Source organism: Monodelphis domestica, chromosome 3 (assembly GCF_027887165.1).
Source record: "Monodelphis domestica isolate mMonDom1 chromosome 3, mMonDom1.pri, whole genome shotgun sequence".
NCBI lineage: Eukaryota > Metazoa > Chordata > Mammalia > Didelphimorphia > Didelphidae > Monodelphis > Monodelphis domestica.
Window position 1 is genome coordinate 223,366,668 of NC_077229.1, and position 123,389 is coordinate 223,490,056.

At 38.1% G+C, this 123,389-nt stretch overlaps 1 protein-coding gene across 2 annotated transcripts; it reads left to right on the top strand.

Moving 5' to 3' along the window:
* The first annotated feature begins 50,965 nt into the window (after nucleotides 1–50,965).
* SCGN (secretagogin, EF-hand calcium binding protein) lies at nucleotides 50,966–121,111 on the top strand. Of its 2 annotated transcripts, XM_001375316.4 has the most exons (11): nucleotides 50,966–51,446; nucleotides 52,434–52,504; nucleotides 76,076–76,168; nucleotides 85,565–85,654; nucleotides 87,422–87,478; nucleotides 89,632–89,709; nucleotides 105,145–105,200; nucleotides 106,240–106,285; nucleotides 110,397–110,456; nucleotides 113,373–113,441; nucleotides 120,473–121,111. In XM_001375316.4, the coding sequence occupies exons 1-11, from the start codon at nucleotides 51,365–51,367 to the stop codon at nucleotides 120,599–120,601; spliced, it is 831 nt and encodes a 276-aa protein (XP_001375353.2). In that variant the 5' UTR covers nucleotides 50,966–51,364; the 3' UTR covers nucleotides 120,602–121,111. The 2 variants fall into 2 exon arrangements, with proteins under 2 accessions (XP_001375353.2, XP_056679505.1); XM_056823527.1 differs by lacking the exons at nucleotides 50,966–51,446; nucleotides 52,434–52,504 and adding an exon at nucleotides 71,889–72,215.
* Nucleotides 121,112–123,389: the final 2,278 nt, after the last annotated feature.

The window sequence follows — 123,389 nt, forward strand, 5'->3', positions numbered from 1 at the left end:
AGTCCTTTCCATTGTTCAGCAAAAGGTTTCTGTCCTAAAGTAATCTTAAGAAGGGAAGAGAAGGAACCTCCCATGCCAATGGAGTTCCCATTCCAATAGACTATCAGTAAGAAATTTTCCAAGTATGAAATATCCCAATGGTGAAATTTTCAACAATTATAAGTCTAAGGAATTTTGAGGTTTACAGAATGACCTAAAGAACTAAGGCTAAGTGACTTTCTGGGGGTGACATAGCCAATAGGCATCAGGGTAGGACTTGAATCTAGGTCTTCCTGGTTTGAGACCAGTTCTCTCTACTCTGTATTACCCTGCCTGTCAGAATGAGGTGGCCTAAAGTTAAAAAAAAAAATCAAGTTTATTTAAGGAGCACAGATTCTAGCATCCTAGTCTCAAACCCCTAAAGTTCCACTAAAGTAGACAGTCCTATCACACTTTGAGAACCACTTTCAAACACAGGCATAGTAAAGTAGGCAGAGAGAACAATGATGGGTATGGTTATTCTCAGCAATCATGTTTTGATAATCCAAACATTATTTCTGCATTAGAGTAGATTGTTTAATTTTGGCACCAATAAGGGAAAAAAAATTGCTTTCTTAGACTAGTATTAGTATAACTTTGTATTTACTGACCACATTGCCAGCTGGGCTGTGGCAGAATAAGGTGGTCCATGTGGTTAGGAGAAACCAGCCAAAGATTAAAAATTGGATGTGGAAAATCAACAGAGAAAGTAATTTCTTACATGCCTCATTCAGAGCTGACTATAAAAAGATAAAGGAACAGTCACAGCTGTGGAGAAGGTAAGGATTTTGAAGCTGTTTTCCCATTTCTGCTTTAGCTTTGGCCCAGTTGGATTCTGCTTCCTTGAGGTCCCAGTTCTATTTTTTATCCTAAATCTTCAGAGTATATACAGTCGAAAAACAGTGTGTCCGGAGAAAATGTTATTACAGTCGAGAGGAAAACCGATGCTTTTTTTTAGCATTGAAATAGGTGGCTTACTCAGTGTACTTGATGTCATTAAATGCAGTGTTCAAAACTCTTTACAAAGAGTCTCAACCTAGTAAACCAAAGCCTGTGGAGTCATTCTTCTTGGTCAATGAGTTAACTGTGACCAGAAGGGACTCTGAGACCCTGTCCATGGAGCCAACAGTGAAAGCAGGATCAGAAAATAGTTCTGAGTTCCAGTCCCTACTTCTCATATACTTAAAAAGCTTGGAAATTAATAGAAGAGAATTGGAATTGGAATTAATAGAGGAGAAAGAGCAGAGGGGAAAGGATTTGTGTTAAATATCAACAACAAAAGTCTATCCAAAATAGAGAAAAAATGTACATACACAGGCACAAAACAGTAAGAATCATTCCCAATGATAAGTGTCAAAGGATAGGAATAGTTTTTTATATTTTGTTTTTATATTACCTTCATTTCTAAATACAATTCTCCTTCCTATCTATCAAAAGGTAGCTGGAATCCTGTTAGAAAAAAAATAACCAATAGATTTACTATTGCATCTTAAAGGAAATGTAAAATTTATATTTGTAGTACTCTACCTCTACAAAGAAAAGGAGGAAGATATATTTTCTTAAATATTCTGACAAAACTTAATCATTGTAAATGCACAACATTCATTTTGGGGTTTTGTTTCTTATTATTAGAGTGTGGTTTTATATATATGTATATACATATATATATATATAATTTTCTGGTTCTGATACTATAGGATGGAATAGGTTGATAAAGAAAATGAAAACTCAATTCTAGAAAGGGAATATGACTTGTGCCTAAAATAATATAGGTAACTAAGCATGGATTAGAATGGGTTTCCTAATTCATAGATCACTGTATGTCCCCATTAAACATGAATTCTAATTCCTCAGCTGACTTCAGCTAGAGAATTGATAATAATAGCCTATATTTCTTTTGTACAGTATTGCGCATATATATATATATATATATATATATATATATATATATATATATATATATATATATATATAAAATCTCATTTGATCCTCACAAAACCCCATGAGGCAAGTACTGCTATTATCCCCATTTTATAGATGAGGAAATCAAGACTGTAAGAGATTAAATAAATGACTTACCCAAGGCCACACAGCTAATAAGGTATCTGAAGTGGAATTTGCACCCTGGTCTTTCTGACTCCCAAGTCCCTTTCACTTTTCACTATACAATTCATCTCGTATTTATTAATATACAAGTTCCCTGTGTGAGACTCCCTTCGTGGTCGCCACAATGTGACAAGGAAATCACTTTAAAAGACTGATATATATTTAAGGTCGCCAAGGAATTCAGCTATGTAATTAATTCCTAAATGAAAACTCAAGTCAGCCGTCAGCCTTTTATAGAGTTTAATTACAAACAGGAGGAAGAAAGGAATTAGAGATAGAGAGAGAGAAAAGGGAGAGAAGGGAATAGGGCTTAAATACCCCCTCTGTTTAGGCTGGGCCAAAAAGGCCCAAGCCCTTAGATAGCTGGGGCAAAGAAATGAGATCAGTCCCTATTACTCACGTGACCAAAATGGAGAAACAGTCTCAAAGGCCCCCACCTTCAGCTTCCTTCAGAGCAAGCTTCTCAGAGCACACTCCAACCACTCAGACCAACTCCTCAACTCTCCCCCTGAGTCTTCAGACCCCTCTCTCTTTAAGGAAACCATCCAAGTTCCCTCCCCTCAGTTCTCATATCTACCAATCACTGTCCATCAATTTCCCTGTGCCAATGGAGGCTCTAGCTTAACCCAGTACCACCCAGAGGTCTCTGGCTTTGCACATGTATGTTGAAGGTCATATTCTCAAATAATTAAATCTTTGATCCTTTGCTACAGCCCTTCCTAAATCCTGTTAACCTGAGTAGGGTAGAGATTGGAATAATTAAATTTTGATCTATGCTGCAGCCCTTCCTCAATCCTGTTAGGACTGAGTAGGGTGGAGATTGATTCCAAGTATCTCCATTGTATCAATTCTAAAATCAATCATGACTCAAAGAAATTCCTGTTCTGTGCTTAAGCATAGGTCAAAGTCCTTTCCATTGTTCAGCAAAAGGTTTCTGTCCTAAAGTAATCTTAAGAAGGGAGGAGGAGGAACCTCCCATGCCAATGGGGTTCACATTCCAATAGACTATCAGTAAGAAATTTTTCAAGTATGAAATTTCCCAATGGTGAAATTTCCAACATTTATAAGTCTAAGGAATTTTAAGGTTTATAATCCCCCCTGATGATCATTGGGAGACTAGTCTCCCCATTGATCTATAGGTTTACACTGTGTTAGGTATTAATATGAAACTAGTATATATGCATGAGAGCAAGTACATCTGAGATTTCCCCTTCTTTACATTTCATTTCAATTGCATTCATTTATAACAGTTTTTTAGCTATTCCCTAACTAATTGCATCTACTATGTTTTCAGTTCTTTGTTCTCAAAAAAAAAAAAATCATGACATGAACATTTTGGTAAAGGTGGAACTTTCCTATCTTTGACCTTGGGGGTCTTTATAGGGTTATCTATATACTTGGAGTATATGCATAACAGTGGGATATCTGGATAAGGAGTTTAGACATTTGATTCGCTTTTTTAAAATCATGCTTTCTGGAACGTCTATGTCAGTTCAAAGTTCCATTAACACATATTAGTCTACCCCTTTCCACTGACCTCCCAACACTATTTCCATCTTTTGTCATCTAGTGATTTGCTGGGTGTGAGTTTTATTGGTCTAAATTTCTCTTTCATTAATAAGTTGTGATTCTTTTGAGTGAATAATTAATATTATTTTTCCATTCATTCATTCATTCATTGAAGAATGTCTCTTGGCCTTATATTTCTATTAACTTCCTTTACATTTTGCATTTCAGCCCCTTTTCAGAGACAACTGATTTTTTAAGTCTCTACTTGCTTGTATTAAATCATTTTCCAAAAAAAACTGCCAACTATAAATGGCCACATTAAAGCATATCAAGTCACTAATAGCAAGAAAAAATGCACATTAAAAGAAACTCTTTAGTTTCCTCTCACAAATAGACAAGGATGATGAAATATGGAAGTAGTTAGTATTGGAGAGACTTTGGCTGGACGTACTGATACATTGTTGGTGGAACTAAGGAGTTCATCCATTTATTCAGGAAATCATATTCAGCAATCTCATTTCTGAATATATGTCTAAAGGAAGTCAAAGGCAGGCAAAGGTTCCACATAAACAAAATGTCCATAGAAATATTCTTTATGGAAACAAAGAACTGAAAACAAAGTTCAGTAAGACAGGAAGAACTCCAAGAAACATGAGATTTGTATGAATTGATTGAAAGCAAAATAAGAAGAACCAGAAAAACAAAATAAGCACAGTGATATAGATGAAAAGATTACCAAAAAGTATCTAACTATTGAAAAATCAAGAAAGATTCTAGGGAATGGTTAAGGAAACATAGCCCCCGCTCAAATATACTACACATTGTTAGATAGGTTCCCCTGTATTTGGATGTTTGGGTTTTTGCTTTTTTTAATTTTTATTGGGCATGAAGGAGTATTCAGCATGGGCAGGGAAATTTGAAATGACAAATATATAAAGAGAAAATTCAGCAAAAAAAAATCAATACACTTATTTTTCTCTCTATTCAATTTATTAGACCACTTTCATAAATTCTGTTGTTAAGTCATGTTGAACTCCTTATGACCTTACTTGGGCTGTTCTTGGCAAAGATGCTGGAGTGGCTTGCCATTTTCTTTTCTAGTTTATTTTACACATGAGAAAACTGAGGCAAATGGGGTTAAGTGACTTGCTTAGGGTTACATAGCTAGCAAGTATCTGAGACTGGATTTGAACTCAGGGTTTCCTGACTCAAGACCCAGAGCACTATCCACTGTGCCACCTCACTGCCACGAATTATACTTTCTAAACTATGAAGGTAAGAACTGTCGATTTAACTTGCTTAAGAAAGGCTCCAGAACCTTACTAAAACCAAATAGGATATAGACTCCTAAATCAATAACAATTGGCATTTCTATATTGTTTTAAGGATTACAAAGTCCTTTTCTAAAGCAATCCTATGAGGTAGGCAGGGCACATATTATTGCCTCCATTTTATAGATGGAAAAACTGAGAGAGAAAGTAACTTGCTAAGGATCTCCCGTATGTCAAAGTCAAGACTCAATACAGATTTTTTCAGTGCAAGACCAGAGAGTGCATTTTCTACTGTGTATGCTACTTCAAACAAAGGACTATGTAAGAATGTCTCATTTCCATAACACTTTCCTAAAGGAACCATAAAGGGAAAAATGTCTTCCACTATTTCTTACTCTTAAATAGGATGATTTAATGTAATAAGGCACAAGGTAAGGGAGGCTTGGCCCCCTCAACAGGCATAAAGAAATGTTTTCTCTCTTTCCCCATCAGCCTGGAGGGAGCTGTCTTCTCTGTGTATTTCTTTGCCTTCAAACTCTAGCCTCCTGTTGATTACTAGCTCTGGCATTGGCTGACTTGCTGACTTAACTACCCAGATGTTGTAGAGGAGTATTGTTATAAATTTAGAGCAGGGAATGTCTTGGTATAAGGAACTGAGTTCTGTTCAGAGCTGTAAACTTTTGGCTTGTCACAGGCTTAGCACCAGCCAGGGATTTATGTATCTTGCCTCTTGTATGAGTCCTTTGCTGCTCTAGCGCCATGATATTCTGTTTCAAGATTTGGGACACTAGCATAATTACTGAGGCTCATTGTTTAGCAAACATTGAATTCCACAAATTACATCTCAGAACTTCAGAGGCTCTGGCCAAATTTGATTTTGTGCTTTCTGAAATGTTCCTTAAGAGTTAACTGGAAAAACTATAATTAATTTTTATTAGTGCTAAATCTTCCAAATGTGATTATAAAGAAATGGAATCACCCCCAAGAATCATAGATGCAGAAATGAATAAAAGGCCATGTTGTCCAACCCCTTCATTATACAGTCAAGGAAACTGAGACCTAGCAAGAATTACAATCCAGAAATCTCTTGATACTTTGTACTTAATATGGACTCTACAATTAGAAGACATTCTTACTGCACTTTTAAAATATACATTTTTCCAGATGAAATTTTTCAATTAGAAAATGTTAATTATCTACTAATTTCCTGGAACTTTCCAACAGTTCTCAACATATAGCTCAGGCTATATATATATATATATATATATATATATATATATAAAGAGTACTGAGGCTCTTTTAGGTGGTTTATAAGGTCAAAACTATTTCATAATAACATAAAGTTGCTTTAATTTCAAAATATGGGAAATATTGATAGATACAACTCACATAAAAGCTCTTGAAGCGGAAGGAAAGTCCTTAGTAACTTTTAAGAGATCCTGAGGCCAATAAGTTTGAGAACTACTGTGCTGCACAAAAGAATAGTAATGCCAGTGATGAAACATGAAGGTTTTATATGCACTACAAATCTTCTGAGACTGCAGGTCAGTTATCTCTATCTTTTAATTAATTTGCATTAAATTTTTTATTAAATTGTTTTATTTTTCCAGATTATATGTCAATATAATTTTCAATAATTTCCTTCTGATATGTTGTAATTCTCTCCCTTCCTACCACCCCCCATCCCCAACCTGGGAGGTAAAATGATATAGGTTGTACATGTGCTATTATACAATTCCCATTTCCATATTCATCATGTTGTGAAAGAAGACATACGTTACTTACACTACAGAAAAATAAAGGAAGAAATAAATTGGCAAATAATGTACTTCAATTTGTATTCAGATTTCATCAGTTCCTTCCATAAAAACAGAGAGCCTTTTTTGACATGAATCCCTTGGAGATGTTCTAGATCCTTGCATTGCTGATAATAATTAAGTCACTGCTGAACATCTTAATTTATTGCTGTTACTGTGTACAATGCTTTCCTAATTCTGTTTACTTTGCATTACTTCATACAAGTCTTTCCAGGGTTTTGTATGATCATCTTGTTTGTTATTTCTTATGGTACAATAGTATTCCATTACAATCATCCATTCTGCATTTGATGGACATCCCTTAAGTTGCCAGTTCTTTGCCACCACAAAAAGTTTACTTTACATTTAGCTCCAAATGATGCATAAAAACATACTCCATTTCAGGCCAACTCTGCCCAACTTAAGCCTCCCTGAAATCAGAAGGGGACTATTAGAATATCTGAGGCCAGAGAAAGTGACAGAAGTACCATGTGTTCATGTCTTTCACCTTTTCCTTGAAGGAAGGAAGGAAGGAAGGAAGGAAGGAAGGAAGGAAGGAAGGAAGGAAGGAAGGAAGGAAGGAAGGAAGGAAGGAAGGAAGGAAGGAAGAAGGAAGGAAGGAAGGAAGGAAGGAAGGAAGGAAGGAAGGAAGGAAGGAAGGAAGGAAGGAAGGAAGGAAGGAAGGAAGGAAGGAAGGAAGGAAGGAAGGAAGGAAGGAAGGAAGGAAAGGAGGGAGGGAGGGAGGGAGAGAGAGAGATAGGGGAAACCTGGAATTGAGTCTCCATCAATCAGTCAACAAAAATTAATAAATGCTTAGTGTCCTAACTGTATTTATTAATCTGTAAATACAAAGAAAGGGAAACACAGCCTTCCTTCAAGGAGTTGACATTCTAATGGAGGAGATCACATATAAAAAACATAGAAGGGATACAGAGGATAGATGAGGGTAATCTGTAAAGGGAAAGTATTAGCAGCTGAGGGAGTCAGGAAAAGCGCCCTATGGAAGGTGGATAGGATTTTTAAAAAATAATTAATTTTTTCAGTTACACATAGAAATAATTTTTTTTTTGGGGGATTAAAAAGAAAGAACTAGAACAATGTTTAATGAGTGAAACAAAACTCTTCATCAACAGTATGATCCAGTTAAGAGAGTGAATGTATTCTTAGCCTACATTAAAAGAGATCTTATATACAGAATGTGAGATGTTTGAGTAGTTTGATTTTATGGACATTATATTCCGGTGAGGAGTATCACATTTTTTTTTAAATATATTTTATTTGGTCATTTCCAAGCATTATTCGTTAAAGACATAGATCATTTTCTTTTCCTCCCCCCACCCCCCATAGCCGATGCGTAAGTCCACTGGGCATTAGATGTTTTCTTGATTTGAACCCATTGCTTTGTTGATAGTATTTGCATTAGAGTGTTCATTTAAAGTCTATCCTCTGTCATGTCCCCTCAACCTCTGTATTCAGGCAGTTGCTTTTTCTCGGTGTTTCCACTCCCATAGTTTATCCTTTGCTTATGAATGGTGTTTTTTTCTCCTGGATCCCTGAAAGTTGTTCAGGGACATTACACCGCCACTAATGGAGAAGTCCATTACGTTCGATGATACCACAGTGTATTAGTCTCTGTGTACAATGTTCTCCTGGTTCTGCTCCTCTCGCTCTGCATCACTTCCTGGAGGTTGTTCCAGTCTCCATGGAACTTCTCCACTTTATTATTCCTTTGAGCACAATAGTATTCCATCACCAACATATACCACAGTTTGTTCAGCCATTCCCCAATTGATGGGCATCCCCTCGTTTTCCAGTTTTGGGCCACCACAAAGAGCGCAGCTATGAATATTTTTGTACAAGTCTTTGTGTCCATTATCTCTTTGGGGTACAGACCCAGCAGTGCTATGGCTGGGTCAAAGGGTAGATATTCTTTTGTCGCCCTTTGGGCATAGTTCCAAATTGCCCTCCAGAATGGTTGGATCAGTTCACAACTCCACCAGCAATGAATTAATGTCCCTACTTTGCCACATCCCCTCCAGCATTCATTACTTTCCTTTGCTGTTATGTTAGCCAATCTGCTAGGTGTGAGGTGATACCTCAGAGTTGTTTTGATTTGCATCTCTCTGATTATAAGAGATGTAGAACACTTCTTCATGTGCTTGTTAATAGTTTTGATTTCTTTATCTGAGAACTGCCTATCCATTTCCCTTGCCCATTTATCAATTGGAGAATGGCTTGATTTTTTGTACAATTGATTTAGCTCATTATAAATATGAGTAATTAAACCTTTGTCAGAGGTTTCTATGAAGATTTTTTCCCAATTTGTTGTTTCCCTTCTGATTTTAGTTATATTGGTTTTGTTTGTACAAAAGCTTTTTAGTTTGATGTAGTCAAAATTATTTATTTTACATTTTGTGATTCTTTCTATATCTTGCTTGGTTTTAAAGCCTTTCCCCTCCCAAAGGTCTGACATGTATACTATTCTGTGTTTACCCAATTTACTTATGGTTTCCTTCTTTATGTTTAAGTCACTCACCCATTTTGAATTTATCTTGGTGTAGGGTGTGAGGTGTTGATCTATTCCTAGTCTCTCCCACACTGTCTTCCAATTTTCCCAGCAGTTTTTATCGAATAGTGGATTTTTGTCCCAAAAGCTGGGATCTTTGGGTTTATCGTATACTGTCTTGTTGAGGTCGTTTTCCCCCAGTCTATTCCACTGATCTTCCTTTCTGTTTCTTAGCCAGTACCAAATTGTTTTGATGACTGCTGCTTTGTAATATAGTTTGAGGTCTGGGACTGCAAGGCCCCCATCATATGTGTTTTTTTTCATTATTTCCCTGGATATCCTTGATCTTTTGTTCTTCCAAATGAACTTTGTTATGGTTTTTTCTAAATCAGTGAAGAAGTATTTTGGTAGTTCAATGGGTATGGCACTAAATAGATAAATAAGTTTGGGTAGGATGGTCATTTTTATTATATTGGCTCGTCCTATCCATGAGCAGTTAATGTTTTTCCAACTGTTCAAGTCTAGTTTTAGTTGTGTGGCGAGTGTTTTGTAGTTGTGTTCATATAGTTCCTGTGTTTGTCTTGGGAGATAGATTCCTAGGTATTTTATTTTGTCTAAGGTGATTTTGAATGGGATTTCTCTTTCTAGTTCTTGCTGCTGAGCTGTGTTGGAGATATATAGAAAAGCTGATGATTTATGTGGGTTTATTTTGTATCCTGCAACTTTGCTAAAGTTGTTGATTATTTCAATTAGCTTTTTGGTTGAATCTCTAGGATTCTTTAAGTAGACCATCATGTCATCTGCAAAGAGTGATAACTTGGTCTCCTCCTTGCCTATTCTGATGCCTTCAATTTCTTTATCTTCTCTAATTGCTATTGCTAGTGTTTCTAGTACAATGTCAAATAGTAGAGGTGATAATGGGCATCCTTGTTTCACTCCTGATCTTATTGGGAATGCATCTAGTTTATCCCCATTGCAGATGATATTAGCTGTTGGTTTTAGATATATACTGTTTATTATTTTTAGTAATGACCCTTCTATTCCTATGCTTTCTAGTGTTTTTAATAGGAATGGGTGTTGTATTTTAGCAAAGGCTTTTTCTGCATCTATTGAAATAATCATGTGGTTCTTGCTAGTTTGCTTGTTGATGTGGTCAATTATGTGGATGGTTTTCCTAATGTTGAACCAGCCCTGCATCCCTGGTATGAATCCTACTTGATCATGGTGAATGATCCTTCTGATCACTTGCTGGAGTCTTTTTGCTAGTATCCTATTTAAAATTTTTGCATCTATATTCATTAGGGAGATTGGTCTATAGTTTTCTTTCTCTGTTTTTGACCTGCCTGGTTTTGGAATCAGTACCATGTTTGTGTCGTAAAAGGAGTTTGGTAGAACTCCCTCTTTGCTTATTATGTCAAATAGTTTGTATAGTATTGGGGTTAACTGTTCTCTGAATGTTTGATAGAATTCACAGGTGAATCCATCAGGCCCTGGGGATTTTTTCTTAGGAAGTTCTTTGATGGCTTGATGGATTTCAATTTCTGATATGGGATTATTTAAGAATTCTATTTCCTCTTCTGTTAGTCTAGGCAGTTTGTATTTTTGTATATATTCATCCATTTCTCCTAAATTGGTGTATTTATTGCCATATAATTGGGCAAAGTAATTTCTAATGATTGCCTTAATTTCCTCCTCATTGGAGGTGCTGTCCCCCTTTTCATCTTTAATGCTGTGAATTTGCTTTTCTTCCTTCCTTTTTTTAATTAGATTGACCAGTACTTTGTCTATTTTGTTTGTTTTTTCAAAGTACCAGCTTCTTGTCTTATTTATTAAATCAATAGTTCTATCACTTTCGATTTTATTAATTTCTCCCTTAATTTTTAGGATTTCTAATTTGGTTTTCTGCTGGGGGTTTTTAATTTGATCGCTTTCGAGTTTTTTCAATTGCATTTCCAATTGATTGATCTCTGCTCTCCCTTGTTTGTTAATATGAGCTTTCAGGGATATGAATTTGCCTCTGATTACCGCTTTGGCTGCATCCCAAAAGGTTTGAAAGGATGTTTCGCCATTGTCATTTTCCTTGATGAAATTATTAATTGTTTCTATGATTTCTTCTTTAGCTAAACGGTTTTGGAGTATCATATTGTTTAATTTCCAATTGGTTTTAGATTTGGTTTTCCATGTACCATTACTAATCATTATTTTTATTGCCTTGTGATCTGAGAAGGCTGCATTCATTATTTCTGCTTTTTTGCATTTGTGTGCTATGTTTCTGTGACCTAATGTATGGTCAATTTTTGTGAATGTGCCATGTGGTGCTGAGAAGAAGGTGTATTCCTTTTTATCCCTATTTATTTTTCTCCATATGTCTATTAATTCTAATTTTTCTAAGATTTCATTCACTTCTTTTACCTCTTTCTTATTTATTTTTTGATTTGATTTATCTAAATTTGATAATGGTTGGTTTAAGTCTCCCACTAGTATGGTTTTATTGTCTATTTCTTCCTTCAATTCTCCTAGTTTCTCCATTAGAAATTTGGGTGCTATATTATTTGGTGCATACATGTTGATTAATGATATTTCCTCATTGTCTAGAGTCCCTTTTAACAAAATATAATTACCTTCCCTATCCCTTTTGATCAGGTCTATTTTTGCATTGGCTTTATCAGATATCATGATTACCACTCCTGCCTTCTTTCTATCAGTTGAGGCCCAGAAGGTCTTACTCCATCCTTTAATTCTGACCTTGTGGGTGTCAACCCGCCTCATGTGTGTTTCTTGAAGACAACATATGGTAGGGTTTTGGATTCTAATCCATTCTGCTATTCGTCTACGTTTTATGGGTGAGTTCATCCCATTCACGTTCAAAGTTATGATTGTCATTTGTGGACTCCCTGGCATTTTGATTGCCTTCCCTAATTCTAACCTTTTCTTCTTCGGCTCTACCTTTTAGTCCAGTGATTTACTTTGAATCAGTCCCCCTTGTCCCCTCCCTTGATGTTTCCCTTTTTAGTCCCTCCCTTTTTGTTTCCTCCCCCTCCCCCCTCTCTTTCCCTCCCTTTTTGTTCTCCCTCTCCCCCTCCCCCCCTTGGTTTTCCCTTCTCCTTACCCTTGTTGGGTAAGATAGAATTCAAGATCCCAATGGATCTGGATGTTTTTCCCTCTCAGAGTTGATTTCCCTGAGATTGAGGTTTAAGTAAACCCCCCCCCCCTCTTCCTCTCCTTCTTATAGGAGTTTTCTTCCCCTCCCCTTCCCCTGTGAATCTTTGTGTGAGAACCATTATTCTATTTGGTCTTTCTTTACCCCCTATTTATACATTACATTTTCCCCACATATTAGTATACATAGGTTGATATGAATGTAGTCCTTATAGAAAAGAGTTTGAGTAAAAGAAGATAACATTTTTCCCCTTTCCTTAATATTTACCTTTTCAGGTATTCCTTGCTCTTTGATTTTCGGTATCAAACTTTCCACAGAGCTCTGGTCTTTTCTTTGCAAAAAGTTGGAAGTCTTCTATTTTGTTGAATGCCCATACTTTCCCTTGGAAGTATATAGTCAGTTTTGCTGGGTAGCTGATTCTTGGTTGGAGACCCAGCTCTCTTGCCTTTCTGAAGATCATGTTCCATGCCTTACGATCATTCAGCGTAGAACTTGCAAGGTCTTGTGTGACCCTGATTGGCATTCCTTTATATCTAAATTGTCTTTTTCTGGCTTCCTGTAGGATTTTTTCTTTTGTTTGATAGCTTTGGAATTTGGCAATTACATTCCTGGGAGTTGTCCTTTGGGGGTTTAGTGTAGAAGGTGTTCTGTGAGCTCTGTCAGTGGATGTATTGCCCCCTTGTTCTAGAATCTCTGGGCAATTTTCTTTGATTATATCTTGTATCACCATGTCCAGTTTGGTGTTTATTTCTGGCTTTTCTGGGAGTCCAATTATTCTTAAATTTTCTCTTCTCCCCCTGTTTTCCAGATCTATCACCTTGTCGGTGAGATATTTTATGTTCTCTTCTAATTTCTTGGTGTTTTGGCTTTGCTTTATTAGTTCTTGCTTTAAAGCCTGGTTTTCTTTTACAGTTTGGTCAAACTGGTTTTGTAGATGCGTGAATTTCTTTTGCATCATTTCCCACTTTTCCTCCCAGAGGGCTTCCATCTTTTTGGTCCTTTCTGATTCAAATTCTTCATGGGTTTGTGGAGAGTTTCTATTTCCTTTGGAAGATTTTGGAGAATTTTCTTGTATATCTTCTTCTATCTGCTCTGTATTTTGTATTTTGGCTCCATAGAATGTGTCCAGAGTCGCCCCTTTCTTCTTATTTTTCTTGGTATTTTGGGGCTTCTGTGCTTCTGTGGAGTTTGTCATCTCTGAACGTGGAGGATTGGCTTTTCTTGTCTTTGTCTGGTGATCAGAGGCTTTAGTCCTGGGCAGATGTTGGTTCTATGAGCATTCCCTGGGTTAAACTGAATATGCCTCACTGGAACTGGAATGGAAGGGTCGGACCACGAGGCCACACTCTCCCCCTGGCTCGATTTCCGGAAGTTGCCTTCAGAATCCCTGGCCGTGAGGCTGTTTCGTCGGCCTGCGGGGGGATGGGCTGCCGCTTCCCCAAGCTCCGAGAGCACAGACTTTCACTGAGACTTGGATAGCAGGATCCAGCCCGTGAGGCTGTCTTGCCCGCCCTGAGGGTTGCTGTTGTTTTGACCAGCTCTCTGCAGTGGAGGCCCCAGGCAGTAACTTTCACCCAGACCGACCAGCTCTTTGCAGCGGAGGCCCCAGGCAGTAACTTTCACCTGGACCGACAGGCTCTCTGCAGCGGAAGCCCCAGGCAGTAACTTTCACCGGGACTGGGACTTGGGTAGAAGACCCTGAGGGTTGTTGTTCCTCAGCGGCTGCCGCTTCCGGGAGCCTTGGACTCTGCGCTCCTACCCCTGAGGTCCGAGGGATCTCGGGTTCTGGCTTTTAAGGGGAGCCGTACCTTTTGAACCGGGTCCAGGTCCAGGAGGAGGGTTCCCAGGGTCTGTGCTGTTGATCGTTTTGAATTTCGGCGCCTTAGGAGCTTCTAGTTTGAGATCGGTCGGGAAGGGTTTTCCGGAGATCTGAACTTCAGCTTTCTCTAAGCCGCCATCTTAACCGCCATAGAAATAATTTTTGACAATTGTTTTCTGACATTTTAGGATTCATATTTTTCTCCATTTCCCACCTCCATCAGATGACAAATAGTCAAATATAGGTTATACCAGTGCTTCCATGCAATACATATTTCCATATTGTTCGTGCCATGAGAGAAGACATATATCACACATATGTGGAAGATGGTATGTTTTGATCAACAGACTTCAATGGTTCCTTCTTTGGCTATAGATAGCATTTTTCACCATGGGTCCCTTGTGAATGGATATCTTGGGAACTACATTGAAAATGGTTTAGTCTTCACAGTTGATCATCATTACCACATCATTACTGTTACTGTATTCATTCTTCTACTGGTTCTGCTCACTTCACTTTGCATTAGTTCACATACATCCAGGTTTTTCTGAACTCATCATGTTCATTATTTCTTATGGCACAATAGTATTCCATTACAACCACATACCACAACTTGTTCATCCATTCCTCAAGTACATGGACAACCCTCAGTTTCCAATTCTTTGCCACTATAGAAAAACCTGCTAAAATATTTTGGTGTGTAGGTAGGTCCTTTTCCTTTATCTCTGATTTCTTTTGGATGCAAATCCAGTAGTAGTATTGGTGGGTCAAAAGATATGCATAGTTTTATAGTCCTTTGGTCATAGTTCCATATTCCAGAAGAGTTATATCAGTTTACAAGTCCACCATCAGTATATTAGTGTCCCAATTTTACCACATCCTCTCCAACATTTATCATTTTGTTTTAATTTGTATTTTTCTGATCAATCATGATTTGGAGCATTTTTTTTATATGACTATGGAATTTTAACTTTTTCCCCTGAAAACTGCTTGTTCATATCCTTTCACCATTTTTCAACTGGAGATTGCATTCTTATAAATTTGACTCAGTTCTCTATGAATTTGAGAAATGAGGCCTTTGTCAGAGATACTTGCTATAAAATTTTTTTCCAAGGTGAGTGGGATTTAAACTGATTCCTAAAGGAAGCCAAGAAACCCAAGAGGTGGTAATGAGGAGGCAGAGCATTCCAGGCATGGGGGAAACTCAATGCAAAGGTGCAGAGATAAAAGATGGATTATTCAGTGATTATGAGATCTTTTCTGCCCCCAAACAACAGTTGCCAGTTTTTTCTCCTAAATAGATTGTGTGAGTATTCTAAAAGGATTAGCATCTCTGATGTGAGAGTATAACAAGCTCTTTTCAGGGCTGCTCATCCACCTGATACTCAACTCCATAAATCTTGAAATTTCTCAGACTTGTGAATGTTAAAAATTTCCACATTGAGGAATCCTCCATTGGAACAAATTCCCTACTGGGAAACATTCCCCATTTTGATTTGAGAACTCGCCAGGATCAGAAATGGGAGGACCTCTACTCCACCTGTACTTAAGAATGCTTTAGGGGAGAAAAATCCTTGCTAAACAATTAAAGTACTTGGACCCATGCTTATAATAAGGCAAGGAGTTCTTTGAGCCATGCCTATTTTTTAGAATTAATACAATGAGATGCTAGGTACCTAAAAGGGTCGGGCAAGTTTTCTCTTGATGAGATTAGTTGACTCAGCTGTGTTTTCACTGGTTCAGACTTACTGAGGAGATTAGTCGACACAGCAGCATTTTTTCTGGTTCAGACTTACTGAGGAGATTAGTCGACTTAGCAGGAATTCAGATGGGCAGTCCTTTGGAAAACGTCTACAGTGATTGGTAGATGTAAGGACTTAGGGGAGGTAACATAGGAGAAAAACCCCTATATAAGAAAAAGCAGAATCTCTTTTAAAAAATCCTTTTGGAGGATCTCTGATGAGGATCGCTTGGGAAGAATCTCTTGAGAGAGGCTCTGGAGAAGGGAAGCTCTTGGAGGACAATCTCTAAAGAGGTCTCGCTGGAGCTCCTCTGAGGGGACTCTGTCCCTCTGGAGGCTCTGGAGAGAGGCCCTTTGGAACAGTCTCTGGCTGGAAGGTTCTTTAAGGAGGACTCTGGCTGGAACTCTCTCTGGTGAAGTCAGCTGAGATGGAGCTGGCCTGGTGTCACTAGAATCCTTGCTTAGACAGACCTTGTGGTGAGTGTTAAAAGACTGACTGACTGATTCTCTCTCTTAAGACTCAGGTCTAGGCCTAAGGCCCTTCATACTTATTTCCTTTTTCTCTCTTTCTCTCTTTTCTTTAATTCCACATTTGTATTAATTAAAATCTCTATAAAACCCAGTTGACTTGGGTATTTGAATAATTGGGAATATTTCCCTGGCGACCACCTTATATTTGATTTAAAAACCAAGACACTGTAGTGAAACATATTTTATGCAGTCAAATTTACTCACCCTCTCTTATATCTATCACAATTTATATCTTCCACCATTTTAACTCACTACAGTTTACAACATCACTCTTTTAACTGTTACAGTTTAAGGCCTTCAACCATTTAAAATCTAACAACTCTCACTTGTGGCTCCAAGAAGCTATACCATGCACAGTGGCCACACCCCTTTAAACAATCTCTGAAGATTGACTAAACCTAGTTGAGGGTAATAGCAAGCTTCAAGCCCATTGATGAGTTAGAGCAATGTCTACCCCAGACATGGGAAGACTCCCCTTGGCAAAATGGGTGGATGAGAACAATTTGTTCCAGTAGCCATGAAGGCCACCAAAGAAGATGCTGTGGAGAGCTGAGAGCTTGATTAGACATCCAAGATGCTAAAGTTTTCCACTCCAACCTGAGCCATCACCTACCATCATGATTTTTGTTTTGCCACTGAGCTTTGATCATTCTGGAAAAGAGAGTGATGCTGATGACTTTGTATAACTCTGCCCCACTTAAATTCATTTCATGCACAAGCCATCTCCTTGTGATATCATTGGTCCTTTTCAAAAAATAAAGGAGAAACAACAAGAATAAGCGAATAGTAGTTCCAGGAAAACTGTGGGGGGAGAAAAACAGACTTTTTCTGGTTGCCATTGAGCCAGTTGTGAAAATCACCTGGAGGCTTTTTGCAAGGTGCACAGTGGAGACACATCATTTATGCATTTAATTCAATCAAATTCAACTATTAGAGATTGAGAATGAATGAATGAAAAATTAAACAAGGGAGGAGGGAAGAAAAAATAAGATTATTTGATGGGGAAAATTTCATCTGTCATGTGAGATGGAAGTGGTCATGAACTGAGAATTATGAATCTACCCTCTTGGATCCCTATGTATAATATGCATCTATAGCTAGGGAGAAGTAGTGAGAAGAGGGAAAAGTAGCCACAGGATCCTAAGGAAATGGATCCCATCTAATCCTAGCTTTTAATGCAGGGATTCTTAACTTAGAATTAATTTTTTAAAATACTTTTTGCATTACTAGCATTATTCTGAGCAGTAAACAGACCCACAGATTGCCAAAAGCCACAACACAAAAAAAGGTTAAGAACCTCTATTTTGAAGCCAATTTTTATTCCAAAGTTACAGATATGGCTTGCCAACTTTCTTTACATTTTTCTAATATGCTAGACATTCTCATTTTTGACTTAGTCAAAGGATATAAATAGGCAATTGTCAGATTAAGAGACTAAAACTATCCTAATAGATTTCTGGGGGGAAAATGCTCCTTTATTGATTAGATAAATGCAAATTAAAACAACTCTGAGATACCACATCATACCTGTCAGATTGGCTAATACGACCAAAAAGGAAAATGATAAATGTTAAAGGAGATGTGGGAAAATTGGGACACTAATACACTGTTGGTGGAACTGTGAACTGAAAGAGCAATATTGCATATTCTAGAGCCTACGCTACACCTCATGTAAGATTTGACACTACTCTGTACTAGCAACATATGCCAAATACTTCCTACCCCATATAGAGGGATGCATACTTGTGCCTAGAGAGCTCCACTTTATCAGGCAATGTCTATACATAAAAAGGGGAATTTTGTGTCTTGTGAAGTTATAGAATCCTTTAAATTAAAGTGTCCACCACCTTCTTTAATTTTTAAAGGTAAAGAGAGTTAGAGTATATGTTTTTGAGCTCCCACTTACTACTTAATGAAAATTTGACACTTTTGGGAGTCCATTCATTCCTCACTAATTAAATGGTCTAATACAAAGATGATTAAGACCAAAAAGTATCCCATACTCTAGCTATCTTTTCCTTGAAAAGGAAGAGGCATTAGGGCCAGCTAGGTAGCAGAATAGATAGAGTACCAGGCCTGGACCTGGGATGACCTGGGTTCAAATCTGGCCTCAAATACTTCCTAATTTATGTGACCCTATGTAATAGAATTGGATGCTTGTGTGTCAATTGTAATAACTAGATACTCTGGAGTGATAGAGAGATACTAGGGGAAACTTCAAGTTGCCTAGTTGCCTGCTTGGCTTGGCTTGTAAATCCTCTCCTTTACACCTACACAATTCACTTAATCCCAATTGCCTAGCCTTTGCCACTCTTCTGTCTTAGAAGACAGAAGGTAAAGGTTTAAAAAAGAGGCACCATAGCTTTGGCTTGGAGTACTGATGAGGGTCCAAGACACTAGAGTTTCTGTCTTCAGCAAGATGCAAGGGAGTAGTAGGTCTGAAATCAGGATATAGGAAACAAAGGAAGCTAACAAAGTATGTATTTCCTTTAGAATACATAAAACCAGTTCATGAACTGAAATTAGCCCATACATGACGAACTATCTCTGTATTTATTTATGTCATCAAAATGGATACTCTTTATTGTATAATTGGGCTTACTCAAGACCAGGATTCTAAACCTTATTTCCCAACGTGTACTCGTGCATCCACTGACACTGGCCTCCTGGTTGTTTCACATCTCTTGGCTCCAGGCATTCTCTCTGGCTTGTATTATTCTCCTTCCTGCACTCTTGACTATCAAATGCCCATCTTCCTTTAAACCCCAACTAAAATCCCACCTTCTACAAGAAGCTTTCCCAAATCCCTCTTAATTCTAGTGCCTTCCTTCTGTTAGTTATTTCTTACTTATCGCATATCCAGCTTAAGTGGTATATATTTGTTATCCCTTCCATTAGATTGTAAGCTCCTTGAGGGTAAGGACTGTCTTTTGCTTCTTCTTGTATCCCTAGTACTGAGTACAGTACCAGGCACACAGTATGCACTTAGTAAATGTTTATTGATTCATTCTTTTAGGGGAAAAGCTTTACCAAAGTTTCATATGCCTCAACACTAGTCTTTCCATTTAGGGCTTCAGATCATAGTCCTCATCCATTGTGTTCCAGCCAGATCCTGCTACCTTTTGGCCAAGGGACCACAAAGCATATGATTTAATTCCATAGCAAATGGGTATCCTGATAACTCCAAAATAATGAATAATCGTAGATTTCAGAGGCCATGAAGTCAATAATCCTCCTGCTAACCCATTTTGAAGAGAAGGGGGTAATTGCCTCATTGCCAGTCCAGAAATATAGATGATAACAGATTCTACCTAAATACCAATGAGGCAGTTGGTAGTTTACTTCAAAGAAACGCTATCTGTTACTATCATCTACTATTTCAAAAGGAAGATAATTACACATTTTTTCTTCTAGGAAATAGGAATTGATAATGATGACCCAGAAGTACTGGGACAGAAAGTTTCTATATCAGGAGGATAGATCCTCAGATGTTCCAAAAAAGAAAGAAAGAGAAAGAAAGAAAGAAAGAAAGAAAGAAAGAAAGAAAGAAAGAAAGAAAGAAAGAAAGAAAGAAAGAAAGAAAGAAAGAAAGAAAGAAAGAAAGAAAGAAAGAAAGAAAGAAAGAAAGAAAGAAAGAAAGAAAGAAAGAAAGAAAGAAAGAAAGAAAGAAAAAGGAAGGAAGGAAGGAAGGAAGGAAGGAAGGAAGGAAGGAAGGAAGGAAGGAAGGAAGGAAGGAAGGAAGCCTGCTTTTGGTGGGTTTAGAATTTCTTGGAGGGGGAGGTTTTGGAGAGGGGGATAGGGATGGGTCAGAGAACTAGAGAAGTACTGCTCTTTTTACAGAAGGTGCCATTAATCTTGCTGTCTCTTCTCTCTGTCAGACTATAAATCTTAAAAATAAACGTCCTGCAGGTAAAGGACTGCTGGCAAGACATGAAGGGTGACTGGCTGTCCAACAAAAGATATTACCAGGTGAATTCCCCAAGGCAGTCAGAAAAATGGGGGAAGGGTATTTTTATGAGCCTAGGGTGACGAGGGGCATTATGGAAGAGGGGATGCAACCTGATCTAATTTCACTGCCGCCTGTGAGGTTTTGTTCTTTGGGAACCAGTGCATTGGACACTAGTTAAAGCCCTATTGCTGCCTCTTTACCAGCAGTGTGAACACTGGCATAAAAAAAAAAAACCCTTACCTTCCATCTTAGAATCAATATTAAGTATTGATTCCAAGGCAGAAGAGTGGTAAGAGCTAGGCAATGGGAGGGTAAGTGACTTGCCCAGCTAGGAAGGGTCTGAGGCCAGATTTGAACCTAGGATCTCCCATCTCTAGGACTGGCTCTCAATCCACTGAGCCACCCAGCTGCCCCATGGGTTTTTTAATGTATAATCACCCTCATTTAATGCAATCTCCACTGGGTGAAAGACACTGAGAATTCAAGAGAGATCTTAAAGCAGTACGATAATTTCTACTGAGCTTGTATTTCAGTAGGTCACAACTATTATTTAAAAGTAAATGATCAAAACAATTGTTTTGAAATAGATCACATCTATTGTGTTTTTAAATGATCAAAATTTGAACAATAAACTTCCAGACTCCCCTTGAATTGGACAGCTATGTAGTGCATTGGAAAGAGCACTGGAATTAGGACCTCATCTTCATGAGTTCTAATACAACCTCAGACTTATACTATTTGTGTGACCCTAAGCAAGTCACTTAATCTTGTTTACCTCTATCTCCTTGTCTGTTAAATGAGCTGGGGAAAGAAATGGCAAGCTACTTCAGTATCTTTGCCAAGAAAATCTCAAATGGGGCTACAGAGAATTGAACACAACTGAAAACAATTGAACAAAACACCTTGAATAGAATATCAACTTTTTCTTCTTATCTTTTCTCTCTGGCATTCTGTAGTACACTTTTAGCTTCTTTTCCCATAGTGTTTTCACCTAAACAGCCTTCCCTGAACTGCAAAACAGTCCAGTTTTTATCACTTCCTCTGCTTCAGAGGAAGTATGCATCCATTTGCCAATCTGTTTATTTGCAGGCAGTAGACTTGTCCATCCCAACTTTTTCCTTGTCTGGTAATCTCTCAGCCCCAGGATTGTGTTGGTGCCAACTGCAGGTCCTAGAGTATAGAGGAAACAATGCTGCTATCCCATGGACATTACAATCACACTGTAGGGCCTCTCTGAGAATCTTTCTACTCGACTTTCAGATGGGAAAAATTCAATAGAGTGGCAGCATATCCACTATGGAACAGCCAGTGGTTGCTCCAGCCATTGGAGGATGAAACTAAGAGGCTCCTAGAGTCTCAAATCTCAAATTTCCCTAGCAAGCAAAAGAGTATAAGAACTTCTAGCAGGACAAATAGCCTAATAATCTCAGCCTGTGTAGCAGTGACATGTAACAGTTAAATTAGTTTCTCTACTAAAAGTATTATATTTTAGAGGTTTATTAAAGATTATTAGAAATCAAGGATAAAGAAATACAAAATAAGAGAAGCACATGCAACCTACTCACTACATCTTGCCTGCCAGGTAGAGAGATGCATGTGCTTAGATGAGATTATAGGGAATTCTGGGAAGTATCAAGGACTTCTGGGGATTGAAGTCTGGGGTTCAAATCTCCATTTTTACACACAAGAGATGAGTCCATGACTTGGCTGGTTGCCCCTTGAGTAACCCACATAGTGGGGAGAAAGGGAGTGGCAGGACGCTATCCCTCTTGGAAGTGCTACCCAGCAGCCTAGAGTTATCTGGGATTTCCTTCTCTGCAATATTCAAGGGGTCCCACTAACCTGAGCATTCCTACCTATTATCTCAGTGGGGCAGTGGGAAGAAGAAAGGGGAAGGTAACAGAAAGGAAATGGATAGAGAGATAAGGCAAGGGCCTATTTGTTCCCCATCCAGAAGTGGGAATACAAAAAGGTTTCAGGCATGTGTTGCAAGGGCACATCTCCATGTTGGCTAAAGATGAGCAGATGCTGATGGGCACTCTAAACCAATTTGATTTCCAGAATGAAAAATTAAGGAAAGGGGACAGCTAGGTGGCTCGATGAATCAAGAATGGGGTCTAGAGATAGGAGGTCCTGGGTTCAAATCTGATCTTGGACTCTTCCTACCTGCTGTGTGACCCAAGGCAAAACATTTAATTGCCTAGCCCTTACTGTTCTTCTGCCTTAGAACCAATTCACAGTATTGATTCTAAGATAGAAAGTAAGGGTTAAAAAAAAAAAAGCTTAGGAAAGAGAATTTGCTGACTGCCTGACAGTACCCCATCCCCATCCTCTTTCCAAATTGTGGGTCATTCTGGAAGCAAGCAGGAAGTCAAGTGGGTTGGAGCCAAGGAGCAGCCTGTTCCCTGGCTGATCTCTGGGCTCCCTCCTGCAAAGCATTCAGAGAGGGAGGAAACAGCTGGTGGCTATTCCTCTGCCAGGGATACTAAAAATTGTATTAAGGGAAAAGGTACTATTTGTGCCCTGGAAATGATGAGATTCCAGGACTAGCTGAAACTTGCTCAGGATTAAAACTTTTGGTTTTCATTCTTAGTAAAAACCACAAATACAAAATGCCACTATTGTGAGACTTCCAGAAGGGAACTGGAGCTGGGCCTGTGGCCAGTACCCTCTCCCAGAAAGCAGACATTATATGTAACTAGTGCATTTGGGGACTGCAGGCCCCAGGTGCCCAACCCCAGGAGAGTTTCTGGCTTGCCCCACTGTCTGTGTGGCATCCTCCTTTCTCACATCCATTTGCTTCACCTCTGTCTTAGTCCCAGAAGCCTCTAGCCAAGCACACTAAGCAGCAGTCAATCACCTTTCTGCCTGACCCATCTCTCCTAATTAGATGTGAGAGCCAAGTCCTGCAGAGCCCAATGAAAAGAGACAGAGGCAACAGGATGCTTACATTATCTAAATTATATTCCTGAAAAATGAATAGGAAATTACTTGCTCCAAGGGATTTGAATTCCCTTCTGTGGTTATCTTTCCTGAGCTGTTTCCTATTTTACTGCAACTTGGAGGATCCTAGAGGATTCCCTCCTTTAGGTTGGGGGAGGAGAAGCCCAATGTTAAATAGTGAATGTTACCTAGAGATGTCATGGGATAGTGGCCATAGAGTCCAAAAGGTCTGGATTCAAATCCAGATTCTGCTACTTACAGGCTATGTGACTCTGGACAAGTCACTTAAGTTCTTAGTGCCCCAGGAAACTCAAAATCTCTAAGTTTCAAAACAGATGTTGATCTGAGTGGAGTGTAATTCCTTACTGCGAAGTTCTCTACATCAATGAAAATGGAGATCCTGAACAACCACAAAGATAGTCAAATTTTCAAGAGCTTATTTTGATCAGGCCATGGCTCAAATTAAAGGCCAATATAGATTTTATACAAAATATAAGTTGTAGGGGCAGCTAGGTGGCACAGTGGATAGAGTACCTAAAGTCAGGAAGACTTGGGTTCAAATAGGACTTAGATACTTCCTAGCTGTGTGGCCCTGGAGAAGTCACTTAATGCCATTTGCCTAGCCCTTGCCCTTCTGTCTTACAGCTGGTACTAAGACAGAAAATAAGAGTTTGGGGTTTTTTAAGTATAAATTGTATTCATTGTATTATGGGAGGAGCAGTAAGGGATAGGGGGTATAGTGTGCAGAGGGAGTAAGAGACTGTGTTGATGTACTGGCTACAGTGCTTTCTAACTATATGATCAGGGTAAGTCACTCAGACTGGCCAATTTCTCTCTCTATTGACAAGGGCACTGTACCCCCAGAAACCCAGGAACTGTTATCAGGGAAACTCCCTTGCCCTTGTATCCTTGAGACTCTTAACCTAGAAACACCCAATGACCCACCCTGGGTCCTGAGATGTTTATCCTCTTTTGTCCTCTAGATTTAAGATGGACAAAGAAATGAATCTTTATGCCTCCAAGGCAGGCCCCAGTCAGATGACCACCTCACCCCACCAAATGCCTGAGGGTCTAACACTCTCCAAGTCAAACCCACACCAAGACATAGCATCTAAAGAGTATATAAACCCCAGAACTGATGGCATCTGGGGGACAGCCTTTCCATCCATGCTGTCCCCATGGAGGAACAGCCTCTCCATTCATGCTGTCCTCCCAAGGAACTGCTCCCCATCTTGCTGTCCCACCTTACTATCCTCCTGGCCACTCTCAACATTACTTCCTAAATTAATAAATCTCTTTTTTGTTTTTAAGCCAAGTTTTGGAGTCTTGCATTCTTGCAAAAGGTATCCTTCCTGAACCTCAAGGGTATCCTTCCTGCCTATAACATCTATTAGGTGTCTAATATGCCCAAGCTGGAGAAGTGGTGGTAGACCCATTTAATAACTGTAGAAGAAATTGGTTTCCTCTTAGAATTGGCCCAAACTTCTCAGTTCCCCAGTGTTTCAAGAAAGAACACCCACACAACCTTTGGACTTCATTATCACAGGTCTTTGTGGGTAGAGGTCCCAACCAGTCAGGACTTCCCAAACTTCAGTAGTCCCTTGGGGAATTCAAACTTTCAGCTTCCTTAATTCCAATGACTAAGTCCCTAGTCTTCCAATTTGAAAATTCCCTTCCTCTACTACCTCCCCATATTCTCTCTAACTATCTGGAACCTTGCATCCCTTTCTCTATCATTAACAAGGTTTCTTTCATCAAAGATTCCTTTTTATACTTTCTTTTTTTCTTTCACAAGAACCACACTGAATCCTTGACCATCCTCATCAGTACTAGTTGCCCCTATTCCCATGAACCTTGACACATTAGGCTAGAGGAAAGAGTTGACATGCTCCTTCCAGATCTTCTGTCATCATTACTTTTCAACCTCTCCACTGACATTCACTTTATCCATTTATATAACCTGGGCCAGAGCCTTGTTCCTAAAATCTCCTGTCCTTTATAGTACCCTTTCTCCTTTTTTCAAGGAAATCCATTTCTGGCTTAAAGTCTTTCCATTACAGCTCTTGCCCTCAGCCCTAACTTTCTGGCTTACTCCATATTCCCTCAAATATTCTGACCACTCCTTTTGTCAACTTTTTTAACTTCTTTGACTTAAATCTTCAATAGGCATTAGGAGGGATTTCCCCCATCACCCATAACTGTTCCACCCCTATGATTCTGAACTCTGAAATCTCTCTTTTTGATCATAATCTCATGTTCTTCCCTTTCTCCTTCTACCTCATATCTAGTCACTTAACATATCTTCTCCATTTTTTTTCACCTCAACAAAACTTCTATCCTTCCATCTTTTCTTGTTTTCCCAGTCACTCTGTTCTCTGATCCTATCTTCACTTTTAGTCCCTTACAGCCTTTACCTTCTGGTTCACTCATTCACTTAAATATTTTCCTCAATCTTTGACTTTTTTGCCCTCTTCTCTCACCATTGGTCATACCTTGCCAATTTTCAGCCTAGATTACACTCACCATCCACCTTGTCTGCTGCTGAATACCAAAGGATTTAAGAAGCATATCATTGTGATGACTAATGAACTACAGATTCATGTTATCTAATCTCAAGTAGGCTATCAGAGATACATGGGAAGCCTCTTATTCATTCTTGATTCACTGTTTCATCTGAGAGTCTTTCAAATCACTTTTCTCTTCAAGCCCAATGCCACTCCCAACCATTTTATTATTTTACTGACAGAACTGAGACATATCCACCAAACCTTCCCTACTCTACCACTACATCCTCAGCATTCCTCTCCTTTACTCTTGTCCCTGAGGACTTTTCCTGATCAGTGTCAATCCTTCTATCTCCTACCTTCTTTGAGAGCTCACCTCATTACTTACTCCCTCTTTTGACTCATCTTCCTTTGATCCTACAATATTTCTATAGAAAGCTTCTTATAACTTTCCTTCCTTCCTTTCCCTGCCAAACTCCTAGAATCATTTACCTCAATGACTCCCCTCTTTCCCAATGCCCTCCCTGATACCTTATTTCCAATCAAATACCCAAACTTATCAATTCTACCCTCACAATCTTTCTCTTATATGTCTCTTCAGTCCATCCACACAGATGCCACTCTTTCTTATTCACAGCCTCATCACCTCTCACTTAGAATGCTATACTAATGAATTAAACTATTAGCTATTGAACTCAGTGCTCTTAGTATATCCTGCCTCATAGAAACTCTTCTCTATGTTTTAATATACTTCTTGTCTCCACGTCTCAGAATTTTTTCTTCCTTCAAGGTTCAACTCAGGTGCCCCTTCTCCAAGAATCCTTTCTTTATAGATATATCCTGAAAGAGAGTAGGCAAGCTCCCATATCAGAGGTGATAGTTCTCCCTACATACTCTAAATATTCCTGGCATGCAGTAAGAACTATATAAATGTCAATTACTTCATAGTAGTAATAATCACAATTACTTCATACTAGTAGTAGTAGTAGTAGTAGTAGTAGTAGTAGTAGTAGTAGTAGTAGTAGTAGTAGTAGTAGTAGTAGTAGTGTAAACCTTAAAATTTCACAGACTTATGAATGTTAAAAATTTTTACTCCACATTGAGGAATCCTCCAATTCCCTACTTGAAATATTTCCCTACCAGATAGTGAAAACTCTACTTGAATGTGAAAACTCCTTGCTATGGGAGGATCTCTACCCCATCCCTACTTGGGACTGCTTTAGGGGAGAAAACTCCTTGCTATGGGAGGACCTCTATTCCACCGTACTTAAGAATGCTTTAGGGCAGAAAACTCCTTGCTAAACAAAGTACTTGGATCCATTCTTATGGTGGGGCAAGGAGTTCTTTGAGCCAGGCCTGTTTTTAGAATTGATACAATGGGATGCTAGGTACCTAAAAGGGTTGGGCAAGTTTTCTCTTGATGAGATTAGTTGACTCAGCTGTGTTTTCTCTAGTTCAGACTTACTGAGGAGATTGGTCGACACAGCAGCATTTTTTCTGATTCAGACTTACTGAGGAGATTGGTCGACTTAGCAGGAATTTAGATGGGCAGTCCTTTGGAAAGTGTCTACAGTGATTGGTAGATGTAGGGACTTAGGGGAGGTGACATAGGAGAAAAACCCCTATATAAGAAAAAGCAGAATCTCTTTTAAAAAATCCTTTTGGAGGATCTCTGATGAGGATCGCTTGGGAAGAATCTCTTGAGAGAGGCTCTGGAGAAGGGAAGCTCTTGGAGGACAATCTCTAAGGAGGTCTCGCTGGAGCTCCTCTAAGGGAACTCTGTCCCTCTGGAGGCTCTGGAGAGAGGCCTTTTGGAACAGTCTCTGGCTGGAAGGCTCTCTGGTGAAGTCAGCTGAGATGGAGCTGGCCTGGTGTCACTAGAATCCTTGCTTAGACAGACCTTGTGGTGAGTGTTAAAAGACTGACTGACTGATTCTCTCTCTTAAGACTCAGGTCTAGGCCATATTGGCTTGAGGCCCTTCATAATTATTCCTTTCCTACTCTTTCTCTCTTTCTCTAATTCCTCATTATATTGTTAATTAAAAATCTCTATAAAACCCAGTTGACTTGGGTATTTGAATAATTGGGAATATTTCCCTGGCGACCACCTTATATTTGATTTAAAAACCAAGACACTGTAGTGAAACATATTTTCTGCAGTCAAATTTACTCACCCTCTCTTATATCTATCACAATTTATATCTTCCACTATTTTAATCACTACAGTTTAAGACCTCAACCAATTTAAATCTCACAGTAGCAGTAGTAGTAGTAATAGTAGTAATAGTAGTAGTAGTAGTAGTAGTAGTAGTAGTAGTAGTAGTAGTAGCAGTAGTAGTAGCAGTAGTAGTAGCAGTAGTAGCAGCAGCAGCCTCATGTGGCCAGTTGGTCCTTTCTCAAGCTTCCATACCTAATCAGCGTTTACCCCCAGCTTGCACTCTCCTAGCCACATTTCCCAACTCTTTGGGCAGCCGCACTACAGATGTGCCTTCTCTCATCATGGTTCCAGGGCCAAAAAGAGCCAGCTGCACTGCACACCTGCACACTCTCCTAGCCACCTCCTTTCTCCTTGATTCAGAGCAAAAGAGGGCCTCCTGCCTTTCCTGACCCAAAACTTACATCTTCTATGACTTCATTTTTTCTGAGTCCCTCTGACTGTGGATTTGACCCCAATCTGTACCAGAGACCAGGAATCACTTGAGACAAAAGGCAAGAGTCTTCCAGGTACCAGGGAACATGCAAGATCCAGCCTTGTATACATAAGCCCCAGGACTTGTTCTTAATTCATTCAAAGGGTGGCATTAAATTGGAACCTCAGAGAATGGGGGTTCAGATTAGTGTCAAATTCTCACACTTGACTTCCTTCAAGTCCAAGTTAAGATCCCACCTTCTACAAAAAGCCTTTCCTGAGCCCCTTAATGCTAGTTCCTTCACTCTATTGATTATTTCTGTATTTCATTTGTGCACAGTTGTTTGCATGTTGCTCCCTATTAGCCTGTGAGCCCCTTGAGGGCAAGGATTCTCTTTTTACCTTTCTTTGTATCTCTGAGGTTTAGCACAGTGCCTAGAAGATAATAGGCAATTAATAAGTTATTGTTAACTCATTGATTAATGGATACCTTTCTGGGTCCCACCCAGCTGCTAGTACCTTCACCTCTAAGGATACCTTCCATCTACTATGTAGGTATTCTGGATATAAAAATTGTTTTTCCCATTATTCTGTAAGTCGCTTCTTGGCAGAGACTGGTTTTACTTTTCCCTGGTGCCTATAAGCAAGTCAAGATGGAACCCTATGACGTCACTGGTCCTCTTCAAAAATGAAGAATGCACGACAAGGACAGTTTAGTGGCAAAGGGTCTCATATGTAGTAATTGCTTTATAAATTGCTAGTTTATTGATCAGTTTACATTGAGCCCGTACTCTATTTGTGTCTCTGTTGCTAGTCACCCCCTCTCCCAGCTCTTTCCCAGGGTCCCTCACACTAAACCCTCATTTTCTTCCTCAGGAGAGGGAAAGAGAACTGAGCTGAACTGGCCTGGGCCACTAGCTGCTTCAGCAATAGGAGGCAGAGGTGGGAGGGAGTGGGAGTTGGAAGGAAGGGTTGGATTCAAGGCAGGAAAACACAATTAATGATGTGACCCATGGCTGACAAGAGCTTCACAAACATGGAGTGGCAGCAAAGCATGGTGGGGAAAATGACTTAATTCAACAAATATATTTAAAGTAGCTATGCTATTCAAGGCCAGAAGACATGGATTCAAATCGCAGCTCTCCTACATACTCTCCTGTGTCATTTTGGGCAAGTCCCACAAACTCTGCAAACCTTGCATTTCTTATTGATAAAAACATAAGGACCAAGCTATATGATCCCTAAGATCCCTTCTGGCTCTAAATAATATAAATTAATATTAATAATAACTAATAATAGAATAACATTGTCATATTAATAATAATTAATTATACAATAACATTATTATATTAGTAATAACTAATAACATTATTATAATAACAACTAAAATATTATAAAAGCATGATTATATTAATAATAACCAATAATATTGTTACATTGTTATATTAATAACTAATAACATCACATTATATTAATAATGATTAATGGTTTTAGAATAATATCATTCTATTAAAAATTACATTATTATAGTAATAACTAGAATATTATAATGTATATTAATGACAACTAATAGTTAATAAATAATAATATAAAATTGTTGTGTTAATAATAAGTAATCATAATTAATAACAATTGCTTGTATTTACACAATGCTTCCCATATGTTATGTCATTAGAGCCTTACCAAAACCAGTGGATTAAGTTCTGTTATTATAGAGATTTAAGCTGGATACTTTGTGTCAATCAATCCTTCCCCCCCAGAGGAGGTTCCATCCTGAGACAACTGTTTTAAACAGATTATTCTGAAAAGTCCTGGTAAACTACCCTGGTCTCTTTATGCCTCGGAGGGGGGAAAAGTACCCCCCCCCATCCACACACAAACACACTTTGTTTTTTGTTTTGTTTTGTTTTGTTTTGTTTTCACACAAACACATTTTAAATTCAGTAGAAATAAGAAAAGAGAAAAGGAGAGCTTGGAAAGATGATCATGTTAATTAGATTGATTCTGACTGGAAAGGGCAAGAAGAAGAGGCAAATCCAATTTCATTCCATTGAATAGAGGCCTAAAGCTACCTCTAGTCACTCCTGAAAGGCAGACAAAGCACAACCCTAGCCTGTGAATCTTACCTCAGCTCATGTCAATGGAAAAGGCCCACAGGGTAGGGCAGAAGGCACCAGTAAAGAGAGGAAGTATATAGGAAAAATCATTACAACTGAAAAGGACTATAAAGATAAGGTAGTCCAAGAGTTCTTAACTATTTTGTGTGTGGCATGAATCCCTTTGCCAGGCCTGTAAATTCTATAGATCTCTGCTCAGAATAATATTTCTAGATGTGTAGAATATATGTATTTACAAAGGAAACTATTTTAAAATCCATTTATCAAAAGGCTTTTAAAAAATCCCCCAATTTCATAGACCTCAGCTGAAGAACCCTAGATCTAGTCTAAATCTCTCATTTAACAAATGAGAAAATTCAGGCCAGAGATGTTTAACATAGCAGAGCCAGGATTCTATTTTCTGACTCCCTGGTGCAGGACACTTTTCACTTGATAATATAATAGTAGTGAAAGTAAATTCAAAAGGCTAATTATTTTTACCAGTTATATGACACATCATGAAATGAGAACTTATTGAGTACTTACTTAACCCTGTTTGCCCCAGTTTCTTTTTTCTATAAAATGAGCTGGAGAAGGAAATGGCAAGCTACTCCAGCATCTTTGCCAAGAAAACCCAAATAGGGTCACAAAGAGTGGAACACAACTAAAACAATTGAGAACAATGGTGTAATGGGTAAGGAACTGGAACTGGAGTCAGGAACACCTGGGTTCAAATCCTGCATCAGATATTTACTAGCTACATGACCTTACTTAATCTCTCTGTGCCTTGGTTCCTTTATCTCCAAAATGAGAGAATTAGACTAAATGACTGCTAAAGTCACCCTTCCAGTTTAAAATCTAATAATTTCTCCCCTATCTCTCTGTTCTTTACACACCTTTTTTATGCATCAATTGTTTTATAACTCTAATCCTGTGATTGTTTTTCATTTCTTAAGCTAATCTTCTTTGAAAATATCTCATTTGAACATTATCTATACTTGATAAAGTAGGTAGGGCAAGTAAGATTATCTCCATTTTACCAACCAGGAAACTGAGATAGAGACTTGCCTAAAGTCTCACAGCTTAGTAGTAAGTGAGGAAGTCAAGAAGCCAAATCTACTAATGGAGTTCATCTAGCCAGTGATGAAGCCTTGATTTGGGGATGGGAGGAGATCATAGAATAAGAAACCTCAGACACCATCTAGTCCAATCCCTTTATTCTACAGCTGAGGAAGCAATGAATGGGTGAGCAGGGAGATCCTAGAATATCTCATAGAGACTTTATTCTTTAAAATATCATGGCCTCCTCTGTCAAGGCAAAGTGACAATGGCCTCATTGGGTCACTTGCCCTAATTCCTTTCTTGATAAGCTAAAAATTTCCAGGGGATCATTTTAGTTGAGATTCTTATTCAGATATAGTTTGGACCAGATGGCTTTTCTGTTTCCTTCCTACTCTGATTCCTACTTCTGGGATTCTGAGTTCAAACTTTTTCACCATTTGCTTTTCAGTAAGGCTAATGAAACTCTGAGTGTGATGATAAGGGGGATATTGGGTGAGGATTCTTCCTAGAACTGGGAAAAATGACAGTTCCCAGAGCAATCAAGAGCCACAGATTCCCAGAGCATCTAAGCTGGTAAAAGCCCTGATAGTTGCTTTAATATCAATCACATGCAGTGAAAGAGAAATTGCTGTATTCAACTTCTCTACTCCAGAGGCTATAAATGGAAAAGCTAAAGCAGTGGCAAATACTTTTAACTCCAACTCTATTTAACTCCAACTGGTGACAATCAAACCCCAACCAGTGGTCCTTCTACCACTTTGCAGTTTCAAACATAATTGTGCTTCCCCCTTGCTGGCCTCCAGCCACCAGGAGCTCAACAATACTATAATTCAGTCTAACATGTTCCCTAAAGTTCTTTAATGGAATTCCACTTAGAGCATCTGTAGAAAGGACCATTAAAGCTCTCTCCCACTTCACTTAAAAAAAAAAAAGCTACATTGTTCACTCTCACCATTTTGATTGCTTTAACTCATCATACATATGTGGGAAAATTAGTTGTGTGAGTCACATCAGATCCCTGGTCATCAGTGGGCTGATCTTGATGAGTTCCAAAGTTCGTTCTAACTCTGAAATGCAAAGTTCCTATGGTTAAAGTTGGCTAGGGAGCAGTCCTGAATTATAACTGGGTAAAGAGCTCAGCTCAGCTCAAATACCACTTCCTAAATGAAGAATATCTCTTGATAACCACCACCTCCTCCCCATTTATGAATGTTTTCCCACCAGACTGTTATTGTTTAGTCATTTCCATTGTTTCTAACTCTTTGCAGTCCTATTTGGGGTTTTCTTGGCAAAGATATGAGTGGTTTGCCATTTCCTTCTTCAGTTCATTTTACAGCTGAGGAAAGTAAAGCAAACAAGGTTAAGTGACGTGACTTGCCCAGGGTCACACAGTTAGTGTCTATCTGAAGCCAAATTTTAATTAAAGTCTTCTTGACTCTAGACTCAGAGGTCTGTCCACTGTGCCACTTAGTTGTCCTCTCACCAGAATATTTTGGATTTACTAGGTATATACTTTTTATTTACTCATGTAATGGGGGAAGGGGATGAGCCTCCTGGGGTAAGGGAATGAGCCTGTCAACACCTGGTCTTCTGAGCATGCAAAAAGCTCACCAACCTACATGAGGGGTATACTATAGCTGCTTCCGGAAATTCTTGATAACTTTGTAATGGAGGAACTTTGCCTCTAGTTCAGAGAATTTGCAAGTAAGTCTCCTCTGTCTACTTTGCTGTAAAGAAAAAAAACTTTTTTATTAGCTCCTGAGTAGAGTTGAGAGTGCTCCATTAAAGGAATTTGACTTCACTCTCTCCTGATGGTGACAGAAGCTCCTGGAGGTGCCAAAAGTCTCTGAGATTGGAAAGAGGTAGTGCCAGTGGCCTGCTCTTCCCATTCCAGCCAATATGTGTACATGAATGCAATACATCTTGGCTTCTTTGCCGCTTTGCATTTCTTCTTTCCTGTTCTTAGCATCAATATAGAATGGACCAGGCCACAACCCTCATGACCTTTGAAAGGCTGGAGGTGTCACCAAAGGTCTGATGATGGAATTCCGTGGCAGTCACTGGTTTAGCTTCAGCTAAACTGAAGAGCCATCAAAGCTTCAGAGAGCAACTTGTGTAATTAATCCCAGCAGGGACTCTCCAGGACGACACCCCATGCCACAGGCAAGGGAATTACTCATCCAGCAGCCATTTCACATCCAGAACTGAACATTGTAGGGGAACTGTTTAGTAGCAACCCCTTCAAGCATGAATCTATTCCCCCAAGAACCAAGTGAGTATAGAGAAGGTAGAGGGCATCTTTGGTTTTAGAATAGTTGTAGGAGACAGTGAGGTGGCCCAGTGGATTGAAAGCCTGACCAAGAGACTGGAGGTCCTGGGTTCAATTCTGACCTCAGACACTGCCTATCTGAATGACTCTGGGCAAGTTTCTTAATCCCAATTGCCCAGCCCTTACTGCTTTTCTGCTTGGGAACCAATCCTTAGTATTGATTCCAAAACTGAAGGAACATGTTTTATTTTTTTTTAAGCAGTTGTACTTTGGTTCTAAATATATCCCTTTGTAAAAGTTAATCAACATTAATTGATTATTAATGACTTTACAGAAATATCAGTGAGTAATTGATATTGAAGCACTAATCACTGGTTCATTGATATTGGGGACATGTTAATAGATGGACTGATGTGGTAGGGAATGTACTAGATGGGGGTTTGGAGCAGAGACATTAAGAAAATCTCATAGCACCTCAGGGTGCCCCAGAACCTTTAGTGGAGATGGAGCATAGTCTTGCTTTAAGGACCCTACCTACCAGTGCAATTAGATTTGGGAGAGTGAATCCCAGAATCTAAAGAAGTGCTACATTTATTTTTTATCCCTATCTCCTAACCACTATCTGGTACTTAATAATGCTTATTTTTAATAAATGTGTTTAATAAATGCTTATTGATTTATTGGACACTTATTGATCAAAATATCTCCCCTCTACACAGTTACATTCATCTACTTACCAGATAAGTAATTTGAGAATTAAAGATATTAAATGAATTGATCTATGTCAACAATTTAATTTCAGAGGTAGGACTTGAAATCAAATCCCCTGACAAGTATAAGTGATGGCCAATGACTTTTTTAGTAAAGATGATCCTAAGATAACACTCTCATTATAGAAGACTTTCTGTCAGGATAGGATCTTACGGAGTCTGAACTCTGGGAAAATCTTTCAGAATCTAGGGTCACCTCCACCACACACTGAGATCATAGGGGTAGGACTTTATAAGAAGAATATATTCATAGACTACATTTTAAAAGTTGAATCAATAGCAAGAGAAGTCATCTTATCTGTTTACTTCAGTGTTCTCATCTATAGAATAGGGATAATAATAACACCTTATATCCTAGGCTTGGGAGGATCAAATGAAATAATACATGTTAAGTGCTTAGCATAGTGCCTGGTACATAGCACACCCTACATATGTGTTAACTATTATGATAGGATCACTGTTCTTTGCCCTAATCAGGCATCCCCCACAAAGAAAATCATTGATTTTCTCTATTTCTATTTTATTAATGTAAGCATTTATAGATATAAAAATTTCCCCCAACTAACACTTTGGCTGTATCCCATACATTTTGCTTTCTTGTCTCCTAATTGTCATTTTCTTTAATGAAATGGTTGATTGTTTCTATGATTTCTTCTTTGGCCCAATTGTTCTTTTTTTTTTTTAAACCCCTACCTTCCATCTTAGAATCAGTACTATATATTGGTTCCAAGGTAGAAGAGTAAAAAGGGCTAGGCAATAGGGTCAAGTGACTTGCCCAGGGTCACACAGTTAGGAAATGTATGAGGCTATATTTGAACCTAGGACTTCCCTTCTCTAGGCCTGGCTCGCAGTCTACTGAGCCACCCAGCTACCCCCATGATTGTTCTTTAGGATAAGATTACTGAGTTTTCAATTAAATTTTAGTCTTTCTGTGTCCCTTTGTTAAGTGTAATTTTTATTAGATTATGATCTGAAAAGCATGCATTTACTATTTCTGTTTTTCTACATGTGGGTGGAAGGTTTTTATGACCTATTATGTGGTCAATTTTTGTGATGGTGTCAGGTACTGCTGAGAAAAAAGGTATATTCCTTTCTATTTGTATTCATATTCATATTTCTATTCTATTCATATTCAACTTCCTCCAGAGGCCTATTATATCTAAATCTTATAAAGTTCTATTTGCCTCCTTAATGTCTTTCTTGTTTCTTTTTTTGGCTGGATTTATCTACTTCTGAGAGGAGAAGGCTGAGGTACCCTGCTAGTAGCATTTTGCTATCTATTTCCTCCTGTAACTCATGTAACTTTTTCTTTAGGAATCTGGATGCTATGCCATTTGGTGCATGCAGGTTTAATGTTGATATTCTTTCATTGTCTATGATAACTTTTATCACGATGAAATTTCCTTCCTTATCTGTTTTGATTAGATCAATTTTTACTTTTGCTTTGTCTGAGATCATGGTTGTAACCATGCTTTTTTTTTAACCTGAGGCATAGTAGATTCTGCTCCAGTCTCTTATTTTTACTCTGTGTGCCTACCTGTTTTAAATGTATTTCTTATGGACAGTATATTATGGTGTTCTGATTTTTAATCTATTCTATTATCTTTTACTATTTTATGGGTGAAATCATCCCATTCACATTCACAGTTATATGATTACTAATTGCCCTTATCCCTCCATGTTATTTTACTCTGTTTATTCTTCTTTTCTCTCTCCTTTTAGCCTTTCACAATTCACAGATACTTTATTTTCAACAACTGCCTCCCTCGTTTTCCCTTTTTGTCCATCACTCAGTTACTGGAAAAATATATCAGTCTACTGTCCTGAGAGACTGCTTCCTAGCTTTATAATTTTCCAAACTAGAATATTCCTCTGTGGTTACTACTCCTCTATATATGTTTTTCCTCAAATAAAATGCAATCCCCTAGAAGAAACTTTTTTTTTCTACTTATATCCCCAATGATTAGCAATTACACAATATTCAGTACAGAATGAGCATTTAATAAATACTTTTTTCATTCATTTATTTGTTAGGAAATGGGAACAGAATACAAGTGATCGGGAATTGAGGAAGAACAAATTGAGAATGGATTAAGAAGGTCAAGGGAGATGACAGTATCACAGAATAAGAGGTGGTTAGCAATATCAAATAGTATAGAAAAATCGAGAATGATAAAGATCAAGAAAAGGCCATTGGATCTGTGAGTGACATGTTACTGCTAACCTTTGAACAGTTTTAATAGAGTCATGAGGACAGTGGTCAAATAGGAAGGAATTGAGAAGAGTAGAGAAGTGGGCTCTGGAAGAAGAGTCAAGGAATTTGAAGGGAAGAGAAAGCTGCAGAGAGTAGCATTGTGGAATTTTCTTCCAAGGTCAATGGATATTTACATCAAGAACAACCTAAGCATTTTTGGAAGGAAAATAGAAGAGAGAAATAAATTGATGATGCAAGTGAAAGAAGGCATGATCTCTCTCTTTTTAAAACCCTTACATTCAGTCTTAGAATCAATACTGAGTAACACTTCTAAGGCAGATGAGTAGTAAGGACTAGGCAATTAGCATTAAGTGACTTGACTAAGGTCACACAGCTAGAAAGTATATGAAGCCAGATTTGACCCCAGAACCGCTCATCTCACTCTGAGGTATCACCTCAAACCTAGCAGATTGGCTAACATGATAGTAAAGGAAAGTAATAAATGTTGGAGGGGATGTGGCAAAACTGGGACATTAATGCATTGCTGGTGGAGTTGGGGATTGATCCAACCATTCTGGAAATCAATTTGGAACTATGTCCAAAGGGCACTAAAAGATTCTGTGCCCTTTGACCCAGTCACCATATATCAATATTTATATATATATAGCCAAAAAAGATAATTGGGAAAAAGACTTGTACAAGAATATTCATAGCTGTGCTCTTTGTGGTGGTCAAAAATTGGAAAATGAGGGGATGCCCTTCAATTGGAGAATGGCTAAACAAATTGTGGTATATGCTGATGATGGAATACTATTGTGCTCCATGGAATAATAAGCTGGAGGAATTCCATGTGAACTGGAACGACCTCTAGGAATTGATGCAGAGTGAAAGGAGCAGAACCAGTAGAACATTGTACAGAGACTGATAGACTGTGGTACAACTGAATGTAATGGACTTCTCTATTAGTAGTAATGCAATGATCCAGAACTATTTGGAGAGACATATGAAAAAGAATGCTATCCACATCCAGAGGAAGAATGGTGAGAAAAGAAACATAGAAGAAAAACAGCTACTTGACCACACGGGTCTATGGGACTATGATTGGGGATGTAGACTATAAATGATCACCCTAATGCAAATAGTAATAATATGGAAATAGGTCTTGATCAATGACACATGTTAAACCCAGTGTAATTGCATGCCAGCTATGGGAGGGAGTTGGGGGGAGGGGAGGGTAAGAACATGAATCTTGTAACCATGGAAACATATTCTAAATCAATCAAATAAAATTTAAAAAAAAGAGAGAACCTTTCATCTCCAGGCCTGGCACTCTATGCCCTGAGCCACTTAGCTGCCTCTGGTATGATCTCCTTAATGAAGAACTCTTCTGAGCACAGCTACCTACTACATTAAAATATGAGACACACCAGATCATATCAGTCATTTGGTCTGTGGAGCTCAGATTCTAGCTCCCAGGTCAATTTTAAGGTATTTTTTTCTTTAATAGATCAGCAGATTTTGGATTTCAGTAATGTAAGTATTCCCTTGAGTGGTATGCTTTGTAATCCATTCCTAACTTCTCATCCTATTCATGTTTGTCCTTATCTTCCTATGAATCTTAAGATGAAGGTTAGCCCCACCTTCTAGAGTCCTTCCTCTTGGGCTTTTGACATACTGTAGATAGTATCAAAGAACTTGGACTGTCCATCTGTTCTCCTCCACTCTTGCTATATGACTGATATATGGAAGTAAATAACCATGTTATAATCTTCCACCACTCTCCCATGCATTTCCTCCTCTGGAATTTGTCCCGAAAATAAGCCACTCCCATTAAACATCCAGGATGCCTGCTTTTAAGATTGGGTGAATATGTTTATAGGTTTCATTGGATCATCAGTTTAAAATCCCAAAGAACCTTAAACATCATCTAGCCAGAGTTTCTTAACTTGTCTTTGTGTTATGGATCCTTCTGGCAGTCTGTTAAGCCCATAGAGCTCTTCTCAGAATAAATAAATTAAAATATCTAGGATTACCAAAGACACCAAGTTTATAAAAATAGTTGTCAATATTTTAAATAAAATATGTTCATGAACTCCATGCTAAGAACCCTTGACTAGGCTCCTTTCTTTATTTTATAGATGAGGAAATTGAGACCCACAGAATGAAGTGACTTGTTTAAGGTCATATAGGCATTTAGTACCAGAACAAAGATCCAAAAATGTAAGCCAGCCTTCTTCCCATTATACCCTGATGCCTTTTAATCTCACTGCTTTTTTCTCTCACTTGAAGATGAGTTCCTATCTTTTCAGATATAAGCTGCTCAGAAGCAAATCCCCTCCCTAGGCTCATCACAGTGAGTTTGTTGAAGTGAGTGACTAAAATATAACAAAGCATAATAAAGAAACAACACATGATTCTGATACATTCATCTTTCTAAGAGCAGAGAAGACCAAAAATAGGGCCACCAACACCGGACTAACACATACTATCATAAAGAATAATTTAATTAAGTAGCTACATTCAGCTTATATTCATTTTTAATGTCTCTTTATTGCTTTCTAGCATCTGTATGTAATCTCATTAGATATTAATTAATTGAATAACAATGTATGAGAGCCAGTAATCAAGAATCAAAGTGTGGGCAAAATAAAAAATCCCCAGGAGCACTTGCCAAAGGGAGTTTACACATGTCTTCAGCATCCTGGAATGTATCCAGATATTCCTGAGGATGTGGAGTCATATTATCTCATTTGGTTTTGAAGCTACATAATAACCTCAGCCATCCTCATTATTGCTCTATGTGGAACAGGCAGCCATATAATCTCCCCTATAAAAAAAAGGGATCCCCAAACCCTGACTTTCTTAAAGGAGGGAATTTAGATGCTGAACCTTCTTCAACAGGAATTACAAGTGCCTGACCTTCAGGGTAATGAAGTTAAGGTTGCCCTACTTTTAAGGGGAAAAGAGATGTAGTGGACTTCCCCCACTCCTTTTTTTTTTTTTAAGCCCTTAGCTTCCGTCTTGGAGTCAATAAAGGCAGAAGAGTGGTAAGGGCTAAGCAATGGGGGTCAAGTAACTTGCCCAGGGTCACACAGCTGGGAAGTGTCTGAGGTCAAATTTGAACCTAGGACCTCCCATCTCTAGGCCTGGCTCTCAATCCACTGAGCTACCCAGATGCCCCCCCCCCCCCCGCCCCCACTCCTTTTATTGAGGGGGATTTGCATAATCTGACCCTGCTGCATAAATACCAGTCAGCTGATAAACTCAGAGACTCAGACAAAACTGTGGATGTCTGAAGACCAATGACTTATGTGACTTGTACATTCACAATAAAGTCAGTTTTAATCAGATAATTCCCAGAACTTTTCTTTCACATTATGTGTTTGATAAAAGAAATATCAGATCTGGAAAAGGTCTTAGAAATGCTATAGTCTCAAGTAATGCTATAGATACAGATGATGCTACAGGACCCAGAGAAGTAATGACTTGTTCAAGCTCACTCAGGTGGCTGGTGACAAATCCAAAACTCAAATTCTGGTCTTGTGCTCATAAATCAGTGTTCTATAAAGACAGCTCTTTCCAAAATCACCAGAAATCTCTTAACTTCTGGATTTTATGGCCTTTTTTTTTTATCAGTTCTCCTAACTACTTGTCATCTTCTTCTTTTATAATCTTTTCTCTCTGAAATTGAGTAGAGATTTATGCCTCCCACAGTTTATAATTCCTACTTCCAGGAAGCAACTCCAAAATTCTTGAGTGATTCCTCAGATTTGTACAATGGATTTTCTATAGTCACCCATCAGGGAGACCTAACAAATCCCAGATAATCCCCAAGGAGGGGGTGTTCCTGGGTTCCATGTCAATTTGAAACTTCTCTAGAATATCCCAAGATATATTTATCAGACATTCTTCAACTTGATGCCGGAAAACCTGGCAGCTCTTAGTCCCACACCACTCTCCTTTCTTTTGTAGAGTCCTTAGGATCTTTAAGCTACCTTAGAGACCAAGAACAAGAGCCAGAATATCCAGCAGTTAAAGTGGACCATCTAAGTAATTACTGAAGAAAAGGCCCTTAACAAAGCTATATCTAGCCAACTGCCAACAAGATTACAAAGAATGACTTTGTAGCAGTGTCTCCTGCTGCCAGTCACTTCCATGTGGGGTGGAGGAGGGGCAGCAAGGTGGCACAGTGGATAGAGAGCCAAGCCTAGAAATGAGAGGTCCTGGGCTCAATTTTGGCCACAGACTTTGCCTAGCTGTGTGACTCTGAGCAAGTAACTTAACCCCAATTGCCTAGTCCTTACCACTCTTCTGCCTTAGAACTGATATCAATTCTAAGGCTGAAAGTAAGGGTTAAAAAATAAGAAGTAAGGGTGGGAAGGAGAATTATGGGAACTGGAAAATGAAGACAGAGGAGTCTGAGAAGATGAAATGAGTAACATAAACTGCTTACCTGAAAAAGGCATGGGCACTGGTGCCATGCTGTCTAGTAATTCATTCATTTCAAGATTTGCTGCTTTTCCCAAAGAGAATAATATGTTTCTCTATTATATTTAGGGGAAAATACATTATAGTTTTCACTGTTGTCATATTATATGTAGATTAACATCATAGCAGCATTAGAGGGAATAAGTTCACATGATTTTTATATGGCTAGGGTAATCATAGGGAACAAGAAAATAACAGCTTTATTTCATTCTCAGCTTTGGTAAACTAACCTTTCCTTCTGCTTTCTATAGATTCTTTGCCTTAATATCTTTGCCCACCATTCAACGGTGTTTTCCTGAGTCATCAAGGCAGTGTCATTCACATTCAGTTCAAGTCAACAAATATTTATTGAGTACCTGCTGTGTGTCAGGCACTGAACATATAAGATAGTTGAAGGTTTCCTTAATTAAAACTGAAATTTACATAACATATTAAGGTTTAAAAAGAGCTTTATATATATCATTTCATTTAATGTCCATTTGTTTTTCAATCATGTCTGACTATAATCTCATTTGAAATTTTCTTGGCAAAGATACTGGAATGATATGCTGTTTCCTGCTCCAGCTCATTTTATAGATGAGGAAACTGAGGCAAATGGGGTTAAATGATCACATAGCTAGAAAGTGTCTGAGGCCAAATTTGAACTCATAAAGGGGAGTCTTGCTGCCTTCAGATCTGATGTGCTATCCACAGTACTACCTACCTGCCCTGGGAAAGGATAATTATTCTCAACTATCTGAAGGGCTATCTTGTTAGAAGAAGAAGCATTTATCTTCTGTTGCCCTAGAGATAAAAAGTAGACTGAATGATTTTTTACATGGAGAGAGATATTTACCTCTAGGTAAGAGGGAGATTTTGTAGGACTATAGTTAAAAAAAAAAAAAAAGTTCAAGTGTGGCCTCAGATACTTTCTAGTTGTGTGACCTTGGCCAAGTTACTTAACCTGTTTGCCTCAGTTCCTCATCTTTAAAATGAGAATAATAATAGTATCTACTTCCTAGGGTTGTTATGAGAATCAGATGAGATAATTTTTAAAAACTTAGCATAGCATCAAGCACACAAGTGCCATACACATGTTAACTATTATTATTGTTGTTGTTGTTATTATTGTTAATCCTAAGAGAGAGTTAACAAGTAAAGTTATCTAAAAGATAGAGGGCTCCCTAGAGATATAGGGATACAAGCAAAGGCTAAGTAATCATTTGCTGAATTCTAGAGAGGGCATTTTTGCCCTGATTGGGAAATTGGAGCACATAACTTCCCTTCCAACTATTCACCTAGGGCCCTCTCTACAAGAGAAGTCCATTTTGGCCCTGGAGGTTCACTTTCTTTCCTAGGTGGGCCAAGTCTTCAGGTGTAGCTCCAGATACTAAATAAATGCACCTGTGAAACAAAATAGGAAATATCATTTCTGGGCCCAGCCATTGGTTCTTTTCAGGGACAAGACGAAAAACACTTGGCTCCTTTTGCACAGGAAATGTCAATCCCACTGCTGTCTGCAGAACATCTTGAAATCCCTCCCAGTAAATATTGACTTACCTCAGCTCCTTTCTCAAAAGGCAAACATCTGAACAGGCACTTAAGCCCATATGAACTCTGCATTCTATTTAACTTGGGGCAATAGGGGAGAGGAGAATCCAGGGAAGGGACAAAAACTCTGTTTGCTTTATTCCCTGGGAGATGTCTTGGGTAAGACCTCTTTATGAAGCCTGGTCAGATTCCTATTAGAAGACTGACTTTTTTTCTTGGAAGAACCTTGTCAGCCAGGCCTGATCCATTGAAAATCTATGCTTAAAGAAAAAATACCTCACCCTGATCTTTGAAAGAAATAGAAAACTCAAACTTCTCCTTCAGGAACTACTATATTCTATTCTGCCTTCCCATAAGAGCTTCTTCAATTTAATGAATATTTTGGGGGGCAGCTGGGTAGTTCAGTGGATTGAAAGTCAGACCCTAGAGACGGAAGATCCTGGGTTCAAATATGGCCTCAGACACTTCCCAGATGTGTAACCCTGGACAAGTCACTTAACCCCCATTGTCTACTCCTTACAGTTCTTCTGCCTTGGAATCAATACACAGTACTGATTCTAAGAAGGAAGGTAAGGGTTTCAAAAAATTTATGAATATTTTCAAATAAAAAACTTAAAAGATAAATAAACTAATTTTAACAGCTGTTCATTGAACACCTACTATGTGCCCAACTCTGGGCTCTGTGTAACAGAAGACTGTACATTTTATATATATATATATATATATATATATATATATATAAGAACCCACACAGGCAAGTGAGAATATGTCAAGCTTTGAACCTACTTGCTCTACACAGAGCAGCAGCAAAAAGTTCATGAGATCAGAAAAGTTGGGGAAGCTAAGCTTCCTATAATAGACTAGACATTGTAGGACTAAACTTCTTGGGAATGCGGTATAAAGAACCCTTTTTTAAAAAATCCATGAAGGATGAATTTAAATGAAGAAGAGCAATTGGCTCAAATCTCAAACTAGGGAAGAGTACTATTTCCTGCTGGTGATTCAGTGGATAAAGCAACATCAGGAATTCAAGAAAACCTGAGTTCAAATTTGGTCTTGGACATTTACTTAGCTGTGTGACTCTGGGCTGGTCACTTAATTTTATTTGCCTCAATTTCCTCATTTGTCAAATGAGCTAGAGAAGGAAATGGTAAAACACTCCAGGATCTGCTGAGAAAACCCCAAATGAGGTAGGGAAGAGTAGGACACAACTGAAACAACTGAACAACACTGTTTCTTGCTTCCTGGGTGACCTTAGTCAAGTCATAACATCTTTGAGTCCCAATTTCTTCATTTCTAAAATGGAGACTTTGGAGTAAGTCTATGGTTCATAATCATTTTGTGTCATGATCTCCATAAGCAACCTGATGAAACCTATGGCATCCTTTTCAGAATTATGTATCTGAATCTGAAGGCAGATTGAAACATACTATTTTTCACTTTATTTTTTAAGTGTATTTTCTTTTACAACATAACTAATAGAGAAATATGTTTTGCATGACCACACATGTATAATCTATATAAAATTACTTGCTATCTCAGGAAGAGAGAGGGGAAAGGATGGGAGATAATTTAAAATAAAAATTTTTTAATGTTAAAAAGTATTTCTTACATATAATTGGGGGAATATTTTTTTAAAAAGAATATTTTCAAAAAAAAAGAATATTTTCACCAATGATTGGGTCTTTTTATTTGTGTTGTCATTTCCCTTTGTAGATGTTTTAAATCATCCTATAATGTCTATAAAAGATTGAACAAAAACATTCTACATAAAACTTTATAGTAATTTCTAGGAACAAAGATCATGAAAACACATACAGATCTCCTCTAAGTTTGTGTCTCATATGGTTCTGTTTTTTGTTCTATACTTTCTGTTTCTAAAGTATATTCTTTCCTTTCTTCAAAGTTACTTTTATCTTGTGCTGAGACATGTTGCAATTTACTGTTGCTTGAATCTAATCTTTTCTGTTCTTTGCTTTTAAAGTTACAATGTCCTAATAACTTTAAGTTTTGTGCATTATAGACTGTTGCCAGTCTGTTCCTTTCCCCTTCTTTGTAGAAAATTTTCTATAGAAAACTTTGTAGCAAATCTTTTTAGGGCATAGTATAATTGGATTAAGAAGAATAATGCTCCAGCATATTTGGGAATGAATGAAATCAAGCGATCTACATTTATCTTCAACCACTGAAAGCTTTCATAGGTGTTAAGCAGAAAATAAATATAATCTGGAATCTTGACAAAAAATAAGTTGTAAAACCTATACATGTCCATAGTTTCTTTGCTGCCTTGTATCTTGAAAAAACTTTTGCAAAGGAAAAAAATGTTTTTTTTTTTTTTAAGTATGGCCCTTTAAGAGTTGCCTCCTCCCTTCAGAGGGAGTGATTTCTTTTGGCTGTGGTATTGCTAGGCAGATTAGTTGCACTCAACATTGCTCTCAAAATGGCTGCTTTCCACAGTCACACAGGCTTTTGAAATGTATGTAGGCCCAATCTCTCTGAAACTTCTCTGACATCTCCAACTGCCTTCTTTTCCCCCAATTTTTGGCAAAAGAGGCTGGAAAAACCTAGCTGGTTCTGCCAAAACTGTAATATTTATGAGGAAAACGTGTTGGGGATTGAAGAACAGGGGATACAGAAGATTTTGTAACAGGGAATGGAAGAGTTGAAGAGAGAGAGAGAATATGGTTGTCAGTGAGGTAAAAGGAGAGAGATACCCCCTGCCAAGAAGCTATTTTTGAAAAATGGGGCTCCTGAGAAATGGGTCACTTTTGATAGCCTGAGGGGGTATCTTCTCTATGGATTGATGTTGAAGATACCCCAGAGCAGGTAAGCACTGACCCTCCTGAGGGACAAGCCTCCCACCAGACCAAGTTTGCCCAGCAGGGGTCCAATAAGGACAGTTCATAATTGAATGGCTGTCCTGAGGTTCAGCTCCCTCTATGTCCCCTGAAATGATAGTCCTCTTATCTGACTCCAGTTATTTAAATAAAGATGAATTTTAATAATAAGTTTGGATTAGGGAGATATCCAGGAAGAGGGAATTGGGATTTCCCTAGAATGGGTTTGAGTCTCTCTCAGTTTTGGAACTGAGGCCAGGCCTCATGGGCTGACAGAGGGTTTCTTTTATTCCTGTCTATACTAATCTGTGCTAGTTTTCTTAAGTTCAAAGTCTTAGCAGTAGACAGCAAGAGGAAGAAAAGTTCTGATCTTCAGAGCTGGTTGGGCCTGTCTCTTTGGGCTGATACCCTTAAACATTGGCCTTAAAGTTCAAACCTCTCCCCTTAAATCCTTTTGTCCAATGACACAATCACAGGAATCCAGGTAGAGCACACAGTTGGGAAAATCAGGAATAGAGGCACTTCTATCCCAAGACAGGAGAAAGGCTCCTTCCAGTCCAAAGGCCAGGAAGCAAGAGACAGTCACGAGACCCACTGCTACTCCCAGTTGCCCCTCCCTTCACCAACTGTCATTCTTGTCAATATCTTCTCTCTAACATTCCAACTGCTTTTTTTTCCACCTGATTGGCAGAAAGCCCAAAACTTGCTTCAGTTTTCCTTTCCACAATATATACATTTTACCCACAGACCACTCCAAATTCTAAACTTTCTCATTTTTTAAAAAATGGGAAACTCCAACTCTGTAGTAATAATTGTTGAATGCTAACAGTAGGAATTATAGTTATGATTCAACCTCTGCTCATTGGATTTTTAAACTCCCTTTGGCATGTATGCTATAAACACAGAAAAAATAATTGATATAATGTATATAATGTTTTAAATACATTCTTTCTTGTGAGTCTCATGGAAATCCTAAAATATAGGTACTACAGATCTTATTATCTCCATTTTCTAGGTGAGGAAACCAAGACTGTTAGAAATGAAAGCACTTGCCCATTGTCACACAATTAAATGTCAAAAGTAGGATTTGAATCTAGGCCTTCCTCCCTCCTAAGTCTGACTACCTTCTATCTCAAAGATGAGAAGGCCATTTTTAGAGCTATTAATGCAAATCCCTGAAACAATATACAAGATTACAAAGAATGTTATGACTTTTTGTCATTATCTATTCATTCAACCCATATTTATTAATCAGTCCATTCGATACTCCAAATACCCTAGTCTACTTTTTCATCCCCTGAATCATAAGTGCCATACTTTTGAATTTTTCTGCCTCTGTGTTTTATAAATTAAAAATCCTTTAAATCATTTTCTAATTTAATCCTTACAAAAATCCAGTGAGGTAGGTGCTGTTACTACCCTTGTTTTACAGATAAGGAAACTGATGCTTGGAGAAGTTATACAATTTGTCAAGGGATCTCACAGATAATAAAGTACAATTTGGATTCAGGTCTTCCTGATTCCAAGTCCAATGCTCTGGACACTTGAGCACACTGACCCCTCAAGTTCTATCCACATTATTCAATTTGTCTAGAATTCCCTCCTTCACCCTCTTGCTTGCTGAGCCCTTATTCATTCTTTAATCCTATCTCAAATGTCAACTTACATGTGAAGCCTTCTCTGATTTTACCTGGTTATTAACTGTTTTCCCATTTAGACATCATAGAGCAATTTCCCTTACATCTTTCTAATGTATTTGTAAAGCAATGTCTGTGTTCCCATCTTATTCTCCATCCCCATGATGGATTATGAGCTCTCTGAAGCTCAAGATCATATCTTATCTAAATTTCATATCTTCCCCAGAACCTAAAACAGTATATTGCACACTATCTGAATTTAATCATTTTTTGTTGAATAACTAGGTGTTTGTAGGAAAAGAAAAAATAAACTTCTGAGTAAATAAACTTCTGAGCTCTTTTTTATGTGTTCCTATGTAACTCAGGAACAATTAGAAGTTTACTATGCATGATCTTCAAGGGAGAAGTATATGAATATTTCAGAAAATAAGAATTCTAATTTTTCTGCTATTAAGCCATGTGACTCCTTGCACTTGGGCTCAGTTTCCTCATTTAGAAAAATGAGGGTTTAGTACTAATTGACTTTATGGACCCTTCTAACTCTAACATGATTTTTAGGGTTATCTTGGTTCCATTTTTTGGTACAGTATCTTGCATATAATGGACAAATAATAGCAAACACTTGTTGAGTTGAATAGTTCCTTAAGTTGAACTCATTCATTAAATGTGGAGCTTGTCAGTCCAACCCTCCCACATACAATTTTGGAAGATTTTTGTTTGTTTGGAGAACTACAGGAATAACACTTCATTAGTTGGAGATTGATTGTCATAAACAGAAGTTTTTTCAGCTAATTAAGTAGTCAAATTCCCCTCTACCAACCCAAGCTATTTATTCCCTTATGCATTTTAACCAGCTGCTTTGATTCAGGCCTTCAAAAAGGCTAGCATGCTGTGTTTCAGCTTAAAACACCTCAGGAATCCCTCAAATTATGTCAACTATATTGACAGCACTAAGACAGTCTAATGCATAGGTGTGACATCTCTAAGAGCATGTAATTTTCAGGTGTGATAAACAAACTTAATAAAATATCTTCTTCTCTCCCCTCATCCCTGCAGTGGACACAAGCTTCTAATCAGATGTGTACAATCTCAAAAAGAATGCTGCTGTGCAAAAGAATTTTACCTATTTTAAGGGTGAGGAGGGCTATAAATTCTCCCTCAGCAAAAAGTGACACACTTTTCAGAGTAGCAATTATACAGAATAAAAAGGGAAATGGAAATCAGGGAAAGGGAAAATCAGGGGAGATAAGGAAACCAAAGACTTGATAAAGTGAAATTTTATATTATTTCAAATTGTTGTCAGAAGAGTCTATGAGCTAGATGGAAACAATTGTAAGATTTAACAGTTGAATTTAGATTAAAAAATGGACTTTATAGATCATCTAGTTTGACCTTGGTCTACACAGAATGAAACTGAAGAATAGAGAAGTGACATGACTCATCCAAGGACAAATAATAAATAGTAGAGAGAGAATAATAAGCTTCAGTTTTTTTTTCCAATTTTAAATTAGCAGAGATCCTGCCTGCAGCTTAAAAATTAAAGTGGAATGAAAAGTAACACTGAGGCAGCATTTAATTAACCAATAAACATTTTTTGAGCTTCTACTAAGAATGGGGTTCAACAGAAGATACAGAGATGTATAAAACATGACCTTTCTCCTCAACAAGCTCACAACCTAAGGGTGGTAAGAACAAAAAAGCCTATATATATATATATCAAAGATAAATCAGAATAATTTAGTTTAACAACTATTTCTTTTTTATTCAAAGATATTTTGTTTCCCCAGTTACATGCAATAATAATTTTTAGCATATGTTTTCCAAAATTATAAGATCCAAATTGTCTTCCTCTCTCTCTTCCCTCTCCCCACTCAGAGATGCTAAGCAATTTATCTGGGCAATATATATATATATACATATATATATATATATATATATATATATATAATCATGCAAAACACTCTTCCATACTGGTCATTGTTTTTAACAATGATTTTTAAAGTTATTGTTATATTCAAAGCATTTTTTCTAGGAAAAATGCAAAGGGAGAGATGCAAAGAAAAACAAGACACACATAATTTACAATTTAATAGAAGGAAAAAAGACATGTGATACAATAGAAGGAGATAGTGAATTGGAGTCAAGAAACGCCAGTTCTGACACTAATTAATTATATGGTAATAGGAAAACTAAATTATCCTATTTTCATATATATAAAGTGGGTAGATATACCAACAGATATACTATCTACCCCCCTTAGCATAGCTACAAGGAGAGTATTTTATAAAACTGTAAAGCACTAATATCATGGAAGAGGTATGAAGCAATTACAGGCATCTTATAATAAGTATCAAAAATTTGGTACAAAAATGAGTTAACTGCTATTAGAAATCCTGATGGAGTGAGTAGCTTACTTTAGGATTCAACCTTACTTTTCCTAAACTATTCTGCTTGCCTTTTGGGTCAGTTTTTTGTTCTAACTTGTGCTCATTTAATATGGTTTATCTTTAAGTCAGTACCTCCTGAACTAATATAAGAAAGTCTGACATCACTTTTTCTATGTTATGTGTGGTGCCTGCCATGTTTAAATGTTCAATAAATGTTAATGGATACTGACAAAGAGCACTCCTTGCATCTTCAAATGTGCATCCTAGACCTAATATTGCAGAGACTCATACATTCTAGCTGAGAGTTTAAAGCTTGCAACATAGTTAATTGACAATGCTTACAATTATAGGTTTCTGTTGTTTCTATTACACCCAACCTTCAATTATCTATGCTGGGGAGAAGGTAGCAGAAAAGGATAGAAGAAACAAATGAAATCTGGCAAGTTATATGAGGAAGCTTCATTTGAACCATTTATTTTTTACTTCTTCCAGTCACCACATGTTCTTTGAAGTATGTCCAATAAATAGCAACAGTAACTAAGTTTCTACCCTTTTCTGAATCATCTTCAGGTGTTACATCTATGAAACAATGAAATGGCCAGAAGATGAGCAGCTATTCCAAACAGGAATGTCAAAGGCAAAAAAGGATAATTTCAATTTATTTAATTGATAACTGAATACTCTCCAAAACACCCTCATTTTTTCAGATCCTATGAATTTAAATTCCCTTGTAATGAATAATCCCCCCCCCATTATATTAGGTTGATATTATTTTAAAGAGCTGGAATAAGCTTTATAGACTAGCCTTAATGGGAAGGTATTTTTCTATTTTCCATTCTGTCCTTAAATAACTAATACATACTCCTCCTTTCCTCACAAGAATTTGAATTACTTTTCCAACAACAGATTTTTCTTTAGTGGGTTAAAAGTGTCAAGTAGTATATTTAGTTATTAATGCTATGTATAGAATAGGTAGGTGCTTAATAAATTCTCTTTATCTTCTAAAAGTTAAGTAAGTAAAAACATTATTGGTTCAAAACCATCAAGTCCAAAAGGAACTCACACTGACAGACTTTACCAACAGTTTAAGCTAAGCAATTTTTGCTAGATCCCAGAGGAGATATGTGCTTCATAGGATGAGTCAAATGATGTTGTTTTCTTTGAATTTAAAGAAAAGTTAAAGGGCAGGAGGCAGTGATCCATGAAAGTCAGTGACAGCTACTTTCTCCTGATATCCATCAAAGGTTGGAATCTGACTCTCCTTGACCAGCATTGATAGCTGAGGAGAGGGAGGTGTTCCTGGGAGCCAATATGTTAGAGAACTGGGCGGATCTCCCGAGCTGATCCCTCAGAAAGCCTTGTGGTCCCTTGAGCTCTGGCAACAGAACAGCAGTACTGGCATCAACTATACCTCTGCTCCTCTGAGCTCTTCTTTTCACTGCCCCAGAGGCTCTGTGTCACCCTTGCTTGCTGTAAAGAGCAGGAAAGGGAAAAAACAAGCAGGGCGAGTGACCAAGAAGGAAGAGGGAGAGAAAAGACATCGTTTCTAAGAGTTCTGCAAGTTTTTGGCATCTCCTCTCTTAGCCAAAACTAGAGCCTTGCTCTCAGTACCATGGACAGCGATACCGGCACTATTCTGGGACACATTGATGCTGCTGCTTTTTTGCACATCTGGCAGCGCTTTGACAGGGATGGTAAGTTATCATTAGGATCGTTTTAGCTGTAGACTGGGACACTGAGTACAGTTGAGTTTTCCTGTCTATATTTAGGAATAGAGTGGTGGTGTTTTTCATCTCGGAATTTCTCCCCAGGTTTGTTGATTTGAAAGTCGTCTGCCCCAAGTATCTGAAAGTAAGCCAAAGTAAATAAGGGGTAGGGTTAAAAGAATTCATACTAGGTACCAGACCAAAGCAAAATGAAGATATTGGCAGTTTGTATCATTTTGACTCTGAGTAAGATGACGAGTTCTGCTACTTATTAACTATGTGATTTGGGACAAGTCAATCCCCTCCCCCTCTTTTGGACTATGATTTGTAAAATGAAGGGTTGAGCTAAAATGTTTTTCAGGCCCCTTTCTATTTTAAATCCTAGAGGGTTATGGGCAAAATTATGGAGTTCCATACTAAGGAGATTTCTCTTTTCAGGATAAACAAAATTATCTGGGTTTGAGAACTGATCATCTAAACAAAATCCATTTTCCCTTCAGTTCCATTATCCCTTCCCTGACAATATTACATTCTGATCAACACCTTAATTTTAAATGAGGGAATATTTTACTTTGGTATGAAAAAATTAAAAATGTGAATTAAAATGTGTACCACAAGGGAAATGTCAGGAAAATAGTGTGCTAAATTTAGTTTCTAGTGTCTATTATAACTATTGGCCAAATTGGGGTTCATTACAGTAAAATATTTCCCTAGTGGCAGATCTTTGATATAAGTTTAATTATACATTGCTAAAATTTACTTATTCAGTAGTTTTTAATTTCCAATTGCTTAGTAATTTTGCAATAAAGGGCTTCCTTTCATGCTCTTTCCCCCATAAAATCCATTCCTCAAATGCAAACAGTAGTGTTGACTTGAGTTTCAGTTGCTGACATAACTAAACAACAATCCAATTAAGATAAATTTACAAATTTTTAAGAACTGGCAATAGACAATCATATCTATGTTTTCATTTAGATAATGGATACATAGAAGGGAAGAAACTTGATGATTTCTTTCATCACCTGATGAAGAAGATGGGCACAGAGGTAAGTACTTGTTCTACCGTTGCATTTTGAGATGAAATTCAACAAATCCCAGAGGCTAATGTTATTTTATGCTCATTAATCTTGCCTGACCTGTTTCTTTCCTGGATGATGTGTTTCCCCCCTCTCCTAGCAACAAGGTGGGATTAGGAAGCTTTTATAACAGGTATAACTGCTGCATTAAATATTGTGGTTCTTGGCTTTCAATAACAGTTGTCACATATCTGAAGGTCATAACTAAGACAACCAAAAAACTCTTTTTTTGAAAATCTATTGGGCTATCTCAGCTAATGGGTATAAAGCCAGAGAACAGGATTCAGATAAGCCTTACTTCAGACAAGGTGTTTGACAGTTTGGGAGTCCTTTTTGATCATTTTTAGCATATATATGAAAAGTTACTACTTTTCTTTGTAAAATCAAAGTCCAGCATTTAAGTGTTAGGATTTGGGTGCTGTGGACAAACAATGACAAACTTTATAGAAGGGAAATAGACAAAAGAGGGATGCCATGCCACAAGATTAAGGAAGAGAATTATTTATCTATTTCTTCTTGTTAATAGATTGTCACTCTTTTAGTTTCTGCCATTATTATTTTTTAAATAAAAAGTACATATCTATTTTTTAGGAATTTACAGAGTGGAAATTATGTGGTGTGCTCTGTCCTTGATACACTGTCTAGAGATCTAGCAATGTTGTAAACTTTAGCCAATTTATTCCAAGTGTACAAATCCTTCCCTAGGAGTAAGGATGGAACTTGGGGAAACTAATTAACTTTTGGCCATTAGGGACCTGCTTAACATAATGATTTGAAGCTATGGAAATACATGCACACACACACACACACACACACACACACACACACACACACACACACACACACCATGGTAAGGATTGTTTTTAGACTTCAAATTGTTCAACAAAAAATATTTTTAAGTGCTTCCAGTCTTTGGGGATGAATGTGAAGTACATAGGATGGATAACTGCTGAAAGCTAGAGATGAGGAAAAAGTGGCAAGATGGAGCATAGCAGGAATACAGTGGCACCATAGGATAAGGACCATAGGGGACATAGTCTGCTTACTTCTGTCCACTTTCCATACATGGCAAATAGTAATGGTATTTGTGCTCAGTGTTGGTCTCTGGGTAACCAACTTTATGTTCATTCTCATGACTGTAGGCTACAAATAAAGCACAATGACCTACAAACACATGTATGGCCTTTCAACACTGAGTCTTACATCAGAAATTTGAGAAGACAATGACTGTAAGATACAAGCAGTTATTCTGGCAAAGCACCCAAGCATCAGGAGTGCATGGGAGCTAACTCATACTGGCTTGGGAAGGCTGATGGTTCAATTTTCATTGTAAGCATTTGCACTCTGGATAATGTCAATTGCTATACATTAGAGACATAAATTGTTTTGTTGATTGTCTAGGCTTTAGAAAGTGTTGATAAAGCAGTTTAAATGTAAAAGTGTATCACAGGTATACTTTCCCCCCAGAGATATGATTGTTAAACACTATTTCCTACCACATATATAAAAAGTGCCTGCTTTATTTGTAAAATCAGAGGAGTTCAGCATTTTATAGTGTTAGGACATCAGCACCATAAGGACAAAAAGTCATGTGGGAAGGAAAGAACTTATGGACAAAGGAGGGATGAAACCTCTCCATGCCACAGTGAAAAGGAAGTTACCACTAAGCTACCACTAAGAAAATACAGCTATTCTCTTTTGATCTATTAATAGTTTCTAATTCTAAAGTGCCAACACAAAAACTGGAACTTGAGACCTATTTCAAATGTTCCTTTTTTTTTTAAACCCTTACATTGTGTCTTAGTGTCAATATTAAGAATTAGTTTCAAGGCAGAATAGCAATAAGGGCTAAGGGATTGAGTTTAAGTGATTTGCTCAGGAATCCACAAAAAATTGGTTATTGGTATCATCCTTGGATCTAATAACAACAATAATTTACATGACTAAAGCCTTTTTTGTAATAACTTTGTGAAGCAGCAAAAGCAATTATCCTCATTTTCCATGTATGAAAACTTAGAAAGTCTCTCTAGCCAGAAATCACAGGGTATCAGAACCAAGATTCAAACTTGGATCCTCTAACTTTGGGCAGCTAGGTTGTGCAGTAGAGAGCACCAGGTTTGGAGTCAGGAAGATCTGAGTTCAAATCAAGACTCAAACACTTACTAGGTATGTTACACTAGGCAAGTCACCCCCTATTTACTTCAGATTCTCATCTATAAAATAGAGACACACAGGAGAAGGAAATGGCAAATGATTTTAGTTTCTTGGCCAAAAAAGAGTCAGACAGGAATGAACAACAGCATTTATCCAAAATCAGTGCTTATTCCACTGTGTCACAGTTCCTTTCATCTAGTGGTGATTTTTTTAAACCGTTGCTTTTCTGTCCTAGTAACAACTCTGAAACAGAAGGGCAAGGGCTAGACAAATTGTGTTAAATGACTTGTCCAGGGTCACACAATGAGGAAGTGTCTCTGGTCAAATTTGAACCCACGTCCTACCAATTCTAGGCCTGGTACTTTATCTACTTTGCCACTTAACTGCCCCCTAAGGATGACTCCTACTAGGTTTCTATAATTGTTCACCTAAAGGGGATTATGAGGCAGCAAGGTGGTACATTGGGTAGAACGATAGGCCCAGAGATCTAAGTTCAAATCTGAGAAAGATATTTGCTAACTGTGTGATCTTGGGCACATCATATAACACATTTGACTTGTTTCCTCATTCGTAAAATGAGAACAATAATAGCATCTGCCTCCCAATGTTGTAGTGAGAATATTTGTAGAGCACTTAGCACAGTGCCTGGCACATAGTAAACACTATATAAATATTAGTCGTTATAAATAAACATTGACACAAGTCCAGAATGACCCAGTGGGAGCATCATTGATTTGGCTTCTTGCTTGCTTGCTTGCTACATCATCAGCAATCCAGGTGTTCTAATTACAGATGAGTCAGTTTTGCTCACCTTTCTTCCCTTGCCAGCTTCCCAACTCTGAGGTTCACTGCATCATCCCAAAGAATAGTATCTGGATTCTTTCCAGTGAATTGGCACCAAATGAACACATCAATAGGGCAGGGATAAGAAAGTGAAAGAGCACCTTCCACTATTGCTAATTTTGTTATGCCTGCCTTTTTATTTCTATTTCTGTTTCCACCTAACAAATAATGAAGACTATAGTGGTATTTCTAATGACCCTGATGCTTTTTAGCAATGATATCACCACATGGAAAGTAGCTGAGGGAAAATGGAGGTCACTGAGTTCTTTAAAAAATGATTGGTGAAGGGGCAGCTAGGTGGCTTAGTGGATTAACTGTGTGACTTCCATTGCCTTGTCCTTACTGCTCTTCTGCCTTAGAAGCAATGACTGGAGCAGGGGAATGATTGAGGCATCACAGTTACTGATGAGGAAATGTTTTAAAGAGTTTGATTATAAAATGGCTGGCCAAACAATGCCAAAGGAAAAACTGCCTATAAGTAATAATGCTGCTAATAGCCGTGCACCTATTAGAACCATAAGACTCTCCTATTTTTTGCTTTTGTTTTCTTTCCTTAAATGTTGCAGTTCACTTCTTGATTTGACCTAGGTGACATCCTGATAATTTTTTTAAAGCCCTTACCTTCCATTTTAGAATCAATACTATGTATTGGTACTACGACAGAAGGGTGGTAATCACTAGGCAACAGGGGTTAAGAGACTTACCCAGGGTCACATAGCTAAGAAGTTGTCTGAGGTCAGATTTGAACCCAGGACCAACTGTTAATGGACTTGACTCTCAAGCCACTGAACCACCTAGCTCTGCCCCCTACTCATTTTTAAGCATGTTCTTAGGACCATTGGAGAATCTTAGGGGTCAAAGACATTTTCTCAGTATTCTTAACCATCTTGAATTTATATGAGGGCTACAGAAGCTAAGTAGGTTTACTTATGATAAGGTACCAAGTCACAATATATGGGGGGGGGGAGAATAAACTTGAAGGTCAGAGCCAATGGAGGCAAATGTGAGTGGGGTGCAGAGAGAATCATTGTGAGGAATGCTTGTCTAAGAAGTAAGTATTCCTTTTGTGCATATATTTAATGCAACCTACAACCATACCTCCAGAAACTAATGAATCTGCAAGGGAGCAAAATCCAATGGTGCTGTCCTTTCAACCAGGGTGAAATGAAGGATCAGAAACATGCACTCAACAGTAGAGGTGAAGACATAGACGGTTTGCTTAGAAAATCTGTAGATGACATAGCATTAGAGAGAAGAGTTAGCTTACCAGATCCAAATGATCTCGGGCTAGAAGAATGAGACATAGCTAATGTGACAATTCAACAGGAATTATATGTGGGTACCAAAAAATAGCAGTATAGATAATAGGTAGGAGTACTATGACTAGACATTCAATTCATTTGAAAGAAAGATCTGGAAGTTTTAGCAGGATGAAAACTCCTAAGATCAAGTGTATAATATGGTGAAAATGAGGGATTAATCCAGGTTTATTCTGGATTCCATATTTTTATTAGCATATTTAAGGGAGGTGATGATTGGGGAGAAAGTTTTAGGAAGAACACAAATAAGCTAAAACATAACTATTGTGAAAGGTGACTAAAAGTCATAGCATATAAAAATCATTTAAGGGGATACATAATAACTATATTTGCATATGTGAAAGACTGAAATGTAGAATGGGCATTATGTTAGTTTTGCTTTACCCTAAAGGGGAGATCTAAAAGCAATCAGCAAAAGTTGCAAAGAGGCAGATATTGAATCAATATAAGGAAAAAGCTTCCTTACAACTAGAGTTGTCCAATAAGAGAATGGACTGCGTCAAGATTTCTTCAATGGAGGTCTTTAAGCAGAGACTAAATGAAGAGTTGTTAAAGATACTATAGAAGAGAGTTATTCTTGGATATATATTAGACTATAAGATCTTTGAAATCTATTTCAACATGACATTTTATGACAACTGAAATCCAGTTTTACTTTTTTTTTCCTCTTTAGAATGTATTTCTACTGCAACACTCCCTTTCCATGAGGAGTTGTAGTGTAAGGGGGAGAAAAGGGATTTTTTTTATAAAAGATTGGACTGGATTAGGGTCACCAGGAATTTTATGAAAGTCCAAAGAGATTTATTTAACAATTTATTTACAAAATATAGAAAGACCGAAGTAAGAAATCAGAGAGAGGATAGGGTAAGATATCTAATCTAGCCTACACTCTAAGTATTTTGCTGTGACCCCTGGCTCAACCAAGGCAGAGCTTAGCTGGAGAAGCTTCGGCCTTGAGCTGAAAACCTGGGGATTCAGGGAGATTTTATCAAGAGGTAGGTCTCTCTTGAGGCTAGTCTCTTCAGAAAATCCAGAAAAGGAGTCAGCTCTTTTTCACTCACTACATGTCAGTCCAAAGGGAGAGATTCAAGGCCAATCTTACCAAGAAAGGTCTCAGGTCCAGTCAGCAGATTCTTCACTAGCCTCCAACTCAAACTCAGAACTCCAGAAGAAGCCAAAGTTCTCCCAAGAAGTTGTAACTACCTTTTAAATGCACTTTCTTTTGCCTCACTTCCTGTGCCTTCCTCCACTTTCACATCTACCAATTATAGTTAAAGTTTTGTTTAGGACTGTCCGGGGGTAGTCAGTTTGATTCTGATTCATCACCCACTATCACACATATGGGTCACAGACCTCCCCCACTCAAGTGTGAATGGAGTGTTTACACTTTTGGTGATTAAATCTAAAAAATGGGCAGGGGAGTTAATTTAATTAATCTTCACAATCAGGGGAGAGATTTAATTTAATGTTCACAATAGTCAGTTCCTAGCAACCTAAAATTTTCAAATGAATAGCAGATCCTGATGATATTTTTCTTTCATCTTTTGTTGTGCTATTTCCTCCTTCCCTTTTCCCAAACTTATCTTTATAGACACATTCTCAGATACCAATTGAGTAATGAAATATAAGAGAGGCTACGGCATCATACATGAGAGACAGAGCTTCAAGAGTCTTCTCTAACATAGGATCTCTGGAGCTGATTCTATTATGTATGTTTCCAGTAGTTATTCACCTTCCACAGAGCTAGCCCTAAGCCATATGATGACATAAGTAAAGTTTATCTCTCCTAACTTCCTATCTCACCTTTTAGTCAACTTCTGAAGCAAATTTCCTGTCATGAGATCCTAGAATAGACAAACTGCTAAGATATAAGGTATTCCCCACAACCACCACCATCCTAGAGCTATTTGCATTGTATTGGAAGCATTTTCAAGACCCAAAGAGATTAGTCTCCAGAAACATAATGTCTGATAATGGGGAGATGTCTGTGGGGCAACGGGCCATCCTAGTGTCCTTAAGGGTCACCTTTAAGGTCACATCACCTATTGCTAAGGGAGATCCTACCATTCCTACTGGACAAATGACATTAGAGAAGGAAATATGATGTTATGGAGGCTTTCAAGACTTATAAATGGTTGTTCCAAAAAAGTGGAGCATTAGTTGTCATTTTCTGTTTCTTGACTTATTGAGTTTGTGTTATTTTGAGAACAAAATAACTTTGTTCAGTTCAGGAAATATTTGAGTATCCACTATACACAAGAAATATTTTTAAAATTTTAATTAATGAAATGCTCAGTAATAGTCATTTTAATTAGGTTCTTTGTATGCCATGTTCTAATCATTAAGTGGATGGATTTGGTGAGTGTATCTAAAGAATCAATCTCTTCAAGCACCCTTAGTTTAATCAGTTCTTGTTTCTAAATAAATGGCCTGAGTCAACAATACAACAGATGGTATTGTTAGAATGCATTTGATTAATGAATTCTATCAATCATAAGTGAAAGTGGTTTGGTTTGTTCTTCTTTAACAGACAGATGCATGTATCTTATGCTGAAATGATATTTTCAAAATTCTGAGTGATTTGTACCTAGACAGTTAGATTCCAGTCTTCTAGGGTTCATTCCAAATATATTTATGGATATTGTCTGCTTTAACATTAATTATTGAGTTTTTAGACTATACAAAATATTTCTTTTGATCTGTAATTCAGCCTTTCCAAGGAACTTCATAAGTTGGAAGGGGCAGGAAAAGGAGGCAAGACTGATTTTTTTACTTGCTATCAGGATCAGAAAAGCATTGGTCAAGAGGAAAGGAAATGTTAGGTTTGAGGGTTGACAGGATATTATGTACACATGAAAACCTTGTGCTCTGATATTATGGACAACTAAAATTTTGCTGGAGAAAATTTTAATTTGTTTGCTCTAGGAAAAGATGTTTTCCACATCATCATAATTAAAGATTTATTGTACATTTCCTGAGGGCATGCAACTCCCTAAACTAAGCTCTAGGATCCTAGAAATGACTCAAGATAACTTTCCTGGAGCAAGATTGTTTTTTGTTTTAACAATGTTCCCTGATACTTAACGAATAATATTCTTCACAGATTTTTACAATTTGAAGATACTTCAGTGGCCACCTAGTCTGGTGATGGCAAGCCTTTTAGAGGGGCAGGTGATGTCCTCACACCAGTGTGGAGAGGGGGAGGGGAACAACCAGGCTCCATGTCCCTCGAGCTTGCTAGTCCCTCTAGCAAACTCTATGCTGGGGCAATGGTGGGCATGCCCACAGAGAGGGCTTTGATTGCTCCCTCTGGCACAATGGCCATAGGTTCACCACCATGGATCTAGTCCAACCCATACCCCTCCAAAAGAATCCTCATAATAACAAAACCAACAAGTGGTCATTTGACTTGTTCTTGAAGACCTCCAATGAGGGGGATGGGGAAAGAATCCACTACCTCCTGAAGTGGCCCCTTCAGGAAGATTTTCTTCACATCAAGCCAATATTTTCCTTTTTATAATTTCCATCAAGTATTTCTCATTTGACCTGAAACCAAATTCAATGAATCTTATTCCTTTTTTTCCTTTACTTAAGAACAAGTATCATTCCTCAATTGGTATTCTCTTTTTAGTCTAATCATCTCCAATTCCTTTTATTAATAACAATAGCATTTATATAATGTTTTAAGGTTTGTAAAACTCTTTACATATCTAACACAGTGGTTAGCTATATCATTAAGGCTACAGGGGTTGGTGACCCACACAACCTGCTGTCACAGATTGCCTTGAGTTCATTGCTCTGGGGTTACTTGACTTCTTAATAAGGGAATTAAGACCTCCACTGTTTCATTTCTAAAGAAAAATAATTCACCTTTGTCTCTTGTCTACAATTTTCCCTCATCAAAGAGGAAATTAAAGGAAATATCTAATAGATAACTTGAATTCAACATTGAATAGATCCTTTCTTTCCCACAGAGAAGCAATGATTACTATACAGATCATTGACCAGGGGGCAGCTAATAGGCTCAATATATTGAGAGTCAGTCCTATACTTATGAGAAAGAATGCTATCCACATTGAGAGAAAGAAATATGAGAGTAGAAACACAGAAGAAAAACATATGACATCATTTGTTTATATGGGTACATGATTTGGGGTTTTAGTTTCAAAAGATTGCTCTGTGGCAAGAATGAATAATATGGAAATAGGTATCAAGTGAAAAAAAAAAGAGAGAATCAGTCCTAGAGACTGAAGTTCCTGGGTTCAAGACACTTTCTAACTTTGAGATCCTAGACAAGTCACTTAACCCCCATTGCCTCCACTTTACTGCTATTCTGCCTTGAAACCAATACACAATCCTGATTCTAAGATGGGAGGTAAAGGTTTAAAAAAATATCACTACAGGGTACATTACAGATGATTAGAACCTAATTCAATAACCAGTCATCTCAAAAGCCAGTTCGGAAGCCTCTTTGGAACACAGTGTTTGCAAGACTGCTAATTAACCATCTTACATTTCACCTATACCCTGGCATTGCCCCATCAAAATATCCAAGTGTGATCTTCTTGGGATCTCTCTCTGGAAACCTGTCTGTTTCTACTGCTATTGATGCCACAACTATTTCAATAGCAGCCTAGTTATGGGAATGCCTTCTACAGGATGCAAGGTGGGAATGGGAGAATGTTAATTCTCTTATTAGACCTCACAAGGCTTTCTACAAAAGGAATTAGACACAAGAGCTGGAGAAGGATCCATCCCAGATAGAACATATGCTCTAGCTTGGTTCCAAATAAAAAGCAGACAAGCCATTCACTCTCATTTGACTCTCTAGAGACCAATCATAACCTCATGCTTCAAAGCAGGCAGGAAGAGAAGGCCTGAGGAACAGAATGGCCATTTAGTGTATCCAAAGAGTTCTGACTCAACAGTCAATTAAGAGACTTTTCATCATGATATGGTACAATGTCCTGATTCATAATAGCTAACAGGAAATAGTGTACAGGTGTTCTCTGAATTGTGTTAGGGATGGGGGCAAGATTAGAGAGGAGAGAAGAAACTAATGTATTTGACTGGCATGCTGATTGAGCATGCCCTAAGGGGGTAGGGTGTTACTAGGGGACACCACACATTTGTCATCCCATTTGATCATTGTAACAACTCTTGATTTTATAGATGTGCAAATGCCACTGTCAGAGTGGCACATGAAAATTACAAAAGGAGGCAGAAACATTTAAAAGCACAGCTTTGGAGATGATCTAGTGTAGGGGCAAGTAGTGTTAAACACTTCAGTAGCCATGAAAGCATTACTTTTTTTTAACAGCATAATGAAATTGATAATAACACTGATCCTAAGTCTTTAAAAGGAGGCTAAATTATATTCATTTGCTCTAATAAGAAATTTGGTTTTAGGACAATTTCTATTTTAAATTATCTTTTCTTTTAATTGGTTCTTCAAGAGAATAAACCTCAATTATCTAAGAAAGCCACTTATATGGAAAATCATCCCCAAATGTAGTCAGTTAAGCAAGGAATTATTGTATTTTGCAGTTTAAAAAAACTGTTTAGAGACCACTTTATGCTTATAGATCCAATATCATAAATTGTAAAGTACATTGGCTCATAAGGACTAGTTAATGCTCTTTTCTTACACTGATAAGTGAATTCTTTGTCCTGAGATAAAGCTTCTGATTGTCTTTTTGGCAGGAAACCAGGTTCTGGGTAGTGGGTACTGGAACAAAGAGATATCCTCAGTGAGATTCCAGGGAAATATTTTCTCTTTATTGGACTTCCTTCTGCAAATCCTCCATGGCTTTATTTTTTTCCTTCACTGCTCCCTCTCCTACCATCCTGTCTTTAGCCCCAGATTTACCTTTCCCATTCATTTTCCTTATTTTTCCACTCCTCATTCAGATACTTCTTTTGAGTGTGTATAGGTAAAGAGTGCAAGTAAGAGATGAAGGAGCAAGTAGGCGGAAGTCTACTCAAATTGGATCTGCCGTAGACAAAGGAGGAAAGATAGATTGAGGGTAAGAGTCAAATGGGTAGGTAATTATGAAGCACAAGGTACTGTTTGTAATGATTAATGAGAATGGGGAAAGTAGAAAGGAAAAAGTTCTCTGCCTTTAAAATAACAATTTATATAGGAAGACAAGATATAATATACTTGAAAAACTATCAAATTATGTACAAGGCACTGATTAATCAAGAAACTATCATTGAGAGGTAGGCCTAGAAACAAGATATCCTGGGTTAAAATCTGGCCTCAGATACTTCCTATGTGACCTTGGGCAAGTCACTTAACTCCCAATGCCTAGTCCTTACCATGCTTCTGCCTTAGAAGGAATACACAGTCTAGATGGAAGGTAAGGATTGTTTTTTTAATTAGTTAGAGGAAGAAATGGCAAACCATTCCATTATCTTTGCCAAAAACAAACAAACCCTAAATGAGGTCATGAAGAATAGGACACAACTGAAAAATGATTGAATCACAAGTTCTGCTCTTCATTCTCCTTACATTTTATCAGTTAGGGGTATGAGGAACAGATGGTGAAGGGTACCTCCTATCAGGAGAATTAACTAGAAGCTGGTAGATAACTATAATAAGAATCTGAACAAAGGAAAACCAAGGAAAACCTCTGCTCCCTAGAAGTTTCTATCACCAAATTTGCCAATGTGTTCATAAAAATGGTCACTTTGGTACCCAGGGAATTGTGGACTCTGTTAAGAGAGTATGGATAGCCCCTGACATAACCACTATAGCCTCTAAAGTGTGTACAGCCTACTCTACCTGCCAAACATATAACCAACATGCCTTTTGTGGCAAAGCCTTTAGTGGGCATCCTCTGGCTTACACACCTTTTGAGCACCTGCAGAAAGATTTCATAACAATGCCAGAGGCTGGACCTACAGCCTGAGTCACAGTGGCTTTTGTTGCTAAGGTGCTTTTAAAAGAGATTATTCCTTGCTTTGGCCTGCCAGCATGTATTAATTCAGACATACATATAAAGTGAACCCTAAAGAAGGTGTTTATTGTTAATGGTAAAGGGACAGTCTAGAAGTAGCAATGAGGATAAAAAACCACATCTTCTGCTTTAATGTATCTGGAGACATGTAGCTACTATTATAGATGGTGGCTAAGAAAGTAGTACTTTCTGGAGAAAGGGAGTTGAGAGTTGAGTAAATCAATTCCCCACTGCATTTAAAGTAAGGGTCAAGATGTTAATCCCTGAACCCATTTTCATGTGAGAATATATATATATATATATATATATATATATATATATCTCAGATTCTCACTAGATTGAATGAACCTTGAACATTATTTTGAATCCAAGACATCTCATTTAGGTGAGATGGGGAGAACTTTTCCAAAGCCCTTGGGAGTTTATATCAGAGGAGCTGGTTCAGAGAAGAGGAAGACTTTGAGGGCCCAGCAGTTTAGGGAAAGGAATTAAGATTAGCCACAAATAAGTCAGAAAGAAATGGCAGTCCAAAGAGAATGGAAGAAGAAAAAATTACATCATGGACCAGAATGGAGGGATGGAAAGGGCTATTGACCAACAGGCAAAAAAAAAAAGGCAGATTGACACCTTTCATTGGTCCTACCTCCTTAAGAACTAAAAGAGGTTCCAAGAACTATCTGTTTCCCCCCCCCCTCCAACTTCCCTTCCCAGGATAAGTCTATTAATAGACATAATATAATCAACTTCTTTACCCAAATGTTTCTAGTAATTTGAGTTTTGCCTCAACCAAGAGATATAAATATAATTTGATGTAGAGAGCCAAATCTCTGCCTAAATGTTGGGAATTTTCCTAACTGGGGGATTGTAGTGATTGCAACCCTACAACTAATTTCTATTTTAATAGAAATTCCCTAAAGCAACATTTAAGTAAACCAATGAGACCTGAGGGGCAATTATATTGCCCCCAGGCTTAAAATGTGTTAATTGTTACAAGGTATTATATGTTTCCATTAATGCAAAAGAATGGGAAAAGTATATTCTATTTCCATCAAATCTCTCACATGTCTCTTTCTCTCTACATATATAGCCTTTATCCTAGCTCTTGCCACATTCACTTCTTGCAATAGATTCCCAATTTGTCTCCCTCTGCCTAGTCTCTCCTATCTCCAATCCTTCCTTTATAGAGCTTCCAAAACACTTTTCAAAAAAAAAATAGTTTTAATCGTGTCACCCTCTTGTCCCAAATATTGGTGGTTCATTTTTCACTCTAAAATAAAATATACTCCTCAGCTTGTCAATTAAAATCTTCTACTATCTGGCTCTCATATTTTCAGACTTATTTTTGGTTTCTGTATATTACAGTCAAAGTAGACTACCAGCTGTTCCCTGAATTGGACATCCCATTTCCCATCTCCATGCTTTTATTTTTTTCAGCAGCTATCCTGGAAAGCTCCTAATTCTCTACCTTTTTTGTATAGCTTTCCCCCAGGCTCATCTCAGGTGCCAACTCTTTCCCATGAAAAACCTTTTCTTATTTCCTCTTCTCTGACTAGCCCCAAGTTTAATACTCAATGTTGAGAGAGAGAGAGAGAGAGAGAGAGAGAGAGAGAGAGAGAGAGAGAGAGAGAGTGAGAAAGAGTCTATATAACGAGAGTCTATATTAGGAGTCTATATAAACAGAGGGCATAAATGTAAGTCTATTATGTAGGGATGATCTCTCAAAAAAATAAAATGGAAGAGTGAGGAAGAGGGATGGCCCAGGGAGAAAGGGGAAGAGAGAGGGAGAAAAGGAAAATTTTCTCACATAAAAGAGGAACACAAGAAAGAGCTTTTATCTCAGTGAAATTGTGGCTATGGGGGAGTGGGGGAGAAAGTAGGGGGGTAGGGAAAGAACATGAATCATGTAACCATGGAAAAAATATTCTTTTTTTTTTAAACCCTTACCTTCCGTCTTAGAATCAATACTGTATACTGATGGGACCTCCAATCTCTAGGCTTGGCTCCTAATCCAATGAACCACCTAGCTACACCACCACCCCTTGGAAAAATATTTCAAATTAAGTAACTAAAATTTTTTTTGGATCCAAAAATAAAGAAAGAAAGAAAAGACTCATTTAGAAGTGGTTCAGAGAGAGGAGTACATACATACATACTCAGGTGAGTATCAAAATCTATCTTACTCAATAGAGAAATAGAAGCGGAAAGAGATAAGAGATATGGAGCTGAGGCCAGTAAGTAAAGGGCAGGAAGATTAAGTGATGTGGTGGTTAGAAGCAAACTAGACTTTTGAGAAGGGATAGGATAAAAAGAGAGAAAAAAGGATAAACAAACAAACAAAAAAAATAGGATGAAGGAAAATACTTAGCAATCATAACTTTGAATATTAATGGAATAAATTCACCCATAAAATGGATTTTTTTGGGTTGCAGAACGGATTAGAAACCAGAACCCAAAAATATGCTGTTTACAAGAGACACATTTGGTACAGAAACACACACAGAGTTAAAGCAAAAGGCTGAAGTAGAATCTTTTATACTTCAGTTAAAGTAAAAAAGGCAGGGGGAGTAATCATATCAGTCAAAGCCAAAACCAAAAGGGATCTAATTAAAAGATATTACCAATTTAAAACCTAATTAAAAGATAATACATTTTACTAAAAGATCCCATGCTTGTTCCTTTGATCTCATCCTTTTTGTTTCCTCTGAGAGTTTGATCCTTTGGTCATCCTCCTTTCTCTCTCCCTAATTTTCAAGCTCTCCTTGTCTTAAGTTTCTACCCTGATCTCTACAAATATACTCAGGGTCCACCATCTGTTTAAAAAACAAAACAAAACAAACACTAATGACAAGAAAAAACAAACCTTCAGCTATCCTTCTCATTCCCTTATGTTATCCTTTATCTTTCTTTTCATAGCCTAACTCCTAGAAAGGATAATCTATATTGATGGTGTCTACTTCTTCATCTCTTATTGACTATTCATTTCCTGGCTTCTGACTCTATTATTCAGAAGACAATATTGTCTTCCAGGATATCAATGATCTCTTAATTATTAAATCCAAGGGCACTTTCTTAATGTTGATCTTTCTTGAACTCTCTGCAGTATTTGATCCTAATATACTCTACAGTAGTTTCTCACTTCTTCCTGAATATTTCTATCCTCTCTGAGTTTTTATTACTCTATTCTGTCCTGTCTCTCCTCCTACCTACTTAAATATTCCTTTACTATCTCCACCTCTGTTGAAAAAATAATTCATATCAATTAATCCACAAGCATTCATTAAGTGCTTACTACTATTAAGTGCTAGGTATTATGTTAAATACTGAGGATACAAAGGAATGCAAAAAAAGCCCCTGACCTCAAGAACCTAACATTCTAATGGGAGATACAGCTTATCTATAAATTGGTACAGACAGAGTAGGTAGAAGGTAACCTTAGAGTGGAAGACTTTTGCAGCCGGGGAGAAAGGAGTAGGAAAAGGCTCCTTGTAAAGAGTAGATTTTGAGCTTTGTCTCAAAAGGTACCAGGAATTCTAAGAGACAAACATGAGAAGGAAGAGCATTCCAAGCATGGGAATTGTTAGTGCATGGAAACAGGAGATGGAGTGTTGGGTAGGAAGAACTGTTGTTATCATATGGAAATTGTTGTCTAGTCATTCGGTCATGTTCAACTCTTATGATTCCAGGTACCATAGCATTCCACTACCACTCTTTAGTAGATTCAGGCAAGCAGAGGTGTAGTGATTTGCTCAGGGACACAGAGCTAGTAAGTATCTGAGGTCAAATTTTAACTTGGGTCTTCCTGACTCCAGGTCCAGTGCCATATCCACTGAGTCATCTTGATGCCTCCACATTTTGTAATACCAAGAAGTTAAGATTGATATCTCTTTCCCAATGACCTCACCACCTCACCTGCTTAACTCCTATGGCCCTTTTAAGATTAACTCAATTAGGGGGCAGCTGGGTAGCTAAGTGGATTGAGAGCCAGGCCTAAAGGTGGGAGGTCCTAGGTTCAAATCTGGCCTCAGATACTTCCCAGCTGTGTGACCCTGGGCAAGTCACTTGACCCCCATTGCCTAGCCCTTACCACTCTTTGACTCCAAGACAGAAGGTAAGGGTCTAAAAAAAAAAAGATTAACTCAATTACCATCTCTTCTCTGAGGTCTTCCCTTCATCAGCCATCAGTGACCTTCCCCCTCCTTGAACTTCACATTTCACTTTATACCTCTTTTAGAAATCTATCGTGTATTTATTTTACATTATAGCTATTTGAATATGTGTAATATTCCATCCCTCTCTATGGGGTCCAGGGACTATATTTTCTCTAAACTTTCTCAGCATGTATAGTGTTCTGCACACTGTAGGTATTTATCAAATGTTTATTGAACACTCTTATTACTAGATACCATAGAGTCCATACTTAAAGGAATTAGTCTTAGGAGCCAAGATGGTGGCTTAGTAGTAGTGAAAGCTGAAACTGCTCTGAGAATTCTTCCAAACTAATCTTTAAAAAGCACCTCAAAACAACAGGAGTAAAGGAATTAGTCTCTATAGAGTCCAATGCCTTTTTCAAATGGATGCCATTAACTTTGAACATCTTATTTCCTAGATGAAGTCTTTCAAAATATGACCAGGTTGGGAACATTTCTGATATTTCAAATGTGTCCCAAAAGAGATGTCTGTGCCTAAATTATTAAACTGTGTTATCATTCAGGCATTTTCAGTCATGTCTGACTCTTTATGACCCTAATGGGGTCTTCTTGGCAAAGATACTGGAGTGTTTGCCATTTCCTTCTCTGGCTCATTTTATAGAAGAGGAAACTGAGGCAACAAGGTTAAGGGACTTGCCCAGGATCGCACAGCTAGTTATCTAAGACCAAATTTGAACTAGAGAAGATGAATTTTCCTGATTCAAAGCCCAGTGCTATATCCACTGGCATATCTTGCTGCCTAGATTATTAGAAAAGCTTGTGTAAATGGCACCATTTAACCACATAATTGACTAGTATTCACTTGCCGGGGTTGTATAAGGCACAAAGCAGATTACAAGAAAAGGCATGTATCCCTACTGAACAGTCAGCTAAGAGGCTGGAATAGGAATCTGAAATTTGAGCCCAAGTTCTTAGTTTCAGCTGGGCTTAACCTTAGGCTGCTGACAAGTGAAAGTGAATCAGAGGAATAAGAACGACAGAGAATTTAAACTAGAGTTAGGGTCAGGGATGGTAAAGTAACCGTAAACATGAATCATCTTGCTTTATATTTATTCTGCCTCAATAATGAGCTACCTACCTGCATGCAATGGTGTATTCACCAAGGAAAACAATGTCAAACAAGATTTGTATTGATGAAAGTGAAATCCATTGCAAGAAAATAAGGTTCCCCAGCAACCCGTTGGAGAGGTAGCCTTTGAATACAAACAGTCTCAGAGCCAGTCATTGCTTTATTTCCCTTTTGCTCAGGAGGATTTCCTAGCCATGCCAAGCAGCATGTGTATGGACAGGGGTAGGACTAATCCTGTGATCTCATTTGTGTGGGGAGCTCCTGCTTAGCAACTTCCTCTCCCAATGCTGGCCAGTACTTCAGAACTTATAGTAGTAGACTATCAGGCTTATTTTTTGAATCAAATTGTTTGTTGGTTACATTTAAATTCCCAGCTTCCCTCCAATTCCTCCCTGCAGCAGAGAAGGTATCATGTAACCAAAAAAAAAATGTATATGTGAACTGTATCTTTCATGTGTCTATTTATCAGTTCTTTCTCTCTCCAGGTGGTCCTTCACAAGTTATTGTTCAGACATTAATTCTGTAGCCATATATAATGTTCTCTTGGACTGTACGGGTCCTTAACATTGAACCTCTTTTGACAATGTGGTGAAGCACATGGATCCCTTTTCAGAATAACAATTTTAAACTTAACCATTTTTTCAGTTGTAAAATGGGGAATAATTAAAGCACCTACCTTGTGGGGTTGTTGTGACAATCAGATGAGATAACATTTGTGAAGTAAGCACTCTATAAAGCTTTTTTACCTTTTCCTTCCTTTCTCCATTTAAATGGCAGAGGATAACATGCATAGGCTTAAAGGGGGACTAATGGTACCATAATTTAATTATTAATTTTTTTTTTACTTCACAGCCACCAATCTGTTTGGGAATCTCTTAAGAGAAGAGCTGCTAGGTGACTCAGGAGATAAGAGTCAGGCCTGGAGATGGGAGGTTTGGGGTTCAAATCTCTTCTCAGACACTTCCCTAGGCAAGTCACAACCCCAACTGCCCAGCCGTTACCACTCTTCTACCTTGGAACCAGTACTTAGTATTGATTCTAAAACAGAAGGGAAAGGGTTAAAAAAAAGAAAAAGAATTCATAAAAGAATTGCTTGGATCACTGAGAGGTTATGACTTCTCTAGGGTCGTATGGTTAATATATGTTAGAGGTGAGACTTGAATTCAGTCCTGGCTTTGAGGCTAGCTCTCCATCCTGTCCAAGCTATGTATATATCACCAGAAAACAATCAACCTATGCGGACTAGAAAAAAAGTCTGAGACAGCACACTTTTGCCCCCTGTGTCTAGTCTAGACATCATATTCTGAAGTCTTCACCAGCTTGATGCTCATGACTGCTCTTGTTATAAATGCAAATCGCCCTGACAGTCTTATAAGGATGCTTTACCTGCTCAGCAAACGGGATTTGCTATTTGATGTACTAGACAGAACCTCATACTGACAAAATTCTCAGTGCTGCCCTGCAGGGTGCTTTCCTGAACAGACCTACTTCCCCATGGGGAACCCTGTCTTGTTGACTGGCCCTACCTCTCTTCACCTATCATGATGGCATTCAGGGGTAGCAGGTGAAAATGGGTCTATTCATGTGAGCAAGCAGAAAACTAAATAATAGAAGGAACCAGAGTGCATAATGCATCAAAAGGCTCACTCACAAAATGACATATTCTTGGGAAGTAAATCTTCAAGTACTTTTTAAAAGTATATTTAATGATAACTTCTTTCCTCCTCTGTGTTTCTTTTTCCCACAATTTTGATATTGGGTTTGGGGGTAGGGTTTTTTTTGGGGGGGAGGGTTGTAGTTTTAATTGTAACCTTAAGCTTAGTCATAAGAGAAGGGAACATTGTCATCATTTGGAGATAATATGATATTTGTTTAGTGAATCCTACAAAATAAATGCAAAGATTAATTGAAAAAAATAATAACTCCAGCAATGGCAGGATAAAACAAATCTACAAAATTAATTAAATTTAAAAAGAAAACATAGAAAAAAATCCAGTGCTATTCCATGTAACTACAAAAGGTGCAAAAAAATCTGAGAGCTGACCTACCAAGATATACTTAAGTGAATACAGCTTCAATATATTCTTTATTCTTTATAGAAATTTAAAAAGACAACTAATTGGAAAAATATTCATTGTTAATGGTTGGCTTATAACAATATAATAAAACGATAATATTTATATACCCTTACATATTTCATGTCAAACTATCAAGAGGCAATTTTAGAGAATTGGATAAAATTTCATAGAATTTTATAGAACTGGATAAAATAATAAGAAAAATAGTCTGTAGGGGCCAAAGTTCAAAGACTTCAAAGTTAAATCATAAAAAAAAGAAATTAAGAGACATTATAGGATTTGAGTTTATATTACAAATCAGTAATTATCAGAACTATTTGGTTCTGGTTGAAAAATAGAAAATTTTAAAAAGGGGTTATTTTTTAAAGGGTTGGACTAGATTATTTAAGAGTGGTCACCAGGAATTTAATTAATTCCAAAGAGAATTATTTTACAATTTAATTACAAAATATAGAGAAGAATGAAGAAAGAAATCAGAGAGAGGATAGGGTAAGATATCTAGCCTAAGCACTAAGTAATTTACTTCTGGCCCCCCTGGGCAGGGAGAGTTAGTTTCAGCCATCCTTGGCAAAACTGAGGACCGGGATAGTCTCTCAAGTCTCTCAATAGGATAGGTTTTTCCTGAGGCCAGTCAGTTCAGAAAAAAAAAAAAAGCAGTTAAGACTCAGCTTTTCACTCACCACACATCAGTCCAGTCAGCAGATTCTTTATCAGCCACCACTCCAAGTTGAACTCCCATTAGAGCTCCCAGAAGAACTCTGTCTCATAGGAGGTTCTACTCCAAGTGAGAGTTCCAAGTCAAACTGCCCTCAGGCAGTTGACACTCCCTTTAAAAGGCACTTTCTTTTGCATCACTTCCCCTAATTTTTTCGGCTACCAATCACACTTGAAGCTTTTGCTTTTAGGACTGCCCAGGGGCAGTCAGTTGATTTTGATTCATCACCTACTATTTCACATGTGGGTCACAGACCTCCCACTTAATGTGTGAAATAGGGTGTTTACATTTTTGGTGACTAAATCTAAAAGATGGGCAGATCTCCCCACTACTGTAAGTAGGGTATTTACACTTTTGGTGATTAAATAAAAAAAATGGGCAGATCTTCCTACTCAACTTTTAAGTAGGGTGTTTACACTTTTGGTGATTAAATCTAAAAATAGGGAAGGGTTACAATTTAATCTTCACAATCAGGGGAGAGTTAATTAATTCCATTGTTATAATCAGGGGAGAGTTAAATTTAATCTTCACATGTAACAGATAATAAAATTAATCTTTTAAACTTGCAATATAAGATTTGAAATTCTAAGGGCCTACAGCAGGTGCTGAGATAAAGGGACTTCTCCTCTGGTGCTCTGAATGTCAAAGCTGAGAAATTCAATGAAGCCTGTTAAAAGGCAGGAATAACTATGACTCTTTTAAAGCAGCCAAATGCCTCATTACCTAATGAGTGAGGAAGACAGCTAGGTGGTGAAGTAGACAGAGTGCCAGGCCTGGAGCCAGGAAGACTTGAGTTCAAATATCCCCTCAAACACTTACTATTGTTTGACCCTGGGCAAGTCACTTAGATACTACTTATTTCCTCATATGTAAAATTAGCTGGAGAAGAAAATCACAAACTCCTCCAGTATCTTTGTCAATAAAACCCCCAAAATACAGTCACAAAGAGTCAGATGTGCCTGAACAACAACAAAGGTTTGTAAAATACTTTATTTATATTATTTTCTTTGGAACCTAAAGCTGATCAATGGAAGTTCAATAACTTTCCCAGGGTTCAAGCAGACTTTGAACTCACATCTTTATGAGTCTAACACTATTCAATATATCATCTGGCTGCTTAGACCAGTGAACCAAGACTTTGGCATATTTAAACTTTGCCTCCTATTCAGTATAATCAAGTCATATATTACCTGACTGTGAAGTTCTAAAATACAGAGTAATTTTTTTTCAGGGAGGGGGAAATCAGGAAAAGTCTATCAGGATGCAGTGCCTGGAGTTTGAACTTGGAGTGCTCCAAAAGCTGGAGCCAAAGAAGGAAATTCCAGGCATGGGGGAAGCACAGAGGTATAGTAGTCTCTCGGTGATCGAGAATGACTATTGTCTTTGTGCAGTTTCATCTACGGTGTACCCTCATGTGGCTTTGAAGTCCAAAGACTGAGGCACACAGTTTGTGGCACATGGGGCCTGGGACGCCAGTTGTTACGGGAGGTGCGGTTGTGGCCTGGTGTCGGCGTTCACGCGCAGCGGCAAGAAGTCGACGTCGCTCATCTTCAAAGGTGGTGGCGGCCTGGTGAATGTGGGTTCTCCAGCTGCTTCTGACAGAGGCAGCGAGTTCTAGTTGCTTTGGTTTAATGCCAGCCCACTTCAAGTTTGACTTTAGCTGATCCTTGAATCTTTTCTTTGGTCGGCCTTGTTTCCTGAGTCCAGCTGACAGTTCACCATAGAATACCTGTCTTGGTATTCGCTGTGGGTCCATGCGGATGACGTGTCCAGACCATCGTAGCTGGGTTCTGAGGACCAGGACTTCGATGCTGGTGGAGTTGGCTCTGTCAAGGACTTCCTGGTTGGTGATTTGGTCCTGCCTTCAGATCCTCATGATTAACTGAAGGGAGCGTTGGTGGAATTGCTCCAGCTGTTTCATGTGCTTCCGGGACAGTGTCCATGTCTCACAGCCGTACAGGAGCGAGCTGAGGACCACTGTGTTATACACTTTGAGCTTTGTCTCAGTGCTTACACCGCTGTGTTGGAGGACTTTGCAGCGCAGCCGCCTGAGTGCCTGGCTGGCCTTTTGGATCCTGGCATTGATCTCGTGGTCTAGGGACCCGTCGTTGGCGATGGTGCTGCCCAGGTACTTGAAAGTGTTGACGTTAGAAAGCTGCGTGCCATCGATTGTAATGCACAGCTGGTTCGTTGGCCTCCCTGGTGCAGGTTGGAACAGCACCTCTGTTTTGCTGAGGCTGATAGTCAGGCCAAACAGTTTTGTTGCGGTGGAGAACCTGTCCACAATGGTTTGGAGATGATTTTCTTGGTGGGCCATGAGAGCACAGTCATCTGCAAAGAGAGCTTCTAGGATGAATCTCTCTGTTGTCTTTGTTTTTGCAGTCAGACGGCGAAGGTCAAATAGTGAGCCATCCAGTCGGTATTTGATGTAGATGCCCAGGTCTAGATCCATCACAGCATGTTGTAATACTTGGGTGAAGTATAGGTTGAATAGTACCGGAGGGAGGACACAGCCTTGTTTCACGCCATTGGAGATGTTGAAGCGATCGGAAGTCTCTCCACCAGATAGGACTTCCCCTGTCATGTCGACATGAAAGAGCTGGATCAGTTTGACGAATTTTGCTGGGCAACTGAGCTTGCTGAGGATCACCCACAATGCGTCCCTGTTCACTGTGTCAAATGCCTTTGTCAGGTCTATGAAGACAATGTAGAGACTCAGGTTCTGCTCAAGGCATTTTTCCTGCATTTGCCTCACCATGAAGACCATATCAATGGTGCTGCGATCTGGTCAGAAGCCACATTGTGATTCAGGCAGGTTCTGCTCTGAAACAGATGACAGGAGTCTGTTGAGTATAACATGGGCGAGGATCTTTCCGGCAGTGGAGAGTAGTGAGATGCCTCTGTAGTTGTCACAGGCTGCTCGTGAGCCTTTGTTCTTGTATAGGGCTACGATGGAGGCATCTCTGAGTTCTGGGGGCATGTCTTCCTCTTCCCATATGCTGGTCAGCTCTATGTGGAATGCCTGGAGCGCCTTTCCATTTAAGGCCTTGTACACCTCGGTTGGGATCCCATCTTTACCGGGTGTCTTGCCTGCACTCATTTGTTTAATGGCTTTTTGGACTTCCTCTATTGAAGGAGGGACATCAAGTTGTTCAATGGTGCGGTTTTGGGGGATCTGGTCAAGGGCTCTTTGGTCGACTGAAGAGGGTCGGTTGAGAAGCTGACTGAAGTGTTCTTTCCACCTGTTGCTGATGCCTTTTTTTATCTTTTATGAGAGTGTCACCGTCAGAGGATAGCAAGGGAGTGGTGGTGGGTTTTGATGGCCCATAGACAGTCTTGAGGGCACTGAAAAATTGTTTGTAGTTTTTCATATCAGCAAACCGCTGGATTTTTTCTGCCTTTTTTTCCCCGCCATCGGTCTTGCATCTTCCTGATCTCACGCTGTGCCTTGGCTTGGAGAGACTTGAATCTGTCCTTTTTAGGAGCAGAGTTTGGGTTATTTTGCCACTCCATAAAGGCTTTGTTCTTCTTGCTCAATAGGTCTTCAATAGCAGTGTTGTTCTCGTCGAACCAGTCCTGGTGGCTATGTTGTTTTGGGCCTAGGACTGCCTTTGATGTTTCCTTCACTGCATCTCTGAACTGGTTCCATTTCTCGGTTGATCTTCCAGTGAGTGGTCTTTTGGCAGACAGCTTGTTGTCCAGGTAGGGCTGGAATGTTTGCAAATAAGATGGATCTCTAAGATGACTCACGTTGTAAAATGTGTGAACTGTCTGGGCGCGTTTTGGATGGCAAGGCGCAATGCAGAGGTAGGAGATGGACTATTAAGTAGGTGAAGCTGATTGGAATGTAAGGATATGATCAGGAATAATATATGATCATCTGGGAAAGATAAGGGTTTTAAATACCAGAGGATTTGGTTTATGTTGTCACACAACCAAAGCAGATTTGTTATGCTTAAATATATTTCTTTGGTTTTTCTGTTTTGTTTTTAAACCCTTCTCTTCCATCTTGGAATCAATACTGTATATTGGTTCCAAGGCATTTGGGGTTAATGATTTGCCCAGGGTCACACAGCTAGCAAGAGTCTAAGGTCAGATTTGAACCCAACGACTCCCTGAATCTCTCTCTGCTTAAGCCACCTAGCTGTCCTCCAATGAGATTTTAAAACTTGATTTTGTTTGATTTGTTTTAGGAAGCTATGACCAAAGAGAGACTTCAAGAAGTGAAAAAACATGTCATGGCTGCCTGTGGCATCTCTGAAGATGGACAGCTACAGATACAGGAGGTACCTTCCACCCCCTCTGTGTGTTTGTGTGTGTGTAGATATACACATATATGTATATTTAGGTGCATGTATATACTTGTACCTGTGCATAGACATAGGTGAGAGGGTATATGTAATTTTCTCCTAAAAGAAAAAAGTTGGCATTCTATGTGTTATGGTGCTAAAAGTACTAAACTTGGAGACCTGATTTTTCATCTTGTCTCTGCTACTTGCTAATGTAAGCAAGCCCTGATCACTGAAATTCTTTAACCTACAACTTATTTATCTATGCAACTAGGATAGGAATCATTTTATTTTTTAACTCTTTCCCATCTGTCTTAGAACTGGTACCAAGTATCAGTTCCAAGACAGAAGAGCAGTAAGGACTAGGCACTGGAGTTAAGTGAATTGCCCAGGGTCACACAGCTAGGAAGTATCTAAGGCCATATTTGAACCCAGGACCTTCTATTCCTAGCCTTTGGGCAGCTAGGTGGCTCAGGGAATAGCAAACCTGGCCTAGAGGTGGGGGTCAATGAAATCAAATGGAACTTCACACTCCCACCAACATTCTTTGTATATGGCTGATCTCCCATTGCTAGGAATTTTTGGTCTTCTGGAGGTGGAGCCAAGATGGTGGAGTAAACCAGAATAGCTCTGAGTTACCATGAGAATCCTCTCCAACCAATATTAAAATATTGCCACAAAATAAATACAGGAGTGAAAGAACCAACAAGGAGAAATTATATAACATAAAGAGGCGTGAAAAATCATTATAGAGAGGGGAGGATAAGGTTGGTGATGGGCAATGCTTAAACTTTACTGTCATCATAAATGGCTCAGAGAGGAAAAAACAAGTATACTCAGTGGGGTATAGAATTCTATCCTACCCTACAGAGAAGAAAAAGGGAAACAAGCCAAGGGAAGGGGGAAGTAATTGGAGGGAGGGGTAAGTGAGGGAGTGATAAAAAAGCAAAATACTGGTAAGGAAGAACAGGGTAAAAAGGAATAGAGCAGGGGATAAGATGATGGAGGACAATACACAATAATCATAATGCTGAATGTGAATGGGATGAACTCACCCATAAAATGGAAGCAGATAGCAGAATGGATTAAAAACCAGAATCCTACTATATGTTGTTTACAAGAAATACATTTAAGGCACGGTGACACACACAGATTCAAGGTAAAAGGCTGGAGCAGAATGTATTATGAATCATCCAAAGGAATTTTTGTAAATGTGGAGTGAAAGGCTTGTCAGTGATAGCTACCTTGTAATACACTGAAGAGCCAGGTAAGTAACTTGGAATTAACTGATATAGTTATTAATTTAACAGTTAACACTAATAGTTCTTACATGATACCCATCATATTTGAAAACATGGTCCTCCCTAGAGATTATTCCAAGGACATTTCAGTGTGCTAAAAGGATAAGATACTATCCTATATAACAAGATGGGGAAATCTGTGTTACCATAAGATTTTGCAGAACTTGTTAAAAAAAAATAGAGTGATTAGGGCCTAAATCCATCATTTTGGAATATCAGTCTTTTTGTTTTTTAGAGCATTACCTTCTGTCTTAGAATTGATACTAAATATGCGTTCCAAGGCAGAAGTCCAGCTAGTCAATTGGAATTAAATTACTTTCTCAGGATCACACAGCTAAGAAGTATTTGAGGCCAGATTTGAACCCAGTTTCTAAGCCTGGCTTTCAATCCACTGAATCACCTAGCTGCCCCTGGAGTATTAGTCTTTTTGAAAAAGTATTCCTAATGATATTTCTACTTTTTTTTTTAAAGAAAAGTTATCATTGTGCCATTCTGCTGTTATTCTTTCAGAAAAGAGAACAGTTTTTAAAAGCTACAGGAAGCTAGAAGAATAGTAGAATTATTTTGTCAACTAAATGAATACCAAAATGACAGATGAGGTCATCTTACCAAGCTTGTGCCCCTAGGCAGGATGACCTAATTGTTCAAGGCAAATTTTGTATGACCTGTTCTTAAAAATCTGCAGAGATGGAATTTTTCCAGCCTTCATTGGAATGGGATTTAATTATAAAGGAAGTTCTTTGTTATGTAATTTAAAGCTGACCAGAACACAGTATAGTATAATATAGCCTCTATAGCATAGAGAAATGTGATGTACAATGAGAGAAATGGCTGACAGCTCACTCTGCAGAGCTGAATAGGAAAGCTGGTGGTCCAGATAATTCTTCCATAAATTTCATTGTTACACCATTTTGTTCCCCTCTTCCTACTTCCCACTGGTTATATCTAAGTAACCATCTGGGTGAATCATGAATTAAAAAATTCCTCATTTGGAAGGTGGTATGTAAAGGACAAATGGAAACTTTAAATAGGTGGATGGAGACAAATTTCCTCAGTGGAAACTCCAAACTCTTTCTTGAGCTGTCTTTTCACTTTAGAATTTTTTTTAATTGAGCTATAAGGGATTTTAGAGATAGTTTTGTCCAACTTCTTTGTTTTGTAGATGGGGGAGCCTAGAGAAATCAAATCATTCACCTTTGTAGATGTTTTATACCTTGTATTGTAGCTAACTAACAAGGTGGATAGAGGGTTAGGGTTAGAGTTAGTGTTAGAGTCAGTAAGATCTGAGTTCAAATTTCATCTCAGATTAGTTGTGTGATCCTGGGCAAGTCACTTAAATTTTTATCTGCCTCACTTTTCTCAACTGTAAAATGAGGATAATAGATAACAACAGCACCTGCTTCTTGGTGTTACTATGAGGATCAAATAAAATATTACTTATAAAGCACTTAGCAAGTGTTCGGCCCATAGGAGGTGTTTTATAAATGCTTATCCCTTTCCCTCCTTTACTTATCTGTATATATATATCCCCCCCCCCCCATATGTAAGTTCTTTGAGTCTATTTCCCTTTATCATTACATTCCCAGTATTTCTTGTTGTTGTTCAGTTGCTTCGGTCGTATCTGATTCTTCATGACCCTATTTGGGTCATGAAGGTTTTCTTGATAAAGAGTTGGCCATTTCCTTCTCCAGCTCTTTTTCTAGATGAGGAAACTGAGGCAAACAGGATTAAGTAACTTGCCCAGGGTCACACAGCTAGGAAAGCTCTGAGGGCCAGATTTGAGCTCAAAAAGATGAGTCTTCCTGACTCCAGACCCAGCATTCTGTCCACTGCACCACCTAGCTACCCTTTCCAGGGCTTGGCATAGTGTCAGATAAATGCTTTAAAATGCTTGTTGAATTGAATTGCTCAAGTTTATAAATAATATATCTATGTAAATATATGATGCTTCCTAGCTGTGTGACCCTGGGCAAGTCACTGAATCCCAATTGCCTAGTCCTTCCTGATTCCAAGCCCAGTGCTCTATCCACTATACCACCTAACCATGTTCATCACTAAAAGCCATTATAATAAGGAATGAAAAAAAAGGAAAAACAGTTCAGCAAAATGAACAAGCACATTAACCAAGTCTGATAATGTATGTAATGTGCCATACCCAGCATCCTCCACCTCTGAAAAGAAGAGAGATGCATTCCCATATTTCTTCTTTGGAGCCACATTTGTTCATTATAATTTTATAACATTCAGTTTATTTGTTCTTCTTCTTCGTTCCACTTAAACTGGCAGTCAAGTAATCCCTGGAATCAAGAAGACCTTAATTCAAATCTGTCCTCAGATACTTACTAGCCATGTGACCTTGGGCAAATCATATAACCTGCCTCATTTTTCTCATCTGTAATAGGGGGATGATAATAATAGTACCAACCTCCCTGGCTTATTGTGAAAATAAAATGAGATAAATATTTGTAAAGTGCTTTGCAAATCTGAGAGTGCCATATAATTACCAGTTATTATTATATTATCATATAATTACATGTTTTATAACATAATAATATATTTTATCATGTAAAATTATAGTCCTTATAGCTATATGTATGTTTTATTATATATAATAATATATAATCTAATAACATTTATATTATGATACAATAATTATGTGACATTATTATTATTATCCTTGGTTATTATTTTCCAGATTCTAGTTGCTTTGCTTTACTTATTTCACATAAATCTTCCCATGTCTCTCTCTATTCTTCATACTCACTACTTCTTACAGTGTGATAATATTAGATTATATTCACATATGAACAATTTGTTTAGTCATTTCCCAATTAGGGGCATCTATTTTGTTTCTAGTTCTTTCTAACATTCTTCATCCAGAGCAATTAAACAGGAGTATAACAAGTTTCCCATTTCCCTCATATATAGAGAAAAATGGATCCTCTCTGCTCAGAAAAGATTATGAAAAGGAGTTCATCCAGTCAGTAGAACCTAAGGCTCCCTGCTGCCTGAGAGCTCTTTGACCTTTGAAAAGAGATTTCAGAGTAGGTTTCAGTCCCATTACAGTAGTTGTAGGAGCTAGTGTAACCTGATCTATCTAGGACTTCATTTTCAGCCTCCATTTCTAGTTCTATTAATTCACAAGGAGGATAGATAAAAATAGATGAGAATCCATCATGAAGAGCTCCCATTCATTATTCTTGCCTTTCCATGGCTGAGAGCCCTCCTCTGTCAAACTGCTAGGAAGTGGGGATCAAATACACAAGTAGGTAGAAAGAGTGTTCCAAGAAGAAGCAAGATATCTGAATTTATTTGTGCCCAATATTATGGTCCTGGTTATTTTCATAGTTTCATTGAATAGATTAGAGGATGGAAACATGCTTCAGCCAACCTGAGAAATTGTGTGAAAGGTCTTATTGAGGATGAGTCTAAATGGAAAAAAAGGGAAAACAGTCACATAAAAGAGAGACAAAGGGCAGCTAAGTGACTCAGTAGATACAGAGCCAGGCCTGGAAATGAGAAATCCTGGGTGCAAATTTGCCTTCAGATACTTCCCTGTGACCCTGGACAAGCCACTTGACCTCCATTGCCTAATTCTAAGGCAGAAGATAAGGGTGTTTGTTTTTTTAAGGTGGGGAAACAATAGATTCACAGACCAAAAAGCAGTAATGGAACTACTAAGATGTTAAAAGAATAGCAAGTTCGTTGAGTGTTAAAGGTAGAACCTAGAAGAAGTTCTATGAGTAGGGAGTAGGAAGAGGTTGAGGAACCAAAGAATGAGACAGAGAAGGAATGTTTTGAGAAGTAGAAGAACCAGGAGAATATGGCATTGTCGAAGACAAAGGAGGAGAAAGGTTCTCACAAGAGAAAATGATTTATAGCATCATGCACTCCAGAGAGGTCAAGGGAGATGAGAACTAAGCAAAGACCAATCATTTTCTCTATTTTTAAATTTTAATGAGAAAGCAGAAATCCTTGATCATGAGCCTGGCCATATTCTCTGTGTTTATTATGCAAAGAGAACAAACAAGATGGATGACCCAGTAATAACAGGTCACAATGGGAATTGGCCTGTGGAAAGATCTAGCAATGAGCTTTGCTCCTCTATGGTACAATGGAAAGTGTTGAATGCAAAGGTTTAGACTCCTGGTCCTGGTGGCACACATCTATCATCCCAGCTATCTGGGAGACTGAAGATAGAGGATCTCTTGAGTGCTGGAGTTCTGAGCCACAGTGGGTTATTCCCATCAGATAGCTACACTAAATTTAGCATTAATAGAGAGAGCCTCCCTAAGTGAGGGGCCACCAGGTTGCCAAAGGGTAGAGGTAGAGGAGGGGGGTGGGGTGAGAATGGGAGGAGGTTTGAACCAGCTCAGGTCAGAAACAGCAGGTTGAAATTTCCATACCGATCAGCAGTGAGACCAGACTCTAAATTAGCTGCTCTAATTCAAGCTTGGATAAGATAGGGAGACCCAATCTTTAACTAAAAAAAAAAAGGGTAGGAAGACTCACCATGTCCTGGCTCTATTCTTTACTGCCTGTTACATCACTTCAGAGAAGATTCTTCACTTCTTAGCTGTAAAATTTGTCAAATATGATCAGGTACATGACCTTAACCTGGAGCATGTAAACCTTAAAACAAATTAATAACTGTATTTTTTTAAAAAAGCAAGTTGGGCACCCAGTTATGTTAGGTAGATAAAGCTGATGTGAGGGATTTACAGAAAAACCTAGCTAAGGGAAAACAAGACAAGAGGACGTGGAGGAGTTGTGTTGGTGATAAGACTATATATATCATCAAAAAAAAAAATCACTACTCCATTGAAAACACATAATAAAAACATAGAAGAATCTCCTTGAAGACTCATAGAGCCCCAATATGTCAGAATTAGAGAAGATCTTAGCCTTTATTAAGTCCCTCACTTTACAGCCCAGGAAGCTAAGGCCCAGAGAGGGGGAACACTTTGTCCAAAGTCACACAGCTGAATTACACAACAAATCTGAGTCCCAAACTGAGGTCTGCTGACTTTAAGACCATCTGAATCACAATGAGCAACTTCCCTGGCAAGTGAGCTCCTTATGAATAAAGATTATTTCCTTCTTTTCACTTATTGCCTAGCAAAGAGTTTGGAACACAGAAAGCACTTAATCAATTTATTTTTTTACTAATCAACTTATGTGATTTTTCTGTCAAGGTTATTTGTAAAGTAGAAGCAAGTTAGCCCTCCCCCATCCTTCCCCACCCACAGCCAAATGGCAGTTCTGGCTATTTGTGACCTCAGTTACCTTTTCGGTAGAAAAGAGAGAGGTATTTTCCATTTGGAGTCTGCAGGGTAAGAAGCAGCACTTGCTTCACTCAGCAGATGAATTAGTCTTCTCATTTAGCCCTAGGATCCTCTTAGTCTATTTGATTGTCATGGCAGCTGGCTCTGAGGGGCCCAGGGATCCTTGGGTGAGTCACTAAACTCCAGTGCTCCCCAGCTGCAGTGGAGAGATGGTGTTAAGGACTGTTGTTAGTGAACAAGTGAAACCCTAAGTTATTCACAAATAATCTCTCCTATTCTTCCCACCCACCACCATATTGTTTCCTGTTGCATCTGGAATTGATTTTATCCTAAGTGGGGAGAGGCTGAAGACAGAGAGGAAGGGGGAGAGATCAGGGAAGGAACCTAGCTTTGTTCATTAAGATAAGAAGATGATGTACCAGAGTAAAGGGTGCATGTGCTCAGGAGAAGCCTGGTAGGTCCCTCTGGAGGTGGACTGAGTTGAAGTCACTATGTTCTCCTGATAAATAAGATGTTATTTTCTGGGTTTTGTTCTTTTCCTTTGGGTGGTGCCTATAGATTCATTGTTATAAGGAACTAACTCCTAGAAGGGAAACTTCTGCCACTGCAAATCTGTAGCTGTTCCAACATTATGGTTTAGAGAGTTTTCCAGGAGACATTAAGAAGTTAAGTGACTTGTCCAAGATCACCCAGACAGCATGTGTTAGAAGCATAGACTGTACTTTTTAACTTGAACAAAGGTCTTCTTGGCTATTGGGCCAATTCTTCATTCTTTGAGTGGGGCTGATTATCATAGATGTATATCTAACATAGTAGTATTTATTAGGATAATATATGATACTATTAATGCCTAACATCTTTCATTAAGTCCTACTTTGATGTATCATCAAGTTAAGGTGGAGAACTTGGGTTCTCATAGGCTATGCTAGGCTACTGTTGGTTCTGGCAGAACCTACCAAACTGAAATTATTAACTAGTGTCATCCAAGAAACATCCTAGTCAAATGCAGAAAGGTTTGAAGGCCAAACAATGATTTGTTTTCAGTCACATCCCCACTAAAAGACCAACTTCCAAGTTAAAAAGATTATCTACCATCAGGCTCTATATCCCAAGAGAGTAACCCAGCTGACAAAACTACAGATCCTTAGAGTGTATCAATAAATCATTTGGTATTTATCATTTTATTTGTTACTTTGTTTTTGTTACTTATTACATTTCCAGTTTTTAAAATGGAAACAAGAAAGTTAGGAGGACATATTTTGTAGGAAAAATGATGAGTTCCATCTTTGCCTTGTTAAATTCATTTCAATAGGCTAGCCAGGCAAAGATATATATGATAATAATATCTAACTATTATATTTTATTTTAAAGTTCATAAAGTGCTTTATATATATATGTACATATATATATATGTATTATCATCTCATTTGGTCATTGCAACCTTATAAAGTAAGTGCTTTTATTATTCTCATTTTACAGTTGAGGAACCTAAGGCTGAAAAGATTAGGTAGCTTGCCAACATCACATAGTAAGTGTGAGACAGGATTTGAATTCATTTTCTTGACCTCAATTCCAATATTCTACTTTCTTCACCATTTAGCTGTTTGATGTTCAGCAAGTCACTGGAAATACCCGGTGCCAAATTAGAGCTCCAGGCAATATTTTAGAGGTTATCTGCATTAAAATGATAATTGATGACATGAAAATAGAATCTCCAAAAGAGAATGGAGAGTAAGAAAAGGAGGGAACCCAAAATAAATTCTTGGAAGATACTACACAGCATTTCTCTTAGTAATGGGGATCTAGAAGAATGTTTTAGCCAGTTAGGAGCAAACCAAGAAGGAGCATCAGAGAAGACAAAAGGGGAAGATTGAGGAGATGTAGTCAAAGAAGGAAATTTCAGAGCTAGAGATCCTGAAGGTGGAAATTATGAGTGATGGTAAGTAACATTTGTATAAGAGGGAAAGACCAGAATTTCCCCACTAATACACATTCAGGTTTTGAATTTAGCAGTGGAAAAAGGGGGATCTGGAACTAACAACAGCAAACAGGGAGTTTGAAAAAAAAACTTTCTCCTGGTGCAGTGAAAGGGCCAGAGAGAAGGCACAGCCAGCCTAGAAGGTGATAAGAACTCACAAGATCATAGAGGTCAAGGTTTCAGTTAGTCTGCCGAAGTAGGCATGTAAGGACAAAGAATTCAAGAAGGAAGATAATAGAGCAAGGGTTCCAGAAGTTTTGGAGAAAGACAGCATTTGGGGAGGCATAGGAATGACCTGATATGGATTGGGTAGGGACAACAGAAAAAGGAAATTTTTGTCAAGAGAAACATCACAGGAATTTGGGCAAAAAGAAGTTGGGAGATGAACCAAAGGACATAACCAGGCACAGGCAGAGGGAGAACAAAATAGAAGTTTATAACTTAGATTCATCTCATAGTTCTAGATGGCTTCTAATGGCTTCATTATCTATTCAAACCTATTGGCTTTCTCCCCAGAGATATGACTGAACTGATTCTTGGCTTTCATGTGGACTTCACTTCCCAATTTCAGAGAGCTAAAAAAATATACAGAATTCTAGAAGAATTTCCATTAGAAATTCACAATCAAAGGGGTGGTCAATGTATATTAAGCTGCAACAAGGGCACTGAAATTACCTCTTACCTCAGTGTTGGTTTGTTTTTTTCTAATTGGTAAATTGAATGGGGAAAAAAAATAGATCGCAAATGAAATAGGTTACTGATTGACAGAGCAGCCTAAGCAATACTGACTGCTGTGACTAATGCCAAGAGATTTTGTTTGAATCCTTAGCTTGCCAAGATCATCTTGCCAGAAGATGAAAACTTTCTCCTGCTCTTTCGCCGAGAAACTCCCTTGGATAACAGTGTGGAGTTTATGCAAGTATGTAGTTTTATCTTTCCAGTCCAAGCCCTGCCAAAATATACTCACAAAAGACTTCCTATTGTATAGGCTGGCAGGAGTGGGGGGGGGGGGGGTGATGAAGGAGGCAAATAACCCATTATCAATATCTCTGTGATTGTTTTAATTTTTAGAGACAACAAGGTGTCATATAAAGAGTATTGAACTTAGCGCCTTAAATGCTTCATCTGATGGGGTGGCTGGGTTGCTCAGTGGATAGAGAGCCAGACCTGTAGATAGGAGGGTTCAATGTAGCCTTGGATCTTCCTAGCTGTCTTACTGTCCAGCCTCAGTGCCCAGCTGTCCAGCCCTTTTCCTCTGCCTTGGAACCAATATTTAGTATCAATTCTAAGACAGAAGGTAAGGATTTAAAATAAATAAATAAATAAATAAATAAATAAATAAATAAATAAATAAATAAATCCTTCTAATTTACTAGCCATGCAACTCTGAAAGTTATTTATTTAACCCCCTATACCTCACTTACATCATCTATAAAATGGAGAAGTCGATACCTACAGTAGGAGGCAGCTGGCTCAGTAGATTGAGAGCCAGACCTAGAGACAGAAGGTCCTGGGTTCATATCTGATCTTGGACACTTCCTAGATGGGATACCCTGGGTAAATCACTTAACCCCTATTGTCTAGTCCTTACCATTCTTCTGCCTTGAAAACAATACAGAGTATTGATTCTAAGACAGAAGAAGGTAAGAGGTTTTTTTTTTTTTTTCAATACCTATAGTACCTTCTTGATAGAATTAATGTACCACTCAAGTGGGATAGTGGATGTAAAGCACAAACACAAATTTTAAAGTTCTATATAAAGTATCCCAAAAGTCTGTGTGCAACTTTAAGCAAAGCTTAAGATTGCACTAAGATGTGTGTGTGTGTGTGTGTAGGGGGGGCATATCCTCTAATCTTCAATTATCATTATGGTTTTTATCATGGGCCATCTTGGAACTGATAACATTCGAAGAGAGAACAGAATCACATTTAAACAAATGTTCCTCTTTAAATCAGTCAGTCAGTCAATACTTACTAAGTGTCTACTATGTGGCAGGCACTTAATCATTCCTACATCCCATTTTCTAGAGATGGAAGTTAAAGGTCAATTCTCCCTGCTTTGCTGCCATGTGTTGAGGTGGAAAAAAGAGAATGTGTGTGTGTGTGTGTGTGTGTGTGTGTGTGTGTGTGTGTGTGTGTGTACATGCATGGTTGGGGAGAACCACATAAACCATCAAAGATGCAACAGATGATTCAAAAGGAGCCCTTTAAGCTGAGCGTTGTTTTGGGTTTTGTTTTATTTTTTTAGCTGAATAAATGGCTCCATGGGAACCAAGAAATTTTGTTTTGTTTTGTTTTTTAATTAGGTCTCTTCATGGGTTCACCACTACCCACAGAAAGCTAAAACATTGCCTTTGCCTTTGTTTTTATAGGCTGTAGTGGACAGAAAGGCAGACTTAGAGCCTGGAAGCCCTGAGTACAAATCTCCCCTCTGACACACACTGGCTAGGAGACTCTGAGCAACTGCCTCATGTTCTGGGCCATTCTGTAAAGCTATAAGTTTAGAGAAGGTGCTGGCTTGCATTGGTAGAGTGAGTTGCATGTACCAGTGAAATCACAGATCCAGTCTCTATCCCATCTATAACTAAATGCCAACCGCAGAGTCTGTGCCCAGAAGATTAGCAGGAGTATATGTCAGTGCAGTCATCTGGGGGCTCATTCATTGAATGGCACTCTTGTGTTTCAGATTTGGCGCAAATATGATGCTGATAGCAGTGGATTTATCTCATCTATGGAGCTGCAGGTAAGTTTCATTGAATGCTTTTTGAAGATCTGCTTGGATAATGTGTGGGTTTGTCTGTTGCTAGAAATTTGAATCCAAATATATTGGAGACAACTTCCAAGAGAGTAGAGCCAAGAAACTCAGGTTTCATTTTACCATCAGTTATCACCAGTTCTCCAAGCTGTCCACAGTTGAGTCTATTCAGAAATGCAGGTGAGAGGCAGTTAGGTAGTACAACAGATAGTGTCAGATCTAGAGTTGGGAGGACATGAATTCAAATGTGGCCTCAGACACTTCCAGCTATGTTGACCCTAGATAAGTCACTCAATCCTGATTGCTTTACCCTGAGCGTACTTTTGTCTTTAAATTGATACTAAGGTGAAAGATAAGAGTATAAAAAAAAGGCAAAAATTCAGGTAGTTGGGAAAACTAGGTGACTCTGGGTTGGATATACGGGCAGAGAGGTGGGAAGTCCTGTGGTCAAATCTAGCCTCAGATATTTCCTAGCTTTCAGTGTGGGTTACTTAACCTATGTTGCCTAGCCCTAACCATTCTTCTGCCTTGGAACCATTACATAGTATTAATTCTGAGTTGAAAAGGAAGGGTGTTTTTAAAATTCAGATGGTGTTGCTCAATGACCATGAAGTCAAAGAGTGGGAATATCATTTTAATTATTCATTCAGTCAATTATTCATTCAACAAGCACTCATAAATACCTGCCATGTGCCAAGTATGTTTGTGGTGGGTGTTTGTAATATAAAGATAAAATGAAATAGTCCCAATTTTCTGTTCCTCACTATATTTCTCTTAGACAAAGACTGCTATGGAAAAAAAATATTGGTTTAGAAGTGGAAAAATTTGGGTTCAGGTCCTGCCTATACTATTTCCTAACTGTGTGACTCTTGGGAAGTCATTTGGCCTCGCTGTGGTTCCCATTCCTCACTTGCCAAATGGAGAGGATACAAATTACACTCCCTGACTCCTAGGGTGATTGTGGAGAAAGCCCTTTTTAAACCTCCAAATGTTATATAAAATATGAGATTATAACTGTAATCATGAATGAATGACTAAGAAGTATTAGTCATTTACTATGTGCCAAGAACTGTGCTAAGTGCTGGCATACAAATACGAAAGCTCTCATGGACCTTAATTTTTTTTTCATTTTTTTGTTGTCATACAAAACCCACTTCCATATTAGTCATCATTGTAAGAGCAGAATCATACATAACCAAAACCCCCAAATAAAACTAAAGATACACTGATGTGAAAGACGTCTTCAGCAGTTCTTTTTCTGGAGGTGAATAGCATTCCCCATTGTAAGTCTTTCAGGATTGTCCCAGATCAGTGCATCATTGAGAGTAGCCAAGTTTTCACAGATAATCATCATCTAATGTGTACAATGTTCTCCCAGTTCTGCTTATTTCACTCTGCATCTGGATCTTAATTTTTAATAATGGAAAGAATATAAATAGTGGAGTGTTAGCCAGAGGGGGTGCTTTTTTCTGGAAAATTACGGGCATGATGAGTTGGGCCTCTGGGAGATTCTAGCCAAGAACAATGGCAGGACAGATTTGATCATAATCCCTGGCTCCAGAACTGAAGGAGGAGGAGAGGAAAGGGTGAGCAGACTTTGGCTAGGAAGTTGTCCAGGAAACATTGGAGGAACTGGCTGAAAAAGAAAGAGAGAAATGAAGTGTGATGGATGCTTTCCTAAAGTACAAAGTCTTCTCAGAGAAGTTATCAACAATCAGGAGAACAGGACCCCAGGGTAGAAGTTCCTCCAGAGCAATCTCTGGTATGGGCCACAAGAGGTACAGTGAGGCAGCTGTGGAAGAAGTGACCAGTCAGGTCTATATTGCCTACTAAAAATATTGAGATTTCCTTAAAAACAAAAACAAAAAACTGCCAGTCTTTTTTTTTTTAAACCCTTACCTTCTGTCTGAGAATCTAGTGGTCCCAAGTCAGAAGAGAGGTGAGGGCTAGGCAATAAGGGTTAAGTGACTTACCCAGGATCACACAGCTCGGAAATGTCTAAGTCCAGATCCACTGAACTGCCTCATATCACTCTTTAAAACAAAGAATTCATGGATACTTTATGCCTGTTATAAAGTAATGCATACCTCACATGGTTTATGACTTTTGTAAAGTAGTCTTTCCTTTCTTGATACCTATAGAATTTTCTTCGTGATCTCTTCCAACATCACAAGAAGACCATTCCTGAGGCCAAACTAGGTGAATATACTGATACAATGGTAAGTAAATTCTCAGAAATGCTTTACAATAACAGAAAAAGTGAAGAGCTCTCTTGACTTCTTTAGATGACCACTCAAATCCTATGTTTTCATAGGTGAAAGCCAATCATTTTTAAAGGAAGTCTGAAAAATCCTCATTCATATTAAATAAATAAAAATGTTAGCCTAAATCTCTTAGAAGTCGGATTCCCCCTTGATACTCTCCCATCCTGTGCCTATGACGTGATAATACAATAGTTCTCCAATGCCTCCTCTGATCTCTCCTTCTCAGTCTCCTTTACCTTTTTTTTTCTTGATATCACAGTATAGCTATTCCTCGGAGCTCTGTTTTTTGACCCTGTTCTCTTCTTCTTTACTATTCTTTTCCTTAGAAATCTCATTCACTCTCATGATTTCAATGATCATTTCTATGAAGGTAACTCTTAAGTATCTATCTCCATATCCATTCTCCCAAATTTTGAGCTTTGCATTTCCAACTGTCTGTTTGAAATCTCCCCTTTAGTTTAGTATCTCAAACTCACTCTGGTGCAGTACAAAAATTTAAGTTTGAAAACTAAATTTAAAAATGAAAAATTTGAAAAAGAAGTATGTTCAAATCTCAGCTCTTCTCTTTGCTATCTTTATGATTTGGGACAAGTCACTAAGCATCCTGGGGCCACACTTAACTCATTTATAAAATGAAGGTGTTAGAGTAGATAATCTCTGAGCTCCCTTCAGTACCAGACCAATCTTTGCTTTTAAACTTATTCTTTTCCCTGATTCTTATTTCTTCTCTTTATGTTAATGACCACCATCATCTTGGCCATCATAAAATGATCTTGATCATTCTCTTTTTGTTGACTACCATCCTTATTTAGTCACCATATTCTGTCCATTCAAGCTTTTCAATGTCTCTTTGCCACCACCTTAATGCAGATTTTTAGGATTTCTCTGTCTAATATATTGCTAACTAGATTGTAAATTTCTTGAATACAAGTATTGCATTAAAATTTGTCATTTAAAAAGAATCTTTATATCCCCAGATCCTAGAATAGTGATTTACTTATAGGAGGTGCCAGGAAATGTTTATTAGTTGCATTTATTTTTTGCATCTGATGCTATAGACAAAATGGAGTGCTTGTGGTTTTTCTAACACATCTACTGTTTTCCTGATTCTATACATTTACATTAAATCAGGATGCCCTATCTACTATCACTACGCATTCTTTTAATTTTTTTATCCAGTCTCTTTCTCCCATTCCCATACTGTAGGAGGCATCATCTGGCAAAATATATAGATTGTGTCTTTTGTGTTTCCTTTTCTCAGTTCATTCTTGGAAGGTGAACATTCACAAGTTATTCTTCAAATATTAAATCTGTAGTTGTATATGATGTTCTCTTGATTCTATTCATTTCACTCTTCTGTATCTCATGTAGTTCTTTCCAAGTTTTTTTAAAATGAGTCTTCCCATTGATTTTTATGGTACAGTAGTATTCCATCCCAACCATATACCACAATTTGTTTAGTCACTCCCCAATTGATGGAAATCTCCTCAATTTCAAGTTCTTTGCCACCACAAAGAGAGCTGCTATAAATATTTTGGAACATAGAGGTTTTTTTCTTTTTTCCTTGATCTTCTTGGGAAACAGTCCCAGCAACACTATTGCTGGTCTAAGTATGTATGCAGTTTTATAGCTGTCTGGGTATAATTCCAAACTGCTTTCTAAAATGGTTAAATCAGTTTATAGTTCCACCAACAGTGTATTAGTGTCGCCACTTTTCTACATCCCCTCCAGCATTTGTCATTTTGCCCTTTTGTCACTATCCATTCTTTAAGGCCTATCCCAAATACTAATTACTCCATGAAATCTTTCCTGATCATCCCCCTCTTCCCAATCAGCCAGAAATCACTGCAAATAATATATCTTTTTTTCAACACTTATATGCATTCATCATATTTTATATCACATCATGATTATAATGTATCTTTCTTCCCCTCTAGACAGTAAGTTCTTGACTTATTTCTGTCTGAATGAGTACTAACTCTGGAGTAACAGGACTAGAAGCTTCCTGTGGGATCTTGGATGAGTCAGTTCTCTTTTCCAGGTCTCGGTTTCCTGATTTGCAAAATGAGGGGTTGGATTAGCTGGCCTCTGAGGACCTTTCCGGCTATATAGGCTCCTCTGATTCTCTCAGGTCTAGTACAGTACCATGATGAATTTTCATTATGAATTGGTACGTAATGACCTAATTTTAAATGAAGGGTTTTTTTTTGTAAATACTTTCCTGGTTGGCCACAGTGGTGGTAGTGGCCAAACAGTGATGCAGTTATTAACTGGTCCTCTTTCCTTTGACCAGAAAATGATTTTGACACATTCCGAATTTGGTAGCTCGGGACAAAACTCTAGTTGCCCCATTCTAATAATGACTCTGTATCCCTAGCACCTAGTATAGTGCCATTTTGCATATTAGAATCTTCATAATTGAATTCAATTATAGAGCATAGCAAATTTTTCATCTCATTTTATAAATGACAGTAATTAAGGGATATAGAAGTTGAGTGACTTGTGGTTGCCTAAAAAGCTTAAAACTAAGATTTCCTGACTATCACATATATTTATTCTGACATTAGAAAAGTCACTTTTGTCTTGCAGCTTAGTTTCAGCATAAATAAATAAAAACACTGAGGTTGACCCTAAGTCACCCAAAGATATATGTACTACCTCTGGAATTCTGATTGTAGTGCTCTTACACTCTCCTAGCTCAGACCCTGGTCAAAAGGAATATTTTTAAGCTGAGGAGGAAATCATCTTAGTAATAATTTGTTAATAGCACAAAAGATGAAAACAAAATCCTAGGACAGATTCTCAATCATAGAAATCATTGATGTGTTGATCTTTTTTAATTGCTAGTAAAGCAATGAAGGAAATCCGGAGCAAAAATATGTTCAGCCATAAAAGACAGAATAGGAAATCCCTCAACACCAGGAAGCAGTTTCTTAGTTGCAGAGAAATCTCCAGGTCCCTTATTGATTCAAGTTACTCTGAAACCCTTTAATAGAAAAATAATTTGGAAAATGAATTAAAATTGAAACCGACTGAAAGGCATCACCCAAGGTGTGAAAAACTACTAGGGAGTTTTTGAAATGATGAATTGTTTATATTACTTTGTGGTGATATTGGCCCTGAATGGTATGATCTCTATTTCATTAATTGGTTAAATAAACTGAGCCAAATGAAACATTGGTTCTCAAGATGTCTGGATTGCAAAGAACATTTCCATTGAAAACAATTGACATTTAGGTTTTTGTTCATAGTAATGCCCACTTTCCTCAAAAAATAGTTCATCATCTTTAACAAGATGCTTTGTCAGAGTTGGCCCTAGGGTAAACTATGATGGAGATGAAGATTATCTCTGTGACCTTCTTCCTTCCTGTTGTATGCCGCTGAGCCTCATGTCTGTCTTTTTTTGCCAACCCCCACCCATCCCCTGCCTGAAGATATGTAGTGGATTCCCATTGTCTATCAAGGTATTCCACATAGATCTAACCTCCCCAGAGTTGTTCTCCTTGAACAAACATTTCCCTTCCTTAATCCTAGCATCAAAAATATCTATTCATTCAGTGCCCTGAGGTTTGCTAGCTCCAAAATGGGAGAAGTGATCATATTTTTTAAAACTCACACAAAATATTAATGATATAATTTGTCATGCATACTTCCAACACATTAACACTTTGGAAGAGGATCAAATGAGTGAAGCTCCAATGGAGGAATTTAAACATGTTAAGCAGGTGGAGGACATGTATATGTGTATAGGTTTGTTTGGGTTCTGTGAATCATATTATGCACATTGATGCCTATTTTGTTTATATCTAAAGCCAATGGTAGAAATTTAACCAAGAGAAAGAGGAAGAAGAGAGCACAAGTATCTCTTGGGCCTACCATCATGCAAATAATTTCTATAGTCAATAAACTGGGATGGAAACATTTTGGTTTTCCAGAATAGTTTTCCTTTCTATCATTGGATATAGTGATTAGTTATTTGGTATTAAATCCTTTAAAATAATCTTCACACTAGAGGTTTTTACTTTGGGAGTTAATGACAAAAAAAAAATAACCTAACATCCTCTGGATTATGTCAGCTTATTCTACACATGAGTAAAAGAGAATTGAGGAGACCATTTCTAACAAATTTGGAGAACAGAAAGAAATTTCTGGGACCTGCATGGAATATATGATGTTGGTTTGTGCTATGGTCAAGTGATTGTTTCTAAGCTAAAGCAAAATAGTCTCATTCCTTGAAAAATAGGTAAAATCAGTCAAGAAATTCCTCTCCATTCTCCAAGTTATTGGGAAGAATATTTTTTCTAGGGGAGGAGGGAGGCTTGAATGGGGAAATAAAGAAGAAAAATAAAGAAGAAAAAGAACTTGAAGAGAAAGAAGAAAATCTTGATCTGCATTAAGAATTTGGAAGATAAATTAATGTAACATGCATGAGAAGAGAAATAGTACCACTGAACACCTGGTAGAAAGTAAGAGATACAAAGTTCTTTCCATAGCAAAAAAAAAAAGACCTATTTGTTCCCTTTTTGGAAGGGACAACTGCATAAAACACAATGGTACCCCAAAAGGGGTGACCTCAAGGAGCACACATCCATTGGAGTATATGAAGAAAATTTTAGAAGTAAGGCAAACAACTCATAATTTCTCTTTTCCTTGCCTAAACCCCTTCATTGGGCTCAGTCATACATACTCCTCCCCAAGGGAGTAGGCAATCATTCCTCAGCTGAACCTCTATCCTCCTGGCCTCACCTCCACTTAGTACACACCCCTCATGACCCCTGACTCTAGTATGTGTTTGGGACAGGAAAATTCTACTTCCCTTGGAATGGGAATCTTTTTGCATCTTCACCTTGGTGGTAGGGAGGCATAGAGTATATAGATAAAACTCTTGGGACAGAGGATGGGCATATAAACACAAAAACAACCAGACAGCTTGGAAGCTAATAAAGTCCATGCAGTCTGAGGAAATCAGAGCTCACTTGGGTATCTTGCCATCATCTGCCTTTCTATTATCCCCTTCTCTTGACCAGAGGAAGCACCCTCTGAATCTGGAACCTAGCCTACTAAGCCATCCCTGCTCCTGCTTTCCACCACATGGAAATTCTCTAGGTGAATTTCAACAACAACAACAACAACAAAAACCTTTGCATTATTGTTAGATAGTATTTGAAATGTAATATCATGATTTATTAAATGAGACAGATGATATAATCTTTCCATTTGACCTATTGATATTTTAAGGTATCTTTTCCCACCATGACAAACATTAAAACCAGATATTTGAATAAATTGAACTCAGTCCAAGACATTGGACTTCTATGTCAAAAATAATTAAATTGTAGGGCAGCTGGGTGGCTCAGTGGATTGAGAGTGGTGGTCTAGAGATGGGAGGTCTTGGGGTTCAAATCTGGCCTCAGACACTTCATAGATGTGTGATGCTGGGCAAATCATTTAACCCCCATTGCCTAGCCCTTACTGTTCTTCTGCCTTGGAATCAATACATAGTATTGATTCCAAGACAGAAGGTAAAGGTTTTTAAAAATTAATTAATTTAAAAAATTTTAAATTAATTAAATCAATATTTTAAAAAGATATTATATCCAATCACATCAATTTTTAAATGAGATAAAAATTTTTTTGTGTGTCAGTAGACAAAATAAAATTAAGTTTTAATATGTGATTTACTTCATATTTAACATATCCTTTTGTATACATTATAAAATACTGACTATTTTAGAGCCAGAATGTGTACATGTAATTATATATTTTGGATATGTGCTCAAAAAAATTTTACCAAAAAGGATATATGATCCAAAAAGTCTACGTATAATTACTTTAAGGAAAGAAGCTATGTATTTATAGATGCCGTCAGGGGAAAGATTATTCAGGAAGATCAGAGATAATAATTAGTGATTCTTTGCTCCAGAAATCTGAGGCAATTTTTTGTTGGCCTGATGCTAATAAAAGAGAGGTCTACTATCTTGTCAGGGAGCGTATCCAGGATATGACAGAGAACTTCCCAATACTTGGCAAATCTGATAACTCCTACTCACTTCTGTCGATTGATTTGAGTACATATGTTACAGCTGGAAGGAATCCAAAAATTAATATTGAGGGAGACTTTATGGTTGTGCTTTCATTAGTGCTCTCAAGGCTTTGGGAATAGGAGAGGTAAATATAAAGAATGAGCTGATGCTTCTGATCAGTCAAGAAGGGTGATCTTTGTATTGCACAGAATAGAGAGAATGAGAACTCCAAGCTACCCTTGATAAATTTCAGTTACTAGATCCATTGAAACTATATCCAGGGTCCTGAAAGCCTTGACAATGCAATTGATTAACTACTTACAGTGATCTTGGAGGCTAAGAAATGTGTGCTAGAATTGAAGTAGGGCAAATGGTGACCAGATTTTCAATAAATGGAAGAGAATTGATTCTACAAATGAAATTAGTCTAACTACAATTCTTGGAATCATCATAGAGTATGTATAAAAATTCTTGAATTGTGATATCAAACTCAAGTAGAAATAGAAGCCACTAATCTATACATAAAGATCCCTATGGGTCACATATTGATTTGGTTTAAAAATGTAATATTATCTTTATTTTGTTGTAGTTTTTATTTATTTTGTTAAATATTTCCCAATTATATTTTAATATGGCTTTAAAATTTTTATGATCCATGGATCATTTGTTTAACACCTCTAGTATAGTATTAAAAGGATGGTTTATGAAAATTTAGAAAGGAAGCAGTGAACATTAGGAGCTATATTATCAAGAGCAAGACATTCCAGAATAAACTTAGTTTGTTTTTCACAAAGTTATTAGACTATGTATATAGTTTTCCTTGATTTTAACAAATATTTAGATAAATTCTCTAATACTGTTCTCATGGGGAAAATGGAGAGATGTGGGCTAGCTGGTATTAGAATTAGATGGATAAGTCTGTCCTTAGCCTTGAGTTGTCCAGATTTTTTATAAATGGCATGGCTAAAAGGCATAGATGGCATACTTATCAATTTTTCAGATGACACAAATTTAGCAGAAATAACATTGATTGACAAGTCAATAACCAAAAATTTTAGACTAAGTTTAATAAGATAAAGTGGAACAGCAATAAGTGTAAAAAATATATACACAGCTGTTAGTGATCAGTTAGAAAAGTAGAAACAAGTGCTACTAAGAAATAGGGTGTGTGTGTGTGTGTGTGTGTGTGTGTGTGTGTGTGTGTGTGTGTGTGTGTGTGTGTATGTGTTGGGAGAAGGGAAGGAGTGTGTATACCTGGTAAATCTCCTTTACCTTTATTGAATATGAAGCTTTTAAATTGACCTTTAGGAAATGAATAGGAATTCCACAAGTGAAGGGAGGTGAACAAACAGCATAAAGAACCATGGAAAGAAAGTTCAGCATAGGTTCTAGCAGCACACATTATAGCAATTCTTACTTTAAAGTCTGCATGCCTAATATTCTCCAATTTTTAAATTTGTTTGAAAAGGAATAATAGTGAAAAGACCAAGAATACTGTCTACCTGGTTTTCTAAAGCTCTAGCTAAAGATTGACCCCCAAAATCTAGTGTGAAAGACCCAAGTTAAGGGAAAGACTGAAAAACTGATTTTCCACCTCATTAAGTACACAAATAGTCTCAATAATTGACATCCTATTACATACTCAAAAGGATCTTAGTGGAAAAAAGTCAGTAAGAAAGAAGAAGACTCAGAAAAGTGCTTGTAGGAGGAGAGGAAAGTGCTTTCATATATACAGAAAAAACTACAGGTTGAGACAAGGCTTTACAATGGACAGACTAACACTACAAGTAACTAACACAATAAGAAACAAAAGTATGGTGTGCTGCTAAACCCCTACCACTTTGACTAATGATCTTTTTATATTTGAATTTTGGGGGAATTCAAGGTAGCAGACACTTTACAATAGAAGCATGGTGTCATGAAAAGCACACTGGATTTGATCAAAAAGACTTGAATTTGCTAAATTGATGTTTGGACTGAATATATTTTAGTTTGTCACCAGGGATTTAATTACTAAATCCCAAATTAATTACTAAAGTCAGAATGGAATTTATGGTAGTTTATTTTACAATAAGAGGGAAGATATTAAGGAAGAGAGAAAGAGAAGAAAAAGAGAGAGATAGCTACTCTGGCCTCCTCTGAGTCAGGCAGGAGCTCAGAGGCCCAACCAAGGGAAAGGAGTCTCAAGATGATGGACCTCTTGAGAGGCTGGTCCCTCCAGAAAGGCCAATGGAAAGGTAGCCAGCCTTTACACTCACCATGTGTCTGTTCAAAGGAACAAGGTCACCAGGAAAACAGGTCCAGGCAGCACTTCTGAATGAAGAATTATTCTCCACTCCAGTAGAACTGTCAGTGGAACTCCAACAGAAGTGGAAGTCTAAGTTGAACTTCCAGAAGAACTACTGTCAGGCCCTTGTCACTTTCTTTTAAAGACCTTTTTTCTTGCGTCACTTCCCTTAATCTTTATGTCTACCAATCACAGCTGACACTCTACTCTAGGACCGTCCAGAAGGCAGTCAGTTGATTCTGATTTGTCACTCACTCTTTCACACGTGGGTCACAGACCTCCCACTTAGTGTGTGAGATGGGCATTCATACCTTTTTTTTTTATTAAATCCAAAATGGGCAGATCTCCATACTCAACTTTAAGTACTGTGTTTATGCTTTTGGGGATTAAAATCTAAAAATAGACAGGGGATTACAATTTAACCTTCACAATCAAGTAAGAGTTAAGTACCTTCATTGTTATAATCAGGGGAGAGCCACATCCAACCTTCACAAATTCAAATCCAGGTCATTTACTAGCATCATCTTGGGCAAGTCACTGTGTCTCAGTTTCCTTATCTGTAAAGTGGAAATAAGAATACTTGTTTCAGGCAAGCTTTATCTTGTTTTTTAACCTTCCATTTTAGAATTAGCACTGTATATTGGAAGAAGAGAGGGTCACACAGCTAGCAAGTGTTTGAGGTCAAATTTGAACTCAGGACCTCCCATCTCTGTCATGACTTTCAATCCGCTGAGCCACCTCTCTGACCCCTTGAGGCAAATAAAATCATTCTAATTTCATAGGACTGTTGTAGAGATCAACTAAGATAAGATCTATAAGACTTTATCTAATAAATAAAGGTTATTTTTATACTAACTACTTAGAAAGGACTAGTAAGGGTCAAAGTTGAGATCTGAACAAAAATCTTCCTAACTCAAAACTCAGTCCTCTATCCTTTATGCTATTATACTTCAATCTATTATATTCTTTCTCTCACTGCCCCACCTTCTTCTTTTCTCTCCATCTCATTTCTTCCCTTTTTTCTTTTGCCTCCCCTTTTCCTGCTACTCTCTGACCCACTTTATTCTTCTTTTATCTCTATCTCCCTCCCTCTCTCCATCTCTTTATCCCCTCATTAATCTCTATTCCTTCATCTCTCTCCTTTTTTTCTCTCTCTAGCTCTGTATTTTTCCCCCTTCTGCCCATTAATCTTTCTTCTTCCTCCCCGCCCTCTCCCATCTATCTCCTCTTTCATCTGTTTCCTCCTCCATTTATTTCCTTCTCCATCTCCCTCACTTACTCTGTTCCTCCATTTGTTAATCTCTCTCCTCTATCGATCTCCTCCTCCTCTATCTCCCTCCCTCTCTCCATCTCTCTATCCTTCTCTTCCCTTCTATATTAAGTCTATGTAGGCTGAAGCTTCCACAAAACTTTGATTGATGTCTGTTGAAAAGAATGTTTGGTCAATTAAATGTCTCCATCTGGAGACTTTAGGAACCTGTCTATGAGGCTGAGTACATTTGGTGAGTTATCTTAAACATTCATTCAGATCTTCAAACATTTTTTGGACATGAATGAATAACAGTAACTGACCCTGTCCAGTGAGCTTATTTTTGAGAACAGTTTAGATGATGGAAACAGTATATGTCCTGAGGGATCAACTAGGCCTTTGATTATTCAGAACTGTGATGCAAGGAGAAGAATCCTACCATGGGAATAGCAGCAGAGGTACTGCAGGAAGTGGGACCTACCTCACTCTGCTGCTGTTCAGGCAATTTTTTTTTTAAATCAAATGTCTTACTTAAGAAGTTTTGCTTACTAAATTACTTCAAGCTGGCTTGGATGAGGATAGTAACATTTAAAAATGGACATAAATGCTGGATGAGCCTTGGTAATATACTCAATGAACAGTAAGAATGAAGATTCTGTTGATCTGGTCTTATTTAACTTCCTAATTAATGATCTGGGCAAGGAAGGAAACAGCATGTTAATGAAATCCATATTTGACATGTAACAAAAACATGACATCAATAGGAGGCAGGGAGAAAAAGAAAAATTAGTAATCTGGGTAGAGAAAAAATATTTTAATTTTGTTTTAATTTTTGAAAAGCAAGCTATATAGCCCTGGGAGAAATTAAGTTCATAAGTAAGTGAAACCCAAAGTATTTTTTTTTTAAGTTTCTTAAGTTGTAGCTGAAATAGACAAATAAATTTAAAGGAGCAGAGTTCAATTCCAGTCTGACATATACTGGCTGTGTGTCACCTTTCAGCACTATAAGAAATGTTTTAAGATCTAAAATTTGGAGAGAAGATATCAACTTTCATCAGCAAAGCAAGTTTCTTCTGAAAATGCTTTATATCAGTAAGCTCACAGGTCCAGGCTCTATTCCCAGGATACTGTCATTATCAATAATCTTTGGACCACTGCAAAGACCTAACTACTCTTTTTGCCTCTAGAAGATCTTCCTTCCAATCTCTTTCCATATGGATCAGCTATTAGTAGATGTCTTGACATTCTTGCTAGAAATGAAATTAAAAGAATTGAATGGCTTTCGCCTATTCAATAATCCCCAGTGATTCTCTATTCCCAAAGCTTCTTCCTCATTTACAGGGCCCAGAGACAAATATAAAGAACTATGAAGCTTTAGGGTCAAGTAAAAAATCTATATTTATCAATACAGTCAGTAAGCATGATCTATTTACCAGAGTCTCTTTCAAAGACACATTTATAGACTCCTCCTTCCTGGTCATTCAGATCCTAAACTATGGCATTAAGAATAGTTTTCAGGGGTTCTTAAACTCCATTCCAATATAATTGAATGTAATTTCATTTAAATCATCTCCCTCTTTTAATCCTTTGTATTTTATTTTATGTACTTTGATACTGAGAAGAGATTTCATCAGACTACCAAAAAAGCCTCTGACACCAAAAAAAAGCTAACCCCTGGGTTAGACTTAACTTTCTGTCTTAAGAATAGCCAGTTTTGTTTGGAAGGGGGGGGGGGGAACAGCCTTAAATTCAATCAAACAACTACCTAATAGCCATCTACTAATAGCTGATTGGGGTGGGGGGGGAGGTGGGACTGGAGTATTCTAGTGTTTATGCTAGTATTTTTTTGCAGGGACAGACTGACTATTCAGAGCAGAGGAGGACTAACTAACAAAAAGAAAATGAAAGAATCAGGTTGCAAAATATTCTCAACAGGTTAGAACAATGGGCCAAATAAAATGGAATGAGATTGAATAGGAATACATGGAACTCTTATTTTTCTGTTAAAAAAAAAATCAACTTAAATATAAGGTGGGTTACATATAACAAGCTGGTGAGTATTCAGAGGAAAAGAACTAAGATGATGAAGAGCCTCAAATTCGTGGAGAAAGTGGTCTGTTGGAGGAATTGGAAGCCCTATGAGCTAGAGAAGAGAATGCTGTCTTAAAGCGTTAAAGGACTGTCAAGTGGACAGGAATTGGAATTGGTCTTTCTGTTCCCAGAGGGAAGAACTAGGTACAATGGGTAGAAAATGAAAAGAAACAAATTTTGGCTTGATGAGAAGAAAAACTCTCTAACAATGAGGTGTCTGAATGAATGAAGACTCTTGAGAGGGCATTGGAGGTCCTTAAAAAATGGCTAGATAACCACCTTTTTGGTGTGTTATAGAAGGAATGTGCTTTCAGGTATGGGTTGGACAGAGATGGATGCTAGTGTCTTTCCCAGTTCTGACATTCAGTGATTCTATTTCTGTGATTCACCTATTCAACTTTGGACAAGTTAATCACCAGAAGGCTAGCACCTAAGCAATTAATTTTTTTGGCTACAACTCATGAAACCATCTATCAATGCTATTTTTGTTGTTTTTCAGTTATTTCAGTTGTATCTAACTCTTTGTGACACCATTTGGGATTTTCTTGGCAAAGACACTGGAGTGGTTTGCCATTTTCTTCTCTGGCTTATTTTATAGATGAGGAAATTGAGGCAGACAGTTAAGTGATTTACCCAGATTCACACAGCTAGTAAGTATATGAATCTAGATTTGAACTCAAGTCTTCCCAACTCCAGACTTGGGACTCTATACAGTGCTCTATATAGCTGCCAACCATGCTACAAAGAGGGGCTATAAAAATGAAGATTTCACCTAAAGATCAGAAAATTGGAAAAGATAACAAACAGTAGTCTTGTTGGAAGGCCTTTAGGAAAACACTAGTTAACTCTTGGCAGAGATGTGAACTTTTCCAATCATTCTAGAAAATAATTTTTAATTATAAAGAAAATTCACTTAATTATTCCTTTCTCTATTTAAAAAAAAACCCTTACCTTCCATCTTAGAATCAATACAATTCCAAGGCAAACAAAAGGTAAGGGCTGGCAATGGGGGTTAAATGACTTGTCCAGGGTCACAAAATTGGAAGTGTCTGAGGCCAGATTTGAACCTCGGACCTCCCATCTCTAGGCCTGACTCTCAATCCACTGAGCCACCTAGTTGTCCCCAAATAACTATATTTTTGCTAGTTTTTTTTTAAACCCTTACCTTCTGAATTAGTATCAATTCTAATGGTAAGTGAGAGGCAATCAGGGATGATTGCCCTTGGCCCAGGGTCACACATGTAGAAAGTATCTGAAGCCAGATTTGAACCCAGGTTCTCTCATCTCTAAACCTGGCTCTCAATCTACAGAGCCATCTCATTGCCCCCATTCCTTACTCTTTTAACCTGAAGCAGTGGTACATGAGCTAAGCCCTGAAGGAAGATAAAAATTCTGAGAGGCATGAAAAGGTCATAAATTCCAGGCATGGAGAGTTGAAGTGTGATTTATACAACGAGGTGGGAAATGGAGGTACTCTATTTGAACACCATGAATTCTAGTATCTGGTCTGATCTGAAATTTGCATCTCTCGAGACACCTTGTACAGTGCTCTGGATGAGGTGTGCATTTAATAAATGTTTGTTGAATGGAATACAGTAGGCTCATATATTTTAACTAAAATATGCTTGTGGAGTGAGTGAGTGGTTGATTGATGACACTTCTACCACTGTCTGGGTTTGAGTTGAGAGTGAAATGAATGGAAAAGCCATTAAGCCACAATTTTTGAGAACCTAAATTTATCCCACCAATGTTTCACAGCCCAACAACTGCCCATTATGGTGCTTTTATCATCATTGAAGCAGTTAACCTCTTGACAAGCCTGGCTGCAGCTGTGGGAGCTCTGGAGTTCCTGGTTTGCTCTGTCAGCAGAACTTGTCTGAAGGATCCCACTTGCTGACAAGGAAGGGAAGGTGCTTAAGTAGTATTTCTCCTTCTTCAGCAAGTCTTCAAATTATCATGGAAAATTGAATCTGGAAGGAACTGTCAAAGCTTGGCTAGTTATAGAATATTTGAGCTCATGGGACCTTACAGCTACTAACGATGGACAGATAAATGGACAAATGACTAATGCCACATCACACAGCTTCTTAATGGCTGAGCTCAAGCTAGAAATGTTGTTTCTCAACCTCGGGTCTAATGACCTTTCCCAGGATTCTTGTGTTCTAGGTTATAGCCACAGTAAAACCATCTACAGTTAGAGAGAGATTGGCTTTGCCACACAATTCTAGATAGAAGCATGCATGCCCAAATACACAAATGAGAAACATACATAAATTGGGTGGGGAATTGTAGATTCCCTTCTGCTTTTGAAGGACTTGTTATCGTAGTTCAGTCATTCAATCATGGCTTACTCTTTTTTTAAACCCTTCCATCTTGGAATCCTTACCTTCCTTCTTACCTTTACCCTTACCTTCCATCTTAGAATCAACACTGTGTATTGGTTCCAACACAGAAGAGTGGTAAGGGCTAGGCAATGGGAGTCAAGTGACTTGCCCAGGGTCACACAGATAGGAAATGTCTAAGGCCAGATTTGAACTCAGAACCTCCCATCTTAGGGCCTGGCTATGAATCTACTGAGCCACCTAGCTGTCCCCTGTGTGTGTGTATAGGTTTTTAAACCTTTTATATCTTGTTCTTTATGACCCCATGGACCATAGCTATCCATGAGTTTTTCTTGGCAAGGATACTGGAGTTTTCCATTTCTTTCTACAGTGCATCCAGTGGTACCTTTTACTAGGCTAACAGGATTAAATGATTTGCCCAGGATCACATAGATAGGAGTGAGATGAATTTGAACACAGGTCTTTCTGATTCCACTCAGCATTCTATTCACTGAGCTATCTAGCTCTGTGGAAAGGATGTCATCATTCATTCAAAGATAAAGAGCACTGTCTTATTTCTGGTTTTTTTGGTTCCTTCTGTTCACTACAACCTCCTTCTGGGTACTTATAGAACATTTGTTGAATTCCTCTAATGCAGTTATGCAATATTATATATTATAACTCTCTGTTAATGTGACACATTTCCTTACTAGATTATAAGGCATATGAGCATCAGGACTGCCGTAGTTAAAATTCACTCACTTAATATGTGTTTGCTGAATTGAATTGAATGATAAGCCTGACTGTTCTCCCAGGACTTAACAAATATTCCTTTTATGGCTATAGTTATCTACTACCTAGCTATAATTATCCAGATAATTTCTCTCAATTTCTCTGTGATTTCAGTTCCTGACTCATTGTCTCCCTTGTACCATTCCCTGACATCACCCACCAGAACTTCGATATTTGTGATGGCAACTACTCTAGCAAAATACCCATCTCAAGTCCTCAAATTCCTCAACTTACTTTAAACTCTTCAAAATTCCTCGGCTTCAAATTCCTCAGTGGCCTTTACAGAAAATTCCACCATCTCCAAGACTTCCAAATTCTCCTTTCATCCAAATGTCCTATCCTTCCCTCCTCACCCCATACCCCTAGTCTGCCACCCCAATTCTGGTGTCCCTGTTGTTTGGAGAGAATGTTCTCTTTCATGTAGTAAAATTATTCTATATCTGAAGAGGGGGTGGGCAAAGGGAAAGACATGGAAAGGTCAACAATGTAAAGTTTTGAGCTGGAACTTTCTTGAGAATATTTTAGAATTCATCTCCTACTTCTTTCTATAGATTCTGTCCCCATAGGTTCACTTAGCCAGGTTTATCACCATCAGCCTTTTTCACCAGTATTTTCCCTTCTTTTCAGATGAAGATCTTTGACAAAAACAAAGATGGCCGGTTGGATCTGAATGACTTAGCAAGGTCTGCAACATTAAGAAAATACAGTGGGTTCAGAAGCAAACTCCGTAAGGGTGTGGGGCTGTTAAACTCCTCTTATCTAATTAAGCAACTGTTTCCTCCAGTTGGAAGGAAGGTGTATATACTTATAAACACTAGCTGGTTTTACTTAGCTCAAGCTTTCACTCCTGCATCAGGACTCCTGAGCTCAGAGATCCATTTCACCAGGTAATGAATTTTTTGACTATCATAGCTCACAAAATTGCTAAGGCACTGTGTAGTGAATGCTACCTGTCTTGGGGACAGAAGGGTCTACACAGATGATGTCAGGAAATTTTGATATTAACTTCCAACATGAAGCAACAATTGCTTAATTGTTATAGTCATCCCGAACAATAAGGAATTCAGAAAGTATCTAAGCACCAGAATAATAATAACAATTAGTAATATTAAAAATAATAATAATAGCTTGCATTTATATAGTGCTTTAAGGCTTCCAAAAAAGTTTATAATTCTCGTTTTATCCTCACAACAACCCTGGGCAATGTGTCCTCGTTTTACAGATAAGTAAACTAAAGTAGGCAATTTGTGTTAAATAATCTGCTCAGTAGGCAGCTCAGTAGATTTAGAGTCTGGCCCAGAGATGGGAGGTCTTGAGTTCAAATTTTAGCCTCAGAAACTTCCTAGCTGTTTAACACTGGGCAAGTCACTGAACCCTTGTTGCCTAGCCATTGCCATTCTTCTGCCTTAGAACCAGTATTAATTCTAAGACAGAAGATAAAGGTGGTTAATAATAATAATAATAATTTGCCCAGGGTCACACAGCTATTAAACATTTGTGGCAATATTTGAACTCACATCTTCCTGACTCCAGTCAGTGTTCTATCCACTGCACCTCAGCTCCCCCTCCAGGCAAAAAGCCCTCTGTTCTGCCTCTGGAATATATTGCCTGTGTAACTGAGCAAATTCTCTTAGAGAAGAACCCATCCTGTTCTAAGAAAACTCACTCATAGCACTCTGGTGATAATAATTCACAGGTGATTGTGGATTTTTCTCCATTTAGGATTCTGGCTCTCCAGGAAAACTTCCTGCTTCAATTTAAAATGGATGTAAGTAGAAGTATTTCTGTAGAATAATTTATACCATTGTCAATAGATTTAAAAGGAAGGGGAGGGAGAGATTGTTAGAGATTTGGGTTTTCACTTATTGGTTGCTGAAGTATCTATGAGAGGATTCAGTGGAATTACAGACTGATGGAATGACCTCTAGGAATTGATGCAGAGTGAGAGGAGCAGAACCAGGAGAACATAGTATTCAGAGACTGATATACTGTGGTACAATTGAATGTAATAGATTTTTCTACTAGTAGCAATGCAATGATCCAGGAAAATCCAGAAGAACTTATGAGAAGGAACACTTTCCACATCCAGAGAAAGAACTGTGGGAGTAGAAACACAGAAGAAAAACAACTGCTTGATCACATGGATAGAGGGGGATATGATTGGGGGTGGAAACTCTAAATAATCACCCTGGTGCAAATATCAATATATGAAAATGGGTTTTGATCAAGGATACATGTAAAACCCAGTGAAATTGTATGTTGACTACAGAAGGGGGTGGGGGAGGGAAGGGAAAGGAGCATGATTCTTATAACCAGGGGAAATTTTTCTAAATTGATTAATTAAATAAAATTAAAAAAAAATTTTTTTAAAAGAGGAATTATAGACTGAAGTGTACAAAATGGTTCCCTCATCTCTGAAAGTCTTAATGTAGAAGTCACTCAACAAATATTTACTATGTGTCAGTCACTCACTGTTAAATACTTAATAAAGAAAGGAATACAAAATTTGACTACACAACCTCTGCTCTCAAGGAAGGTAGATTCTAATAAAGAAAACAAATAAATATCTAGTTGGATATAAGATGTATATAGACTATATGAATGTAGACCTTCCCTTGCTGTCCAAATAGGAGTTAGGTGTCCAGGAAAGGTTTCCGATTGAGGATGGGATTTCAGCTGAGTATTAAGACAGGACTCAGACTCAGGATTCAAAAGACTGAGATTTTTTTAGTAGTAGCCAATCTAGGAATTTTTTTTTTTGCTTGACTATACATGGTTGTAAGAGGGGATTTTTTTTTGCTTTCTTTTTTTTTTCTTTTTTTTTTTTTAAATTTTATAGTATTTTATTTGTTCATTTCCATGCATTTTTCATTAAAGACAAAGATCATTTTCTTTTCCTCCCTCCCACCCCCCGTGGCCGACGCGTGATTCCACTGGTATCATATGTGTTCTTGACTTGAACCCATTGCCATGTTGTTAGTATTTGCATCAGAGTGTTCGCTCCGAGTCTTTCCTCTGTCATGTCCCCTCAGCCATTGTAGTCAGGCAGTTGCTTTTCCTTGGTGTTTCTATTCCCTCAGTTTGTCCTCTGCTTTTGGATAGTGTTTTTTTCTCCTTGATCCCTGCAGATTGTGCAGGGACATTACACCACCACTAATGGAGAAGTCCATTATATTCGATTATACCACAGTGTATTAGTTTCTGTGTACAATGTTCTCCTGGTTCTGCTCCTCTCGCTCTGCATCACTTCCTGGAGGTTGTTCCAGTTCACATGGAAATCCTCCACTTTATTATTCCTTTGAGCACAATAGTATTCCATCACCAACATATACCACAATTTGTTCAGCCATTCCCCAATTGATGGGCATCCCCTCATTTTCCAATTTTTGGCCACCACAAAGAGCGCAGCTATGAATATTTTTGTACAAGTCTTTTTGTCCATTATCTCTTTGGGGTACAAACCCAGCAGTGCTATGGCTGGATCAAAGGGTAGACATTCTTTTATCGCCCTTTGGGCATAGTTCCAAATTGCCCTCCAGAATGGCTGGATCAGTTCACAACTCCACCAGCAATGAATTAATGTCCCTACTTTGCCACATCCCCTCCAGCATTCATTACTTTCCATAACTGTCATGTTCGCCAATCTGCTAGGTGTGAGGTGATACCTCAGAGTTGTTTTGATTTGCATCTCTCTGATTATAAGAGATGTGGAGCACTTCTTCATGTGCTTATTAATAGTTTTGATTTCTTTATCTGAAAACTGTCTATCCATGTCCCTTGCCCATTTATCAATTGGGGAATGGCTTGATTTTTTGTACAATTGATTTAGCTCTTTATAAATTTGAGTAATTAAACCTTTGTCAGAGGTTTTTATGAAGATTTTTTCCCAACTTGTTGTTTTCCTTCTGATTTTAGTTACATTGGTTTTGTTTGTACAAAAGCCTTTTAATTTGATGTAGTCGAAATTATTTATTTTACATTTTGTGATTCTCTCTATGTCTTGCTTGGTTTTAAAGTCTTTCCCCTCCCAAAGGTCTGACATGTATACTATTCTGTGTTTACCCAATTTACTTATGGTTTCCTTCTTTATGTTTAAGTCTTTCACCCATTTTGAATTTATCTTGGTGTAGGGTGTGAGGTGTTGATCTATTCCTAATCTCTCCCACACTGTCTTCCAATTTTCCCAGCAGTTCTTATCAAATAGTGAATTTTTGTCCCAAGACCTGGGATCTTTGGGTTTATCGTATACTATCTGGCTGAGGTCGCTTTCCCCCAGTCTATTCCACTGATCCTCCTTTCTGTCTCTTAGCCAGTACCAAATTGTTTTGATGACTGCTGCTTTGTAATATAGTTTGAGGTTTTTTGCTTTCTTAATGGGGGGAGAGGAAGGCAAAAACTGGAGATGGTAAATCTTTATCTGAAAAAAATAATCGAAACAAAATAGAAAAAGTAAAGGAAAAATATGAGAAGGAAGGAAGGAAGGAAGGAAGGAAGGAAGGAAGGAAGGAAGGAAGGAAGGAAGGAAGGAAGGAAGGAAGGAAGGAAGGAAGGAAGGAGGAAAGGAAGGAAGGAGGGAAGGAAGGAAGGAAGGAAGGAAAGAAGGAAGGAAGGAAGGAAGGAAGGAAGGAAGGAAGGAAGGAAGGAAGGAAGGAAGGAAGGAAGGAAGGAAGGAAGGAAGGAAGGAAGGAAGGAAGGAAGGAAGGAAGGAAGCCTCTGTAGCTAGATAAATGTTAGAGTTCTCCAGGGAAAGAATAGGGTGTGAGGCTAGAAATGTAGGACAAGGCCCAGTTATGGAGAACTTTAAATGGGAGAGAGAGGAATTAATATTTGTTCCTGAATGTAACAGAGCCACAGAGCTCTCTGTGGAGTATGTGTGTTGGGAGGTGGGGGAGGGGGGAATGGAGAATAAGATGAATAGAACCATATTTTATTTTATTTATTATTTTAAAATATTTTTTCATGATTCATTTTTCCCTCCCCTCTTCCAGAGTCAATTAGCCCTTCCATTGGGTTATACAAATGTTATCACATATCTATTTCCATATTATTCATTTTTGCAATAAAGCAATCTTTTAAAACTAAACCCCAAATCATATACCTATATAAACAAATGATGGCATATGTTTTTCTTCTGTGTTTCTACTCCCACAGTTCTTTCTCTCAATGTGGATAGCATGCGTTCTCATAAGTCCCTTGGGATTGTTTTGTAATACCAAAGTCCATTACATTGGATTGTTCTACAGTGTTTCACTTTTGGTGTACAATGTTCTATTGGTTCTACTCATTTCACTTTGCATCAGTTCATTGAGGTTCTCCCATTTCCCATGGAATTCCTCCAGTTCATCATTCCTTACAGCATAATTACCACCAGATCACAATTTGTTCAGCCATTCTCCAACTGAGGGACACTCCCTCATTTTCCAATTTTTTTTTTTGGCCACCACAAAGAGTGCATCTATAAAATATTTTTGTAAAAACATTTTTCATTATTATCTCTTTAGGGAACAAACTTAGGAGTGGTATTGCTGGATCAAAGGGTATGCATATAGGGCTATATTTTAGAAAATCACAGTTGTAACAGACAAAAGATGGGGAGGTCAGTTAAGAGTAGTCCAGGTAAGAGTGATGAGGGTCTAACTTAAGGTCATATTAGTGGAGAAAAAGGAACATACACAGGAGATATTGTGAAGGTAGAAACATGATTTATCAATGGATTCAACATGTCGGGTGACATTAAGCAGTTACATATGGCACTAAGATTGCTTAGCCTATGAGCCTAGAAAAGTTCAGAACCAGTGGATTATTGGGGTAGGGGAGAAATAATGAGTTCTATTTGGAATGTCTTGAATTGTCCTTGATGTGATTTCCCTCCCTTCCAGGCCTGTAGTACTGAAGAAAGAATGAGGGATTTTGAGAAAATATTTGCTCACTATGATGTTGTAAGTACCTTGTTCTTTTGCGGCCCTTTTGAGACTCCTGAGTTAGAGTTTTAGTTAGTTTGAAACTCTCAGGTTATAATTTTTGTACTCTTGAGATTAGAAAATTGTACAGCTATTGTATTGAGCACATTCTGGCTCCTAGTACAAGGACTATACTCCCTTTCGGTAGGCAGGAAATTCTGGCCACGTGGGTTTCAGTGTCCACTGAAGTTTACCCACAGCTTCATGCCAACTGCCACTGGTGAAATAAACTATAAATGGCAGCCTATAAACATACTATTTCCTAACATTTGGTTTGTCCATACTCTAAAGCAAAAAGAGAGAAAAAATCATCAGTTTTGAAATTTTTGAAATAGCTTAATTTTAAATTGTTTCAGAAGCTGAGAAAGATGAAAAAAATGGATTATTGTGTAGTTATAATAGATACCTAGAGAGACAGCTTGGATTGAGAGCTGGCCTCAAGCAGTAAGGTGAGATTAAAGTCTCATCTCTGAGAGATGCTGGCTTTGAGACTTTGGACATATCACTCAACCTTTTGTGCTCCAGAGAACTCTCTAAAACTGGAAGTCACTAAGAAGTTACTGATCTTTTTATTTAGTGAAGTTTCTTCAGAGATTTCTCTATACCATTTAAATTCTAGGTTGGGTCCAAAAGAAGAAAGCTATATGATAATGAATTAAATATGAACCCTCATTAATCTATAACAAACAAGATTGTTGAACTCAGACTGACTCATGTCTGCTTCCCACAAAAAGGAACTGAGCAATGCAGATAGAAGAAACATTTTGAAATAAGGTCAAGGAAAAACAAATACATGCAGGAACTTGTTGAACCACATTTCCCTTCACCTTCTGCAGAATTTTAATTCCATGACTGAAATATACAATGATCTGCAAATGTGCAGTTTTTACCCTACTTGCCAGTATATACCCTATTGCTAGCTGATATGCATACCACCACCTACTGGTTAAAAAAAAGCTCAGACACTTAATGACTAAGTGTATGCTATAGGAGTTCCAATATAAAAGGAACATCTTCTCTTTGGACCCCCAAGTGTAGAATGTCAAAAGACTCACATGTTTACTGTAACAGTTAAAATTTATGGAAACTGAGGCAGGTAGAAATTAGTTTCTCTCTGCAAGGAGTATTATATTTTTATGAGGTTTATTAAAGATTAAGAATTAAAGAAAATACAGGATAAGAAAACACGTGCCTAGGCCAGAGAAGCCTAGACAAGATAATCTCACATCATGAAAGAGACGCCTCTGCTCCAAACGGAAGTCCAAAAGGAGAGCGAGCCTATTCACAATCAGGTTTAAATACCTTCTAGATCTTGGCCCATGTGAGAATTCAGTGAGATTACAGGGCATTCTGGGGATTGAAGTCCTGGATTCATGTCTATTTTTTACATTACTCTAAATCTAATGTTGGCAAGTTAAGTGGTACAATGGATAAAGCATTGGGCTTTGGAATCAGGAAAACTCATCTTCAAGAGTTCAAATCCAGCCTCAGACACTTTCTATCTGTGTGACCCTGGGCAAGTCATTTATTCCCCCCTCCCCCCATTGCTAACACTCACTGTTCTTACACAGTATTGATTCTTAGGTGAAAGTTAAGAGCTTTTTTAAAAAGAGAGGACAGTGCAGAAGAAGATGAGAAAGGCTCAAAAGAAATAATCCTGACAATTAAAGGCAGTGAGGCACCATGAAAGGAATCTTAAATTGGAAACAAGAGAACCTGGTTTTGCATCCCCCAATTATGCTATCTGTTATCTGTGTGACATTGAGTAAGTCACTTTAATTCTCAGGTCTTACTTTGCTCATCTCTAAAATTAAAAAATCACAAATAGAATCATAAATCTAGAATTGGGCAGGTTCTCAGAGGTCATATTGACCAGCCTACAAATTTTATATGTGATGAAACTGAGGCCCAGGAAGGTTAAGTAATTTGGACCAGGTCACACAGGTAAGTAAATGTCAGAGGTGGGAATGAATTCTGGGCCTGTTAGTCCATAACCTGAATTCTTTCCTCTGTCTCCCTCTGCCATTGTTTCTAGCTCTAAATTTATCACCGTCAGATTGGAAAATGGTAAAGGATGGATGTGGATGCAGTTGGAAAATGCCATACTATTAGGATTGAAGAGTTTAGAAATCATAAATAAGAGAGTTGACAGTTTTCCTAATGAGAATTTTGTAGGAGGAAAGTCTGATATATTTGCATTTGGAGTATATTTGGTATACATACACGCATATTTTAGTGAATATGGGACTCACCCAATATGTGGGTATCCTTGCCAGCAGAGCAGATGGTAACTCATCTATACTTTCTCATCCCATGTGACTATTATTTGTGTCCTTCCATAAATTCTCCACTCTTAAAATAAAGAAATGTGTTTATATGCTATGAATGTTGGGCAAAAGGAAAGAAGTTGTCTATATTCAGAACATGCTGAAATACTCTCACATATCCCCTCTGGTACCATCTCTCTTGATCTCCTGTTTCTAATTATATGCTTTACTGTTCTCTGAACAAAAACATGATACTGTGGCTCTCGATTGACTTAAGACAACCAGCAGAAATGTGTAGCAAACACTTCCTGCTCTGAGTTCCTGCTATTTAGAAAGGAGAAAAAAATAAATCAATGTATTTCATTCATTCATATTTCATTTAAACCCTGCCAAATGCTCAAGATGAACAATTTCCATTAGTTGGAAGAGATTTATTTGGGATTAGTTCTTTAATCATTTTCGTATGGTGTATCAGTGTTCTACACAGAAAACTAAAGTAGAAAACTACAGAGCCCTGGAATCTATTGGCATGCTGAAAAAATTATTGCATTGGCCCATCTGCCACACTTATTCCTGTGTTTTCTGACTCCATTCAATTGTTTGGATTTCTTTTTCTTTTTTTTCCCAGAGTAAAACTGGAGCCCTGGAAGGTCCAGAAGTGGATGGATTTGTCAAAGATATGATGGAACTTGTCAAGGTGATCTCATAAGGCCAAGTAGAATTTTCTTATCCTGGGTTTTTTGGTCAGATTTTGCCAGAATTACATAGTCTTAGGTATTCATGCAAAAGAAAACATCCAGAAATATTCGTCTATTTACCATTTGACTTTCAGTAAAAATCTAAAGAAAGGTGGCAGTTAGGTCACTCAGTGGACAGAGAGCCAGGCCTATAGACAAGAAATTCTAGCTTTCAAATCTGACTTCAGATACTTCCTAGCTCTTGGGCAAGTCACTTAACCCTCATTGCTTAGGTCTTACCACTCTTCTGCATTATTAATATTGATTCAAAGATAGAAGGTACAGGTTTAATTTTTTTTTAATTTAAAAACAAGCTAAAGACATATCTCCAAAATCTACCTTCATCTCTTTTTAAAACATCTGTTTCCTAAATGACAGGGAATCTATGAGTTTCTGGAGCCTACTTAAAGAATGCCAAGTTTATTAGAGGTGCACTATATGGTTTGAACCATTTCTATATTTAAAGCTGTTTTGCTTTTCTGCATTCAAGAGAATTCGATTCACATTTCTGAATTTAATTTAATCTGAGAGATATACTCATTTGTATTCCATTAGTAGTCTGAGGGCTTCTCTTACCTCTTTTAATGGATAGCTGTTTATCTTTTAGGAGACTGCAGTAGCCTTGATTATCTTAATTTAGGTTATGCCTACCCAGAAAAAAAAAAAGTAAAGCTGAATGCCGGCAATTATCCAGTGAATCTAGCCTACGTAGACAAATTCAAAAATCTTCTTTGGGGCAAAATTATACGGGATTCACTATCTACCCTGATCAAGTTAAAAGGTTCATTTGTAGCTTTTCCCTTTATTTGGCAAAGTGTAGAAACAGAATGTGGAAAGTTGTTCAGGATGAATTTGCTGAGCAATTCAGAGTGATTGGCATCCAAGGAGGCACAGTGACCAATGGCAGGCTGATTTTATTCCAGAGTATGCCAAGTTCTACCTGGGCTAGCAATACTTTAATGGCAAGAGGGACAAGGAGGGGAATGGGGGAAGTAGCAGAGCTGGAAAAGCTAAGATCTTTTTTTTTTTTAATTCTATGGAAAGTGACTAGGTTTACTGGCATAATTTCATTATGAATAGGGGGCAACTGGGTGGCTCAGAGGATTGAGAACCAGACCTAGAGATGGGAGGTTCTAGGTTCAAATCTGGCCTTAGATACTTCTTAGCTGTGTGACCCTGGGTAGGTCATTTAACCCACATTGCCTAGCCTAATTGCTCTTCTGCCTTAGAACCAATGCACAGTATTGATTCTAAGACAGAAGGTAAGGATTTAAAAAATAATAATTTTTAAAAATAAAAATTCTTTTTATTATAAATAATGATCATCAATAGATTTTGTTAAATTTCCTGAGTTTCATCATTTACACTAAACCTAGTCTCTTTTATTTCTTATCCCCCAATCATATCCACCCCCCTTCACTTGGTGCTCTAAATGGGAATTCTGCAGGTACCTTTTCTTGCAGGAGGCTTGCTAGCTGTTTGGGTAATGGTGCCTGGTTGCCACAAAGATTTATTTATTTACCTGATAGGTTTTTAATTCAGTAATCACTGTAATTATCGCTTTCTTTTCTAGTTTCTTGGTTTTCAGCTCAAGCTGCATTCTATAATCCCTACTATGAAGGCAAAGGTGTTTTTCTATAAAAGCATATAACATATGCTTTTTAATTTTTTATAAATTTACATAGTCTTAATTTGTAAAAAAAAATAAAGAAAAAGTTCTCGGGGGGGGGGGGGAAGCAGGGGGCAGCTAGGTATCACAGTGGAGAGAGTGCCAGGCATGAAGAGTAGAGGACCTGCGTTCAAATCTGGATTTAAATGCTTCTTAGCTATGAGACACTGGACAAGTCACTTACCCTTGACTGCCTAGCCCTTACTGCTCTTCTGTTTTAGAATGGATACTAAGACAGAAGTTAAAGGTTTAAAATCATTTTTTTAATATACAATAGTAGAAAATAGACAATTCTCTTCCACCATAGAAAGCCCTCCTGGACTGGAACTCTCTTCTGACAGGACAAACTAGAGAGGCAGATTTGTCTTCTCCATGGGCAATTCTCCTCCATAGCTTAGGAAGAGCTAGATGGTCACAGAGCTATGTGACCTACAAAACCTGGTGCTTACAAGCTTCCACATGAGGAACTGATGTCTCCTAAGCATTTTCTTTGTGCCTGAATCAGGTATCACCAGTTGTCGCAGACCCAAGAAATAATCAGGAGCCACCAAGGCAGTTATAAGCCCAAGTAATTCAATTGACAGCTTCTCCCTTTCTTTCTTTGGTCTCAACCCAAACTTGAGGAATATAAATTATTCCCAGACTTTAGGTCTCAACCAAGCAGAAAAGCTTCTCTAACAGCCAGACTTTACTCATTTCTTGCCCAGCAGGCTTCAGTAACCATGGTGATGCCTGATCCTGAAGCAACCAGGCGACTCCTGGCTCAGGCCAGACTTTTTCTATAAAGCTGCTGCTACTGATTTCTTCCTCCTTCTTCTCTGGGTTCTCCTTGGAATCAGAGAATGTTGGAGGTCACCAAAATCTTGGCAGTTATCTAGAATTCACCCTTCATTATTCAAAGAAAGAAACTTAGGTCTACTTTTTTCTTCCTCTTTCTCTTTTCTCTTTTTCCTTTCTTCTTCCTCAAGTCAAGCTTTATTATGTTTTGGGTTTTTTTTTTTTGTCCCAATTTGGCCTTTAAAGTTCTTCCTAACTTAGCCCCTTCCTACTTCAAGAATCATTTTACACTTTGTTCTATTTGCTCTGATCCAGCAACCCTGGTCTCCTTGCTATTCCTCAACTATGACACTCCATCTCTTATCTCCAGGCCCTTGTAATCACTTGGGAAGACCAGGAGATAGAAGATGGAGTCTTCTCATGCCTATAGTCTTCTTTCTCCTCTCCCTTTTCCCCATGGGTTTCCCTGGCTTCCTTCATTTCTCAACTCAAATCCACCTTTTACAGGAGGCCATTCCTGATCTCCTCAGTTGCTAGTGCCTTCCCTGCTGAGATTGCCTTCTACCTATTCTGTATGTTTCTTGTATGTATCTAGTTATTTACATGTCTTTCCCATTTGAATATGTGTTCCATAAGGACCACCTTTGCTTCTCTTTGCATCTTCAGCACTAAGCATATACTAAGCCAGGCACATAGTAAGCATTTAAAAAATTGCTTATAGAAACTGTGCCCTTTGGTGCCACCCTACTATTGCTGAGCAGAGCCCTGATCTCATAACTGATTAGGAACTATGTAAATGGAGAAGCTTCTGGCCTCAAGGGGGATCAGATGGGATATAAGGGAGGAAGGTCAGAGAAGAAATGAAAATAAAAACTGTCCCAGATTCCCCAGTCTGCCTGTCCCAGGAACTTACATATCCCACTTGCATGTTCTGTGGTAACTTGGCACTACCCTTTGTGCACCAAAGTCCAGTGGATGGAGTGGGCCTCTGGGAAGATAGGTTTTGAGGTTTTTTGAATCTTTTTCTTCTCTCTAAAGGGTAGGAAGAGACCAAAGCCTGGAGTGAGGACAGCTGTGTTCCCAGGACAGGGATGCTAGGACCCTAACCCATAGGAAAAGAGAAGTATCCTAGCCCCCTTGAAGTTCTCTTCCATCTCTGGGCCTCTTCAGATCCAATACTTCATCTTTCTTATCCAGAGAGGGCTTCAACAAAGGGCCCCTAGACTAACTCTGGGAAAAACTTCACTGGTAGCAGGCTGAGGACAACTATAGGAAAAGGAAAGGAAGGAAAAAGTTCACTTGCTACTGAGGATTTTTTTTTTTCTCTCTAGGGAAAGGGAAATAATATATGGTAGTGGGCAGGAGTTTACTCAGAGAGTTTGGGCTAAGGTCACAGGGCAGACTACCTCTGGATTGGTTCATCAAGACCCTTTCTCAGGGCCACCAGAGCAGTGGCTTCATGTATTAGTGGTACTGGGCATCAACCTGGCCTCCGGACTAGGCAAGAGTGTAGCTCTGGGTCAGAGGATATTCTAGCCTTCTGTCATGTTAAATGTTGCATGTGAAATCTTTAACTGTATCTGTAGTTTCTAGAGGAGAAATCAAGACTCTGATGATTTTGTTTCTAGTATAAAAGAAATGTGATTTATTTTCTGTTTGTAAATCATAATAGAGACATTTTGGCAAGAGAAGAAGGGGGTAGTCCGATGGCTAAAAGTAAAATGGAGAAGATCACTGCCATTGAAATGATGGCTACCTCCCCCCTCCCAAGAAAATAATTGCTTGGTGAATGAATTGACAACTTTTGATCAAAGTCAGTTACAAAGCCTATAGAGCAAAGGAGCAAGGAACTACCAAGGTGTGCTCTTCACAGCTATTTACAGAATTAGAGCTGAAAGGAACCAAAAAGGTCATCCAGATTATCCTTTCATTGTAAATGAGGGAATATGCTGATATGCAAGTCACATGGCCAAAGCCACATGAGATAACAGATAACAAAATATAATGTGATAATATACAAAATATAATAAAGAGCTGACCCTAGAAACCGAGGTCTTCATTTCTACAATTTAACATTCCTTTAATTATCCCTTCCATGGCATAACCTTGAATCCCTAAATATTGCGATGCCTTTCCCAATTTAAAAAAAAAATTTTAAACCTTACCTTCCATCTTAGAATAATACTATGTATTTGTTCCAAGGCAGAAGAGTGGTAAGGGCTAGACAATGGGGGTCAAGTGACTTGCCCAGGGTCACATAGCTAGGAAGTATCCGAGGCCATATTTGAATCCTCAGATTATATTAACCTTTTTCCATTTCCTATAATTCTTATTACTCACTATTCTGGGACCTTTGTGGGTCCTGCTTATCCTATCGTATTTTTTTTCTGTACCTCTCAACTTCATGTCATCTGAAAATTTAAAATGTGCCCTATTAAAACATACCTAAAATGCTCATCAAAGCAGGACCAAAGGCAAAGCCTCCAGTTCCACTCTCTCCAACCCTCTCTCCAGGTTGACATAGATCCATTAACCACCATTCCTTGGGTCTGGTCATTTTAGTTTTGAATCCTCCAGATTATACTATTATCTAGGCAAAAGTTCTTTATCTTGTCAACAAGAACACAATTAGAGAATCTTGCCGAATTCCAGGTATACTAGGTCTATAGCATTCCATTAACTCAGGAGCTAGCAAACTAGGGCCAGCAGGCCAAGATGAGACTACCGCCTATTTTTGTATAACCTGTGAGAATGAAGAATTTTTGTATGTTTTAAAATAATTGGCTAAGTAATAATTATATTTTAAAATATTATATTTAAAAATAATTATTACTTACAAATGTAAAAACCATTCTTAAATCATAGACTTTACAAGAATAGACAACATGCCAAATTTGACCCAGAGACAAAAATAGGTAACATGCCAAATCAGGCATGTTATCTATTTTTGTAAAGTCTATGATTTTGCCAACCTTTGTCCTAAGCAACCAGGTTACTATTATTTTCAGAAAAGGAAATAAGGCTAGCTGGATATGGTTTATTCTTCCATAGTGATCTCCCAATTCCCTTTCTAAGTGACATTCAATGATCCTTATAATACTACATTCTAGAATTTTGTCGGAAATTGACATCAAACCTGCAAGCCTAAAATTAGAAATATCTGTCTTTTCTGTTTTGAAAATCAACACACTGTTTGTAATTTCAACACTTCTTCTAATCTACATATTTTCTTGAGCTCTTTGAAGATTATTGACAGTAGTTCAGTGATCACATCTACAAATTCTTCCAATAGCCAGTTTCTATCCTATTTCACATAAGCCATAAAAGCAAGTCCAGTTCTTGATTAAGTAAGCAAATTTCCTTTTCAGAACATCACAGTCCCATTCTACTACCCTCCTCTTGTCCCTTTCAGGTAACTAGCATATGTCCCATTTCCATAAGGCTTTGTTTTTTCCTTTGTCTCTGTGAGCTGGACCCTTTTCTTAATATCCAAACCCTAAACCAGTGATGATGAATCTTTTAAAGACTGCATGCCATAGCCCTTCCCCCAAGACTGAGAGCCACCTCCTCCTTACCCCAGACAGGAGAGGAAGGAAGTGCTCCCATTGGACTGCTGGGCAGAGGGGCAGGTGATGTGAAAAAATATCCACAGGTGCAGTGGAGAGGGGGAAGGGAGCAGCTCCTCTGAATCTCCCTGGCTTTCTAATAATGACCTCTGGTAGAGGATGGTGTGTGTGCTCACAGAGAGGGCTCTCCTTGCCTTCTTTGGCACACGTGCCATAGGTTCATCATCACAGCCCTAAACAGTGCTTCTCAGAGTTTAAACTATTTCCCTAGCTACCAAAACATCAAAATAGCATTTTGGTCCCTAAAATATCCCTTGGGATTATTTATGCTGTTTTTCCCAGAACAACTTAATGTTTGAGCTAGACTTTCATTCAGAGGATCATTATAACCTTTTTTTGGTTTTGCTGCCAGAAGCACAAAATCTCCCACAGGGAAGTAATCAACTAGGTCTTCTCCCAGCTGTCACAATGCAGAATTCATAATCACCACCAGCCTGGCTGGTTCCCTCTGGTTTGAAGACAAAGTAATCATGTGGCTCTAAGACAGATGTCTTAGGAAAGTAAGGAAAATGACATGGAATGAAAGAATGCACATGAGAATGAGTCTGTCTGTATCAGAAGCAGAGCTGTTCCTTCCAAATATACAATTTCCTTCCCCAAAGCTTCTGCCATCATATCCTAGATCTTCTCAGAATGCTGCAAAGCCCAGGCTAATTCCCAGCTTGCATCTCTGCTACTATGGATCTTTTTGGTGTGTGTGTGTGTGTGTGTGTGTGTGTGTGTGTGTGTGTGTGTGTGTGTGTGTGTGTGTGTGTGTGTGTTTTAAACCCTTATCTTCCAATACTGTGTATTGGTTCCAAGGTAGAAGAGCGGTAAGGGCTAGGCAATGGGGGTTAAATGACTTGCTCAGGGTCACACAGGTAGGAAGAAGCCAGGATCCTATTGGTTTTTCTGATCATTTTGTTTTCTTGTTCTCTAGCCCAGCATCAGTGGAGTAGACCTGGACAAGTTTCGAGAGATTTTGCTCCGTCACTGCGATGTAAACAAGGATGGGAAAATTCAGAAGTCTGAGCTGGCTTTGTGTCTTGGTTTAAAAGTCAGCCCCTAATTGTCAGTGACTTTGGTCCTGTGCTTTGAGTGTATTTGTGTGTCAGCCCCCACTGGTAGAATTGTGTCTAATCTTCGCTAACAGTATTTACGTGGGTATCATGTAACTTCCCACAAAAGTTCAGGGGCAGTAATGAGCTGGATTAGGGAGAGGCATCAAAAGAGCCTTCTTGGCAAGGATGAGACAATGGTTCAAGGCATGGAGGGAAGTCATCCAAAGAATTGCTATCACTTTTATAAATCAATATCAGCAAGACAAAACTTTCCTGCCTGTCACAGATTCATCTGGCCCACAATGCCTGCCTTCCTGGCCAACTTGCTATCACTCACTCAGTCCTGGGGGGAGGTATTTCCTGAGCATTGGCTGCTTGTCCCCTTGTGCTAAGCTTGTCAGGCATTCCCAGCTTCCTGTGAAGATTAAATTGATGTGCTGTGTGAATATGTGTTCTGTCATTTGTGCAAATAAATTTGGAAGTGAAAATAAACCCTGAGCTAGATTAAAAAAAGAAAAGTCATCATCCCTGGTGTTTGTGTCTCACGATGTGTTTTATATCCTAGACAGAGAGCCCTTCTGACCCCAAAGGCAATGAGGGAAAATCTGAATAGATAAACTGGAGTCAGTCTAGCCACAAAGTTCTCCTCATTGGACCTGAAGCTGTGATAAACTGAGGGAAACTAATATTATACTGTTTAATAACCAGTATTATTCTATAAGCCATCCTATTCCCACTTTGTCAAAGCTCAGTACTCAGTCTAACTCAGCAGGAACAGGCAGTAAAAGTTTGGTTATGGAAGATAACAACTCCTGGCCCCCAGGAGACAGCAGCTAGCTAACCAAGGTAAAGTGATACCTTGGCTTTGTTTACAGGTAAATAAAGAATCTGCTTGATTTAGGCCCCTAGAAGATCATTCCTTTCCTTGGTGTTCCTCCTCAAAGTTAAGAGTGACTTTGTCTCCAAGGAGAAGGCTAAGGGGTGGGAATCTAGATTGGGGTGGTTTGGTTTCTAGTCAAGATTACTAGAAGAAGTTGATATCCATCAAGCATTTAGCATTCCTTAATTGCCAGAGAGGGGTATATAATTATCGGTACCAGAAGGTCAACCCACATACCAACAGGGACTGCTTTACCTTTGCAGGGGGAGATCCAGGTGATGTACTGTTAGGCCAATCAAAAGGAAGATACACCTAAGTTTAAAAGACAGAGTCTCTGATCATCAGGAGAAACCATTGGTCCAGTCTCTCAGATTTCTGGCTTTTTGATGAGGTGCTCATGTGATCTATTTTACTAGCAATGTATGTGTTATATGTGTTAACTGCCTGGGTGTCATTTTTACTCACAACAAAACTGTCATAAAAATCATATACTTACAGGTAGTTATTGCATGAACAAGATTTCTCATATATTGCTTAATTCTGTGCCAAAAAGAATAAATGTACCCTTCCACAATTTTGTCTGCAGGACTAGTCTTCTAAACTTAGTGATCTTTTAGTTCAGATTTTGCTCTGTCTCCTGTCTCCATCTCTCTCCTCCACCTCTCTTTCACCTTTTCTTTCTCTTTTATTTTCTTCTCTTTTCCTCTTCTTGCTTTCTTTTTGTCTTACTCTTATTCTCTTTCTTTTACTTTTTTCTTTTTCTCCCTCTCTCACTTTCTCTCTCAATCTCTATTTCTTTCTCTAACAAACACACACACACACACACACACACACAGGTAATTTTTCCTTAAAATGTTATTTCCTACATTTTTCTCCAGACCAATATGGGGGAAATATGATGTGAACTTCTGGGTCAATGCAATTAAGTTACCAAACACACAAGATTAAAATAAACATTTATTACTTTAAGGAAATTTTAACCAACCTACCAAATAACTTGGATCATGAATTTAATTCTATTATAAATCTAAGGATCTTGTTATAGGGCTCATGTGTAAAAATAATGGTGGTCCTAAGAATAATAATATGTAATACCAATTTTTTCTCTTATTAGGAAATGATTGTTTATTGCACTTTTTCTTTTCTGAGGGGATTCAAGGTCTCATTGCCTCACTTCATCTTCCACTAGATTTCTACAGACCATCTCTTTAAAAGTAAAACCTGCCCCTAATCCTCTCCCCAGTTCACTTTCAACCATGCCAGAAAATAAACACATGAGTCAGTCAGAATTGGTGGCTATTAATTTTTACTTTATATCAATAGAAATAACTTTAACAGTTAAGAGTTAACAGAAAGTACCTGCCAGGGCCAGAGAAAGAAGAGAACATGAAGATGTCAGGGACTTGGTATGTCTGTGGCTCACCAGCCTATTCCAGTGGTATTTCTTATAGATTCTCAGCTCCTATCACAATCACTGGCAACAGCAACCAATAAGATTGGGAAGTGGAGAGGACTCCCCAGTCAGGGAACATCACTATGACTCTGTCCTGCTTCTCCATGTGGCTGGTCGAAATGTATTCTCTTTATCCTTCTTACCAGTAGCCTCTTCCAACGTTAAGTTTAAATGTCTTTGTGAAGTCTGAATGAAAGTCTGTGGGTCTGCTCATAATTACTCCCTGAATCTTGTAACTCCTTGAGTTGCTTATGAACCTAGTAGGCCAGGAAAGGTTACACAAAATTCTAAAAATCCCAGACACAAATAGGCAAACAGATGAAATGGGATCATGTTTTATCTCCCTAGAGCTTTGATGGATTATTTGGATGCCATATTCAGAAGTCAAGGAGTTCTTCTACTTAGAATATCAACAAGAGGGAGTGAATGAAGTAGAAGGGCTAGGGTTTAAAACAAACAAAAA

What these genes read in the sequence shown, in the direction of transcription:
- SCGN (XM_001375316.4), top strand. Translation starts at nt 51,365, where the DNA reads ATGGACAGCGATACCGGCACTATTCTGGGACACATTGATGCTGCTGCT. An exon ending in GACAGCTACAGATACAGGAG is followed by an intron (nt 76,169 to 85,564) that starts GTACCTTCCACC and finishes TTGAATCCTTAG; the next exon opens with CTTGCCAAGATCATCTTGCC. An exon ending in TGCTTCAATTTAAAATGGAT is followed by an intron (nt 106,286 to 110,396) that starts GTAAGTAGAAGT and finishes CCTCCCTTCCAG; the next exon opens with GCCTGTAGTACTGAAGAAAG.